Source organism: Pseudopipra pipra, chromosome 10 (assembly GCF_036250125.1).
Source record: "Pseudopipra pipra isolate bDixPip1 chromosome 10, bDixPip1.hap1, whole genome shotgun sequence".
NCBI lineage: Eukaryota > Metazoa > Chordata > Aves > Passeriformes > Pipridae > Pseudopipra > Pseudopipra pipra.
In genome coordinates, this window is record NC_087558.1 from 4,279,608 (window position 1) to 4,420,926 (window position 141,319).

At 41.9% G+C, this 141,319-nt stretch overlaps 7 protein-coding genes, 2 long non-coding RNA genes and 1 other non-coding gene across 26 annotated transcripts in view; 6 read left to right on the plus strand and 4 right to left on the minus strand.

Annotated features, from left to right (window-relative positions):
- Positions 1–20,621: 20,621 nt before the first annotated feature.
- On the plus strand, positions 20,622–20,694 carry TRNAV-AAC (transfer RNA valine (anticodon AAC)). The gene has a single exon. It is a non-coding gene; the product is annotated as a tRNA-Val (tRNA).
- A 175-nt stretch (positions 20,695–20,869) lies between these two features.
- On the plus strand, positions 20,870–32,371 carry MYNN (myoneurin). Its single transcript, XM_064665842.1, has 8 exons — positions 20,870–20,941; positions 21,431–21,729; positions 23,425–24,236; positions 25,596–25,755; positions 26,444–26,622; positions 26,908–26,991; positions 27,417–27,503; positions 28,655–32,371. Exons 2-8 carry the CDS (start codon positions 21,464–21,466, stop codon positions 28,921–28,923), a joined length of 1,857 nt encoding a protein of 618 aa, XP_064521912.1. The 5' UTR covers positions 20,870–20,941; positions 21,431–21,463; the 3' UTR covers positions 28,924–32,371.
- On the minus strand, positions 24,695–46,025 carry LRRC34 (leucine rich repeat containing 34). Of its 7 annotated transcripts, none has more exons than XR_010433001.1 (11): positions 42,716–43,107; positions 41,718–41,842; positions 41,495–41,559; positions 40,674–40,757; positions 39,520–39,648; positions 38,184–38,279; positions 36,684–36,838; positions 36,443–36,598; positions 35,239–35,365; positions 33,908–34,007; positions 24,695–33,486 (listed from the first exon to the last, which is right to left on the minus strand). XR_010433001.1 is itself a non-coding variant. In XM_064665840.1 (11 exons), exons 1-11 carry the CDS (start codon positions 43,123–43,125, stop codon positions 34,760–34,762), a joined length of 1,266 nt encoding a protein of 421 aa, XP_064521910.1. In that variant the 5' UTR covers positions 43,126–46,025; the 3' UTR covers positions 34,690–34,759. The 7 variants fall into 7 exon arrangements, 6 of the variants coding, with proteins under 6 accessions (XP_064521911.1, XP_064521910.1, XP_064521909.1 ...); XM_064665840.1 differs by lacking the exons at positions 24,695–33,486; positions 33,908–34,007 and adding exons at positions 34,690–34,963; positions 43,117–46,025 and having other exon boundaries at positions 41,718–41,839; positions 42,716–42,834; XM_064665839.1 differs by lacking the exons at positions 24,695–33,486; positions 33,908–34,007 and adding exons at positions 34,690–34,963; positions 43,117–43,335 and having other exon boundaries at positions 42,716–42,834.
- Positions 46,026–49,242: 3,217 nt separating this feature from the next.
- Positions 49,243–93,143, minus strand: LRRC31 (leucine rich repeat containing 31). 3 transcript variants are annotated; one of them, XM_064665834.1, is made up of 13 exons: positions 92,583–93,143; positions 88,761–88,902; positions 86,220–86,421; positions 60,931–61,197; positions 60,238–60,495; positions 58,809–58,958; positions 58,261–58,428; positions 55,636–55,803; positions 54,607–54,774; positions 53,669–53,836; positions 52,410–52,577; positions 51,135–51,302; positions 49,243–49,978 (listed from the first exon to the last, which is right to left on the minus strand). In XM_064665834.1, the coding sequence occupies exons 4-13, from the start codon at positions 60,941–60,943 to the stop codon at positions 49,659–49,661; spliced, it is 1,749 nt and encodes a 582-aa protein (XP_064521904.1). In that variant the 5' UTR covers positions 60,944–61,197; positions 86,220–86,421; positions 88,761–88,902; positions 92,583–93,143; the 3' UTR covers positions 49,243–49,658. The 3 variants fall into 3 exon arrangements, with proteins under 3 accessions (XP_064521904.1, XP_064521903.1, XP_064521902.1); XM_064665833.1 differs by having other exon boundaries at positions 60,238–60,596; positions 92,583–93,142; XM_064665832.1 differs by having other exon boundaries at positions 60,238–61,197; positions 92,583–93,142.
- SAMD7 (sterile alpha motif domain containing 7) lies at positions 77,012–84,864 on the plus strand. Its single transcript, XM_064665849.1, has 8 exons — positions 77,012–77,149; positions 77,878–78,004; positions 78,144–78,280; positions 79,381–79,459; positions 81,855–82,534; positions 83,194–83,315; positions 83,580–83,690; positions 84,375–84,864. The coding sequence occupies exons 1-8, from the start codon at positions 77,047–77,049 to the stop codon at positions 84,645–84,647; spliced, it is 1,632 nt and encodes a 543-aa protein (XP_064521919.1). The 5' UTR covers positions 77,012–77,046; the 3' UTR covers positions 84,648–84,864.
- Positions 93,144–93,266: 123 nt separating the features above from the next.
- Positions 93,267–109,923, plus strand: SEC62 (SEC62 homolog, preprotein translocation factor). Its single transcript, XM_064665843.1, has 8 exons — positions 93,267–93,389; positions 101,075–101,183; positions 101,572–101,677; positions 102,551–102,761; positions 104,403–104,495; positions 106,551–106,611; positions 107,229–107,348; positions 107,896–109,923. Exons 1-8 carry the CDS (start codon positions 93,354–93,356, stop codon positions 108,360–108,362), a joined length of 1,203 nt encoding a protein of 400 aa, XP_064521913.1. The 5' UTR covers positions 93,267–93,353; the 3' UTR covers positions 108,363–109,923.
- LOC135419463 (uncharacterized) lies at positions 93,398–97,979 on the plus strand. The gene is made up of 2 exons (XR_010433002.1): positions 93,398–94,953; positions 95,862–97,979. It is a non-coding gene; the product is annotated as an uncharacterized LOC135419463 (long non-coding RNA).
- Positions 104,491–115,220, minus strand: LOC135419464 (uncharacterized). The gene is made up of 3 exons (XR_010433003.1): positions 115,101–115,220; positions 107,139–113,606; positions 104,491–105,076 (listed from the first exon to the last, which is right to left on the minus strand). It is a non-coding gene; the product is annotated as an uncharacterized LOC135419464 (long non-coding RNA).
- A 1,111-nt stretch (positions 115,221–116,331) lies between these two features.
- GPR160 (G protein-coupled receptor 160) lies at positions 116,332–117,832 on the plus strand. Its single transcript, XM_064665844.1, has one exon. The coding sequence runs from the start codon at positions 116,332–116,334 to the stop codon at positions 117,346–117,348; it is 1,017 nt and encodes a 338-aa protein (XP_064521914.1). The 3' UTR covers positions 117,349–117,832.
- A 5,495-nt stretch (positions 117,833–123,327) lies between these two features.
- PHC3 (polyhomeotic homolog 3) overlaps positions 123,328–141,319 on the minus strand; it is a 23,832-nt gene continuing 5,840 nt past the window's right edge. For 4 of the 9 annotated variants that reach the window (XM_064665827.1, XM_064665825.1, XM_064665823.1 and 1 more), the window contains 11 exons: positions 140,027–140,185; positions 139,474–139,572; positions 138,130–138,370; positions 135,729–136,606; positions 134,215–134,365; positions 133,650–133,903; positions 132,808–132,964; positions 130,826–130,940; positions 129,939–130,089; positions 129,616–129,847; positions 123,328–126,423 (listed from right to left, as the gene is read on the minus strand). In XM_064665827.1, coding sequence (XP_064521897.1) covers positions 126,269–126,423; positions 129,616–129,847; positions 129,939–130,089; positions 130,826–130,940; positions 132,808–132,964; positions 133,650–133,903; positions 134,215–134,365; positions 135,729–136,606; positions 138,130–138,370; positions 139,474–139,572; positions 140,027–140,185 — 2,592 coding nt within the window. In that variant the 3' untranslated portion in view covers positions 123,328–126,268. Of the gene's footprint in view, positions 126,424–129,615; positions 129,848–129,938; positions 130,090–130,825; positions 130,941–132,807; positions 132,965–133,649; positions 133,904–134,214; positions 134,366–135,728; positions 136,607–138,129; positions 138,371–139,473; positions 139,573–140,026; positions 140,186–141,319 lie in introns of those variants that run through there. The other 5 variants (XM_064665826.1, XM_064665824.1, XM_064665822.1 and 2 more) reach the window with 3 other exon arrangements.

Genomic DNA, 141,319 nt, shown 5'->3' on the forward strand with positions numbered 1-141,319 from the left:
GAAACAGGCCACGAAGGCTGGGGAAGATGTGGATATTAGGCTGTTCAAAGAAGATAATATGACGAAATGCAAGGGGTAAAACTGTAGCTGGGTGATGGCAGAAAGGCTAGTAGTGCTGAAATCAATGAAATTTTGAAATAAAAAAAATGAAATCATCTCTTTGCGTGGTGAGAGCTGTGTCGTGACCAAGGACTGTCATCACCAACGTGGGGCTCCCCTTTGTCGGGGCTTTATCTGCTTTCACTCGCCTCTTACTAACAGGCAAAGAGGGGGCTTCTTGCTGCTTGTCTTTAAGGGAACCACAAAGGCAGGTTAACACATCAGCCTTTATAAAATCCACAAACCCATTTTTTCCCTTTAAAGCATAAGGAACACATTCATATTTCACTCTCATTTCTCTCCAGCACAAAAGCACAGGGTCGGAATTAATGAGCAAAGTATTTGTGTGACGTTTTATATTGTATTGGCATTTATATAGTGCTTTTCACAGGCTTCATGTCAAAACCCTTTACAGGGCAATAAATCATATACCTTTCCTGATGAAATTGTATGTAGGCAATTGGGCACCTATTCTGCCCTCAGCAATGTCCCACGTGTGAGACACGGGAAGTGTGATGAAACCTGCAGAAGTGGGTCTGAAAAAAATGGATGTAGGTCAAACCTTCCCCTCTTAATATCCTGCAACATGTTAAAAAGTCTTTAGAGCCCACTTGAACAGCCACAGGAAAGACCTAACCTTAACATGACAAAGCTTCTATTACAGTCTGAATTACTCAACATGCAAATTGAACTGTGGGTCTTACACTTAACCTCAGGTTTCTTTGCCTCTGAATTTAAACAAGATGTCCATTTACATGGAAAATAAGGATTTTTCAATTGAGTTCATTTCTAAAAATAGTGTTCATTCACAAGACTGAACCCAAGTACCGAATTTGGGATGTTAGGCTTTCTGTTAGCATTCACAAATATCCCTCCAAACACCAAATTTGCAATGTGACAATGCATCTCTGCCCCGCTGGCATTTCCCTTCTTATTTGCAGTTTTTCAGATAAGCAAGAGTAATGAAGTTCTGAGAACTGTACACCCGATTAGACCGACTCTTTTACACGTTTATTTGCATTCCTGCCGTGTTTCCAAAGCCACTTTGGGGCAAGAAAAAATGGAAAGTCATTTAAAGTCTTTTTCGGGGTTGGTAAGCAGGAGCTGGAGTTCTGCTCCCTTGTCTTTCCAGGAGATTCACAGAACTCTGCCCAGTTCAGAGATTTCTGGATTCCATTGGTGCCAAAGGAAGCTTTGGGAGCGTCCCTCCTGGCAGACCTTCCCCCCTCCCACTTCAGAGACTGCACAAAGGCAAAGGAAGCAAATGGAAAATCTTTGCAGTAGCTCAACACCATTTGAAAACCACTTTTCCACGTCCCCTATCTGTAACACGTGAAAATTGATAACATTCTGCACATACTGGCTGACAGTTCAAATGCATTAGAAACCAACTTAGTTATGATTTATTAGCCGGAAGAGCTGTTAGAATAACTTATAAGTGTGAAAGGATACAAAAAAATTAGTGTTCTCCACCAAGCAGACATTTAGATTAGTTAATCTAAAATCAAGGTAATTCAGAAGTAGAACAAAAATAAACAGGTAAAAACACATCGCCCGGTTCCATTAACTGCCATGGGCTGTGTCAGAAGTGGAGGGTTCTTGCATCTTTTCAGAGGTGATTAATGTCTTGTGGGACCTGAGAACTAACTGTGCAGATGCACAGCCAGGGAATGAACTAACGTGGCCTTGTGTTGTACCGTGAGCTCTGCACTCACAAGAGCTCAAACTCACACACTGTTGTGCTCTGATGGCAACAGAACCTAATTTTATGTCCTGTTCCGATCTCGGTACACAACTTATTTAGCAGTTTAAAGAATGATCTGTGACTAATACACATGCACAGACCTCACTGAGATGGATGACAACCGTAATTAAAATGGTCTTTTCAGTGGGAGACACTATCAGCATCACTAGTTAAAGCTGAAGTTCAAGAGTAACCAGCACATTAGAGCCTGAAAGTTCTATTCTTTCTGGCAGCAATACATTTGAAGATTAAATTAGATGAAATGTTTGTTACAACAAACGGACTTCTGTTAGCATTCAGGATTATGCTCCCAGTCAATGTTTATTATGCTTTTGGTCATATATATTCTAAAGGTCTCAATTTCCTACTTCCATAATTTTTTGATCAGTTTTGTTTAAACTGGGAGCCTTTTACTTTTCACTTTAAAAATTACTGCTTCTTCTTAAAACTTCTAGCAGGTTATGGTATCTGGAATGAGTACTAAGAGAAAGGAAACAAGCTAAAATAAATTACTATCTAATCTAACCCATCTGACTACTTCTAAGGTACCTATTATTGTGGTATCAAAGTACTGGATCTCTGATAGCATGTGATCTTTGATCTTAAATTGGACCTCCAATAACATTTTTAATTAAACATCTTATTTGATGCCTGCTGGAGCAAAGATGCAAATAGCGTCATATAAAGAACAGAAGTTAAGGGAGCAGGGAACAGAAAATGATGGCTGGTTATAGCAGGGTTATTGCACCAAAACAAAGAACCCCATCCTCCAGTCCCAGAAGAACTAAAACAAGGCTCAATGTTCGAAAACTGAGTAAAAACTACCTAGAAATGAACATGCCTTCAATTTATTAAAATTAATAGTGAAATAAACAGTTTGTCGGAAGCAAATCTGAAGTACTCACAAAAATAATTTAGAAAAAAATGTAAAATTTTTGGGCTTCCTTTGCACTCCAGTGCCCAGCAAATATTCCCTTCTGCTGTAATCCTTCCCTAGGAGTTTTGCAGGACTTCCACACTGGCTGAGACAAACCGTGTTTGCTCTCTTTTCTTGAAAGGTGTTTTCAAAGCACTTTGTGCACAGGACTCATCAGTGTTAAAGCACAAATGCACTGCCAGACTTTGGAAGACTACACTAACAGTTGGTTTGGAAGCTATTTCTAAGAGACATTAAGGGGGAAGGTATCTTTAGAGCACCACTTTTTCAATTTGTGCAGGGTTGTATGAAAGCACGTATGGACACACACCTTTTATCAACAGAGGGCACACACAGACAGTGCTTGCAGCTGACAGCAGCAGAGTGTGTCCAATTCCCTCCACATCACACAGGAATTATTCCCTTGTATGCTACATGCTGCTACTTCTGCTTAGGACATAAGTCCATTTACCATTGCTCAGAACTTTCTGCTAGATATGGAATCCCAAAGGAATTCCACCATACCTAAACCCGATGTATATTAAAGCCCCATCAAGTACAGTACTGCAACACTTTGACTACCAAGTAGTCCCTTTTCAAACTGTCTCTGGAAAATTTTCTTTAGCATTCCCATTTGTTTTCTACACTTTTTCTTTCATTCTGTGCCCATAGCCATAATATGAGCACAGTCTAAGAGCACACCAGACAGCTCTCAAACACTTTTTTCCCCCAGCATCTTCCCAGAGGGGGGTGAGTATATGTGTAGTGATTTACAAGATTTAAATTTTTCTCCTTGATACAACTCCATGTAAAGATAACACCATGAGGTCTCCAACAGCCTGGAGGAGCAGCCTCTTGGTATCTGCTGCCTGGAAGAAGACTGAGTATAAGCAGTAGTCAACCCACACCATGAGGTCAAAATTCAGCTCTTTTATTTCAGTTGTCACACAGATGATGACAAAATATTATAGCCACAACTACAGCAAGCAGTAAATAACAATAGATATCATATTTCAGAAAGAACAACAGATGGAATTTCCATTTGTTTTACAATGCAGCTGGCATTTCTAACTGCAGGAACCAAAGAAGCCCATGAAGGTGAAGAGCCAAGTCAATTTGTGACTTTCCTTAGACAGAGCATCATGAAGGGATCAGTTCCATCAGAACCATCCCATTGCCTGCCAGTCCCTTGAGAGCCCAGCAGACCCTTCCTGATAACAGAGCAATCCTCTACCCACATCCTACATTTGAGCAAAAGCAGCCAGTGTCTGCACAGGAGAATCTGAAGAACGAATCACAAAACCCTTTAGAAGAGGCAGGAGAGTGAAGATCTCATTTTTCTCCCTCCTCACATTTCCTAAGGTAACTGTGGTTTAGCCTTTTGGTTTTCATTTTTCAGGAAAGTCCTTAAGCCTAGTTCACAGCAGTCTTTATGGCTGAGAGCTCATTCATCAAGAGCAAAATCTCAGATGCAAAGTTCATGACGGAGTGGTGAGGTGCAAAGTTGAAAGAGAAGGAAAAGAATTTTTCCCATCCCAGAAATCCTTTCAAAATTTCAGAAGCACTCTCAATCACAACAAGATGACCTTAGAAGTAGGATTTGCTTGTTGTTTGCGTTTTTTTGTTTGTTTGCTTTTACAGAAGCACAGGAAAAAGAGCACTCTAACAACATCATAACTCAGAATTAGAGCTCTCTTGGAATGTGAAGACTTTGGGGGTTAAATCCTTCTTTGAGAGGCAGATCAGGGTTAGAGCTCACTCCCTCTAGAGTCTAGCCTGAAAACAAACTTTTTATTACAGAAGTTTCACTGAAACTGGCATGTTCCCACCAAGTGTTTCAGTGGTGAGAAATAAAGAGTTCCCAAGTGCAAAGCACTGCCAAAAAATTCCCAATCGTTTCTAGCCAGTGAGCAAGGAAATGTGTTACTTTGCCATCAGCAGAGAAGGATGTCCCTGTCCCAGTGGTGCTGTAAGGTCATGCTTCAGCTTGTCCCCAGCAACCTGCGTGTGCACCCACACTGCCAGGTACCTGAAATAATGTAGGGACATTTTTAAATGCATTTGAGCAGTTTGTGTTGCAGATGTTTGTATAAAAGCAGTAAGTGTGGCTAAAGAACACAGACAGAGAGCTACGGTGACCTCTCTTCTGTCCTCTCACAGCAATCTGTCTCCCCTGCATTTACATACACACCCATTCATGATGTGTGGAGAGATTTTGGAAATAAATCTTTCATAAATATTTACTCTTCAAACCTATATTCTCTTAAAAGAGAGGTGGGATCCAGGTTTCACCTCTGGCACTTAGCACTTGCCCCTTGTTCACATGTTGGGAAAGGCAGGGAAAGAGAAGCTCTTAGTTGCCTGAAACTGAGTGCAAGGTGATAACTCCCTGATTTATCAGAGCTCAAAGGAGGAGAAATCCTGAAAAGGAGCTGGCTGTAACAGAGCACAGCAGCAGCCATGAATCTCCTGGGAGGTTTGGTGGACACCAAACCAAAGGACAGTGTGAGTATCCCTGGTAGCTGAGCACAGCTGGGGGTTTTGGAGAGGGTACACTTTTCCTAACCAAACTTAGAGTGGCTGTTTCAGAGTCAGCACCTCTAGAGACCCCTCTTGTCTTTACCATTTGTGAGTACTGGATGCAGTTCAGTATTTCATATCAACATCTCTCTGTTAGGTTTACACACACCTATTACACTCAGTCCTTAAGAACAGCAATGCTTTGCAGTTCCAATGCATTAATCAACTCACACTAACTCCATCTTTTTCCCAAATTCTTTTGCTGTCCCCAAAGAGGCAGCACAACACCTGCTATTATCCCAACAAAGCAAATGCTACCAGAGACTGCATTACAGACCAAAGAACACCTCCACTGGCTGCTCTCAATCAAAATCCAGCTGAGCAAAAGAAATCCTGCTTTCTTGCTGAAGAAGACCTCATATGCTCAAAACAAACTTGAGAGAACTCAAATGCTTCATACAATTTTTAATTAATTCTATCTAGCCACACAGCAGTCTGAGAAGCTGTAGTGTTTTATATATATATAACCTCCTTATGTTTCACTATTTACATTGTGTTATTCTCTGGCTATTTCCCAACTTTATTCATTCACCCCAGAGATCAATTTAGGCACCAAAATAAAGTATGATCTTATCTTTGCACTGCACAGAAAAACGAAACAAAATTTCTCACGGGAGGCAGGGGTTAAGGCACTGGACTGGGTGTCAGAGAAGTGGTGTTCTATTCTTGGCTCTACCACTCACTTGCTGTGGGAGCTTGTAGAGCAAGATATAGAGCAGGAATGGAGACTCCAGCCAATAAATTCCTCCTCTGTTACTTTTCCTCTTTCATTATGCATGAGAGTGAGTTTTTCCAGCGTTCAAACATACATCTGAAAGCTGGGGAAACACGATTCAACCAAAATACAGAACCAGCAGAGAAAGAAAATGAGTGGAAAACATCAATTACAAAGTTTTCTTGGGCGCCTCTGAAGAACCGAAACAGGATCTCTACTCGCACAGCAAAGATAGAGAACCAAATCCAGCCCCAGTTTCAGCAGGCATTGCTCCAAGGACTGCACTGGACCTGCAGGAGGGCTGACTTTGGCCTGCTGTACTGCTGCTCCTCCATCCATTTGCTGCTTCAGGCAAGTTTCCTGAGGCAGTGAACAACAAAGACTCAAGCCAGGGGGGAGAGGGCTTGCTTCACTTTTTACAAAAATAGGAACCCACACTTTGGTTTTGAAATAAGCGACGTGACTTTTTAAAAGTAATAGAATTTGTTGGGGCAACTTTGGTTCAAAAGCCATAGCTAAGACTATATCCAGACCTGGAGTAACTGCCTAAATTAAGAATGACAAACTCACAGTTAACTCCTACTGGAAGCAGGATTTCCGTGCCTTTCCACAGGAACAGAGCAGGCAATACTTGCTTTAGGTAAGAGCTGTGATCTAATGCACAAAGTTGCAACATTTCCAGTCATTTTGGGAGAACTGAAGAAACAACAAACATGTAGGTCCTCACCCAGGCACGGCTGAATTTTGTACTGCCGTGCCAGCTACTGATTTAAGAGATAGATTTTTGCAATGACAGTGTTTTGTGTGTAAAATACATCATCGTGAAACTGATTTCTCCTGGTCTTATTTATTTTTAATCATTTTACCACCTACTCAGGGAATCTGCACCACATTCTGCTTTGAGCTGTGTTCTAGATGTTCAGTGCAGACTCCACTCATTTGCTGACAGCTTTACTGCCAGGTCACAGACCCTTTAGGCTCACAGAAACAGAAAACCAATCTAGTTGCAGAACATTGTTCAATATTAACTTCTTTCTAAACTTTGTATATGATATATGGGAATAGTATATGCCTTGTTTTAACATTTAAGGCTCGTATGAAATCACAGACTGACCAATAACCTCACAAAAGCAGCTGCTGTACAGTGTCAGTTCTCCAACACAGGTAACCCTGGTTCTACTTAATAATAACATATTCTAACTTGGCCAAGAAGAAGAAAATTTCTTATTCAGTCCATCCCTCAAAATGCCAGGTTTTCAAAATCTTTTGGTCAGATACACCTGGGCTCTTTTAAGGTGACTAAACAGAGGACATATCCAGTCATAAGTAGTTTATTAGAAATGTGAGCAGTGAACACTGGTCTCCTTTACATATAAAGTGTTTGTTCCCTCCTTCATTTTTCATGATAAACCTCTAATATTTTCTATTTTTCAGGGCCTGTAACAAACTGTCCCAGCCAGTTGCTCAGGAAGAATGATTTTCTAATATACAAGAAAAAGCCTTCCCATTTTATACTTTCTAAAATTTTCCCAGTATTTTAATTGCTGAAATATTAGGTAACCACAGCCTTCAATCTTTAATCTAAGTGCAAGCCACACTTGATATATAACAATTATTTCTTAATAAAATGTAATTATAAAAAATTCGAAGCAGTCTCAGAGAATGTGCAACTGAAACTCTTAATATACCTGAGGGATTATTTTCACACTTACGTATATTAGGCACTATATAAAGCAGGGGGGATTTCTTGGGACGTTATCAACAAAGGAGAAATGTTTGTTGTTTTTTTTTTTAAACCCACTTTTTACTGATTGCATTATCGAATTCAATTTTATTAGCTTGGATCTTCTGGGAAGGATATGATTTTAATAATGTATAAAAGGTTTGCCTGGTAGTTGGCTGTTGGCTTTTGCTCGATACTTAATGTAATCTGTAATTACTGTAGCAGCTCCTATGCTGGCCAGTGTGTTAAGGTCACTGGAAAGCTCTGCTGTGTTGTACTTGGTGTACAAGAACATCCTCCTGGTGATTGATGGCTACACCCCACGGAAATGTTTTAATTTTGTCCTTGAAGCATTCCTTTAAGGAATGCTGTCAGTGCATATTCCTCCTTGTCAAGCAGTACATGGTCCTTAGGAACCTGGGGACAGCCCAAGACCTGCCTTTACACCAGCGAGCTTTCAACAACATCTCCTTTGGGTTTCACATTTGGTTCCCAAGCCTTCAACCAGCGAACGTACATATCTCTTATTTGTTTATATGAAAAGGCTCATTTGAAAGGCATATTTTATCTTGCACAAGCATTAAGATGGGAAACACTTGAAGCCCTCACTATACTTAATAAAAAAAAAAAAAAAAGGAAAATAGTATTGCACTACTTGGCTTCGAGAAAGCAGACTTTCACCTTTTTAAATATTTTTCCTTTTTGCAGTATTTTTCTTTAAGCTGTATTCTTGAACCATCTGAAACACTTGGCCAGAACTTACGGCAGAGAAACACACTTAAAGTGTGATGGGAACTGGAACTGGCTTCTATTACAAGACTAAACTGTATTTTGAAGTGTAACATTACAGTGCTGTAGCTGAGCCCCGTGACACAGCAGGCTCACGAGCCAGCGAGTCACCTGCAGCTTCACGTGTCACCTGCTTTGGTGGTACTACCAAGATAAACTTGGAAATGGAAGCAAACTACTGGAAATACTCCAGAACTGCTGAATCCCCAAGCTTATTAAACCTGAACTTCACACTCCCAAGATTTCCATGAAATAGACTGACAACTAGAACAACGGTCAGTATTAATCACAGGATCAGCGATTTAACTCTTAGTCCACATGTGTTTATGATCCTCACTGGATGTTAACCAACTTTTTGTCCTGGTGACATAAGTTTGCTACATTAAAAATGGCATTCCTGAAGGAAAAGTCACTATGGAAAGTCCTCATGACTGAAGAACAAAAAATCAACTTGGTAGAAAAAGGGATGATATCAAAATGCTGATTAATGGGTAATTTTATTTTTTATTTCTGTAGTGGCCAACATCACATTTAGATTCTACACATTAGTTTCAGGGAAATTTTTCACTGAAAGGTTCTTGTGCTTTCACGAGGAAAATCAGAAGAAAGAATCTACTTGTCATTTTTCAGAATTTGCCATCTATTTTGATAGTTTCAAATTCAATTGCTCTCTCTGAAAGCAATTAGAACATGGACTTATAAGCCACAAGAATAGAAATATTTCATTTTCTGAAGTATTTTCTGTAAAATACTTCATTTTCTGAAATATTTTCTGTAAAATACTTCATCAGTGATATTTTGGCATCAAAAACACCAATAAAAAAATCATTATCTTCATCTCCAATAAAACAAAACAAAAAAAGGCTCCCTGAAAGGGGTTTTAAAGAATTTTTGTTCAGTATAGAACTTCATGTTTTAGTTAGTTGCTTACCTGTTTTCTCAGGGAGATTCATAAATTTCATGTTCACTAAACAACCTGCTGTCTGTGGAGATGGGTGTTCCTGTCTATTGTTTAGCCAAGAACCACGATGGTTTTTCTGCATCTCCCAGCTCACATTGAGTTTCCCCTGGGACCAGATGAATTTAAACCATAGACAAGAGCCAAGAGGATTTTTTTTTTCCTAATATCGAATCACCTTAGCTCTTATTGCAAATTTAAACCTGCTGCAAGACCCACACAGGTGGAAACTAAATATATTGTCATTCATGTCTAATGAAAGAACAGGGAGCTCAAACATCACTCTCTGTAACTGATAAATGACTCACACAAACAAACAAATAAACCTCTGCCTTTGAACAAGTCTTGTGATTGTCCACTGAAAATTAATTCTGTTGCACTCATCAGCTGAGTTGCATCATTCTTATTATCAGAAAAAAACCCCAAACACATCAAACTGAGTAAAAAACCCCGTAATATTTCTATATCCTTCATGGCCAAGTGCGTGGGTTTATTTTTTTGCTATAAGCAAAACCAATCTGAAATCAACATTAATACAGAAGAAAGCTACTACTCAACACATCAGTGAGAACCCCCGTTACCTGTAAGGCCACTACGGTAATCCCTGATAATTTCTTGGGAGCAGAATCAAAGGACTGTGGCGTGCAACTTCAATAAAAAAATCCAGCCAGAATAAATAGAGAAAACATGAAAACAGTCATTTTCTGGCACTCCATTTGAAAGGAAGAGTTAAATTAATACATGAAAAGATCCTATCAGCTCTGACTTGTCTGAGTTATTAATTGAACACCTTCTTGGGAACACGCAGATAAAGACGTGTACCTTAGAGAATACGAGATAAGAGTGGAAGGACAGGAGAGAAATTAGCAGTTTTGCCGGTTCACTCCCTTAATTGTCAAGCTAAGGCTGTTCAAAGCTGCCTGGAGCAGCACAGTATGAAACCATAACGAAAGTGTGGGCTGATGATGCAGAAGATAAAAACTTCAGGATTATCCTTAAACGTACTTATCTTTAGACACAGAAGAGGCTGTAAAGCCAGCTGAACGATATAAAGCTGTTCTAAAACAAGACAAATATCTACTCCATGTGTTATAAGCAGTTCAAGCTGCTTCCTGTGATGAAAAACATGGACTGTACGGTAGACATACTACAGCTAAGTACAATAGATCCCATGATACAGTTGTTTAAAGGAATATTAGAGTGATGAAAGAAGTGATGGAATTCTGCTCTTTAGGAGGCTCGGAGGCTGGACCGGAGAGAAAAGGTTTAAGCATGCAGACGTGGTAAATGTTCCTGATCCTGGAAGTTTGCGACCTAGAAGACAGTTTTATGCACGAAGAGCCTGGTCCCTCCGGAAACAATAGGGTTCGATGGGTCTGCTGCCCCGGGCAAGGGGACAGGCGGATAATGCTGCTGAGCACTTCCCATCCACAGCCTCGACAGGGGGTCAGGATCCTCACCCCCGTTTTATAGAGCAACAATCCAAGAGGCTCAGAAGGGCACATCTGGACCCAGTAGCAGCCCTGGGACCAAACCCCCTTCATCACTTGGTTTCAGTCAGTTTTTATCCTTTCTGCCTCGCGTTGTCCCCCACGGAGCACAGCGAAGCGCCCAACTGTACAATTCAGATAAATACCAGTACAGTAATAAGAAACAGCCTTATTAAAATACTAATTGCAGCACTAAAATGTTTACCATGAAATTATCGCAGCTGCCAATATTCCATCATTAATGTACGAAAGTCTGATTATCTTTTCCATAAAAACAGAGGAATTCCAGCCTTTAAACTCGTTATCGTTGCAAGCCAGAATGTTATGATAATGCACGAGAACTTCAGTTTGCAGCTGTAAAATTCCCAAAAGTCTTGTGACTCGGCTATAACTTTGTTATAGATGATTACCTTCCTCACTCACACAACTCCCACATTGGCTTTTGGGAAACAAAGTGTATATTCCACAAAAGCAAACAGCAAATTTATTTAAATAAAAGAGAAATGTGGAAAGCAATTTTTCCTACAACATAGTGCCGTGTACTAGAAAGGCTGATGTTTGCACATCTAGTTTCAAATCACACAAATGCATTTTTAGAGGCGAAAGTAAAACTGAAGATCTGCAAATGCTGATCTCTGACACTATTTTAAATGGGGTCACGTTGTCAAAATAATTTATCAAAATGAATCCTGAACAGGATAGACAGGAAATAGAATTCTTTAATTTGTGCAAAGATATGTTTTAATTAGTTTCTCAACCAAAGCTAAACTGAAAATTAGTGCTGTTTTGAGCAAACTTGAAAGGGAACAAAAATCTAGTGTTAACCAACATTTCTCAATCACTTGAGTTTATCTATAATATACACTGGAAAGTGCACTTTAAATACCTGACTTCATTATAGTACTCTCCTGTGAAGCTTAAACATTGTCTTTCCAAACTATCGTTTTCAAGTGGATTCTATAAAAATTTATTTTAATTGCAAATCTTTCAATTTAATGGCGGTTTGCCCGCACTTGGAAAAAAAAGAAAAGAGAAAAGAAAAGAGAAAAGAAAAGAGAAAAGAAAAGAAAAGAGAAAAGAAAAGAGAAAAGAAAAGAGAAAAGAAAAGAGAAAAGAAAAGAGAAAAGAAAAGAGAAAAGAAAAGAGAAAAGAAAAGAGAAAAGAAAAGAGAAAAGAAAAGAGAAAAGAAAAGAGAAAAGAAAAGAGAAAAGAAAAGAGAAGAAAAAAGAGAAGAAAAAAGAGAAGAAAAAAGAAAAGAAAAAAGAAAAGAAAAAAGAAAAGAAAAAAGAAAAAGAAAAAAGAAAAAGAAAAGAAAAAAGAAAAGAAAAGAAAAAAGAAAAGAAAAAAAGAAAAGAAAAAAGAAAAAAGAAGAAAATTAAAAAAAATAGAAAAGAAAAATATTTACACATAGTTTTACTTAAATTCCTACCAGAGAATGATCCTCCCTGCATATTAAATTCTGTAATGCACCAAGCTCCACTCGGTTGTTTTACAAATGAATGTCTGTTGCCATCTACCGTTGGAAAAATAGGATCAACAGCAAGACCACATCCCACAGACCTTCACAGCACAGATAAGATATAGAAAACAAAGGCTTCAGCAGCCACAGGGGTTAGCTCACCCTAACGAAATCTTTGAAATACAATATTCAACTGACCAAAGAGAGGTGGAAAAAAGTCCTTCTACTCCTAAACTACTATCATTTTAGGTCTGATACAGCTGGGAAGTATACATGGATCCAAACACTGGTTTTTCTGTACAGACCTGAGGGTTTGTAAGACTTCACCCAGAACTGCAGCTAGAGTTGAATACACACAGATCAACTAATAAAGCTTAATTTTAACGCACTAATAGGCCCACCCAAGTCACAATCATTTCAGGCCTCCGCAGCCTGGAAACTGTAAATGCAGGAGGTAAAAGCCATCCCCCAGCTTTCGGAGCAAAGGCCATGCAGTGCAAAGCTCTGCCTTCAAGGCAGAGCTGCTCTGACCCAGCAAGCAGGTCAGAGTCACTGAGCACAGGACCAAGACCCAGAGCAGTTCTCCCAGGCTCCAGTGCCAGAGGTTTAGCACTGCCTGGGGTCGCTTTTTCCAAACTTGTTTTGGATAGAACTTCCCAGCTTGGGAGTGCTAAGCTGAATGCAGAGAACTGGGCAAAGAAAAGCACAGAGAGTTATTACATTCTTAAACCATCTTTAGTCCATGTTTTTTAGTATTTGCAAATATTTGATCGCGTGATTTCACTTCACCATTAAATTACTTATGTAAAAATGATTGAGATGTATGCTTCTTCCATTCCCTCTGCTGATAAATATCCTTAGATACCACATCCAACCACACTTTCAAAGTACCCCTGGTTGAGGCAATCTACAAACAGAATTAGGGTAGGGTTCTATTAATGTTTGCCAGACCTGTCGGAGGTTAAACAGCCTTTGAATTAAACCATTCTTTACTCTTTGATAATTATTATTTCTCCTTAAGACACTTTTTGTTGTCTCATAAGCAAGGTCAACTTGAACTGTTTTGTTCGACTCAGTATCGCAGTCCAACGTTAACTCTGCTCGTGCTGTTCTTACAAAGTCTGCCTGTGCTGCCACCTCTGCCAACAACTCTGGGAAGCATTTAGCAGAATTTTCACTAAGTGAAAAAATTCCAGCTTTTCTGTTGGTCATTTCAAGTACATAGCAAAGCCTACTTCAAATTTGCACACAAAGTCATACCAACACGGGAAACTTATTCTAATTTGCTCAAGTTTATCCATCTTTGCATATAAACCTCTTGAACTGATTTAAACCTTCCTTGGTTTGTTTGTTGTGCACTGATACATCACACACAGCCCAAACAATCGTGATTCTTTTTAAACTAATGCAAGAAAGCTAAAATGTAAACTGGAAACAGAATAATGAAAGCAATGTAAATTCTGCTGCTTTTCTAAACAGCAAGTTGTTCAGGGGGTGGGAAAGGGTAACGACACTGAAAGGTGGCTGAAGGCAGAGCCAGGAGTGGAACACTCTGGACCCTGCCTGCCACAGAGCACCACAGCTGGAATCAACCCTGGGTTGGGATTTCATGCTTAGAAAGGTGCACTTGAAAATGTGGTAAAGGGGGAGTTCCAGTTGTCCCTTCAGGGGCCCCACATCTGTCAGCTCCCCAAACACCCTCAGAAGCAGGCTGTTTGCACAAGCACAGTAACATTACCCCTCCTGCTACCCTGTCAATTCTATGGGATCTCCTAAGAGATTTCATCCACATCGTGATGATTTTTTTTCTCTAAGTTCTCCACAGAAGAGGAGCAATTTCCCACAGGGACAGAAAACTCTGGAGTGTTTGGGAACAGCACACTAAAAGATGACCATGCAGAAGGAAGCCAACCCCAGGCACATAAGAGTGCAGTGAGGCCATTTCGTGCTGCTGGGGTTTCAGACAGTGCTGTATCACCTTTGGCCAGAGCACTGTCCATGGGCCCAACCTGGTACAGCAAATGGGTGACTGACCTCAAGCAGTGATAACACCTTAAGCAGACACAAGCAGACACCAGCAACCCATCCTTCAAAGCTCACTGTCCAAACATTTCCCACAGAAACTCCTGACAACTTGGTGTTAATTCCTGAGCATCTGGCACTCAACAAATCACCCAGGAGGCAAAGCCCTAAATCCCAAACCAACTGTGTGGCAGCCCAGAGTATCAACCTCAATAATGTGCTTCCATAACTACGGAGCACAAGAGCCCCTCTTCTCCCAAAAATCATCACCTGATCATAAACTTCTCAGTGCACACAAGCTTCAAACAAACTACTAGATTTTTAAAAAGAAAAAAAAAAATCTGGAGTTATTAAGAAGAGCACTTACACTCTGAGGGAAGAAAATCAACTAAGTGCCACACAATTCAAGCTCGGTGCTGAGGTGGAGCTACTCCAGGAGGTGCTGGCTCTTGCAGGTAACCAGTGCTCAGCCAGGTAAGTTCTGCTTGGAGGGGAGACACTGAATACAATCCCTTTGACACAGGTTGGGAATGGTTTTAAACTCTTCAGGGGAGAAATCGCCGAGAGCTTCTTTTTTCATTCCTAAAAAGCCACACTAGCACCTTTCACCAGTTCCCTGGGGACAGGAGGGCACCTGCAGACTGTTCAGAAACAGTAGCAACAGCTCCATTTGTTGTAATCTCTGCAACAATACAGCATTGCACAGTTTCCCTTCCTTCCAGAAATACATAGAAACAAAAGTAGACCAAGCTCTCAGTTCCTTAGCGTTTTTACTCTGACATGGATCTGCAGAGCACATACTTTTTCATGCATGCAGAAACTTGGCAGTTTAAGCTTATTGTCTCTTTCAGAGAACTGACAGTGAAAAAAAACCCCATTGTAAATGCCACAAAACCAGATATATTTAGGAGACATGACTTTTCACAGAGAATTGTAAGACAAGGAGAGTTTCATTTGAAAAATGTAATGTAGTAAGTGCATGAAATATCTTGGCTTTACATGTTTAGTCACAAGTCTGAAATGAAGTATTTGATGCTAAGTGAAAGCTGTTGCCCGGAAACAAGATAAAACAGTGAAAACACAGTTGTTTGAACCAAGAAAGAGCATTACAAGAGGCAGAGCCAGTGCTAACTTTAGCTGGATCGGGTTTATTAAGCAACATTCAGATTCCACTACCAGAAAGGACCCACACATCTTCAAGTGTGTGGGGTCAGACTTTCCCATATCTACTTATTCTGGCAGCAGAACGTTTCTTTCAAACAGAATCAAAAAATTAGCTATCCAAGTTCACTCCCATCCTTAGTGCAAAGAAATGGAGGCCACAAGATGGCACTGGTCAAACACTCAGGAAATTATGGAAGGGTTGGTTAATATGAGCACTGAGCGATTCCTGAGCCCAGTTTGTAGGGCCATGGCTGTTCCCTGCTGAGGCCTGGGATGGGGCAGTGGGGCACCCTTGGCTCCATCGCACCAGCAGCTCCAGGGAACCTTCTGCAAGTGGTTGGTACAGAAACACAGAGAAGGTCTGGCCTGTGGCCACAACTTACCAGCAGAGGTAACTGAACAGCCCATTCCCATGATGGTGATGGCAGGAGGTGGGCTCTGGGCACTCCTCCCTCTGTGCTTGCACACCGTCAGGCAGGTTTGGTGCCGGGCCTGGCACAACTCAGGCAGGTTTTGGTGCTGTGGCTCAGCACACCACAGGCAGGTTTTGGTGCTGTGGCTCAGCACATCACAGGCAGGTTTGGTGCTGTGCCTGGCACACCACAGGCAGGTTTTGGTGCTGTGGCTCAGCACACCACAGGCAGGTTTTGGTGCTGTGGCTCAGCACCACAGGCAGGTTTTGGTGCTGTGGCTCAGCACCACAGGCAGGTTTTGGTGCTGTGGCTGGCACACCACAGGCAGGTTTTGGTGCTGTGGCTCAGCACACCACAGGCAGGTTTGGTACCATGCCTGGCACATCTCAGCCAGGTTTGGTGCTGTGCCTGGCACACCACGGGCAGGTTCTCTTCATGGCAGCACCAAGGCCTCGGTACAGAGAGAGGAATGGAGACAAGCCCTGACACCTTCCTCTCACAATCCCTGTTCCACACCTCAGCGAAATATTTGTCCCCAGTGCTCAGTCTCGCATGTTTCCGCAAATTCAGCCCCGCACTGCTAGAAATCGATGAGTAGAAATCAACATTTCCTAAACTCGATGCGTTAAATGCGGCATTTCCGAGCTCCCATGGCCGCAGGGCTCTCTCTCCCAGATAAGATCTCGGCATCCCGCACCGGGGGGCTCACAGCGACCCTCGGCGGGGACCGACGCCTTGGGGGCTCCCTTTGGCGTCCCCGGCCGGCCCAGCAGAGCCGGTGGGTCCGCTTGGCCCCCCCGACCCCGGTGGGTCGGACCGTGCCGGTGGAGATGGGGGGTTTGGGGGGTGTCGGGGCGGCGCCGGCCGCGCACCCCACGGCTGAGGGAGCCGCGGCTGCCCAGCCCGGCGGCGCCGCTCCCGGTTTGCTTTGCTGGGACCCTCGACTGCCCGGGGCTGTGGGGGGACCGCCTCTTTTCTCCCGGCCGCCGCCGAGGCTGACAGAGACGAGCTCTTCGCGGCGGCAGTGGCCCTGGGCCGGCCGACCGCGGCCTCCGTGCGGCGCGGCGGCGGGAGCGCTCCGGGCTGCGGGACGGGGACCCCAGAGCGGGCCGGGGTGAGGAGCCCCCTCGCTGACGTTTTTTAATGCCGGACCCCTTTCCTCCTCCGCCTCCCCCCACCCCCCCCCGGGCGCTCCCCGCGCCCGCTGAAAGTCAGCGAATAAAACAGCGGGCAGGCGAGGGGAGCGCGGGCGCCATTAGGGTTAGTTAGCAAGGGACCTCCCCACACGGCACGCGCCAGGGCCGCGCCTCGCACCGCCTCTTAAAGAGCCGCGGCCACGCCTACCGCGCTCCCATTGGCAGGAGGGGCGCCCTCCTCCGTCGCCATTGGATAAGTCGGGAAGAGGGGGCGGGGCGTTCAGAGTGGCGGGAGTTTGGAACGCGCCGCGTGCTCGCGGGAGCGCGCCAGGACCGGAAGCGCGCCCGCCCCGCCCCGCGGCCGGGATCCGGGATCCGGGATTTGGGAATGGAGCTGGGATCTGGGATAGGGAACCGGGACACGGAGCCGGGCCCGGGGCTTGGAGTGGGAGTCGGGGGCTGGTACCAGGATTTAGGGGATGGTACTTGCGGTTTGGGAGCTTGTGCCAGGGATTTTGGGGGCCGGTACCAAGATTTAGGAGGTGGTGCCAGGATTTAGGGGCTGGTGCCAGGATTTTGGGTGCTGGTGTCTGGGGGTTTAGGGCCACGACTTGGTGCCCGGGGGCTGAACTTAGGGGCCCGGGCCCACATTCAAGTCCCGCCCGTCCCAGCCGAGGAGCCCTGGATGAGGAGCCCGGCGCAGACCCCGCCTTCCCCCCGGAGCAGGGCTGTGCCAGCCCCCCGCGCTCCATTGGATGAGAGTATTTGTTTATCTCTGCCGTGACCTCTAGGTGCCAGGCGGATGCTCCCTGAAGGACCTGCTTCCTGGAGCACTCCCCTTGGACACCGGCTGCCTGCCCTCTGCTGCGTCACGTTCCTCAGAGAGGTTTTAGTGCGTTTGCTTTCTGACACTGAGATTTCCATGGAAAAGCAAGGCGTCCCCAGGCAGTGCAGTTGTGCAGGTACAACGAAATGTAAAGCAGTAGTGTAGAGCTCTTGGTCTTCTCAACTTTAGTCGTACATGTGCTGTTCATTATCGTTCTGGTAAAGAGCCTCAAAAAAAGTATTGTACACCTATTCAGAAAGATGTGTTCATGGACTAACTAGGAATAAATTGTGCCAGACGATTTTATTGGTGTTCCCCCTAGACTCTGGCTCCCAGGTAACTGTAATCTCAGATTATTTTCCATGAAGTGTTAACTAAAATCTGTTATAAAATCACATGTATTTTAGAAACATTTTCTGTGCACTGTTTTAGGCTCAGCCTCCCTGTACTCTGACACAGTAATTGGCTGGGAGGCACTCAGGGAAGAGAGAAGCCTTCTAAGAAAACTGAAAATTTCTTATTAGGAGGAGCTTTGAGTTTGACCCCAACACCTCCCGGGACCAGGCATTCAGCTTAATTCCAGGGAAGAGGCCACCAGAAAACAGCAGAAAGGACTGCAGTGGGAGTAAGTCCTTACACCAACATGATGATAATTCATTCATGATAGCATTGGAGTGGAGCTTGTCAATCCCTGATAACTCTGTGCCAACATCAGGACAGTGACAGAGGGTTTCAGGGCAACTAAACCTTTGATTCTGAACTGTAATTTCACGGAAGGTGGTAAGTTTTTTCCACCTCAGTAGGATAATTAGTCATCTCTTCCTTGAGCCTGAGACACACATAATTAATTTTACTTTTGTGCCTTGTACAATCAGTTTCTCAGCTCTGGTGACGTAAGAAGTGCCACTTTCTTTGAGAACCCATGCTCGGTGCTGCTGGACAGTTCACAGCTGTCCAGGTCAAGCTGGAAAATAACACAGGGCCAGGAGCAGCCTTCAAAGATTGGGGTCACTGATTGTCACTGTGGGTGACACCATAACTGGAGTCCATGACATGGCGTGTGCTGAGACATCAAGTGTGAGCACAGCCTGGACAGACACAGAGCTGGCACATCAGCCTGCTCAGGGAATAGCTGTGCCACTTCTTCCCCACAGCCTCACATCTGCCCAGAACATGACAATCCCGTGCTTTTTTGGATACCTACAGGAATCAAACAAAATACAGTTGGACAAGTACTTTTCCACCCCAGTCTCCATGGCAACACCAGCATCTCCCTCTGGTCAAGGTACTCTGGAGTTCTCATAGGTAAAGGACATTGGGAATGTATATATCTAAATTATGTGGTTTGTTTTGAAAAAAATACTGGAAATATATTTGACCTGTTCACAATCCAGGCAAATTCAGCAGCTGTGAGAGCTGAGACCATTCAGCTCTTTGGAGAAGGTTATAGCATGTGACCTAAACAGGACCTTCCTTCCTTAACCGTGGTCGTCAAGCTGTGACTGAAAATATTATTATGTCAATAGCAATACATATACGTTAGTTAATTTGTATTGTGTTTTATTAGTTTATTTACAGTTATTAAAATTTGATCCTTGGGGACTGCTGAAGATCTTGCAGGAACAAAATGGGTGTAATTATGTTACTATGTTATTGTGTTATCTGTGTTGGGGAGATATGGGGGTGGGTTGCAATGTCAAACTCACGCTGAGTGCTACAGTTGTGCAGAAGTGGATTCCCAGAAGTGTTTTTCCACATGGACCTGGGAGATGTTACAAGAACAGAAAGAGCTATTAAGGATGCTCATTTTGTCACCTCTGTGCACGCAAATCCTTGCAGCCATTAGAACCTCTGCAAGATTACAGCAGTAGCATTAAGAAATCTTGTAGCTGCCACTGCCAAACTCAACAGAACATTGTCGCTACTTGCTTCCAGCTTTCTTTCCTTTCTCCTTTCCGTTCCCTGTCACTCTGGAGCCTTTCCTATTTCATTTCTCTCAGTTCTTTTTACTCCTTCTCCCACTGGCTGGGGTTTGGCTTGTGTTCCCCTTTGCAAAGGATGGCAAAAACAAGTTCCCTTCTGTAGCTGCTTCCAAGATCAGGCATTTTTAGTGCCCAGTGGAGTAGAAAATCCGGGAGGATTAGTGGCTTCCCCATTCTCCAACACCAGCTGCAGCGAGAGGCCTGCGGAGGAGTCGTTGCCTGGTGTGACACGCTCTGTGTCCTGTTCCCAGCTCGGCTGTGCGTTCATCTGCCCTTCCAGCTGTGCCAAACACTCCCATCTCCTCCTTGAAATTTCTGTTTCGCATGGATGGTGCTATTCCCGGTGTGTGTGGGCAGCACTGGACTACCCCGGAGCCCCCCGCGCTTGGGGGTGACCTGCGGGGGGAGAGGGGACGGGAGGCGGGAGGAGGATGCGGGTCTTCGTGGGGTATTTGACAGCTCCCTTGGGATGCAGATCTCCCCGATCCCGGTGCTTTGGGCACTTCGCGGGGCAGGATGAGACACCGGAGGTCGTGGTGGGGACAGCGAGGACGGTGGGGAGGGAGGGAATTACTGGATAACTGAGAGAAGGGCATATCAGCGGAGTTTCCGTAGTGTAGTGGTTATCACGTTCGCCTAACACGCGAAAGGTCCCCGGTTCGAAACCGGGCGGAAACACCCGCCGAGGAGGCTCGTTTTATTTTCCTCAGGAACCAGGGCGCCGCTCTCGGTTTATTAAACCCGTTTCACCAGAGTTGTTTTAATTAAAGCGGCGGCGCGGCCCGGCGGGAACGTTACATTAAAGCCGGCTTATTTCCCGGTTTCCCGAGCCGCCCCCGGCCGGAACTCGCGTCCCGGAAGCGGCGGCGGCGTCACCGGGACATGGCGGCCTGAAGGCAGCGCTCCCTTCTCCCTCCCCCCGCAGGTGCGCGGGGGCCGCCGCGGCCGGGCCGGGCCGGGCCGGGAGAGCAGCGCCGGGAGGACAGCGGGGAACGCGGGGCCGGGGAGGGCGCTGCGGGCTCCGACCCGTCCGGCGGCGGGGCCGGGCTGCGGGTCCCGCGCCTCGTTCGCTCTCTCGGCGGCCCCAGAGCCCGGCCCGGTGACCGCCCGGTGCCGGTGCCCGGGTCGGTCCGAGCCGCGGGGCTCGGAGCTCGGGCGCTTCCCCCGTCCCGGTGTGACACGGCGGGACTGCTCAGCGGCTGGTGCCGGCGGAGCACAAAACCTCTGCCCGCCCCCTGTCCTAAAACCGGCGGCTCCCCGAGTCCGGGAGGATCCTCCATCCCGCTGCTACTCAGACTGCCCTCGGTGATCACGGACGCTGACTCTTTTGTAATCATTAACTCCGCTGAGGGCAAAACAAAGTGACGGCTTGCACGTAAATAATTTTTTTATTTTTATTTTTGTGCTTTCACAGGTCAGAACAGAGCGGCTGCAGCGCGTTCTCAAAATGCAGTATTCCCATCACTGTGAGCACCTGCTGGAGAGGCTGAACAAGCAGCGAGAGGCCGGATTCCTCTGCGACTGCACTGTGGTCATCGGGGAGTTCCAGTTCAAAGCGCACAGGAACGTGCTCGCCTCCTTCAGCGAGTACTTCGGGGCCTTCTACAGAGACGCGTCCGACAATAATGTTGTCCTGGATCAGACTCAAGTGAAAGCTGATGGCTTCCAAAAGCTCCTGGAATTTATCTATACGGGAAACTTAAACCTTGACAGGTAATTTATGCTGTTAAAGGAGGGAAGGGGGTAGGGAAATAAACTTTGTGGTAAGGCAGAACTGGATTCTTTGTATTAAGTTCTGGAGGAACAGTGGATGTGATGCATATTAACAACTTGAAGTTCATCTGTTTGCGTGTTTTAAAATACTACATCACGTGGGAGTGCCAAAACAAAGGTGTGTTGTCTGATATTTCACTGGTTGATAGTTCCAGTCTCCCGCTCCTTCTGTCTGGGTTGGAAGGGGTTAAACATCTTGCATGATTACCAGGAGAGGGAAAGACCAGTGTGTTGTTTCTGGAGGTGAATTACAGTAGTCTTTTTTTTGCAAAAACACACAGAAACTCTGTATGTGGTAGAGAGTAAAGTCTGAGTGATGCATGAGGATAGGCATGATTTCAAAAGATCGCATTTGTTAAAATTAGCATGATCTATTACTTAAAATCTCATCTTACAGTGCCCAGAAGGAATCATAGAAAAAGTGTTTCCCCCCATTACTGCATTGAATTTGTGCCTGTTGTGTTGCTCCATGTACAGTGAGGATTCCTTTCAGTGCTTTTCTGTCAGCAAGAGATCATCCCTCACGAGGGAAGTGTGGCTACTTAGAAGTACCTAGTTAAGAGTTTTTACTCCTTTCACAGTGTCTGGTGTCAAATGCAGGCTTAAAACCCCTTTGTTTCTACTGAAGTGTGAAAACTCACGATAATTGAAGTCCAGATGCAGGGTGTTTCTTTAATTAGCTACGAGCATTACCAGCAGTAGAGCAGTGCACAGCCATGTGCTGGAGTTAGTGGTTGGTGCTTTGACAGTTACAAATGAGCAGAAGTGTGCAGCTTTCTTGGAGCCTGGGACTGCATCAGGAGAGTTTCTGGATTTTTTGAACCTGGTGCTCATACACTACAAGATGCTGAAACAGTTGTATTCATGTACAGAGAGTAATTGTGCAAGTTACTTATTGTTCAACTGCATTTACTGTGTAATAGAGTGTTAGAATTGTGTTGTTTACCATTGATCTCTCTTTAAAGTGCTGTAAATCCATAAATTTGGTGGTACCCATTGACAGTACGTGTTGCCACCTTTACTGGATCAATTTTTTCTAAACCATCAAGGTCTGTGTTGCAGGAACTGCAAAATAGAGTGTAGTGGTTTAAATGAGGACTTCCTTGGTGTTAGTGATGTCTGTGTGCAGCTGATACAGAATTAAGACTCTTTGCAGATTGTTTTATAAAACAAGATTAATACCTGCCTCACAGAATTGCTGAGGTGAATGTGCTGCTGGTGAATTACCTGACACTTTTGCCAGAAGGATTACGGGATGGTAATTTATGCATTTTATTCTCCAGTGCTTTATCTCTTTCTGCTGTGATTTCTGAGCTTCTTGGTCCAATAAGCATCACCACCTTACAAATTGACTTTTAACTTAAAATTCAACAAAGGCATGTAATGGAAATAAAAATCCTCAGTTCGAGGGTGTGCAGACCCCACTAGACAATGACCTCAGCTCAGGAGGAATAGACATTCTAGAGCCCTGTGTTGCTGCAGCACTGAGAGATCAGACCTTGCTGTGTGGTCTCAAAGTTATATTTTCTGACACTGTAACTTTTCCGTAGCTCTGTGTCCCTGCGCCATACAGTCGGTGCGGAACAAATGTTTTCTTTGTCCGGAGTGTTTCACCCAAGCCTTGTTTCCTTGCAGCTGGAATGTTAAAGAGATTCACCAGGCTGCCGACTATCTCAAAGTGGAAGAAGTGGTCACTAAATGCAAGATCAAGATGGAGGACTTTGCTTTTATTGCTAATCCCTCTTCCACAGAGACATCCAGTATCACTGGGAACGTTGAAATGAATCAGCAGACTTGCCTTCTGACTCTCAGAGATTACAATAATCGGGAGAAAGCAGATGCTGCTGCTGCTGCTGCTGCAGAGCTGGTTCAACCCCTGGCAAAGAAAGCAGCTTTGGAAAAGAAATCGCCTCAACCCAAAAAGCGGAAGAAGAATTTCAGCCCCCCCAAAAGCACAGAGAATAAATCCCTCCCGTATCAGAACGATGTGACCGAGAACACATCCATTGAGATGTTTTTAGATGCAAACAAACTGGCCACCCAGATAACAGAGCAGGCTGCCCAGGGCAGTGATAACTCTGAGCTGCAGTTGGCAGCCGTGGGGGAGAGCGAGACGCTGGCAGTGCAGGATATGCTGGCCCAGACCATGGCAGCCAAACAGAAACGGGGGAAGCCTCAGCAGAGCTGTGCCCTGAAGGAGCACTGCATGTCCAACATAGCCAGTGACAAGGGCTCTTACCAGCTGGAGAGCTCGGGAGAGGAGCTGGACCAGAAGTACTCCAAAGCCAAGCCAGTGTGCAACACGTGTGGGAAAGTGTTCTCGGAGGCGAGCAGCCTCCGTCGGCACATGAGGATACACAAGGGGGTGAAGCCCTACGTGTGTCACCTGTGTGGGAAGGCATTCACCCAGTGCAATCAGCTGAAAACACATGTAAGAACTCACACAGGTAAGACTTTGGCCTCGTGGGCTGTGGAGACCTGAAATCACACACAGCCTCTGAACGCAGGACTAGAAAGATCTTTGCATTCTGACTTCTTCCTCCTGAAATTTTGTTTGTTGGGATAGTACTGATATCCTGGTAGCATGAAATGTTTCAGCATTTTTCAGTACAAAATCATAGTTCCTACTTTTAGTAGCTAGAAAGGACTTTATAAGTCTGAGCATCTTGATTTCTGGAGAGACTCAGAAGAGCTGGCTTTAGCTCTGTAGAGTGATGGAGTGCCAAAAGCTACTGTCAGTAGAGCATGAAAATCTTTCTGTACTTGATACCAGAATTCCTCTTGCTTTTTTTTAAACTTCAAAACATAACACATGTTTGAGAACAAAAGTGGGGAAAAAATGCAATCTCGTTACACATAACTTGTCCTTTAGGGTCTTCAGAAACAAGTAGAGAAGTTGGCTGAATTACTACAGCATTTGGGATTTTATTTAGGAAAAATACAGCTGGAATGTGTGATGTTGCATTCAGTAACGTTACCAGGAGTTTGTGTCATATCAAGCATCAAAGAGAAATCAGTTAGAAACACTTAAGTATTTTAAAACAACATGTCTGACTTAAAAAGATGATGAACAACAAGTTACTGGAGCCTGATTGTGAGCAGAATTCAGGGATGGTGCTGGTAGGAGTGTCAGCTGTACTTTGTACTTCTGAGGGTATTGTCCTGGGAATTTCTGCATGAGTGGGCAGGGAATTCCATGGTGTTGGTTGCTAGATGGCACATTAGATGTCTAATACTTTTAGTTTTGAAGATTTTATGTACACAATATGCTTGTGAGTTGTTGAGTTTGTGGTTTGATTGTGCCCTGCCACAGAATGGCAGAGAAAGGCATTTTTTACTGTCATCTGGGACTGCAGAGTTGCACAAGCCCTTGCAGGAGACTGTTCAGCACTAAGAGAACATGACTAGTCAGAGAAGTACCTGCAGCATTCTGCAGCAGACAACTAATAAGAAATTAGTGAGCATTAGACTGTACATTGAAGACTTTCTATGAAATAGATTTGTTAGTTGGGCAGGCAAGAAAAACAGATGATTTACTAGTTCATCTTGAATATTTTGAGTGATGAATAGACATAACCAGCAAAAAGTCTGAAAACATGGTAGCAGCATTCTTAAAATAATGTAGAGAAAGTGGCACTATTAAAAACATTATTACCTTTTTTTTCCCCACAAACATAATGTGTTACAAAATAGTCTTGTTATCCGCTGTGAAGTATTAGAACAGACACCTGAGCTCTGCTCGGGTCATGGATTGCAAAGCTTTCTTAGGTAAATACAGAGAGCACAAGTGTGTTCCTTTTCACCAGGGGAGAAGCCATACAAGTGTGAACTGTGTGACAAGGGCTTTGCTCAGAAGTGCCAGCTGGTGTTCCACAGCCGGATGCATCATGGAGAGGAGAAACCCTACAAATGTGACGTCTGCAACCTGCAGTTCGCAACCTCGAGCAACCTGAAGATTCACGCCAGGTGGGCACGAGGGAGATCCTGCAAATGCTTGTCCTTGAGTCTGTTCAAATAGAATCCTTTACTCCAGTGTGAGCAAGAGTTACACATTCACATAATTTTGGCATTTCTCCCTCTTTTCTCATGGGACTTCTCTCACAGTGCCTAACAGAATAATTCCATGGATGTACTTGCTCATTAGGGAGGAGATTTGTGCTGTATGAATGTTGCAGCCTGTGCACTGGTATCCTTGTGGCAGGGGCACAGGGTTTGTTTTAAACTGCTTGCAGCACCAGGGAGAGAGAGTTCCATGGTGGGAAGTGACAGAGCAGTTCTCGCTGCTGTCTGTGTGTGGCTTTCAGCATTTTTGGCAGAAGCAGGAATGGTATTCCCTTGTTGGGAATCGTCATCTTGTCTTTCACTAAAATGCAAAGCATGCTGAGTTCCCATGGTGCATGTTACACATGCAGGGCCTGTATTTCAGTTCAGCTGCCGTGGAAATCACGGATGTGCTGATCCCAGATGGAACAGGCCATGAGTTTCACTCCGCGAGAACTGCAGGCTCAAACCAGACTCAGTTGTTACATCTCTGCTGTATCCCAGACCATTAGCAGAAGGAGCTTTGGGGATGAAGCACTAACTGAGGCAGGTTCCTCAGCAGTGGGTGCTGCTTCCCTTCCCTCCTGGAGGTGACTGGGGTGTTGTTTTTCAGGAAGCACAGCGGGGAGAAGCCGTACGTGTGTGACCGGTGCGGGCAGCGCTTTGCCCAGGCCAGCACCCTCACCTACCACGTCCGGCGCCACACCGGGGAGAAGCCCTACGTGTGTGACAGCTGTGGGAAAGCCTTTGCTGTCTCCAGCTCACTCATCACCCATTCCCGGAAACACACAGGTAAGGGGGGACAGAATCCCAGAGCTGGAAGGGACCTGCAAGGGACAGAGCACAAACAGGCCTGGCCAGGGAGGGCTGGATCCTGCAGAAGGGTTGGAGATGGGTAATGACACAGAATTTACCTCTGGAGTTGTCATCTAGTTCCTTTCTCATGTTTTTTTTCCCTCTGATTCCAGTTTAGGGAGCTCTTTCTCCCACTGGACATTACCTCCATTTCAGTTTGATTTGTTCTCTGTGTGTATTCTGGTTTATGTATTGAAATAACAGAGTCCTTGTTTCCTTTAGGAGAGAAGCCATATATCTGTGGCATTTGTGAAAAGAGTTTTATTTCCTCTGGAGAGCTCAATAAACATTTTCGGTCCCATACAGGTCAGTTTTCGGACAAGCTGCTTCCTGCACTATAAATTATATTCTACCCTTTTGCCTTTAAAATGCACTGTATTGGGCTGTACCTGAAAGTAGCAGATTTTCTTAATTTATGCATCTCTGGGCTAACATAATGTAAAGAAAAAAGTAATTCATTTTTTTTAACTGCCTTTTTCAGAGTAGTATCTTTGCACCAGCGTAGGTGTTGATGTATGATCAAGGCTTTACTTTAAATTTTTAAGGCCTTCTTGCTTTATTTTAAACTGTTATTCTGGAAACAATTTTATTCTGAATACAGATGCACAGACAAACTAAGAGCTACAAAGTTGTGTTTTAAAATACAACATTGAAATCCATTATCCTGCATCTCTAACTGTATTTTCTTTCAATGTCAAGATTGTTCTAACTACCAAACCAATATTTTTCAGGTGAAAGACCATTTATCTGTGAAATGTGCGGAAATTCTTACACAGATATAAAAAATCTAAAGAAGCACAAAACAAAAGTTCACGCAGGTGAGTTCTTTGTGCAAAGAAAGGTTAAGGAACTACATCAGCTCTTTTGCCTCCAGTGCTGAATAAATCTTTTTGCTCATGCAGGCCTAAAATTAGAAAATAAAAGATTTTTGGATAATAGCTCTCTTTTAGAGCCAAAAGCATCTGCTTTAGAGATGTTCAGGTATCCAGCCTTGTTCAGGAGTGGCTCTGTACACCTCGTCTGTCCATCCTTGTGTATTGGCCATAAATCCCTGCCTCTGTCATATGGAAAGAGGAATAATAGGTGTCTGTGCCCATCTGGATTGGGAGAGAGAGAATGAGAAAGCAAGAGCCATGTGCAGAGACAGATTTGAATTTAGGAAGGCCCCAGTGCAGCAGGAAGCCTGGGGTGAGGGGAGAGCAGCATTAAGTGTGGAGAGGGCCCAGCAGAGCCCAAGGGTGTGAGCTGGGAGAGCTGCCAAGGCAGGCCAGCTCTCATGGAGAGACAGAAGGCAGACAGAAGTGCCCCAGCACTGAAATAACAGGCTTTGGAGCATGATTTGAAAGAGGAAGGGTCAGATATCCAGTGTGGTTTAATCTGAGAGCCGTCCAAGAGCAGTGTCAGGCTGTGTTCAAACAGGAAGGCAGCGAGGAGCTCATTAACAGAGATTTCAATTAGGAATAGAAAGTCATTTCTCAAGTGACTGGATAAAATCTATAATGTGTCTGGCTGGAATGGAGTTAACAAATATCTTCTTCCAAAGACGTTTATGGATAAATGATACATTGTACATTGCTACCTTAGTTAGAGAAGGATGCTTGGCTGTGGCTCTGGTTCCGAGATTTTCTGGGGTGGGAAATCTCAAGGAAACTTTTATAACTACATTTTTTAAAGGTCCTTTGTTCACTGTGATGTTAAGGATTTGTTATCTCCTGTACCATGCCAAGTAGAGATCAGGTTGGAATGCATCATCCTTCTAGTTGTCACACTACAAGCAGCAGCAGATGTGATTCCTTGTGCTTACACTGTATTTACAGCTTGCTTTGGCTTTCCAGCACATGGAAGCCACTGGTATCCCAGCTGTCCAGGCAGCCTGCAACACACCAAGTGTTGGCTTTGACAGTCAGTTGAGAAGGAATTTGCACAGGAACTTTTAAACATCCCTTTTTTTTTTTTGTCTTTTTCTCAGGACCCGAAACTCCCCCCGATTGTAATGCACTCGATAATTCTTTCAATGAACAAGAATCCATTCAGAGTCAGAAAAGTCCTTTGTCGGAGTCCATAGATGTGAAGCCCTCTGAGATGTCTTTAGCACTTCCTCTTCCCATTGGGACTGAAGACCACCAGATGCTGCTTCCCGTGACGGGGAGCCAGTCCCCTTCATCAGAAACATTGCTGAGATCTGCTGTGACTGGATACTCAGAACCTCAGTTCATTTTCTTGCAGCAGTTGTACTGACAGAGCAGTAGTTTGGTAGTGAACCTGCAAACATTTGGTAAGATGCACATGATCAAACAAGCAGTCACGCTCTTTGAATTGGACTTGTTCTTTGTTTTCCCTTTGTGTAAAGACACCTGTAAGGCATTTCCATCGTGCAGTGCTGAATTGTGCTAATCTACAATCAGATTTCTATTTGCAATTAACACTGATTTCCAGGAGACGATTCCTTTCCAGCAACACCTGCCTTAAGAATTCTCTGTTACGTATGTTAATGTGTCTTGGAGATCTCCTCCCATGTTTCTGCTGATTTGATGTGTCACAGTGTCACTTGAGAACAGATATTTTAAGCCATATTTAATAGTTTAAGAATATTAACCCAGAGATGCAAGGGAAGGTCATACTTTGGCTATATTCATAAGCCTGCACTCCAAGGTGCTGGAATGGTCCATGGGGAAGGTTGGTCAGGGCTCTGCTGAGGTGCTTGCAAAGATTTGCTGCTGGCTGCCAGAAGTGCCATCTGCAGGTGAAGCCTGACCAGAGGGAAAAAAAGGTTTGGGTGTATTTTCCTGACAAGATGAGTAAAGGAAGGTTAATTTCTTTCTGTAGTGTGGCAAGTCAGAGGGTCCTAATGGCATAGTAACTACTGGGTTTTCTTTCCAACGAGTTGCCTTTGTTCGTTTGTTTAAGTCAATCCAGCATTGTCATATCTTGTCCCACATTTATTGTTCACATCCCTAAACTGCCCCGGGTTTGGCACAAACAGCAACAAAAGGAGAGCTGGAACATGCATGTTGTAGATGAGACAAAAAGATGCAGTGACTTCATTTGTGAGGTGTCAACGAGAGCTTCATAATCCTTTTTTTACTGTAGTGCTGCTTCTTGTGCTAGACAGGAGGTCCAGAAGAGGAAATAAATCCTGCCCTTCACTGTGAAAATAGTAAGTGAACACTACATGAGGGGGTATTAAAGACTAATACAGCAGAGCAGATGGATATTCTTCCAGGGAAGATTTTGTTAGTGTGACTAATTTAATTGAAGTTTTTGTGTATTGCTTTAACTCTCATGTCACTTGTCCACAGTAAATGCACAAAACTGGTACCTAGCAAGGCCCATATAAAGATATGTTTTATTCCTAGCAACAGATATATTTAAAAAGCAACGTTTTTAGTGTCTTGGTAGGGTCATAAAAGACTAGGTGACCATAGGAGTACTCTCCTACTCTATTTTGCCAGTTTGTGCCATTAGCAATGTAAGCATTATTTAAGTAATCATCAAATAGTAATGAAACAGTGATCATACTGTACCAACAATGCATTTAAAGCTGTACTTTGTTGGTTATTTACTTGGTGCTAGCATTTATTTCCACTGATGCCTTGTGTCCAGACACTGATAAATAGAAGAGCATAGGAGATACCTCTTAACTGATCCTGTTCTACACGGAGTAATAATTAATCTGCACCTTAATTGAACAGACTCATGAAAAATTTCTTGTAGGGTTTCATTTAAATATTCTGTGAGTGATCCCCTGACTCCTGACCATGACTATAGATTTATTTTTCTCTTCCTATATGTTTATACTTGTAAAGTAATAGACCTTCTGCTTCTTTGTGTTGATCATCTTAGTATATGCCACGTTTTAAACCTGCTGCTTGATCATATTTTATGCTTTAATATATGGTAAATTTGCTGATAAAGTCTGCCACGGACAGCAGGAGTACAGCCATGTTCAATGGGAACATCCTTAATTCAGGAATTTCTCATTCTGTCCCCTGGAGCTGATTATTGCTGGACCTGCCTGACCTTTAATTTCTTTATCTCTCTGTCCCACAACATTTATGAACAGCTGATGTTCATAACACTAGCAGAAGACAAAGGATGAAGTTCTCTGGTATTTTTTTTCTTGTTTCTTTGGCATTTCCCCTTTTCCTCCCCTCTTTTCTCTTTTAGCTCCTGTTGTTGCTGTAGCCCCTGAGGGATTCCTTAGCCTTGCCATTTAAGACTGAAGAACCCCAAAGATCGGGATCTTTTCTGTGTGTAGCTTGTCCTAAGCTTCCTCTTTACTTTCTCTCTCTGAAAATAGAGCAGAAATCTTGGGACAGATGTAGGCTTAGTCATGAATACTGAGAAAGAAACACCCTGCAACTGATAACTTCCATATGTAAACAGGTTTGGAAGACAAACTAATGATATGCTGCTGTTCCCTGAGGAAAAGTAGCTGAAGGTAAACATGTCCAGGATAAATGACCATGAGAGAGAACTAGCTCTGGAAAGAAACCTAAAAAATAATTACATTCCTACATAGAAAATGCATTCCATAACAATGTTCGTTTGGACTGGTTTTATATTTCTAAAATTATAGCTTGTTACTGTATTCTTAGATTTCAGACTTTTTTAAAAAATACAGTGCTTAGATTTATACAGGATTTGTTTAGATACTTATAACAGTAACACTTGCTTTATTAGTCATTTAGTTTTCTTTATAGACAAGAAGATAATCATTATTTTTTACAAGACAACAATTTTAACCTTTCTTAATAGAATACACAGGCTTGTAGTTTTGTCTTGGAGCAATAATTTAGTGACCTGCACTCTTGAGTCCCCATCTGAGAATCTTGATTTTTTAGCCTCATTTTTCATGAAGATATCTCAGCTGCTGAGGTATGATCTCTACAAACTGTATTCATTTACTAGAATATAGATTTTAAGTATATATATATATATAAATATATTTGTAGGTGTGTTCAGGCTGTAGGTCTGGACTGTACCTTTTGCCAATAGATGCATGGAAATCAGCTGCACATCTGAAGTCCTAGGCTTAGGGATTCTGGGTTCATTTGGGAGGTACAAGGCTCATAACAGTATTGGTCATTTCTGTAAGGGATTGATATGGGAAAGCATGGAATCTTCGTAGGCAGACGTCTCCTTGCAAAAGGAAAGAAGGAATTTTAATAATTCTGTTAACAGTCATTTAGAGACAATGACACAAGCTGTTGTTTCAGTCAGTTTTGCACTGAAGTTGGTGCAAGTTTTGCCTGAATAGCTTCTCTGCATCTAGAAATCTCTGAATTGGCTGCTTGGAAATATTTAGGTGAGAATAGCTCCTTGTATGACATTTACTTCCAAATTTGTGCCCGTAAGTGGGCACAAAGCATGACAACCTTTCTGATATCATTTGTTAAAGAGCAATTTTCAAGTACAGACAAGTCCCACATGAAGGATTTCAGGGCTGTGATCCCGGAGAGGCTCAATAAGCCTTGCAGAATTAAGTTCAGATAAGGACTAATAACTGATTTTTTTGGTTAAATTATTTTTAAAGTATGTCATGTATATACAATTTTTCCTCTGTTATTTGTATATACCTCAACTCTCAATTTTATAATCCCCTGGGAAGGGAGGGGGTTGTACATATTTAGCCTGAAGTGTTTTATGTTAGACTTTAATAAACTTGTTTTGTAATTTTCCCTCACCTTGTGTCTCCTGTTTATGACTGCACCAAAAGCAAGAGGGAAACAGTCAGACATCACCCCCCTCACAGCACCCTGGAACAAGGACCATGGGGGCCCTTGGAGCACAGAGTGGGCTTTAGAGGACCTGTGCTGTACCACTGCCCAGCTGGATCAGTCATTTTCCTTCCCTTTGAAACTGGGGCAAAGGTTCTGTCTTTCAGCAAAGTAGAGCAAGTTCTAAAAGCTGGAAGGATGGTTTTCAGAGCAGGACTATGCTTGCTTTAGCTACTAAAATAACTTAAAACATGGCAAAAGATTCTAGCCTGTGTAAATTCTCTCATTCCAAAGAACACAAGATAAATTCTTACAAGATGTCAAGGTTTGGTTTTCAGAGAAAGAAAAGCAATAGCAGTCTCTGGCATAGTTCTCTTTAAGCAATACAGGGTTAGGCACAAATAATTATTTTAGTTTTTAGGAAGCTGTTTATACAGAATTCAGGAATTACTCTGCAACCTTTACTTACAAGAGAATATAAAAGTAAACTGTAACACATGAGCTGGTTTTATGGGTATTGTCAATAATGCAGAGTGCTCTTCTAGGCTGAGCATGTTGCTGTTAAACAAGGGGTCAGATAGAGTGCAAATATTTCAAACACATACACCAGCACTTTTGAAAGTAGATGCCATTTATCCTGACACACTTTTTGTATGATATTGTTGCCATTTTAACCACATCACTAAAAATAAAATACTGCTCTTGGAAGAGTTGGTTCCCCATTACCATGGCAGATTAATGAATGTCATTCATACAAGTAAATTAAAGATTAATTTGAAATTAGTCTGAACTTCATATACCAGACAAAGGAAAGAAAGATATATGGAAAAAATACCTTAATCTGAGTCTTTTAGTGGTGTTTCTGACAAGAAATTCTGTCACCAGTATCTCAGTACTGAGAGGCCTCTCTGTAGACTATCAGAGTGTAGCCTGCTATGTCCCAGAGCAGCAACACTGGGAAAATACCAATACAGGCTTATCTAATTGTTTAAAAACTTAGAAATTATCACAGCCTGCAGATTCTTCTCAAACAACCACGTCCAGGGTATCCTCAACTTTTGTTCTCATTGCTCCGTCCTTCCTGTTTAACAATAGTTAAAATATAAGCTCCCCTCTAAAACAGGGTGCTCACAGTGTGTGTCACATGGACTTTGTGCTCAACACAGTGGCTGCAGGTCAGGAGGGCCCTGTGCAGGTGTGCAGGACAAACATACCTGCTCTGGGCTTACCTCTAAGGCCTCTTGTGATATCAGGTGCTTTTTGGAGCAACAGAGCCTGATTCATTTGTGTTTGGGGGTGGAGGCAAGGGACAATGAGGAAAAAATAGCAATCAAGCGGCAGAAAACCTCCACACACACATACACAACAGCTCTCACAACTGCCTTGGTCATTTCAGCTGGGGAAGGGGTGTCAGTACATCTCCCACTGTGATAATACAGAGTCAGAACAGCAGAAGTTGCGTTGCTGCTTCTCAGCTGTTATTGGTAAAATAACTTCCTTACCTTTTTCTCCTCATGCTTGGATCTCATAGATAAGAGAGCAGGATAATCCATGACTCTGTTTGGTGACTTTTTCTATTTAGGAGCATAAATGGAGTCACTTCTGCAGGGATGAGCATAGTGGATGGAAAAAGGTAACAAGCTGAGTGATTCCCAAACTTCTACAAAGTCTGCATTCAAACCCTTAAACAATGTTTAACTACCATTAAATGCAACTCATGTGCAGGAGTTGCCACAGGGCTATAATGACAGAAAAGTTTTTAGACAGTTTTCAAGAGATAGGAAGAAATAATGGCACCAGGGTTGGTTGTGGTTCCTATTTGTAGTGCAAGAAACAAGTACAGGCTGCAAGTTAATCAAAATTTCATGTATATCCCAGTAAACTCCATTCACTAGCTTTGAAGATCCACCATGATCGTGGCTGAATGCTTAAGTTCACTTACTTTGGTTTAAAAATGTCCTTATGGGAAGAAGATCCAAAGGATGCAATTACTAAGTAAAAGGAGAGAGTATATGGAGTAGAATGGTAACAAAAGCTCTCGGCTCCAGCAGGAATCCTGCTCTGCAGCAGGTCTGATTTGCTGCCTGGCAGCCTTGGGTGTCAGCTTTTGTCAGTGTGCTCTGCCTGGGTGTAAACTTTTTCATAGTAATAGACTCTCCATAGACTGGGCATTATTTAGCACTGAATTTGAAGGTCATTTGTTCAATATTTTATCATTTTGCCATTTCAAGCAGTTTTAGATTCCTTTTAGACTTAAACCTGAAGAAACAACATGAAGCAAATCTGACACTGATATAATTTATTTTACTAGAAACCAGACAGGCAAAGCCCAGGCCCGTAGAGTGCTGCCTCACTCACAGATACTCTGAAACAGCTACAAGTCCCAGGCTGGCGTTGGCAGCACTGTCTGCCACGACCCTGTGCCGTGGGGCCCAGTAGTATTCCCTCTGGAGGCCATGGGACAGCTCTGCCAGCTGAGCTTGCCCGTCCACCTCGTACGGGGCCACATCTGTGCAGCTGGGATTCAGGCGACCCATCTGAATTAACTCTGAAAACGACTGAAAAACGAAAACAGGAATATGACAGATAAAATGTCTTTTTGACTGCAGTGAAGGCTCTACAACATAACACACAGTAAGTACTCAATCACTTCAGTATGCTGATCTCCACTGCTCAATCCAGCACCACCAGGTTATAATTATTTTTTAAAAAAAACAGTAAATCAGGTATCTTGTTCACTAATTGCTGTAGTCTACCCAGTGATAGTAAAAAGAAATTGGAACAAACAAACAAAACCCAGCCCTCTCAGAGGAGTTCAGAAACAAACACTTACCATACAAGCATCTTCATCAAATGTGTTCCCCCAGATGTATATATAGGAAAGTATCATGTTTGCTTTGATTGCATTTGAAAGAGCTGTAAGTCCTTTGCCACTTATACTGCAGCTTACTACTGACAACCTGACAGAGAAAACAGTTACACAGTGTGCATGCCAGACCATGGAACTCACATCTCTTAGTTAAGAATAAGAGTTTAACTATGATTTATGCTTATTCTATATGTTATTATTATATAATATATATTGAACTTCTATATTTGTCATTAATAATACAATCCTTTAATTGTATCAAGGCCAGTCCTACTATAATATCCTTCTCAGGTTGCCAAAGGCAGTTGGACTATGACTTGCTCTATTTCTCCAGGCTCATGCAGCCAAGGTTGTTCACTCTTGAGTTCCCCGGTGTCAGTGACTTGCTCCATGGTGGCCAGGTCTCATCTCTAGTCTGCTTTGAAGCCCAGGCCTTGGCATTTATCCAGGCTAAGCTTTGATCTTTGTGGAGTGGCAGTTATTTTTATGTTAGCGAACCTGGAAGGCTTTCAGAGGCACCTCAGAGCCGCCACCTCCTCAGTCTGCTACTTAAAACTAATGGCTCCAGGTAACACCTTTGATCAGCTTTTACATCCTGCCCGCGAGGGTTTAACGCGGCTGCAAAAGACGCCCTGGTGGAGAGATTACAGCTCTGCTGGGTTCACCCGGAAGCAAACTTAAATAGAGGATTTTCCTAAGTGTTGAAGATCAGAATCAACAAATATAGTGCCTTATCCCTGCGTGGAATCTGATTATCTCAGAATTCTGAAGGCCTGCAGCTCTTGTTTTCGTTTGTGCCCCACAGGGACCTGCTCTTTAAAGATGCAGAAAGAACTGACAGATCTAATTGTCTTCCCCCCCCATACCTCTTGGAGCAACTGGAAAAGCTGTGGGAGATCTGAGCAGACCTGGTGCTCACCCCCAGCACCCCAGGATGTCCCACAGGTCTTGGGGCATCTCACCTGGCAGCTTAGCAAAGAAATCCCACCCAGTCTCTCACTCGCAGGTTTCTTTCCCCAAGAAGGAAAAATAGACCAAAATATTTGGAACTTCCTGACTTTCCTATTTTGATCAACATCAAAGCACACAGCTTTGATGCCAGTTCTGCCACTGCCAAGTCCAGGTTCCCTACACCTGCAGTCCCTGGGGAAGCTGTGCAGATACTAACGCCTGCAGAGTCCTGTTGTTCACAGTCAAGGCTTCACTCAGGTACGTGGCTCCAGCATCTTCTATTCTGTTTGCATTCAGATCCAGGATTACCAGGCTTTGGTTCCGTTTTAGCAGCTCTCCCAAAAATTTTACACCATCGGAGGTTATTTTATTACTGAAAGAGAGATGCACATATTTAAAAAAAAAATAGGTGCTAAGAAAATTAGTTAGTCATGGATATGTTACTTAATGACTCTTACCAGCTGAGGTCAAGGTATCTCAGGCTGGAGTTTTCATACAGGGCCTCACACAGTCGCTCTACACCAAAGTTTTTCATTTCATGCTTGCTCAAGTGCAGCTCCACGAGAGAAGAGTTGCCCTTCAACATCTTAGCTATATGCACTGTGGTCTCTTCCTACAAACACACATGCAGTTTTACTAAGCTGAACTTTAGGATAAGGCACGGTCTTGCTTCAGTACAAGTGAGATACATAACTCATATCAAGATTTGGTCAACAGTAGTGTTCTATTTTGTATATTGTATAAAAATAGCCATGAAACAACATCTTGTGATAAGGCTGAAGATGAAAAAAAAAAAAAAGAAAAATACTAGAAATATATTTGCAGATTTAGAGTACTATCTACATCCCTGCAAATATCAGAAGCACCAACATTTAGTCATTATGTCTGACCAGTTTTCCTTCCAGTCATTGCTCTTAAAAACCTGAATGTTTGAGTCAGTCTTTGCTAACATTGAAAGTATTTTGTCATGATGCTAATCCATGCTTTCATAAGAGAAAGAATTGGTCAAAGTTTGGACTCAATGATCCTGCTGTTTTTCTCCAACATTAATGATCCTGTGATTTTATGAAAAGGAAACAGGACTGCTGTGGGAAAAAATATGTCCTGTCACTGTAAGACAAAGAAAGTTTGTTCTCAAGTTGGCATGTTTAGTTAACAAAATAACAGTGAGTACTGTGAGTCAAAAATAAGGGAACAACCCAGAGGCCTTAGAAAATAATAGAGTCGAAGGTGGAAACAGTGGCAATAGTCTCTGACATATCCAGACCAGGTCCTTACTGGCCTCTGTTTTCAATAGCAGTAGTTTAAATTGACTTCTAAAGCTGTCTTAGTAGAAAAGAAACAACTAAAATCTGTTTAAACTGTTAAATTCACCCTAGGGAACTGAGGAGGATCTGGCCTTCGTGCAATCAGGAGAACACTGTTCCTATCACTGACACCTGAGAACTTCTGCCAGGCAGGTGAATCCACCACAGCCCTCACTCTACAGCCACGAGCTGAGCAGCACCAGCCACACAGAGTGAAACATCCAAAGCCCCCAGCCCAGGGAAGGTGGGGGGTTGCTGCAGTGTGTCTTTCTTCTTTAGACTCAGGTAAACAGCAGCCCTTTGTGCTTCCCCTCATTTCCTGCTAAACAGCATTTCTCCCTCAGTTTGCTGAGCAAAGCAGGAAACTCCATGCTGGAACAGCAGAAGGAATACTTTGTTCTCCAATACCAAGCCCTCTCCATCAGCCCATTATTTAACAAATGTACCAAGAAAGAGATTTTTTAAAATTTAACCTTCTAGTTAAACAGGGGCAGGTGGTGACTGCACAGAAAGAGAAAGAATATTTCTGCAACCATTTGCTTCAGTTTGCAAGAAATTCCAGAGAGCTGTGTAGTTCAGATGTCCATAAATATATCAGCACTGACTTGGCTTATGCTCCTCTCTGAGCTGACACCACAGTCACTCACATACCTCTTGGCTGTACAGCAAGGGACGATTTAGGTTTATTGCTCTGAGGGATTTGTTCTGAGTCAGGGCTGTGGCTATTGCTATCAGACACTTCAGGCCCTGGAAATGAAAACAAGTAAACTCCTTAGAGAAACCTATTTAATGTATAGCTCAAGCTGCCAAATTACCATGACTATTATTTCTACCCCCCTGTCCTCTGGAGTACAATAGTCAACTACTTAGAGACACCTAACAGATTTTCTGACAATACCAATGCCAACTGCCTATGGAAGAGTAGAGTGGAATGAGACTAAATAGTACAAATGACTTGGCAACTCAGAAAATAAAAAGCAAGAATAATGGATCTCAAAGATCCATTTAATTTGTCCAATTTGTATTTTGGTTTTCCTGATTTATAAAACAAGATCGGCTTATGTGTGTTCCCCTAGGTAAATTCAAATTTAGTATCAATCATGTGGTACAGAGAAATGAGACTCTAGAATATGGGTCAATTCGGATTTTTTTTATTTCCTTCTGGTTTGCTCACTAATTTTTACTTATGCTACTTTCCACTTAGGCTGGTCCACACCCAAAGCCACTTAATTTTAAACTCTCAATCAACTCCCTACCAAGAACACACATACTAAGCTTTTGAATAAATCCTACGCTGGCTACACTTTTCTTGTTCATGTATTCATAAGACCTTCACAATTCCTGAGGGGTTATTTCCCCCTCTAGTCTAGGAGGAAATTCTGAATTTCCAGGAAAAAAATTACAGGTTTTTAAAAGTGATCCGCAGGCCATTCCAACCCTCCTGAATCTCCCCGTGCACTGTGTTAGAAGTCTCAGTGCCTGACTCCAGGAGGAAGCAGGTCATCCAAGATCAAATTTGGTGCTTTTCTACTCAATTTAGCACTGCTGTGCTTATGTCCTTTATGGATCTGAGAGGAGCAACAGAGCTATGGGATGGGTGACTTTCAGGTGCTATAGCACTGCACACTTCAGAAGGAAAAGATTCTCCAGGGAATAAAAAGTCCATTCTTCAACATGAATTACACAGGATTGGAATAACAGAAATGAGCAGCAGAAACAAACCTCAGAGGATGTGAAAGACAAGCACTTATATCCTCAGGGACACAATGGCTCTAAAATATCATCAGTTCTGACTTCCCAGGTGCTTTGTGCAACGTGCCTTTCCAAGCACACATTGCTGTATTATATATTGTGTCACCTCTGGCTGTCACAAAATGTAAAAATCAATGACAACAGATGGCATTCCCCCCTAATTAAGCTCTACAGGACCCTTGTAATACCCTTGAAAGACTTATGTCATTGCTGATAATTTTACTGGGTTACTCACCAGATCACAGTCTCCAAGATCCAACTTCTGCAAGGTTGAGTTACTTTGCAGCATTGAAGCAAAGAACATCCCACCTTGGTTTCCTATTTTGTTTCCAGTCATTCTCATGTGCACAAGACTTCTATTCCTCTAGATAAAATTAAAAAGAAAAAATCTATTCCTTTAAAACGGCCTGAAAAACAACACTATCCTTTTTTGTGTGTGAATCCTGCTTGTTGTCACACAGAGACAAAACAACCTTTGAGAAGAATTGTGTCAAAGTGACAACATAGATAACTAAGTGATAACTTATCCTGTTGGCTCAGGCTCTTCTCAGTGGCATCAAAGACATGAGAGTCTGCAAGCAAAATTCCAGTATTTGAAAACTTTTGTTTCTCCCAAGTCCACAAATTTCACATGAAAACAATCCAGGCAAATATTTCTGCCTAAATTGGCATCTGAGCTGCAAAGTGCATCAAACTAATTTAAACCTGTTAAGCATTGTACAAGCCCAGTGTTGTACAAATCTCCTGCACAGCCTCAGTGTTTTGGAGGTTTGTCAAATTTAGTTGAAATCAGTTCAAGGGTTCAAAGACTGTGGAGGAGGAAGAAAGAGCTCACATGAGTCTCCTTCACAAAACAACAAATCTTACACACAAGCCTCATTTCCTTGGGAAACCACATCAAAAATAACAACTTCGGGTTTGTGCTGCTGCTGTAAAGCAAAGTTTTGAAAACATGTCTCAGACATCTTGAATCAAGACAAATATTGACATGAAGGTACAGGCAAATTTAATACAATGTTTTTGGGGGAAAAAAAGAAAGGGAAAAAACAGATGGCATTCTATATCCTGTAGCATAGCATTTTTCACACAGAAAAAAATCAAACTGCAGTAGTTGTGGGTTTTATAGACAATTGTTTTTATAGATAATTAAGTGTTAATGGCAGCACAGTGCAACTTTCACCTGCGTGAAATCTGATTTCTGAGGTCTGCCTTGGGAAAACAAGGCAGACCTTGTGCTGTATCCCTGTGATACAGCAACATGCTGAATGGAGCAAGGACAGATGCCCCTTTGAGCCAACTCTGATGTTGGCAGGACAGCCAGTACTGGTCATCAAAAGCAAAAATATCCAACAAGATGCCACTGTCTAAACCTCCCAGACAAACACTCACATGAAGTGCTCCCGCTATCAGCTCTGCCCCACTTGTGCCAACGTCATTAAACATGAGGTTCAGGTACTGCAGAGAGGAGTTCTCCTTAGGAACAAACAGAGCAGGAAACAATGAGAGTTTATTCCAGAGCACACCTGTATTTTTCAGAAAGGGGATACACATACAAAACTCTGTCCTTTGCTGCATTTCAGGCAGCCCCTGACCTGGAAAAGTAGTTAAGGAATGCCAGAGTATGTCAGATAATGAGGGAAAGGCATGTGGGGGTCCTCATGGGGCCTACAGGAACCACCCAGGATCCCATGTGCTCAGCATGACCTAACGAGGCAGATGGGCAAGCTCAGGTGCATTTTGTGAACTTAATGGCACCCCCCAAGCTCTAGGAACACAGGTACCAGGTGACAGCTTACCATTTTCCATCTGTATTCCAGTTGTTTACAATGACAAAAAGGCAGCATTAAAGTTTCCTATGTTTAGGCCTGCAAAAAGGCTAATACAGGTGATAAAGAAGCTAAAACAAAGGCTCTTGACACAACCATTATCCCCTCTGTTGATTTGAACTGTAAGCCTAAAAGCCTTGTAGCTTATTCCACCATTCTTTCCTCAGGACACCCTAGCCAAATATCCAATGGCTTTCTACCAGAAATTAAAAATCTCCACAGAGAACACAACCCAAGATTCTAGTAGGATGGATTGAGGTGTGAAAGTCAAAACCAATGGAATTTTGCCAAACCAGTGCATTCTTGTCTCCAATACACCACATATAAATATTTCCATGGCCAAATAAATTACAAGTTGCTGAAAGATAACCATCACTTTGGCACCTGGAGGAATGTTGCCACGGTCTTTGCTCCAGCATCAGTCAATACATTATAAGCAAGATCCAAACCTGAAAAAGATGAAGAATGAGGAATGTGACAGATGCATACCTACATTTAACTGATCTCTAAACAGAAAGAAACAAAGATGAACTAAGACTGAAATCAAGACTGATCATGTTTTCTTATATTAGCACAGCAATGTTAAACACTCATGGAAAAACCCTACCTTTGACAAATGCAGCGTGGCGTAAGACAGAGGCAAGAACTCCAAGATCATCATCTGTAACTCTCTGCACAGGCACTGGGTGATTATTTCCGGCTATTTTTAATGTGATCCCTTTCGTACATCTACTGCAACATAAAAACATAAGCACACGAGGAGAAGGAAAATGACACAGAGAAATAAGTTGCCTCTCCAGACAGGAGGTGTGGCCGTGCTTGCCCTCACTGAGGAGCTTGCACATGGTTATACACCTTTGGTAACACCAGCACAGATAACATGATTCAAGCTGTCCCTCAGCACTGCCCTTTCTGAAGGCACTGCACAGCTGCAAGAACCACACTTGCACAGGAAGCAGGAATAAGGAAGATGAGGGGAAGGCAGATGGAAATAAAGATTATCCCAGAGGTTACCTTATCATCTTCTTTTTAATTGTTCCCTTTGCTTTATTTACTCCATCCTGCTCTCAGGATCAAAACCTAACACAAACCGTTTTATTTTCTGGGTTTTTTTTCCCCAAAGGAAAATTAACTTTGACCCCAGCAGCATCCACAAGAGAAAGCCCTACCTAGCCACATAATGAGAGAGAATTTGGGTGGTTAATAGCTTGGCAGGATTCAGAGACAGCTCAGGGAAGCATGACCAGCTGGAAGCTAACTGGATGCAGCTGAGGCTTTTTAAACAGGAGCAAGACAAAAGGAAGGGAGTTAGGATGACTGGACACTGGGTTTGGCTTTTTTAAGGGACAGAAAGGCACCATCCTGTACATTTTTTACCTTTTTTTTTCCTTTCACTGCTTGTAAAGCTGCCCAGAAAGGATATATAGCTACAAACTTCTGCCAAGATGATGTCAAGATGAGTCAAACCAGAACTTCAGCAGTAAATGCTAAATTTGATTTGTGTTTAAGCCTGAAACTGCAGAACTTTCTCATCGTTCAATTCCTCATCCTGCTACCCTGTTTAAGGCTTTCAGAAGTGTCTGAAACACGCTGTTATTGCCTTACATTTCATCATTTTTGTCAGCTTCTTGAAGCACATGAGCAACGAAGGGGTTTTCAGGCTGGCCCGATTTTTGACAGGCCTGCACATAGTGCAGGTGAAGATCTGGGCGAACCGACGTGTTCTGCCGGAAAACAAAACAAAGCGTTACTGCATCGTTCTGGCAGCTTAGCAACAGCACCGGGAGCGGGCTTTGTGCCGGGATCTGCATAACAGTAAAAACGGGCTCGGTCTGCAAAGGGTTACAACTCTCGGTATGCAGCACCGGGGTAACAGATACAGGCAGGAAAAGCATGAGGGGAAAGCGTGGATTGGTGGGTGTTTCTGACCTGCTGTGGCACAGGAGCTGAGCTAACAGAGGAGTGGTCCCTGTACAGCAATGAACCCCCAGCCCTGCAGGCCTTACCTGAGCCATGACCTCCTGCTCCTTCTCCCCGCCTCAACCTGCGGGGACCGGCCAAGGGCGAGCGCTGCCCCACGCTGAGTAAATTTGGTAACTAGGCTGCTCCGAGGGGAGCAATGTTTGGTAACGGAGCCCGTTTCCAAGGAGGTCCCGGCCCGCAGCCGGAGGGGCGGGCGGGGGTTGCTCTGTGCAGCCCGGGGCCCTGAGGAGCCCCCCGAGCCCCAGTGGTGCTCAGACCTGCGGGAAGGGCAGGGGAGGTTCGTCACCTCACCCCCAGAGCATGGAGTTGGTGCTCTGCCCTCCTCCGAGGAGCCTTTGCAGAACCGCTTGTGGTTACACGGATCAGTCCCTACTTCAAAGATGCTTGTGCTGGCGCCTTCCAGCAAATAAATCCCCCCAGTGCCTCCACTACTGCCCATGTGAGCAGGAGGGTGTGGGCTCCACCCACCCGAGGCAGACCCGTGTAGGGGAAATGGAGCCCAGCTTCCCCCAAAAGCTTCTCCCAGGTTCGAGGAACCTCCCTGAAATGAGAGCGCTCACTGTCTGAGCAGCCTGGAGGATTTTTCACACCGCATCTGCTGCTGGCCTTCCCTTTCCCATTTTTTTGTGCGACTACACACTGTACCTGGGTCCTTCACCAGATTAACCAGTGTCAGGATACTAGATCTGAGTGAAAACTGCTTTAATAGCATTCCAAATGCCTCCTTTCCTTGCTACAGTGAGAAGGCAGTTCCACCCAGCACACACCTGAGCCTGGGTTACTCATTATCACTGACATCTCAGCGCTCAGGCAGGGAGGAAAAGGCAAAAATGTGGAAACACTGACCTTTGTGTTGAATCAAAAGATGAAACACTGACTGGAGGAACTGCTGCAGCTTTTTGCGTCTTTTTTTTTTTTTTTCTGTGTGCACTAGAAAATCAGAGCTGCATTTGCATAGAATCAATATCGCAAACTGAGCAGAGGGCAATTTAAAAATGGATGTGATATTATTAATGCCTTTAACTCTACTGACACTTGCTATTCGTTTGATCATGAACAATTATGCCCCCTAAAGCTGTGCTATGATAAGTGTAACAGTATTCATGGACATCCCCATTGTAGGGCTCAGAATACACCTTCCTTTTTATACAATGCAACGCTTCTTTAAGAAGGATTTTTTCACTGGTGCAATTTTCTTCTTGAAAGTTACATTCACCAAAGTAGTAATTTATGCAAAAGACTCTCTTTCAGATTTCATTCATTTAAATTGCTCTCCCCTGCACTGTGCACACAAAGGAAATGAAGAAGCAGACTAATGTTTCTGCTAAGAAATAAAATTAACCCCATAAGAAATCTTTCCAGCAGAGGAAACAACATGGATTTCTTTGCCAAAATTTCCACCATACTGTGAGGTATAATGTGACATTAATGAGCAGAATATTCTGTGTTCATCCATCAACCGTAATGCAGCTCCACAGCATTTTCTTGGGAGATTTTTTTCCTCTAAAAACAAAATCCCAAAGATTACTGCTTAATTGACATAATGTATCTTTTTAATGACTGTGTCTAGATACCTCTGGAGATGAAGGAACTGATAAGTTTTAAATGCCTTAGCCTGCCTGAAAACCAATTCAGTATCTTTCCAGAGGAAGTCTTTCTCCTGGAGTCATTACAGAGATTATAACTGGGATAAGATAAAGGAATTAAATTCAGAACTCTGCCAGAAGTCATCAATAAATTGCAGGCAGGAGCAAGAGAAGGGGGAAGATCTTGGTTTGCTGCAACATGGAAATTCCATGAACTTCAGCTGCTTCCAAATGCAGGACTGAAGGGTCTCCTAATCTCTTTAGGTACATGGTGCAGCACCAGGCCTGGGCTGTCAGAATAGGAATAATATCAGAAATCAGTGTTCAAAACTCATGTTGCCTCTCTGTGTTTAGCAATAATCCCAACAACTTCACAGTTTATAAACTTCTGCACTTGCTAATATTCTCTGTACATTGTTTATATACCAAGCTAAGGAAAAATCCTTTACTTACTAAACCTTCTGCACACATATTTTCCAGAATCTGAAGGAACTGCATATGGAGAATAATTGTCTGCAGTACCTGCCCACAGCCATCAGCTCACTGATACTTGCAGATCCATTGTGCAAACATATTGAACAAGACACTTTTCTTTGTGTGATTTTATGTTTGGTTTGTTGTTTTTCTTTTTCCAAAAGAACATTTCTCTGTATCATCAGTGGGTCACATGGAATTAAAAAAATACAGGGCAATAAGGAAGGAAAGGTGATTCCTCAGTCTTTGATTCTTTTAAACCTAAATTATTCCTCTCTTTCTGTAATTCTGTAATTTCTTCGTGAGCCGCTATTTTTCCCAAACTATTCTTCCAAACTAAAAATTGACATTTAAAGATGTGTAGACATTGTCATTTACTTTTCTAATCAAAGGTATGGGGGACTAGTGTCCGCCTAGGTAAGAAATTCCTCTTGAAAAACATAAAACAGAGAATAAGAGAAAAATGAGATGACTGACAGTTCATCTTAGCTGCCAATAATGTAGTCTAATCCAGAATAAAAGGGGATTTTGAAGAACAAAATGCTTTTTGTACCATGAATATACATCAGTGACACCATTCCACAAGGCTTTTTGCTTTTACCCTTTTCCTCCAGGTAACAAGACTTCTCTCTTTTTCAGATCCAAAGTTTGTGGTGTGGGTTGATGAACCAGAAAGGGATTGGAACTTTCTTGATGCTTAATAATTTAATAAAAAAAAAATAAAGAGAGAGAGAGAAAGAAGGAAAAGAAAGAAAGGAAAAAGAAAAGAAAAAGAGAAGCCCATTAAAAAAGTGAAAATTGGGCAGTAAACTGCACAAAACTCTTTTCTTTTACAAGATGGACAAATGTGAGCAGAGATAAGCAAGTGGGAGACAAGTGAGTGTGGCAATGAAAACAAATTAATTTTTTTAGGTTTTTTGTGTTTTTGTCGACATTGACCCCAGCTGAACCAGGAAATCTCAGAAATGTTCTTGAGATGTCTCATTATGAATGCATATTATCTCTAATCATAAAGGTAGATGATTAGGTGGAAGTTAATCTAATCTGGAAATCAATCTAACCTGTAGGAATCTGGTGCAATGAAGTGTTATTTGTTCTGAATCTCAAAGTATTTCACTTGCAATTCTTAGAAATCTGTTTGCCAGTCAGTGAGGTACAAACATATTTACAGTGAAACAATATCTGTGGCCCCACCTACCAGCAGTTGTTTAATGAGTTTTTCTCTAGAAATGATCAGTTCCTTGTTTGGAAATACAGAGTACGATTCCAGGCAGTCAGAACACACACACTTCTACCAGAACCTGCATTACCATCCTGCCTTACAGAGGTGTAAAAAGCTGTTTTGAAAGTATCTCCACACTTTTGCAAAACTGTTCACTGCTGTTTTGACAATCTGCAGTTACAGCATTTTGAATGACTGCAAGCTGTCACATCCTCAGTGGTGCAACTCTTCCCCAAGATGGCTCGGTGACAGTTTGTGAAATGCCTGTGTGACAGATTTATATGAAAGCAGTGAGTCTGCAGGATACAATATTCTGCCCTGATTTTGGTTCTGGTACATCATAAGATCTTTGTTATTCAGAAGAACCACGACAAACACTCCTCACTGTAATTCTTGCATGCCAAATTTATCTGCAACCACATCTTTCCACAGCACTTTATAGAGATCTGTTTGTCCCAGACATCTGATGTCTAGTTTTTATTCTGTGTTACTTGGTTACTCCTTAACCCCCTCCAGAGTTTTATTTGCAGCATATACAGAGCACAGAGCTGTGTGGGACCTGCCACTGGGCAGGTTCAAAATGCAGAGTGGGTGGGAGCAGAACCCTTTATTTGGTTTAAATAGCTGGTCAGAACTGCTCTCCCTCCCCTTGTCTGAGTTGCCTGAGGGAAGGTTGTGCATCCTGAAGGAGGTGGTGAAGGCAGGTCACTGAGACCAGCTCTTCCTAGAGTTACATCTCTCTGAATCTGCATCCAGGGTATGGAACTAATTTCTGTTTGGCTCTTGATTGATACTGAAATCTCATTAATATGCTTGTTGGCAGGAGAGAGCTGGGACTGCAGGAAAGTGGGACGGCTCTGTTCTGATTTTCCATTTCACTGCTTTGATTGAGGCTGCTTTGATTGTTTGGAGATGTCTGGTGAAATTTTTTCACCCTAAGTGAAGGCAAAGAGGAACAGAGAGAAGGATAATTTAGAGAAAATCGCTGGAAGAGAGAATTTTGGGAAGACTGGCAGATAGATAGGACATTTAATAGAGGTGATAAAAGGAATAAAAGCTTTTTAGTGGCACAATAGGTATGACAGAATCATGAGAGGGCAAAGGACTGAGCAGGGGATCAGGAACAGCAAGGGGAGAGTTTGCTGCAGTGGGTCCATAATGTGCTCTGGAGCTGAGAACCCAGCTGTGGCAGAGTAAGAAACCCCAACACTGAAGTCCAGGAAGATTTCAACAGAATCTGGATGTTAAAGATTAATTGGAGAGAGAGGTTTAAATGGGAAAGGAATGATTAAGAGACATCCTCACAGAACAGATAAAGGATCAATTTCCCAGCTGAACCAAAGGCATATTTGGGGAGGAAAGTCACAGGAAGGCAAGTAATTAAGAGAAATGGTTGGTGTGCTGCTGTTAAACAGAGATGATGGTACTTCCACGTGTCCTGTCTTAAGCCACTGCTTGAAAATCTCTCATCAGCCCTGTAAGAAACAGGGGCTCTTTGGTTCATTTCAGAGGCTGAGGGTCTGTGTAGGAAGTAACTGATCCCACACTGCAGCAATTCCCTGCTGCCTCTGACCAAGACACTCCAGTTCAACTCACATTTCTCAGAGCTGGGGAAGTCAAGTGCACTTTTCAAGTGGAACTGGATCCAGGGAGACTTTCACATGAAGTCATGGATTAAATGATCAATAGGCATCAGCACAGCATTGTCAGCTGCTGGTGATAGCCCTGAGCAGCCAGAAGCTGATGTTGGAAGGATCACGTGGACTGAAAGGTGAATACTGATCAGCATCTGCAGGACAGAATCTGGTGAGAGAGGCCTTAGCAAGTTAGGAAAGTGCCACTGACTGATCCTGTTGTGCCTCTCCTCCAGGAGGTTGCTGCAGCATGTAGAGATACTCAGAGCTAATTGAGCAGAACTTTATCCCTCAAGCTGCCTCAGGATTTCTCTAAGACTCCTCACTCAGTGGGCAGATCTAATATCTTTACTTCCTAAAATACCTTACCGATGAATAATCCCACTGCAGTCTTGGAGCTCACGTGTGGGTTAACATGCTCCATGACATGAATGACTGCCAGAATTTGGCTCTGTGTAAGAAAATGCAATAAAATGTAAAAAAAAAAAAATAATAATAATAAAAAAAATGTAATTATCACATCAAAAAGGAGCTGGTTACACATCCCAAGTTAGTGCTTTTTCTGACAAGTCTTGGGCACTGAGTAGGGTGTTGTGTTCTCCCTGGGAGCTGCCCTGTGGCTTGGAATAATAGACTTTGCTTATTTCCTTCATCTCTAGGGTAAGGATAAGAACGTTATGTCACAAGGTGGTGTGAAGGTTGATGGATGAATCCTGAATGCAGGAAGCACGAAGACACTGCAGGGACTCCCACTGGCTTTCATATGCTCTAGATCAGTCTCTTAGACATGGAATTTTGGCTTTGTGCTGCATGTCATAAAATGGTCTGTTCCAAAAGCTTAGTCTGGGTAAGCCTGAAACAGCTCAAGATGAGAAGGAACATCCCTCAAGTATCCTGAAATTTTTACATAGTCTTAGCCAGAATGATTATGGATTGATCTGTGTCCAAAATCCTGCTAAGGTAGCAGGACATATCTCTGATTTAGTGTACCACAGCATTTCCCTTGCCCCTGAGACCTGCAAAGACACTGAACAACTGTTTCTTACCTTGATTTTATGTTGATTCTGTACACAGGACTCATCTACACTATAAGATGGCATCAAGGACCAGAGCAGAGGCAAAACAGCTCCTCCTGTATTCTCCTTACTGGACTAATATATAATGTTTAGTTGTTGGGATGGTTTCCAAATCTCCCAGTTATGTAGATTTAATTTATTCACGAAGAGGCAAAAGTTTTGGGGGAGAAGAAACTAAAATTTAAAACACAGAGGTTTCAAGTATTTTCACGTTAGAGGCATTTTCTGAGGTCACATTCATGCTGCCCACCCACCTGCATTAACACACATCCCCTCCACTTCTCTGGCAAACCTGCAGTGTGTCCATCTGAGTCCAGCACTGTTCTTTGGGCACTACCCACTGCACCATGAAGATTAAGTGTCTATAGCGGCGTAAGCATGGCCCAGAGAATCTCAAAGAATAGGTTATTAAATAGAATGATCTATGATGCAGAGGGTTAAATATCATTTTTTTATAACTGTGAAACTATTTCAAGAGATTATTAAAAACTGTGTAGTCTCCTAAGTGAGAGACACATAATACTTGGTCCATGTGCTGCTCGTGAAAGGCCTCCCAGAAACCTTCCGCCTCCATCAACAGTCAAAGCGAATGTTTCTTTTGTTGTCGTGATTAAAGTTTTCCAGTTGTTTCCTCTGGGGTTCTGAAAGGACCCATCTCTGCATGCCCAGCTCTGCCAGGGCAGGGAGCTGTGCCAGTGCTGCCAACAACTCACTGAACCACGTCCCGCAGTCCCGGCAGGACGACGGGCGGAGGCTGAGATCCAGCTCCGAGAGTTCCTTGGATACTGCTAAACCTTGACAGAAAGCAGCCCACCCTTCATCAGAGATGCTGTCATTGTAACTCAAATCCAGCTTCTGCAATCTGGAGAGATGGCCATCCTGTGTCAGTGATGCTGCAAGAGATGACAGACACAAACACAACTAATAAATCCTGGCAATTGCTTTAAAAGCTCCTCAGAAAGGAGAGTAGTATTTTAATACCTTATTATTTAAGGCTTTTCAGCAGTCAAACCACAAGATTGAGCTCCTCAGCAACATAAAATGACTTGCTGCTGATCTCAGAAAGATTGTTTTTTCACAGCTGAAGGAGCATACACCACTTTAAACATGGGTAATTCCAAAGGAATGGAACTATTGAGTTTAAAGGGTATGGCACCCTGAAAACCCTGGAGTCAGTTGGAGGGAGGTTATACCAAGTGCCAATTAAAATAGGCAGACAGGTTTTACAGGGGGATTTAGGAAGAGGAAAGCAAAACTAGATGAGGTTGGATTGCTGCAATAGCAACCTCTCACTGTGGGAGGGCCTAATATACCCTAAAGGGAACTGGGGTCCTTAACGTGTGATTGGTAGAGTAGACACCCATCAAGGGTGATGGGTTTCAAAGTCAAAAATATTCCGGCTTCATCTCACCAGATTTCACATTCCAGGGCCTTAATAGCTGTCACACAGCTACTGCCAAACCCCTGAGTCAGGGCCACAGAACACAAAGATGAGTATAAAATGAACAAGTTTTTAAAAGAATCCTAGAATTCATTCCTTTATCATGTTCCCATTTTCCTGTATTTCCCAGCAGCTGCTAAGAGGTGGGTGAAAATATTTCTGTTTTAATTCTCCCCCAGTAGTCTGACTCCAGAACACACCTAATGGATTGAGAGCTGGTAGTGCTTGTATTACTGGCTGTCAGCACATACATTTTCTATAAAGTAGTGAACCCTAAAACAGAAATTGAGCAAAATAAAATGTCCCCAGAGGCATCTTTAAATATCTGATATAAAAAAAGAGATTTAAATCCTACATTTTCTGTGCTTGGTGGGGTTTTTTTATTAATAGATAAAAGTGCTAAAATATTCTTTCTATTTTATCCTTTCCAGCTTTTGCACTGAACATGTACAGGACATACAAGATGACAACCCTTTCTGGGAAAATGCTGCTGTGTTTTCCATCTTTTCCTTTGATTTATGGGAAAACGTGCTCAGCCCAAGGAACAAGCCCCTCCTGAATTGTGGTCTGAATGCCTGGACTGCAGGTAAATACCGTGTTATACGTACTTAGAAGTGCCAAATCTTCAGCCACCAAGTTACAGCTGCTCAGTCTTAACACTTGAATCTCCGCTGCAAGCTTTAGTGCTCCCAAAAGCAGCTTTAGGTTCCCACCAACGCACTTATTCCAAGAAAGGTCTAATATCTCCAGTTCAGGAAGGTGAAGGGCAGCCTCAGCTGAAAAGATTAAGACCAGCAACTTCTGCTTACTAAGAGAAAACAACACGGCCTCAATAGACACCTCACCTGCAATTCACCTGTAAATAGGATCCCAACAGGCTGTGCTTAGAGTGACTTCTTTTATCCTAATAAAAGTTAGACAAAAGAAAATAAGAAAGGCCTGCCTATAGATTCTACAAGGAATCTGTGGAGGGGTTTATTATGTTTCTATTCATGTTATTGGCTTGTCCTTGTCCCACTGAATTAATATAATTTAACAGCTTGCTTTTAAATCATTTTATATTAATTCAGACAGTATTTTTTTTTTCTGCGAACTCACTATTTAAGGTGAAATGCTCTGTATCTTCTGACAACACTGATTTCTATGGTGTCACTCTTATATAATTGTGATGATATAAATATAGTACTCTTCCTGCAGGGACCTTAGACCTGTTTTGATTCCCTCTGCTTCTGCTGGAGGCAGTCAAGTCTTACTACAGGTTTAATATCAGTAGTAAACAGTACAAAATATAAGTGAACCATACACAGTAACTGAGAGATCCCTCTGTATTTAGATTTCATGTGCCATATGGAACACCTATCACAGGCACAGTGTAGCCACTAATCCACTGAGATTTGCAATAAGTAGGCAAAAGAGGCTGAATTTACATATCCTATGTTAGACTGGACTTTTCTTTGTGGCTGTGCAATATCTTTTCCACTCCTGCAGTAATTTCCTCTTTTGCCCCAGGCTTCACTCTACCCCAGAAAATTTCTACTGAAGCTTTCACCTTCAGTGAGGTGAAAAACCCTCAGTCAAAACTTTACCCCACTAAACTGCAAATGAAGTGTTACATCCCAACTATAATTACAGCATAACATAAAATCATGTGTTCCTTTATCCTCCCAAATTAGGCAATATATAAAAGCTCACTATCAGACAAAGGACTAAAAGGGCTTCAGCCAGTCAGATATAGAGGGGGAACTGGTTTGACCACAGGCTTTTTCCCTCCGGACCTGTGGTACAATGTAACCATGATCCTTGGAGTTCAGCCAAAGGAGGATGAAGTGCTTTGTCCCACAGGGATACCCAGAGAATAGACACACTTTAAAGAACATTCCTACCTAGTGATGAAAGCGACTCTTCACCTAAACCACAGTTGCTGATGGCCACAGATTTCAGCTTCGGCAAAAACCTGAGCCGGCCCAGAAGAGGATCAGATGAGACTCCTACACTTTTGTTCGAGGATAAATTCAGCTCTTGAAGACTGGAGAGTAAAGGTATCACCTGGGCTATGAAAACATCAAATATTTATTAGACAGTCACCTATCCACAACAAATGTGTAGTGGTATATTTGCCTGGTATAATTTCTTTTCTTTGTAAGTCAATCCAAAAGTCAAGGCCAAGGTTTTACACTCAGATTCGTGGTGAGTAATGTTTTAGTCCATAAACAGCCTTGTCATTTTCAGTAAGAATGTTCAAGAAATTTGGTATTCCATACTGTTTGGAAGGTTGTCAGAACGTGGCTTCCAGGAAATTTTCTAGGTGAAGAAACATTAATTAAACATTAAATGAGATGGGGGTTATTTCCAAATGTCTTCATTGCTAACTGAAACTTCATCTTAATATTATTATTCTCTATTATTCAATAAATTAAAAATAAATCATGATTACTATTACTAATAATGAATATTTCCCAGTGCTTAATAGGCAACTTTTCAAATAATCTTCTTTATTGTGGAAAAGATATGGGCAATATAGGCTTTGAGTCATGGCATTTTGTTGTTGTTAAGGGTAAAAACAAATCTCAAAAAGTTATGATAATGCAAACAGAAAAATAAACTGTTTTACAAATTGATTGGGAAATCCCTTTTTCTTCCCAATAGCATTTAGAATTGGATCAATTCAACCTGGAGAAAGCCACAACAGCAGCAATGCCAGAACTCCTAAAATCACTCTCTACTCGGTGTGCACTTCACTAGGAGAGTTTTAGGCAGCTACATTTCCATGCACATACACACCTTGGATCTATCTAATTCATAGAAGTGGAGAAACTGTCCCTGGGCATTTCCAAAATTACTGATTATCAAAAAAAGCAGTGCTTAGAGGCAGTTTCCACATTCCCATTGTGGGTCTGAATTATGCTGGATTCAGGTCCTTAATTCCACGTGAGATCAGACACTCTGAGATTTCCTTTGGTTCAGCAAAGATACCACTCCATATTGATCAAGAAAGCTATTTCCCTACACTGCACTTCCAGAACTGCCTAATGAAAAAAGTACTGAGATCAGTTATTCTGCCAGGCAGAATTTCTTATGTCTTTGAGATATTTTCAGAAGTCAAAACCTGGATTCTTAATGAATTTCCTCAGCATGTCCTTACACAAAACGGTCATGTCCTCTTCTGTGACACAGCACTGGTGAAGATCAAGGACTTCCAGATTTTTCAAGCTGGCCAGGTGAGCTGTTGAGTCTTTAAAGCCACCACCAATCTCTCTGTTACACGATATGTCTAATTTCCTCAGCTCTGCGAGGTGCTGCAAAGCAGTGTCTGAAACGGGAGAGGGGGCAACTGGTCACCGGCCGCTACAACAGCCCAGGTCAGAGCTTGGGCATTTATTTACTTCAGCTTCAAAGTTTGCACAAGGTATTGCAGGCAAAGCTCTTAGACTAAGCTTCAGAGTGTAATCACAGCAGACATACAGTAATACAGCAAAGCTGTACACCCATCCATGCAGCTCCATTCCTCTCTGAAGGAGCAGGTGAAGGTGAGGCCAGCTCATCCCCCAAATCCATTCAATCCTCAGCCTTTTGCAGGAACTGCTGATGGATGTGCTAATTAATGCCAGTTGTTTTGCCTTATCCATGAGACATCCACTAGGGAGAGACACAGATAACAAGCCCATTTCATATGGCTTCACTGGGCACTCTCTAAGTGATAATGGTGAATTTGGATTTCCCTGGGAGAGTAGGATTATCTTGTTAAAAGTGAGCTGGCCTGTCTGTGTCCTTGTCTATGTTCTGTTTGGGGAAAGAGGAAGCATGTCCAGAGAGCCACTAATCAAGCCTGAGATGTGTCTCAGATAAATGGTGTGGAGGGTGACTCTCCCCCTTGACTTTCACATGCTTGAGCTCAGGGCAGATAAATGTGACTCCTGCTGAAAGCCTCTGTAGTCTTTTATCAATCCTCAAACAGCAAATAACGACTGCCCATTAATGCTGCCAAAACATCAGCAAAATCCCACCTCATTGCCTTTCCTAAATGGCTTTCAGATGTATAGTTTATTCAGAATGAAAGTCTTTCTGAACATAAAGTCTAACCTAAGCCCTGGAGGCTGTCTTGCTTTAATCCACACATGTGCAAGTTTAACTCTTTCAAGCCTGGCACGTTTTTCAGATCCTGAGCCATAACCTTCACGCTGCAGCCGATGTGTTTGTTGATAGAGAGATCTAATACTTCAAGGTTTGGGATCACATTTAGAAATTCAGCTGGGGAAAAAAAAGAAAAAAGAAAGGAAAACCAGAATTGGTAATTGTCTGGAGTACATACAGATGAACCCTAGAAAAATACAGCACCATGACAGAAAGAAGTGGGCTGGGTTTGCCTGCACATGTAGTTTAGGCTTGCTACGTTCCTGTTCTACCTCCAAAATACAGCAAAATAAAGATTGGATAGGAATCAAGAAAAATTAGTGAAAAATCTGTATGAAAATAAAGGTGAAAAAATACATGGACAGTTATAAAAATACAGGAGAATAAAAAGCAGAAATACAAAGAGAAAATATAGAGTATTGTATGTTACATGTGGGCCTCCTCCTGCAGTGGAGATGAGAGCACAAAGGCTTCTCTTTACAGAGAAAACACCTTTGAAAACACAAACTCAGATAAAAAGACCACACAAGACTAAACTGTGGTGAGAGACAGATGGGAGGAGTGGTCAGTGGTTGCCAGCTCAGCCTAAATTCCCAACTCTCAGGCTTTTTTTCCCATCCCATGGATAACTACATATTCAGCTGCTTAGTTTTAAGCAATCAGCGCTGGAAATTCTGGCACACTTCTTTTGCTCAAGGTCTCAAAGGATCCAGCACCCCTGGACCACAGGGGCTGTCAGACTGTGGTTTAGATCTAATTGTTCTCCTCAACGTTCCCTCACATGATTAGAGAAAACAACTTTCTTCTTTGGAAGAAAGTGCATTAAATCCCCACATTGTGTCGTAAACACTGTTACAATGCAGAGCTTGAAATAAATTAACTTTCCACCAATATTGAGCCCCATACAGCCATCAACTAAGTCAAACAAGCTCCATTCTTGTGAAGCCAGTCTCTGTCCAGCTAGATGGACACACATACCAAGGGATTCCCCATCCTTTGCCGTCAGGTTACAGTCTGTAATTTTCAGACATTTTAACTTGCATCCTTTCTGGAATTTTTTTGTCAGCAGTGATAGTTTTCCACCTATGTTACTGTTCCATGACAAATCCAGTTCTTCAAGCTGAGAAACAATTTCAAATGCCTCTCCTGTAACAGAAATATGGGATGATTCGTTCTAGGTATCAATTTCAGTACAAACAAAAATACAGGTTTGAAATATATTAAAGAGGAAGGTTAGCCACTTAATTCTCAAATTACTTAATTTTGAATGTCTTGCCAGGAAAATTGTTGAATGAATTGTTGCTCCTGCAGCAAAGTTGTATAAAATCTCACGTTGTCTAAGGAGCATTGTAGATCACAAGTCATTGTTACAGTACACACAAGACCTGAAATTTATTCACATTCCCAAACTCTCATCAGGCTGTTGGACATCGTTGTAGACCCGTGCCAGGACCCACAAAGTCCAGTCTAGAGGGAAATCAATACAAGTGACAAGTCTGAATTTACTGTCCTGTACAGTTCTGCTCTGTTTTATTTGGCAAACTTCCAACATCCTCTGTGCTGTGTCCACAGGTCACTTTGGAGGGGAGGGAAGAATTCCTCACACTACTATTTCTGAAATGTGAAAGTTTCATGTCTGACAGGAGTTTCTGACTCACTTCATAAGACAGCAAGATGATCACTGTTTTGACTTGAACTAACTTTCCCATGATTTCAAGGCAGACAGCACTGACCTTGATTACATTCAGAAGAATCAGCCTTTTCCAGGCTTGAAGCATCTGCCAGCATGATCTGTGCTTCTTTGAAACACTAACATCCCACTGTAAAATCCAGCTTCCTAACTCCCTTTGCAGAGGAGGGAGGCAGATGCATATTTGCATATACTCATTCCCAAGAAAGATCAATTAATCAGACCATATGCAAATGCAATTTCAAAGTGTCCCACAAAAATTTTTGATCTAAAGTCTTGTCATCAACCTAATAATTGAGAACTGTATTTTAATAGTAACACCCTTTCATGTGTATGTTTTCATAATTAATTCTTCACAAAAGATTTATAATAGAAAAATAATTATTTCTGTAAGTGAATATTTAGGTTTGAGAGAAAAGGATTTGTCTTAATTTTTTTTTGCATTTATTTTAAATTATTGCCTCAGTCTTGAATACTGAACAAACTGTACAGTTGAGAAGTGCAGCACAGCCTGTTTCTGCTTGACATTAGGACAAGCTTTCCAGACACACTTTCCACCCAGAAGATAAATAAAGGACCATAACTCCAGGAATGGTTTCCTATCACCTCACACAGTTACAGCTCTGAGCAATCTCATAGGAGAGGTTATTATGGTTACATTTGAGACACTGATTTCTAAGCAGAATGCACTGAATCCACAAGAGGTCACATTCCCTCAGATAGATGTGGACAAGGTCAAACAGTCAATATTGGCCTAAATACACGAGTTATTTTCAAAATCGCAGGCAGAATCAATGCAAACTGACTGTTGTTATTCCCCACGTCAAGGGCATCACATTTGGACTGGAAATTCAAGTCCTGTGATCAGTTTTGTGTTTGTCTCAGCAGAGGATAAACAGATATGGGAAGGAAACAGCACAGAACCCTGCAGAATAAATCAATTGGAAATATAGCAAATAAAACTCAAAAGGAAAAAAAAAGTATGAGAAAAAGGTTTGAAAAAGCATTAACTTAATTTGAAAAAATAATAGAAAATAAAACACAGATTTTACCCTCATCAGAAATAGATCAATTATTTTCACCAGCTTTTGGAGAAATGTGTTTTTCCTCCCCAGCAGATAGCATGACCTGCTTTTGAGCTACCAACATATATGTCATTTTATTTCTGAACCTTTCTTGGAAAAGCCTTGGATATGAATGACATAAACAAACACCAGCTTTTAAACTCAGACCAGTTTTAGAACCTGCAAAATAAACAGTAACTTTTATAATCCATAGTTGATTGAGTTTGTCCTTCTTTTAGATACAAACCACAGATCCACCCCAGAGTAAACTCCAGGCCCAGAGGTGACTCAGTGTGTAATACCATCTTTATAACCTTTAAATCTCATGTCTTGCAGAAAGCAGGGTGCAGGCACTCTAAGGAAAGTAGCAATCAGAGGGATGGGCTTCTCTCAGACTTGCAAAAAACCCAAGTCATGAAGTTATGAGGCAGCATTTCTGGTTTTTCTCCTCCAAAAGACCATTGGGGTTTTTGTGATGAGCACTCATTTGTCCTGCAGCTTGAAGACCTGAGCTGACCCTACTCTGACTGACTCTGCTTCAGGTCTTCTATCTACCATTAGATATCACAGCTGGCCAAAAAAAAACTGATCTAAGTTGCAAACATGCTTTCCTGCAAACAGGACTGAATTCTGTTCCCTTCTGAGTGTGAAAGCTTCACACCCTGAGGAACAAACTCGGCAGAGGTACCTTAGGGTATAAGGTCACCCATAAGCCCAAGTTTCTACCCTTTCACAGCAGGAGTTGACATTGCCCAGTGTGGAAGCAGCAGGAGTGGGATGTAGGAAGAGATGAGATGGATTACATTAGCCCCAAGCTGTCTGGAAGTAAATGTAAATGAAATCCTGTACCTAAGGAGATGACATCCTCAGCTGTCAGCCTGCAGTTGTTAAGTCGAAGGACTTTTAACAGGTTCACATGATGAAGATGGACAGTGAGAGCCTTCAAAGTCCCACCAACACAACCATTCCAGGACAGGCTGATCTCTTCCAGCTCTGGGAGAAATGGCAATAAAGAAGCTGCAAGGAAAGAAAAGAAAAGGCATATTTGCATGTTTCTGCACACTCTGGATGTCAACACATATTAATACTGAGGTGTTTTCTATACCAATAAGAATTAAAAAGCCATGACAGTTTGTACCTCAGTTTTCTTATCTGTAGTTTGAGTGTAAGGACATTCATCTGCTTCACAGACCTGTATGATTTTTATATTTATATATATTACATCATTTATATAATTTATTAATTAATATTTCTCTGGGACCACCAGATGAAATGTTAAAAAAGGCCAGGCCTGTATAAAAGAAAGGGGAAGGAAAAGAGAAGAGTGAATAACTGAATAGGCAAACAGGAATTAAAGAAGGGTATGAAGTGATTAGTTGAATAACATGCTTATTTACCCAGCTCTGTTACATCTTCTTCACTTAATGCACAATTATTTAGATCAAGATTCTTGCTGTTGGGTTTCTTTCTCAGTTTCTGCATGAACTGGTTAAATCTCTGCTCACCAGATGGGGACTCCGCTTCAGAAATGAGATGTGAGTGTCCATCTGAGCAACAGAGAAATAGGGCCCTGGTTACCTCTGGTACTTAAAAAGGGTGTAAAACCTGCCTGAGGCTGCCATGGGAAGACTTCAGGAAAGGAATTAAATCTGTCAGTAAACCAGGCTCTGATTTTGATCAATGTTGACCTGAGCAGTAAGATCACTATAGATCAAATCACTACGAAGCTCCTGATGCAGAGTGAGAAAAGAATCTCCCATTGCATCTCTCCACACTGCCTTGTGCCAGTGACTTCGGATGTTTGGAACTGCACCACCAGTTCAAGGACATGAAATTTATGCACAGCTCTGAGCTGCAGCTATTTGGGAAACACAAGCTGTGTCACCACTGCTGTGCCTGCACTGCAGCCACACTGCTCAGCAGTCTGAGCTGGATCCCTCAGCACCCAGTGGCCCTGCAATTGTGTGGTGAACCTGCTGCTTCCTTCATGACAACCCGTGTTCAGCTTCATACATCATCTGTGTAAGGGAGTTCCTGCTTTTCTGGGCTTTGCAAAGCAACACCCACTTACCTCCTTCTTCTATGCAGTTTGTACAGCAAGGAAAATTGCATTTACATGCAATGCTAAACCCTTTAACACATCAGTAATTTCATCTAATGCCTACAGATGAAAAAAAAACAGCCAAAAATTACACAAAATAGCAATCCCACTCTCAGGAGCTGTCCTGTCACTGTTTCCCCAAACTGACTAAAAATCCTTAGGACCAAGGATGGAATTCTGAGCCTCATCTTCCAGCTCCTTTTTAAAAATAGCCTCATTTTCCCTGGTGTGATTGTAAAGAGTATTCTTGTGTGTGCAAAATAACATACATGATGAATTCCCATTCGCTTTCCCTTCCCCTCCCCAGTTTCAAGTGGAAGGAAACACCTCCTCTTCTTGTCTTCAGGTTGCTTTAGCAGCAGGGTGGACAGAGACCCATCCTAAATGCAACAGGCCAAGCTACTGCTCAAAGCTTGGCTCGGAAACCAAATAAGCTCTGCAACTAATGAGCTGACTTCAGCACTGACTTCTCACATGGGAGACCAAGGGAGAGGTCACCCAAAAGCTTTATCCCTCCTCAGCAACAAGGATCTTACTCCTTGCTTGGCATCTATCAAATTAGAGGGTACATCCTTGATAATGTTCCAATCAGAAGTAAATCCTGATTAAAAGATAAGCTGTAAGGAGCAAATACAGGATTTTGGCTAGCAAAAAAAGCAAGTGATTTTCTATGAAATTAAAATATATACACATGCACATATATTTCATTATTGTACCAGCATTACCTTCTACAGAGAGATCTTCCTTCTCACTCTGATCATCAGCTCCAGAGTTGTTTATTTCTTTTTCTTCAATTTCCCTTCTGTCCTTGCCTTCAGATTTCCCAAAGTCAAAGCCCCTGAAGAATTTTTTGATGGCTGAAGGCTGCTCTTTCCTTTTTTCAGGAGCACAGCTCTTTCCTTGGAACTGTTTTATAACAAAGTCAAACGGGGAACTGTTTGGGGTGTCCTCTTCCTGCTTATCCTGGCAGTTCAGCATGTCATCTTTCAGGGGATCAGCAGACATAGAATTAACTTTTGTAAAGTTCACTCTTGCTTACCTTCTTTCATAATGGCACTGAGAATTCACCACCATTGCCTTCATGCTAATAACAGAACACATATACTTTGTGTGGGTGTATTTAAAAATGTGAGTATATATATACAGATGTGTATATATGTATGTACATTTTCTCATTGTGTTGGAAGTTTTCTGCCATAATACAAGTTTTCAAGGGCAGAGCACTTACAGTTACAAAAAGACTGTTTAAAGTCTGACTCTTAATATGTTGACACAGTTGTATTTTTTATAAATACAGAGCTGATACAAACCAATATACCAAGATGTACATGCACAGATTCTGAGCTGCAGAGCAATCCTGCTTACCCTGGCTGTGATTTCATGCTGTAGAGTGGTATTATTTTAGACAAAGAACATACCTGTCTTCTCCATTGGTTCTCCTGAGGATCCCTTTCACGTTTCACAGCACTTTCAGGGCTTGCAGGAGAGGTAAGGCATGACATGCAAACAAAACCCCACTTCTCTCCTTTAGAGGAACTTTCCACGTAGGTTTCTCTCACAAGTTTCTGCCTTCATCAGTTTGACAGCAGCAGCTCTGCACAAGCCATGTGTGGTGATCTTCCTCAATGCCTCTATTCCTTTGCACTGTATCCCAAAGTCAGTCTGCTGTGCCTGGCCTCTCTTTTCTGGGGAGGGTTGAGAAGTCCATGTAAATTCTCTGATCATGTCCCAGCTGAGATCACTCTCAAGGCAGAAATCAGGAAGTGGCAGCACAGCCCTCGATGCTGCACCCAAAGCACTGTACCTCCCTGAGACAGCTGTTGTTCCAAGGGGCTGAGTCACCCTATAGATCAGGTTACAAGACTACCTGAAGAAAAACTCTTTGTTTTCCCACCCCTTTTGTCCATACTGGTCAGAAATAGTGCTGGGGGCTGAGCAGAGCCCTGCTGTCAGCAGGATGTTGCACAGTTCAGTAAGGAAAAGGGATACAGAGGACCAGGCACTCCTGTTCATTTTGGGGCAACAGGAGACACGGGAGGAGGTCACACTGCATCATCCACTGCAATCTGCTTGTGGGCAACATGATGACACAACATTACAATGCAGTCATTGGACACACCCTATATTGCCTCAAACTTCATTGTATCTCTTTTTTGTCTGTCTGCTCTAAAGTCTGATTTCCACAATGGAGAACCTTACAATTCCTGTCTTAACCATATAATGGCCATTTATGCTGAATCTCTTTAGCCTTGATAATCCTTTTCAATCTGTGATGTCTTCCCTTTTGTGGGCTAAACCAGCCAAACTCTTCTTGTCTCCCCTCATGTGGCAAACTCTCAACTTCCCTTATCATTTCCTGCTCACCTTTGTCTGCACCTGTTGCAATATAATTTATACTTCCTTAAACACAAGAGGCCATCCATGGACATGTGCACACTAAAGACATATGGGAACTGGAGTGGTTTTGGTGGGGAATGATAAAGCTGGTAAACAAAACTAATGATTCCATTGCAAGCAGCTGAGCAGACACCAGCCCTGAGGACAGGCCTGACTCAGTGTGTCAGTGCACTAATGATTCCCACAGGGTGGAATAAGGCACAAGGACCCAAAGGATAAGATTAAGAACAGAAAAACTTAAGAGTGAACATCATGCCCATGAGAAGTGTCACACCGGGGAACATTTACACCAGGGAAAAATGCACAAACCCACTGTGATCAACCATCTTTCCCTGCAGGACTGGAGGGCACATTTCTATTCCTGAACAGAAAGGATCTCCAAGCTGGTTTTAGGGTTTTCTGACACCAACAGTGGCTGTCCTGTCCCAGTTTCTGAAACTAGCATCTCATTACAGACCTGTATCCGCTGGGAAGGATCACTCCCTGTGTACTATTTAACTTCACAAGTTCAGGCATCTCAGCTACAAAAACTATGGAAAATCCCAATCACTTGTGTCAGTAAAGAACTTGTTGGATTTGGCAGCTCTTTACTTGTGCTTAACAACAGAGTGACCAGGGACGAAGCAGGGACAAAGCAACCTGTATTTTTGAACACGTGCCAGGTTCTTCTGGCCCAAGACATTCAGTGCCCACTGCAATTCAATGAGAATGTGGAATGGGAATATTTGATAACCTCTGTCCCCTGAAACTGGGGAAATCCTTAAGCAAGTTAAGCACCAATTACAGTGGTTGGGCTGGGCTAACTCGCACAATCTGACATCAGTGTTTCAGGTGATGTGCTGCCCATGCAGAAACTCTTTCATCACTGGAGGCTGCTGAGTGACAGACTGCCTGTAATTCAGCGAGAAGGGAAATGCAGTTTCACAGTGTCTCCTCTTCGTAGAAAGCAAATGTTTACCTTTTTTACATCAGCTGTGAGGAAAGAGGGGACAACAGGGTTATCCCAAAACAAAGCAGTTAATGAGAGTGAGGTGGCTGCACTGGGCTGCAAACACGAGCAGTGCTTTGCCACAGGCTGTGCTGTAACACAGGATCTATCATGACAGCCAGGCCCTGTTATCTGCTGTGTCTGTCTCCTCCGTGACACACTTCTGAGCAGGTGTCCTGCTCCTGCCTCCCAGACCTGTGTCTGCTTCCTGCAGCACGTCACGGGCAGCGCGGGGCAGGCTGAGCTTTTGGAGTTTAAAAATAATAAATGCCTTCCCCTCTCTATCCAGTTAAATGTCTGTGACCATCTGCCGGGTGCTCAGTGTCACAATTGTTTATGTCCACTCTGCCCTCTGTCTAGGCCTGGGGCAAGGTTAGGAACAGAACCAATTTTGGAACAAAATAGTTAAAGTTGCATCCCACACAGCATCCATCAGTGAGAGATTAATGTGGATTTTTGTACTTTGCCTCATTGTGACTCCTTAATCCGGCATATATTCCAAAGAAATAATGCCATTAGAGGATTAGTGCCACAAGTTCATTTGAAAAAAAGGATTTGCAAACACTGAAATCCTATATTCTATGTGCTTAATCACCAAGTATCATTTTGGGGATTTCCTCTCCCTTTAGTAGTGTCTCTTTCAATGAAACCCAAGCAAAGTAACAACCCTGTTTGGGATGACCCTTATTATTGGTTTTTATTGGTTTTTTATTGGTTTTTTATTGTTTTTGTAGTTTTTGAATTTTTATTGTTTTTTAATTATTTTTAGTTTTTATTGAGTTTTTTCGTGTTTTTATTGGTTTTATTTTTTTTTATTTTTATAGTTTTTATTGTTTTTTATTTTTATTGTTTTTTATTGTTTTTATTTTTATTTTTTAATTGTTTATATTGTTTTTTATTTTTTATTTTTATTATTTTTAGTTTTTATTGTTTTATTGTTTTTAGTTTTTTATTGTTTTTATTGTTTTATTGTTTTTAGCTCTGACTTTTACCTCTTGCCTACACAGCTGGGAATCCTTCAGCTGGCAGTGATGCTCTGCACAACATCTGTGTCATCCACTAATTTGATGCTGACTTTCTTCCCACCCAGGCAATCCCCAGAGCAGCAGGGATCAGCTTTAGGGCCAGATAAAATCCTTTGGAAGAGACTGCAAACAGGATGGGGTGGACAGACCATTCCCCAAGGAAGAATGGACACTGCTGCACTCACTGGGAAGTGCTCTGCAGAACCAAGGTTAGGAAACACAGCTCAGGCTTCCAGGTACAGATCAGCACTGTGCTACCCTCTGGATAAACACTTTATTTTCATCTATTCCTACACTCTCAGAAATATTTTACAACATTGACACTTCCCTGGAGCAAACTCATTCCAGACTTCCCAGATCAGTGTGCATGCCTGAGGATTCAATTTGATCCAAAGTGTTTGAGTATCCTCATCTTTTCCCTCAAAATAAATATTCAACCTTCTGATTTTAATGGCCCAGAAGCCTCAGTAGTTCCTCAGGCAGCCATTTAAAATACATTTCACTGTGTGAAATGAAATGAAAACCAAATCCAACCACCTCATTCCATATTTATGGATAACCATAGAGTGCTCACAGGAGGAGTTTGAGGAGGCACTGAGAAAATACAAAGCCAGATAAAACCTTGGGTTCACAAATGTGTGCTGAGCAACCTTAAACAGCCCCCTAAACTCTGTTAGACTTCGTGGGTGGAAAGGTTGAGGAAGATTTTGATATTTCGCTGTACTTTAATACTTTAAAACATAACAAAAAGTAAAGTTATGCAACTCTGGTGCCAGCATGCAAAAGTGAGCTCTGCCTGACCTGAGGGGGCTGCACACCTGGCAGGACAAGGCCAGGTTCAAGGCCAGGTTGGACAGGGCTTGGAGCTACCTGGTCTAGTGGAAGGTGTCCCTGGCCATGGCAGGGAGGATGGAATGAGGTGGTCTTTAGGGTCCTGTCCAACCCCAACCATTCTGGGATTCTATGACAGTGACATGTGCTGGATGGACTCGCTGTGAGCAGAGGTGTGTGACAGCCCCTGTTGCCACTGATTTATTGCAGCTGTAAGAATTTCAACCTTGCATTTACCAACACAGCCACTAAACACGAACTGTAGAATTCTAAAACATATTCTTTTTTTCAATCCAGAATTTACCCTATGAACTATTTAATATTAGCAATGATAATTAGATTTTTCCAATACTCATTCATATTGAATATGCATTTTGAATTCCATAAAATTAAAGACTAAAAGATCTATAGCAGCAAATGTATATTTATATCCTCAATGCAGACATTTTTTACACTCTGATATCAAGTTGCTCCTTTTTAAATGGAACTACACAAGTAGAAACTTAATGTTTCATTCTCTCTTACAATATACGAGACTAATGGAGAAGATTTTCAGTCTGGAAAATTCTTTTTAGTTGAACTTATGCCAGGATTAATCCCCTTTCAATTAATCATTTACATGAATGGGCAATCTGCAGAGTTCACGCAAGGCCTGCAAACTATATTAATTACTAGAAACCTAATTACAAATCAACAGAGTCAAAGGATCAGTGGTACTTCCATACGGTACCATCTGGTACAATGGGGCTGGAGAGTTCACCAAAACTCCCCATTGCATTGTGTGCAGCCTCAGCCTGAATGTGTGTTGACAGGGAGAGCAAGTTTAGGCAGATACAGGAGCTGGTTGTAAAGCATTTTTAGGGTAATCCTGAAAGACAGCACCTGATCCCTGTATTCTGGCTGTTATTTCAAAAGTTAGTTCAAAATAAACCCTAAATCCATACTCGAGGTAATGGAAAAAAATGGCTAAATAGGCAAATAGCAAAATGTCTGCCATGAAATGGTTTAATTAGAGTTATAAAGTATGTGTATTGTCAGGTTGTGCTTTGTTAGTTATTACTCCAATATAAAAAGGCATGTACAGGGTGAAATTCTGTAAATGACATGAATATGGCACAGTGCAGTTTCCATTATGTCTGGTGTGCATGCATGGAAAAGGTAATTTAATTTTATCAACTGATTTGCTCTTTCAACATGTGGCAAGTTTAAAAGTTTTGACCAAAACACATTAGTCTTGTCTTACATCATGTTAGCCAAACAAAAAATCAGGTCTTTGAAACCTCAACTTGTATGGTTTCCAACCATTTTGATTCAGGGACACATAAAATCTAGTCTTCTTTCCACGTAGAACATTTGGTGAATTTAATTTCCAAAGGATCTTAATGGTTTGCCATATTTCATCACTGAGATTCACTCACTGGCTTTTGGAATTGAGATCAGCCACGCTAAACAAAATTTAGTGGCTTCATTTTTGTCTAAAGTTTGGCTCCAGTTCTCTCTGATTAATTCCTGGAGTTCCATTGGGAATGAGGCAGCTGTGTAATCCAACCGGTTTCTCCAAATTTCTCTCAAGAGCTGTGGTAAATGTAATGCTTTTCCATTGAACAACCAATTGTGTTGCAACCTGTTGCCTTTGCAGTGAGTATCTGCTGGCCCTGTCAGCATGAATTTAGTACAGGAGAACACCAAAGTTGGGCACTTTTCAGAGTGTCTGCAACTCAATAAGGAGCTACCCCACAACCAAGTGAAGGGCTCAGAATTGGGGAAAAGATTAACTCCCAAGGAATGCTCTAGCTTGAAGGACATTGTGCACAGCCAGGACATCAGATGATTACAGTGACTCTGACACACAGCTTTGCCTGTTCCCTTCCCTGGTTATTTTTCAATTTCTTGTGAAGCAAGATCCCACCTCTTTCTAAATCTCTGTGTCACTGTAAAGTCTGGTGTTTGTTCCTAATCCCAGGATTCTAGGACACAGCTTCTTGTTCAAACTTATTCTTGCAATTCCCAGCCTACAGGTCCTAGACTTCCCAGACTTTCCTCCTTTCTTTACTCATGCTTGTGGAAACTGTGCTCTTCTAGATTAGACTTTTTGGGAAAAACATGGAAGGAAGTGATGTTTAGATAAAGAATGTGATGTGTCTGAACACCAGCTTCATTTTGGGAAAAGACAGGTTGATCTGTGATAAATAAGCCATTTACCAGATTCTGTATCAGTCCAGTTAATTTCATCATACAGAAATATGTCTCCACTGAAGTGGAGATAAGTAGATATTTATCTTGCTTCAGTAGATTTGATAAGGAGAAGAAAGAGGGATTATCACTCTTTCACAGATTCCTCACTTATGACAGGCAGTGTTTAGAAACAGTGGATTAAAACCTGCTTAGATTCTAGTTTAGCAGGTTCTTTACTTAGACAAATCCATTCCAGCACTACATTTTGACAACCAGCATAATCCTTGAACTAGTAATAAAATTATCTAATACAATTTTTGCCTTCCATTTTTGAAGACTGATACATTCCATCAGCTGACCCAGGTCTGTCACTGACTTTGTCAAAAGGGAACAAAGAAAAGTTCTGGCCCAAATCAGTGCTGATAAAATGTCGAGTGACAATGGTAAGACTATATCTACTTTAGTGCAAGGAGCTCATTCCACACTGATAACCCACTCTGGTACTCCAGGAATTGTGAAAGATGTGAAGTAGTTGACATTTCTTTTGAAATTATTGGAGAGAGTCTCCTTGTTCTTAATTCAGCTTTGGAACTGCCCAGAACTCTACATTACTTTGTCCCATTCACAACTCATCTCCTACATCCCTTTCTCTCCCTCCTTTGCTGCTTTGCCATTTTTTGTGCTGGTGAAGACCACCAGCAGGAACAGGAATGCTGAGAGACACACAGACCACTGCATATTCAGAAACACATCCCTGCCTGATGTCTGCAAAATCTCATCAAGAACAACTTGGTCTTCTCTGGACAGGGACCACTGAAGCATCTTTGTGCACTGTGTTTGTCACAGGTCACTGCAGCCCACAGCAATCCTGCCTCTGTGCCAGAAACCAAGGGCTCAATGCCAGGGATCTTGTGAAGCAGTTTGTTCTCTCTCCAAACTTCCCTCGCTAGATAAAACAGGAAAAAATAAATATATATCCTTATTATATTCCTGGGTTTGTTTCTACCTCAAGAAGTAATTTTTCCTGGTATTAAAATTTTTGTGGTTTTCCTGAAATGCCATTCACATGGATTAAAATATCTGATGAAAAATGGATGCTGATGCAAGACTTTGTTTTTAATTTTTTTGGGCAACTCCACATCTGACACAGCATTTGCTTCAACTTCACCCAGAAAATCTCAAAAAATTCCAGCAGAGGAACTTATTTCAAGACTGTATCTACTCATTACATATCAAGTCACAGGTTTCTGTAGGCAGCTACAGACCGAGTGGAGTGGACTGAACACAAGCTGAAAATTATCTTTAAGCCTGGAATGCTCCTTTGCTTCCTTGTCTGCCTGTACATGCAAAGATCTTGACAACAACATGAAAATTATTCTCAGGTTATTTTAGCTGGTCTCAGATTTTTTTGTAAAGGAAGTCCTAAAATAATATTTAAAATCTACTATTGGATTTTTTAAGCAATGTTTCTGATTTTCTTCTCTGTAAAGAATGTCCAGAGAGCAACAAAAGAGCCATAATGACATCTGCAACAAAAATATTTAGAGAACCACAGTCACTTGAAAAAAATCCCATATTAGATACTGCATATGTATTTTGTGTTATGTTATAAACAATTAGTTTGTTTTCTGTGAGGATGTGCTGAACTATAGCAGAATCACATCACTTTGCTAACAATAAAACTTCCCTGAGAGTGATTTTCAGTAGGAATGAGCCCATTTTCTCCAGATTTAGGCATTGGTTTAGTGTTTGAGAGAGGATGAGGGACAATTTTTAGTTGTTGCAGTGAGCACCTGATGAACTTGAGGCAGGTGTCCAAGGATTAACAAACATCAACACCGCTGTACCATCAGCTGACACGGATATTGGAAGAAACTAAGCACTCCCTGGCATTTCAAAACCTGCCATTTCTAGGAATTGGTTCTGGGAGCCAACTCCTGGCCAGTGAGAATTAAAGAGTAACTTGCCGGCTTGAGCAGTATAACCATCTGATCCCTGTGTTAGCCTCACAATATGCTTAACAGGATTTCCACCTTGCAGTTCCCTCCAATCCAATCGGATACGCAGTTCTGGGATATCACAGTTCTGGGATAACTGCTTGCCAATGGTCAGAACTACACCCTTTCTAAAAATCACTATGAATAGGTGACACAACAGTGAGAGCCAGGCAACTGCAAACCTTCTCTCGTATTTCTTGTTGGAACAGGAAGATTTTAAGTGAATGCATCAAGCATCTTAAAAGCTAACAACGGCTTAGCAGGTTAAATGTGAAATAGGTTTATCAGCTCAGTGTAGTGCTCTTCATGTAATTATGTTTTTACAGCCTGGTTAGGGGATGGTATTGGAGAAGAGCTTGTGATGTCAGAGTGGGGAGGGCTTAGGAGCAGGGATGAGGGCTAATCAAGACAAGTTCAGTTTGTATTTAAAGTCAAGTCAGCGTTAGTTAAGGCAGTTTTTGACATGTTAATCTTGATGTGTTTTAAAAGCTGCCAAACACATTACTGAGGCAGCCTGAAAGGAAGACTTATAGCAGAGTCACACACTGTTGGATGTTCATGGTGTCTTCATTTTACCCAAAACTAAGGTCTGCACAATAGACGTAAGTATACATAAAACAAAAAGTGCTGGTTTTTAGTGTAAATGGTGATGCAACACCTGTTAAGCAATACCAAGAGGTGTATGATTTTTCAGATTTTGATAGGAAAGTCTTGTCTAGCGATAGAAACGGAGCAGATCAAAGCAAACTTGTTCATGGTGATTTTACATAAGAGCAGCGCTGGAGTGCAGAGATTAAAGTTATGAATAGGCAGAGGTGATGCAGAAAAAGTAAAGTATGTGATTAGCTATGTTCTGATTTCTCAGCAATCTGCTATATGTATTCCTATGAGTAAATAATTCTGCATATTTGGGTGCAAACGCTGTATTTTTTATGATATAAACTTGATCATTTTAGAAATACTTAAAGATCTATTTTGCAAATGGAGGATTTTACTTTGGCATATTAAGTATTTTATTAGAAAACTTTGCATACAGATTGTGTTGCTTAATGTTTATGCACCAATGTTTCCCTGTCTTGTCTAACTGTAACATGATATTCTTAAAAGGTAGCTGGTTGTTAATATATATATATGTGTTAATCTTTTATGATAATTTATATTTTTAAAGTACAGTAGAAAAACCTCAACATTTTACAGATACTTCCTGGAGCAGTGGATTTTCTAAATCAGTGTGCAATCAGAATTAATCAAGGCCATCATCACACAGATATATTTGGCTCATTTAGTCCGATAAACCCACATTAGATTTACCCAATAAAAATTTTACCTGTGTGTGTAGCCATTGTAACAAACCCCAGTGCTGGCAGGTTGTGGAACACCAGAGTATGTAGTGGGAAATATTTTTGAAAAATAATATCATAATGTAATAGGGGTTCCTTACAGTTTGTTATTCTCTGAATCTGTGCATGGAATTAGCTGTAGGCTGAGAAAGGTTTGGGCACTAATATATTGCCTTCAGTGCTAAAAATTCAAGTTCCTTAGTTACACAACATGTGAATTTCCAGATCTCAGCAGTGCCCCAGAGATATGGAAAGAGTGGGAGAGGGAGGCAATCCTAACTCAAGTAATTTCATCATGGGCTGATCCTTCAAACTGGAGCTGAAAATGTTCAGTCTGTTTGAGTTGCTGATTTCATTGTCTGTTTACAGGATCAGGTGTGCAATTCCACATGTTAATCTCATAGGGGGGAAAATTTTGTATTAAACTTGTGACTTTATACATGAATTCATAAAACAATAGTGGGTTTAGTATCTGACACATGTGGCTTACACATATTTTAATATACCTGCAAATATTTTTTTCATATGAATATGCACTGTCTCTTGCTTTGTAATAAAGCAAGCTGACCTGGAATTATTAATGATGAAAACTCACACCATCTTGATTTACCTTAGTGGTCTAAGACACATCAAATGCAGTTCTCTGTTTTATTGGAGGATTTGGGGAAATCCAAGGGATCCTGCTGCAGTATTTAATATCCTGACTAAAGGGTCAGATACTGAGGATTCAGTATAAGTTTTCTAGATTCAAACTCTTAGATAGCCAGTGAATTTGAAGAGTTGCCAAATGGAAAGAGTTTTTAATAGCCTTCCTAAAACTCTTTCCTCTTTCCACTATCTGGTTTCTTTTGGCACTGGAAGAGTTGTCATTTGCACCAGTATTTAATGTTAAAGCAAGACATAAATCCCACTGAAATTCAACTGCATTTCACTTGGAAGTACCAACTTTGCCCTCCAATGATTAGAAAGCTTTCCACCCCAAGACTTCCATTTCCAGTATTAGTAAATAAATAAATAAATAGACAGATAAAACCCTACTTATTTTTTTATGCTTTAAAATTAAATTATTAAAAAGGGTTTAGTTTCCTTTTAACTGATCCCACTTAAGCCATATTTTGCAATCTTTGGGCTTCTAAAAAAGTCAAAGACAAGAGGATAATGTTTCAAATGTCATCCCCAATCATGAAATAAACCCACAGGGAAAACAAATGACATCATGCTTTTATCTCTGTGTATATAAGTGATGTAATAGAAAGACTCATTCCTTGTAAACACCTTCTCCCTGTGCCAGTTTGCCGGGATATAGGGTGGGTGTGCAATGTCATATCCATGTGCACACACACACTTTCTCCTCTACAACCACTATTTTTACTAGTTCTTGCTTGGTTATTGTACTTAGATTTTTAACAGGCATAATTCAAGCCCTCAGTGTGACCCCAGCTGGAGCCTTTGGGTGCTGCTACGAACACAAATAAATAACATCAGCCCTGTGGTTCTGCAGAGCCCAGTCCTGTGGTTACAGTGCTGAGCTGAGAGGGAGAAGAGCTGAGCACAATTCCCACCTCAGCTGCTGACTGTCCTGGATCCATATGCCTGCACTGCCATATCAAACAGCAGGACTGCTCCTTTTTCCTCCACCATCTGTCTCTCTCACCTCATAGGCTTTGCGGGATCTCAGTGTGTGTTTGTGCTCAGCACAAGCCACCTCCACCTCTGGTTTTAGTCAATGCATCACTTGCCTTAGTAGCATGCAGGAATAAGTTTCCCTTTGCCTCCAGCCATTCCAGGGGGAACAAGATGAACTTCTATTATGAACCCAGCTTAGTTCCTGAAGGATTCAGTTTGCCAGTACTAAGCCTTGACTACTTCCTGAGACCAGTGTGTTTCAAAACTAGAAAGAGTGACTTGCTGCTTGCAGTCTTACCAAATAGCTGGGTCAGAAATGGGGAAACATTCGTGTCTCCAAAACCATGTGAATGCAATGCAAACTCTTCTGGCTGTTACATACAGTATAAATATAGTTATTTTCCTTTCTTTAGGGAATGTATCGTTCTCAATCCAGTTTTAGGATTACAGTCTAATCTCAGTCTCTGAGCAGTCTGTGCCCACGTATCTAGGATTAGAATTTAGCCCCGCAGCCTCTCCAATGGCACCTTACCCCAATTAAGAAGACATATTTCGTGTTCCTCTATGACATAATGTTAATATAATTGCTTTTTTGCTTTCCAAAAGTCATTTAATTTGTTGGCTGCAGACTCCAGAATAATTACAGTCTCTAGTTTTGTGACTTTTAGCATGAGTTTAGAGCAAGAACACTTGATCCTACAGTTAATGACATTAGGAGTATTAGTAATATTGGAATATTTATCTATTTCTTTAAACAGCACTTGATTTCTCAAGTAATCAGGAGAGGTTTTTCTAAAAAGGAAGCCAGTGGAAACACAAATGAGACCATGTATGATTTCAGTCATAAGCAGGGATACATGTTTATATGTTTGACTGATGTCTCTGACACAGATTAACTGAGCATTTTAAATAATACTCAGCTTCTTCCAGACAGTCTGTGGAGCCACTACTGAGGTACACCAAACATTGACTTTAAAAAGTGCTTGATATAAATAAAAGCAATATTAGTTAATGAAACCTTAATGCATTTAACTATAAAAACAAGTCTTCCAGCAAGCCTATATTATACATAAGACTATACTGTATCTTGCCAATGCAATTAATAACATGGACACACGGCCTGGTACAGACATTTTGAAACTGCATGGGAGCATGATTAGATTTGCAAATGCTTCTGGTTCATGAAGTTCGTGTCTTGCCACTTCTCATCTAATAAATTGAGACAGAATTAGTCCTGGGTGAGTGGTTCTGCCTGCTGCCAAGAAGGGTTTGCTAAGGGTAAAACTCTAAAAGTAGAGATTAACTTGTCTTCATCCCCGTAATGTGCTGTACAGCCAGGATTTGTGCAATAGGATCAGAGCAGAGCCATATATGAATCTAACGCTGGACAGCTGGTGTGTATGAATTTATATGAACCCCGATGCCAGATTTTGAGCCACCCTCAAATCCCAGCTAATAAATGTATCAGAACTATACTTTCCCTGTTCCCTCACAGAGGCTTTGCTGATGTGGTTTCTAATATGCCCATTCTTATGAAAAGAGTCTGAACCTTGAGTACCCTAAATTTGACCTGCCAGGCAGAACCACAGCTAAGTAACCAAAAGAGGTGCTTTTCCAAATGGAATAACATAGATTAGTCAAGTTCAGTACCACCTCCAGACACAGAGTTACATACAAGTCTTTACAGGATGTTAGTAAGCTAACTGTTTATCCTACCTGATCAATTCAATACTTCCCTGAGCAGGAAATTTGGGGATATTAAGAAATAATTTAATATAGATAACATATACATACAAAACATGGTCTTTGTGTTAAATTTGAACCAAACTGATATTCTGCCGTTCAACTTGAAGAAGTAGATTATAATTTTGGTAGAAATAGCATCTCTTATTTTATCACAAATGCCGGAGTTATTTTTATGTATCTGAGAAAAAAATCCAAGTTAAGTTAAAAAGGATTGATTATCACACCAATGATGTCATGAAGCAACTCCAGTGAAAACCTCATTAAGGAATCAAACCCTCCTTTTGGCTCATGATGATTCAAAAACTGGGTCAATGGAAGCAGTAAGCTAGAGCTTGAGTGGAAGAAGGTATCAATGAATTTTCAATCCTATTTTTCAGTACTATATCTTTTCCCTGTCAAACCAACCCACCACACAGTCTACCTTTGCAAGGCTGGGTTGTTTATGTGATGCACATTGCCTGAAGCAATGGATGCTGCCTGAAGTGATGTTCTGTGAATCTTGGTCCTCTAATCTATCAGTAAACATGGATCAACTCCACTGTGGGTGCTGCTGCATTCAATACCCCTCATTCAGGGAAAACCTCACTTTTTAAAAGAAAGTTTTAAAGCAAATTCTTTAATAGTTTCTGCTTCAGCTCTGAAAGGAGGCAGTGTGAGAGACTGCCTGTCAACAGACACTGTATCACATCCAACACAAAATCCAGATTTGTTTTAGAGACTGCACAGACAGCACAGAGAACACAGCAATACTGGTGCTACTGGTTTCTAACCACAGTTACTGCTGTGGATAGATATCTGTCACAAGAGACAGGGTATATGGGATCCCACATGGGGGATCTGGGTCAGAAAAGATGGATCTTTTCCCAGTAGGGTTTCCATGACTCTACACTTTAGAGCTGAACAACCTAATTTTAGTCACAGGTGTGATTTTAGGGGCAAGTGTAGAAGTTCTAGGTAGGCCTGATGAAGGAAGTGTCTTTTATCTGTGTCTTTTTCCCACACAGGAACATATTCCCCAGAATACAGCACATTCACAGCTGTGACTAAAACAGGGGATCAATGCATTCCAGCAGTTCCTAAAAAGCAAAAGTGGTACAACTTGTCAGTCATCTGACAGATGAAACTTTCTCAGTGCTAATACTAATTTTTAAGGGGTTTTTTTTCTGATTTACTAGAATAAAAAGTATCAGAACTATACTTTCCCTGTTCCCTCACATAAAAAGTTTAAAACCTGGATTTTTTTTCTATTATGTCTATCTGGAACTCTGCTGGTTTCTTTGCATCTTCATATCACAAAATCATAGAACAGTTTGGGTTATAATGGACCTTTAAGTCCATCTTTTTCAATCCCCCTGCAATAAGCACTGACATCTTTAGGTGGATCATGTTGCTCTGGTCAGATGCACCAAGCAAAGGCCAAAGATCAGGCTGTAAGGAGGTCAACATGAAGTTTAAAATTGCAATTTGTTTTGCAGAACATTTAATGCAGTCATTTACCCATGACAAGAAACCACCTAAATGGCTCACTGGACAATATGGTGTGGCAAATACCGTCATCCCAGTTGCCACCTATTTTTTGAGCTGCTGAAAAGTTTAGTTCAGCACTAAATCGCTTTAGTACTGAGCTTTAAAATGCTTTAGCAGCTCAGAAGCACTTTGGCAGCTCAAATGCTCTTCATGAAGCACCAGCATCCTAAATCGCTTTAAGTCTAAAGTATCCTAAAAAAAAAAAGGCAAATGGAAATATATCCAGCAGCACATGTTTGGGTAATACATATGTCAAGAAGAAAGGACATGGTGCTAGTCTTGGATTTGACAGGATGTCTGCTGCCAGGAAGACCTGAATCTTGGCCAACACAGAATCCAGCATTTACATTTACAAATGTAAAGAATTTTTTATTTTGAGGGAGCACCAGTGGGGTAGTCCAAGTGCAGCCTCTACTCTCAGTCTGAACGGCTGAAATGACTCACTTCTCTGCCTTTTGGAAAACACATTTTGAGGTTCAGACCAAGTATCTTCACCATACCAAGGAAATGGTAAATTCCTGAGAAATGTGAATTGGATTGAGAGCTTTCCTGTAATTCTTTTTCAACTCATCAATAGGGCAAAGGCAACAAACGAAGTTATAATGATTAAGTTATAAATGGCTTGGGTAACAAAATACAGGATTTGAGTTCCAGTTGATTTTTGGATAATGAACAGTGCTCCTGTCTTTGCATTTCCCTCACTGTTTCCTCTACCAAATGCTGGCTGAACTCATGGAGCTATGACTCTTCATCTACAGGATGAGAACACTTAGGCATTACATCTTCCTTCTTTCAGAAGACAGAAAGAGTCCATTTCATCAGAGCTAAATGGAGATAGAAATTCAAGCCCCTACTTTCAACATACTTTAAAAAAAAGAAATTAAAACCCAATCATTTGCTGTGCAACTCTGGTTTGAAATGAGTGTTCAGATGCCCCTACTGCTGCTTTTGGAGCTGGCCTGCTCCCTCTGCCAACTCCTCAGCTTAAAGCATTCCATACAGGACAACTTTTTAACATCCAGGCTCTGGGTTACAGGACTTGCTTCTTTTATGACGTGTCTGCACAAATAATCCTGCTATAGATTATTCACTCAAAATCCTGAGCAGGGCATATTGTGTTTATTCATTCCACTGGTATCAGGATCATTTTTAATCTGGTCACCTTCCTCTTTGGACAGACTTGGAAATGCTCTCACAATCCACCTCAAAGACAGTGCAGCTAGTCACCCATGCATTTGCAGTGTATTAGGTTTTAGTCTGGATTTCTACTCTTCGCCTGGCTTTATTCACCTGTACATATATGGGTAATTAATCTGAGTCTCACTTGTTTTATCAGTGTTTTCATCACTACAAAGCATGTTATTTTACCTTTTCTACTGCATTTGGCAGCCTTAAGGGGTTGATGTCTTTTAGAACAGCTCATTTCTACCCTTTCTCTCCATCTGTTTCACTAAGTTTGCAGTAAAGAGGGCTCCAAACTATTACAATTCCCAAAGGAACCCAAAGCTACCTGCCTTCCTAAATATGAGCACGCCACTAATCTCAGGGCTGCTGTGATACTGCAGGCAAAGGCTTTGGCTTAATTACATCCTTTTGAGCTGCTGTTTCCCAGCATCCTGGCTTTAGACCCAAGGACACTGATCAACTCAGTGTAAACACAGGCAACATTTGCATTGTCCTGAAACCTGAAAGTTTCTGTATGGAAAACAGTACAACCCACAAACGCTAAAGGGTCCAGCTGTGACTGGCAGGACTACCTGCTTCTCTGGGAAATAACTGGCATAACCTGCTCTGTTCCCCACATTGTTGAATGTCTTTCTTCTCTTTGGCCCTGCTGATTCAGATCCTTACCCCAGCAAAGCCTGTGCTGTCTCCCTGCAGCATGACTCCTCGGGAGCACATGAGGAAGATGTCTATCCTGGGGGAACAAGGAGCACTGGAAGAGAAGCACCTGTACCGATTAGCAAGTGGAATGGCAGCAGGAGGTGAGCAGGGAGAAACCCAAACTACATCTGTTTATGGGATTGCTAATTCCTCTACAGTATACAAAAAACAGCCAGCAACAGGTTGGATGTCTTAAAAAGGCATTTCAAATTTATCTTAGGAGTAACTGCAGAAATCTTTCTCTAAGGTGATTTAAAGTTAACACAGGGGGCTCTTGGAATTCTGAATTTGATTAAGAGATGCTGAGCATCTGAAAGACAAGTCAAGGTCACAAAAGAACTTAGCAACAAAAGCCATAGCTGGACATTATGATGTTCTGGCTCACCATTGTAGGCTCTTCTTTCTGGGGTTGATGTTTCATGACAAGGCAGGTTCTAGCTAGTATGATTTTTCTAAAAATGAAACTATATTAGAAATAAAAGCTGTCTCAAGCAGAGAACTTAACATCCATGGCTATCTTCTTCTATTTCATAGTGTCATGTGAATTACTATTCACTGTAAATTGTCCTTTTGTACACTTGACTGTGCACATCCTTGTTTAGTTTTAATGCAGTTTGATTGTATAAATTTGCATTATTTAAACAAAGCAGTTATGGTGGCAGCAGAAACATATTTTTTAGTTGCTGCTATTAAAAAAAAAAAGTGTGATTTGCTAACTCGTACTTGAGGGGAAAAAAAACAATCATTTTTTCTGGTAAAGTTGTACTGCAGACAGAATGACTTTCTAAGTTAGCACACTGACCCCAGAGCTGTGTCTGCTTTGTGCCAGAGCTGCGGCAGCGGCAGGAGATGCTCATGAGGAATCAGCTGATGGCAGTGAACCCCCAGCTGATGGCCCCGGGCCAGCAGAGGGTGCAGGCGATCCCCGCCCAGTTTGAGCCGCGCCTGGTCGACAGGTACAGGACACCATTTCCCTGTTACAGCACTGCAGTTAATAACAACTGTGCTGTCCCTGAGCATGTACAGACCTTTGATTATTCTTAACTAAGCAGTGTCCTTTGCATATCTGAATGTTGGGGTTTTTTTCCCTCCTAGAGACCTGTTACCTTCCACTGAAATGATGGCCTCGGCTGATCCCAGACAAATCCACATATCCTCCCACCTCGGACCCACCGTCCCGCAGCACCCAAACGTGCCAAACATATTGGCCAACCGAGTTTACCCAGGCCCAGGTAACGAAGCAGCGTCTGCATCCTGAAAAGTGAGAGTGTGTAAATGAGAGAGCAAACTGCACCTACTGGTTTGCCGTTGGTTTGTTGGTAGTGTCACCAACAGTTTATTTTCTTTAGAAAAACAGTCTCAGTGAACGGAAACAGCCTGTCCACCAGAGAATCTAAACTGTGCCAGTTTAGGTCTAAACGCATCCATTTTAGCTCTTGTTAAATACACTGTTTTCAAAGTCATTTGCATGTTTTTCTACTCGCTTTTTCTTTTTGTATTTTCCAAGCATTTTCACATCTGAAAAGAAGGCTGTAGCTAAACAAATGAGCCCAATCAACAGCACTTTCACACTACATTTAACTCTTGCTCTTGTATGAGTATTGGCTGCTTTATACTGATCATATTCTATAATGATAATATCACATGCCACCTTATTCATGTAGGGCAACTGCAAGTCCTTTTAATAAATGTTTAAAATTACAGGACATAGCTCCCAGGGGAAGGCTGGATATCACAACTGTGGCACTCGTGTCATGCTGCACATAAATTTACATATCACTTCATACAAAGTGATCTCATGGTTCCTTTTTTGAGATGAGTGAATGAATTCTCAATGTCACATTGATTTATAAAGAAGTATTTCTGGCTTCAGCTTTTTTTCCCACCTAATGCGGATCTCAAATAAGACATTCCCTCAAGAGGAAACGTAATTTAAAATTACATAGGCTCCAGGCTGAAAACAGCCTTGAAGGACCAGGTTTGCTTTGCTCAGTTGATGGTTATTATTTTCTGAGCAGTTACATGTGCTTCAAAGACTCCAGCTAAAACCACCCTGCTGTCTCCTTTCTTTATCAATAACAGCAGATATTCCTAACTACAGATCTGATCCTGCAAACACCTAATGCTGGACTTCACGTTTCTTCTACTCATTCCCACCAAAGCAATGATCACAAATAGGATTTGACTTAAAGTCATATCTGCTTCCTGGTGGAGTCCATAGTCGAAGTCTTAAAAAGCTTTTTAAAATGTCTCTGCATTGCTTTGGGGTTTGTGCACTTGCTTGAGGAAACAAGTGAATTTTAAAGACTTATTTTTTCTCCTTTCCTTTAAGGATACAGCTTTCTACAACCAGAATCCATGGAAGCTGTGGCCAGAAGACAGGAACTGGCTCAAAAACAAAATATTGCCAGGTAATCCATAGCAAGCTTTGCTCTGAGGTGCCTGCCAGGATTAGGGCAGTTGGCAATTACTAAAGCACACATTTACTGTTTACAGTGGTTGAGATATTTTTTCAAGTCATCCAGAGAAGCAGAGTGCCCTTGATTATCTATTAAGATCTGAAGATACAGAACATTCTGCTTGCCTCTATTCTGCTTTTAGTCTTAAAATTATGTAAGAAAAGAAACAAACCCTTTAGCTTGGTTAAGGAAACAAAGAAACTCCAGCCTCAGCCCTTGAACTCTCGATTCAAACACCCTGAAGTTACAAAAATTCAGAAACTAATTCAAACCTTCCAGCTGTGTGCTGTCACACACATTTTAAGCCTCTACAGCTGGGCCCCTGGGATAATTAGCTATGTGTCCACCCTACCAGGGTGGGCAGCTTTCTTAATTTATCAAATAGTTGGAATATCAGGGTGATTATAGAGAAGTCCATTAATTTGTTCCAGTGTGAGTGTAATCAGTAGCTGGTTAAGTAACCAGCAGTGCCCTCCCTCACAGCTACACCATTTCCATAGCAGAACTCTAAACTCAACCACTCCTGCCCTAGGCTGCAGCACAGCACTCAGTGGTAGCATCCCTCACACAGTGAGACTAAGAGCAAAGAACAGATAAATTATGAGTAGGCATCTGAAGAGAATTATGACAGAAGTGTTTTAGGCTCTTCAGTCAACAAAGCTTGATTATTAGCTTGATTATTGCACAAGATTTGCATCAGCAATGCACTTCCCTTAGCTGTTACCACATGGAAAAGCCCTGAGAAAAACAAGTAAAATAACCAGCAGCAAGCATGACCATCACATCCAGTCTCAGCCACATCAGAGCTGGCCCTACCTGTTCAGGCTCTTCCCTCAGCCCACAAAACCCAGAAAAACCCCAACATAAAAAAAACCAGCCTAAATCCATGAAATAATCTTTTACCTCAATTTTTTTTCACCCTGGCAATTTCTACTTTTTTCACACTGCTTTGTGCAGCACACATCACCTTTAGAGCTGCCTTTGGTCCTTTCACCTGTTACAGAAATTAGGTGTTGACAGCCTCCTGCACTTCCTGCAGTTGTGCTGCTGAGCACCTGGGCCCAAATCCTTGTTCTCCAAGGGACTCTGCCTCATGTCAAAGCTCAGTGATTCCCCATCTGCTGGTCCTCAGAGGAACAGACCACCTTATCTGGAGGAGTAGCAGGAATGTAATTCTTTCTGCTGCTTATCTCCGCTTCAAGAGCTGTGTGGGGGTAATGACAGTGGGGCAAGACATACAAGGACATGGTACACAGACAAAACACTTCCTTTGGATCTCTGAAAGCAGAAAATCAATAATTCAGAGGCTGTTGCAAAGATGAAAAGAGGGCAGAGAAAAATCCCTGAATGGAGTGATCAACTAATTCCTGCTCAAACCAAAAATCTGAATAGATAGCTTTTGCCCAAACTGTTTCTCTGACAATTTTCCACTCTTCTAGAAGTCAGAGTCTCTCTGACCTGTTATCCTCATTGCAGTGTTAAGAAAGCTATCTTGGTGAACTTCACAGGTCCTTTTCCAAAGAAAGATGCAGAAATCCCACTGAAAGCTCCTCAAAGCTCCTCTAGGAGCTCTAGTTTTCTGTTTGGTCACTGGCTTGGCTCCAGAGAAAGCTGATGCCAGCAAAGGTTGGTACAGCAGAGACAAATACTACTCCTTGTAGTCTCCATATCCCACTAGTAAGCCCTCCTACCCACTATTCCAGGGGCAGGAAGCTGGCACAGACTCTGGAGCATTGGCTTTATCCACAAGGAAGGAGATCAGCTGAACACTTACCACCTGGATCTAATCTTTTCACACTCTCAGAGCCGTGCTCTGGTGCCAGGCACTATGGAGAGTTACCCAAGGGACTTTGCATTAGCTCTGAATGTCATGTTCCAGAGATAATACAATTCTAGTTCTTTATCATTTGCAATTATCAGTGGAATTTTGCAGTTTTCAGTACAGTTTTCTGATTAGTAATGTAATTCACTTATTTTCTTTAGTCTCCAACCCTTAGGACCCTGGAGACAATTTTTCAAACCCCAAGTGAGCATAATCACCTCATAATGCCTGGATTGCCAATACACAAATGGCACTTTTTTGTCTGAAATATTATCTAGGGGCATCCCACGGAAGATATATTTTCCCTTCCTTTTAGCTTACCCTATGTGTGTGACAGCACATTAAATACAGCCAGTTTGCCATTCCATCTGCAGTTTGTGCCCTCTCACACACAGCACTGTAGGGGAGAGACAAGACAAGCAGTTCTCTTGCCTATTCAATTATCTGAGTTTTCATCTGTGCTGAAAAAAAAGGTGATGAAGGAACTGAGCTGCCCTAACTGCCCCTGCTCTGTGTGTCTCTTAGAATGGAGATGGAGATGAGTGCTATTTTTCAGCAGAAGGAAATGGAGAAAGCCCATCGGAAAGGACTGCTGGGCCTGGAAGCACCTTTCCTTTACCATGGGATGCCAGCAAGTCCCATTGCTTTCCGTGGCAGGCACAGGCTACCTGAGGGCCACCTTCCCAGTGACTTGTACGTTCATCGCACCACCCTGGATGAAATCCATGGGAACACCATGCTCATGGCAACCAGCCCGTACCCGCCGGTGGCCACGCTCCAAAGGGAGAGGGGACGTCGGCCAGGGAGAAGAGCTGGAAACCACAAAAGTGCCGACTGCAGTGCCAATGGCACGAAGAACCAGGCTGAGGACAAACCCACGGACTCTGCCTCAGCTGCAGTGGATGATGAGAAAGAAGACAAGAAAGAAATAGAGGTGGAGGCACCAAACAAACACGAGCAAAGCAAAAACCAGACTGAGCCATCTGCAGTTGCCAAAAACTGTAAAGAGTTTGAGCAAGGCTTGAGAAAGAACTGTGCTACTCATGAAATTTCTACTGAAACCAACAGCTGCAGCAACACAAATGAGAAGGAAGCCAATAGCTCCTGTGCTGCTTTTGATGACAAATACATGTACCCTTCTGCAATCCCATTCTCAGCATTACCATATGGATTTCCAGTACCCAACAACCCATTGCTACCTTCAGGTTTGTCAGATCTCCAGATTACAGTTATATGTTGATATCATTTGGTTTTATTGATATGGTCTCTTATTTCTTCCCCCAGTTTTAAGTAAATTTTTGTTAAGGTAGAGTCATTGCAACTAAATGTAGAATTCATATGCTGCAAACAGTAATAACTGAATTCAGTTCCTGCTTTAAAAATGAATATCAATTAAAATAAACAAAATTGCTGACTGAAATTGTGAGTTAGTTTCTCCCTTCTGCCATAACTTTTCCATGTGTCCTAACTCTCAATAGGCACTATGGGTTAGCAAAGGCTTGGATGTGTTCTACTGACATATTAGTAAAATTAAAGTAACAGTAACATCTAAGGAATCAAAAATATTGGATAATGTACTCATTAGAGGAAATACTGCAGCATCATTTGTATGTGTAGTGACTGGTAGGTACAGTGCCAGCAGTAAACAAAAAAAAACCACCAAAAAAATCCCCTCCAGATCCAGGTGCTACTGACTATCTGGTGATTTTTTGTCCAAGACTCCTGTAATATCTGTCTGTGATTACACACTGCTATTAATTTATTGGGTTCTGGAGAAGTGTAAAAATTTTCACGTTGACAACCACTTCCTCCTGATTTGCCAGCAAAATTCTAGGACCATAACTTCTGTGTTTCCTCCTCCAAGGAGCACATGGCCTGATCCTGAATGGAGAAGACATTTCCTCCATCGAAGACATTCGCAAGTGGACTGTTGATGACGTGCACAACTTCATCTCCAGCCTCCCAGGCTGCTCAGATTATGCCCAGGTGATTATAAACATTCATCACGTTCTCAGGTCTTTAGGACCATCTAGATTTAAAGGTCACCAAATAAATGTAAATGTGAGAGGGTAACTGTTGTCACAAAGTTACAAATATAATAGCAGTTTTCATTGTGCCGTTAGGAGATGAATACGAAGATAAATCAATAAAATTATTATTTCCTCCTTTTATTCTTTGTGTCTCGGGATTAAGCATAAAAAACAATCAGTCTGTTTTAGCACACTATGATGTGTTTTATCATTTCATCAGATATTTAAAGACCATGCTATTGATGGAGAAACCCTCCCACTGCTAACAGAGGAACATCTCCTGGATACAATGGGATTAAAACTCGGACCAGCATTAAAAATCCGCTCTCAGGTATGATCATTAAATGTATGCCCAAGTCACAGACACATGAATGAGCCAGAAGCTCACAGGATGAAATTTTTCCAAACTAAACCGCTTTTTTTTTTTTCAGTGATAAGGTAACTACCATAATATTGGGAGAAAAGAAATTACTCCAGCATAGTTTGCTTTTGCTTCTCTGCATGTTACCACAGCACACAGGGAGACCCTAAGGAATATGATCATACATTTTTCAGGGACAGTTAGTCTCCCTCTGTTTACAGTTTTCTGCCCTTAATTTCATCCACTAATACCAACTCTCTGTGTGTTTCTGTTGTTGTCTGGTTCTTTTCTTTTTTCTTTTCTCTCACTCTTCTGTCCTTAAAACCACCTTCCCCACTCCTGGCTGGCAGTTTGCCTTCCCTCTCTCCCGGGGGTGTTGCTGCTCTCAGGGAGCAGGAGGATCCTGCAGTCGGGCCCCACAGTCCCAAGCTGAGTATTGACAAGCTCCTTCCACAACCCGGGCTTAGAAAAATATGAGAGAGGGAAAATGCAAGAGATTTTTTTTTCGCTTTTGCTAACCACTGATAACTCTTGGAGATGGCTGGGATCCCCTGGATGTCCCTGGCGTTGTTACACGAGAGTCAACCTTGATGTCTAATGGCGTTAACAGTGTCTCGAGAAGCGATTGCTGCGATTGTGCCTTTGTCTTTAAAGGTGTCCCGACGCCTGGGAAACGTGTTCTACATGATGAATCTCCCTCTGCCGGTGCCCCTGCCCCCTGCTGCCGGGAAACCCTCGGAGCAGCCCTCTGACATGGCCTCCCCTCTGCACTGCAACAGCAGCGGGGACACGCTGGACAGTCCCTGCTCTCAGGACCCAGAAACTTCCCAAGCAGTGGAACAGATCGTTTCAGAAAGCAGGGAAAATCCCTGTGACACAGCTGGGTCTCAGGCTGACTTCCAGATGATTGCTTTCCAGAAAAGTTGAGCTAAGTCCAGGACACAACATGTTCTTAATAATACAGGAACCTCTAGTTACAAAGCATTTGAGAAGAGGCTACAGCCTGAAACCTCTGTGTGGCTGAAGGAAATAAGTTGCCAGTGCAGCATGAGGAAGTGTAGTATCTCAGAGGCGTTAAAAATGCAACTACATGTTAGTGCAATTACTTTCAAGTGCAATTCATTGAAAAGAATACCACTATAGTTAGCAGGGAAATTTATTTTTTCATTAAAGTCCAGTGGCATCACTGAAAGCTGTCAGAGACTCAGAGTGCACTGTCTGTCTTACATCTGTCTTACACTGTGTTCCTGTGGGCTGCTGAGAAACTACTTGAGAAAGTCACAGCTTCCACACACAGCTGACTCCTCCTCCTACTGAACAAAATTTATATTTATATGGAATTCATTGGGAGAGTATGGAATTATCTTCAGATTATAGAGAAATTTGAGTTAATCCCATTGCTATTCCAGAACTAAGCCTTTCTAAGTGCCTGGGAAGGGTATACAGGGTATAAAGAAGATACACGGATTAAACGCTGGACATGAAAATACCATGTGTGACAGTAATTTTAATTTTATTAATTTTAATTATTCCAAGGCATTCTTATCACCAGGGCTGGAATTTGCTTCGTGTGACTGCACAGCTTAGATGAGTTTAGGGGGAAGCACCAGCAGACTCTGCCATGAAGATCAGTTGCTGGAGGACAGTAATGTTCCTGCAGGCACCAGGCTCAAACCCACCTGGTTCCTGCCAACCTCTGCCAGAACAACCTTCCCCTTGGCTTGCCTGGGAAAGCCATGGAAAGCTGTTCACTCAGCAGCATGCTCAGTGTTCTTTTTGGAAAAAGACATCCATTTTAGCCTGAAAACTCCCTTTTCTCTGCAAAAATATGGTTTCCCCTCACTTGTGCTACTGATGAGTCATTATCTCACAACAAACAAGAACAAGAGAACAAGAAATAGAGCTTTTGGCTAAGGATAAACCCCCAGCATTTATTGTGATTTCTGTGTGACTTATCTTTGTTCCCTCTGGAGGGGCTTGTTCATACACTGGTTTTCCACTGAGGCTTTGGAAGTCAGTGTATTTCCACTCTTCTCCTTGCAAGAACACTTCTTTACTCCAAAGGACACACAAATATTTTTGATAATTGAAGTTCTGTGAATTGAGGTTTGACAAATTGTGGATCTGCTGTATGTTGCTACTTTAGATTCACTCCCCTTAGTTTAGTTTGTGTGGCCTCAAGTACTTAAAGCCCAAGAGGTATAAAGCTGTTTAGATGGTGAGAGGCTAAACACATGAGGAGGGAGAGTATTTTCATATTTACATTTCTGTTCTTTTACTTTAGCTTAAGATAACTTATTTTATGTCTTTGCTATATTTGTGCACTCAATAATGTGTAATTAGATGTTTGCAACAGCGACTTCAGATGTTCATCTTATTATACTGTCCAAACTTTGCAACCTTTGGAAGAAGGGCAAATACCTGTGTTCTTTTTAGCATGTGCAACAATTTCTAACTTATTTTTGTACAACCGACAATCATGTTGACAGTGTCACTTACCTAATTAAACACACTTAATGACGTGGTTTTCAAATGGCATCCTACCTCCTCGCTGTACGAAATATTCGACTCAATCCACACGAGGCTTTCTCCACCCTGGAAGAGGAATCCCTGACACGGCTCCAGGTGAGTCAGGCCACGAGATGTCGCTGCAAAGCCGCGCGAGGTCACCTGCTGCCCTCCCGAGGGAAATGCAGCACACCTGAGGGACAGGTAAAAGGACAAGGATGTGAAGAAACTGAACCTGTTTTTCTAAAGTAGCAGCAGAGAAGCTTGACTTGCAATCCCATATGCCAGGGAGGAAAGATTGAAATGTGGTTCTGAAGAGTGTGATTGTTTCTGTAAATGGTTCCGACATGAACGATGCCAAAAGCTGAGAAAGCTGGGATGAAAACTCTGCAGTCTCGTACTACTTCTGCAACTGAAAAACACCCCAAACACCTGATCCTTTACACACACTGGGCACTTCTTCCCAAAATGACAAAAAAAAATGACTTCATGGCTTCCTGCACTCAGGGGAGATGTGCTGGAGCAGCCAAAATGCAATAAGGCTTGGACTGCAAACAGCTGTGGAGTGAAATAGGAAGGAAAGGGATTTAGCTAAACAGACATAGTTGATTCTATTTCTAATGAAGGAAATACCACTGGTAATGAATGTTTCCTCTGCTACAAACACTTCAAAGAAAATGAAGGAAAAAAAAGTTAAAAATAAATTAAAAAAACCCCATAGAATCAGTAGACAGACCAATATTTCCAGGCTTTGATGTGCTTTCATGAATTATGTTCATATGTAAACGTTGAGGCCTTACTGATTCTTATGTTTTTTGACTTTTTGTGCTTATTCCAGCTGCAAAGGGGTTCAGGTAGCAATCACAAGTAACTAAAAAAGCTGGCAGAATTCTGCCACTTAATGACTTCCTGGTGTCTGTGCCACCACTGCATTCATTTCTTCTGCTATGGCACTAAAATCCCAAGGGGATGCAGATGACTTATTTTGAGTGGCATCATTAGAAATGTTTCACTTAACATCTGTTGCTGTGTTAGTTCATAGCAGTGATGCAGTTAATGAAGAAGAGAATGTTTTTTGTAAGAGGTAGATGTATCTGATTTTGTATCTACACTAAATGTGTGGGCTACCAGGGACAGAGACTTCCCTTTCTTTTTTTAATAGGGCTGAGGTTAAAGACAAGATTAATAAAAAGGTACAATAAACGTATAACAAAATGGTTCTGTACTATAACTATCCTTCCTATGACAACCTGGGTTTCTGACCTTATGATTGCTGCATATGGTGATGATGTGGAATACATACTCACATAGAGCCAAACAGATCATTCTCTGCTCAATTCCACAGGTGAAAAATCTCTTAAAAATGCTATGAATATACGAGTTAGGAGAATTCCCACCTAGTCCAAGTCAGGTATTCTTTCTAATCCAGCACACAAACACAAGAGCAGGCAGCCAGATCCACAGGGCAGTGGTATTTCAAACTGACCCATACCCATGCCACCAGCTATTTTATAAAAATTTAAATTTTAAAACATCATATTATTGTGAATCTGCCACAAAATAATTTTCAGAATGTTAAATTATCCCTAAAGTGTGAACCACAAAAAAAAATCACCTCTAGTTTTTAAAATTGCCTCTATTTTTTAAACTAAGAAGAAACTTCTCATATTTTTGACTTTACCCTCACAGAATGTTGATTGGTTGTGCAGTGTTTTGAGTCACCTTCAGCATCAGAAATTTTACAGGAAAGCACCCCAAACTAGACACAGCTCATTTTGATACCTTGCTCTGATAATGTTCTATCTAAGCCCTCTGTCATTCACTGGAAAATAACAAGTCTACTCTATCACAGAATGGTTTGGGCTGGAAGTGACCTTACAGATCATCCAGTTCCAGCCCACTGTGTTCATCAGGGTTCTGTTACCTGTAGTGGTTGGTTTTGATTAGCCCCTCATGCTATAATAAAGAGCTGTAGCTATATTGCTATGGCAATTGCAGTATAATAGTACTTGTAGGAAGAGAAAACCTGACCTCTCCTTTCTCACTTGTTTAGGGTTTGGGGTTCTTTTGCAGCTGCAAGGCTCCTTTCCTTTCTTTGGGAAGGCTTTGCTCCTACTCTCACCTATACTGAGGTCACAAGAATTACTCTGTTAGCTTGGACTTTATCAGTCCCTTCCTTTGTCTCATTGCCAAGTTTGCCCAAGCCTGTTTTCTCCCAGACAGACATTAATTCTGTACTACCCACATGTTCTTCTTGAACCACCAATTTCCCTGTCAGTGAGGCTGCAAAGCCCTTAACCCAGCCCACAGAAAACCTATCAAGACCTATTGTCTGTGTTGTATAGAGAATGATGCAGTATTTTTTCCTACAGTACAGCAAAGACATGAATAGATGTTTTGATTTATCAGAATTTAAAAGCACATGTGGCATCTGTGTGTGTGAATTGCTGACATAAATATCAATCAAACAAAACAGCAAAGCAGAAAAAGCACTGCTGACCATGGGGGAAAAAAAGAAAGCATCAAGCCAACCTGGTTCTCCTCTTTGCTGATTAGCTTTCAGTCCCAGGGTTCAAACAGCTCTGCACAGCTGGGATTCTTGGGACTCCAGCAGTTCCTAAATGGTTTGCATTGAAGGATGGTCTGTAAAGCTCTCACTGGCTTCTGGTTCAATCTGTTAAATGGAGGGAAGTAAACTCAAGACTCACATTTTTATATAACAAATATTTTTAACTCAACCACTTGTAGTCATAACAACAAATCTATGATTTTTATAAAACAATAACAAATAGTTTCTCCTAATGCTATATCCTTAAATATTACCATTCTTATCCTCCCCTCCTGCCACTGCCAAAAATACAGAGAAACTAGCAAGACCATTTCATGTATTTTTTTTTCTCCGAATCTCAGCTGGTTCTTAAAAAAATGTATTGATGTGTTTTCCATTTATGTGTGCAGGTACATCCCCACTGACTCCAGCACAGTCTGACTGACAGTGGTCTTTAGGAAGATCTGATGTGCCACCCCACACCAGGAGAGATATGCCCTTAATGTCCTTATTAGGGTTCAACAGTTATTACTAAAATGAGAATATACTCTTGCAGTGAACAAAGCTGGTATTTGAAATAGATGCAATTAATTGCAGGAGGAACAGAATCAGGAGAAATGATTTCTTAGCTCACCTGTGACTTTTGTCGATTATTTGTATCAAATAATTCTGAGTTGTATAAAAATGAAAAGGAACTTGAATGAGAGGAATTATTTAAGAAGCTTCTTAGTGAAAGATAATTCTGGAGATTTGTCTGATGAATCTTTGTTGTTCTGCTAAATTAAAAGCTAAGTGGCTAACTAAATATTTATAAGTTTCAGAGATGAAAGTGACTCAGGATATGTCTACAGTGGAACGTGTTTCTTAGTTATGACTCATGTATTTGTGGGTGGATTTTAGCTGAACCTGCCTTGACAGTATGTGATGCTGTACAGCACAAGGCCCCTATTCCTTATGTTTTGAACCAATAATCGGTGCTGAAGCTGACTGGATGAAAAGGGAGGTCAGTCCAGAGCCTGCATCCAGATATCACCTGCAGATGATCTAAGAGATGTCTCCTAACATATTGCCAGAGAATTTGACTTCCTCCCTCCCTCCCTCCCCTCCTTCCCTTCCTGCCCCTCAACAGAATAGGTGAGGTAATTGTGATTTGTGTTTTCCCCTCTCTTCCCCCAAAGCCAGAAGGATTATCCATGGGGCCAGTGGATAAGCTTCTTGCAAGTGAATGGTTTGTTCAGCAAACACTTGCTCTCACTTCTGGTGTGACTTCAGCTTCTGTTTTGCAGAAGGCTGCGTGACTCCAGAGAAAATTAGAGACATGGTTGTGATTCAATTGCCAACATGTAGCCTTGTCCTTCTGATGTGTATGTCACAGTGGTAAGTCCACATGATCTTATGGATCCAGGATGACTGAGCCCAAAGCAATCAGACAACAGAGAGCACGAATGCCAATAAATTGACAGGAACAAGTGAATTTGAGGGTATAAGAAAATATGTACCAGAAAGAGTAGAACACCACCTATCTCAGTGTCCTGCCTCAGGGGCCAAGAGAGGACACCTAAAGGAGAGCATAAGAACAAAGCAAACCTTTCAGAATAATTTCTTAATCTCCAGGGACCTATTTCACAAACAGAGGTGATTTCTGTATTTAACAGTAGCTCATGATGCATTTTCGTTCCATTGATGTATCCAGCTGTTTTTTTGACTAAGTTTCCAGCATCCTTACTGCTGTGTTAGATCACACAGCTGGGGCGAAGAAGAGGGAAAGTAAGCTAATGAAATACTGTTGGTTTGGCTTCAGTTGAAAGAGGAAACCACCTCTCTTGTATGCAATATCCTTCCCAACAGCAATTCTGAATCTACCCTAATCACAAGGGCAGTTGGCCCTTTAGGGGCTGTGACTTCACTGTGAGGTTCTGAAATGCTGCTTTTTGCAGCCTTCCCCTCAGCTGACAGACACTGACCTTAAACACAAGCAGTTTGAACCTTCACTTCCACTCCCTGGTTTTTTTTGGGATTCAGCCATTTGCTTCTCTCCTGTTTGCATCATACTGATGACTGCAAATAAACTTGTTCCAGGTACACTTCAGTCTTGCTCTGCTCTGTGCTCCATAGTGGTAGGTCTATCCAGTGCATTACACAGGAGGACACATTCCCTGGCCCAGTTTCCATCCCTCAGTCCTTTCTTAGAGATCTGCTTGAAGTGATGGGTTTGCTCCCTGTGCTGCTCCATGCCCAGCTGTCCTAGGAAGAGCTCCTGCAACTTAGTGTTTCTCAAAGTTCAGATGAATTAAAATTTCTGGAGGGGAGGGGGGAAAGCAAAATAGAGATTAACCAGATAGTCAAGGTGCTTTTCTGGCAGCAAACAGCTTGATGTACTGCAGATAACATACCATGCCAAAAAAACCCCATTCAAAATGAAGAGCTAAGCATTAAAAATGGGTTTATGAATCAGCAATAGATTCAAAGAGACAGGGAGCATAGGGAAGTAAGATCTTAAAAGAGCCCAAAAGTAGAGGTATGAGGGATGATGACCCATCACAAGGTGATTGCATCCTTCAAGAGGAGGGCAGTGTGACCAGGCAGGAGTGTGGTTCCAAACTGCGTCTTCCATGGAGCAGGGAGAGCTTCACAGCTGAAATTCAGCTTGTGCCTGTGCAGGTAGAGCAGAGGGTTTGAGCTATGCAGTGCTAAAATCCTTACTGCAGGCATCATGTATTATTAGCAATCTGTAAGTTACAAGTGGCTGAAACAACTTCTGCAAGAAAGCCTCCATGTCAGATGGGCTTTTCTGTTACTGTAAGTCAAGCAGATGAAATAACTGCTTGAATTATTGCCAGCTTAAAACATACATTTTTTAATAAATGCAGTTTGCCTACTTTTTACAAGGCATTGTTTTACTGTAACCATAAAAACTTCAATTCCCTTTCCCTAGTTTATCTTTTGAATTACACTTTTCTGGTTGACTCGCTCTGCAGTCAGTCAGCTTAATTTGTAACTTGTATAGATTTTCTGCCCAGCAACAGCAAAAGGAAAACATTCAACAGAAAAAGATGTCGTACCAGCAAGAGCACAAAACCTGGCACAGTGACCGAGGGGCAAATACGCTGCTGGAAATGTTTTTAGGTTCTTAATTGCCCAATTTTCAACCTGAGAGGTTCCAAAATTGTAGGCACAAGAAGGGGCAACAAGATCTGAGAGGACAGAACAAGACGACACAGCACTGCACATACTTTTCCATCCCCAAGTGCCAGGGTGTGGTTTGGAAACATGGAGCCAGGATAAACGATTATACGCTTTGCTAACTTCAGTGACCTCACAGCGCAAGTATGTGGGACAACCTCAGGCAAAGGCCCCTTCTGCTTTATATAGGTTGCTTTCTGACTCTAATTCTATAAGTAAATGAGGAGGTCTGAGCAGTGAATCTGTTTAAATAGGTATCAGCTAACAAAGGCCTGCTGCATAGAGCATCTTTATGGCCTAACATATTATGGAGGAGTATCAGAACTAAATGTATAGATTTTTACAGCCAAAGAGCTGGAGAACTGCTGGGTTACTGGATTGAGGGGAGACAATGAGGGGCTGAGTGGGGATGGTGAGGGACTGATGAGGGACAATGAGGGGCTGAGGCACTGAAGGGCTCTTTTCAGTGGTGCAGGATGAGGAGTAATGGCCATAAACTAAAACACAAGAAGTTCCGCCTCAACATGAGGACGAAATTCTTCACATTGAGGGTGGCAGAGCACTGCAACAGCTGTCCAGGGAGGTCATGGAGTTTCCCTCTCTTGGAGACATTCCAAACCCACCTGGACGTGTTCCTGTATCAGCTGCTTCAGGTGACCCTGCCTGGGCAGGGGGGATGAACTGGATGATTTCCAGAGGTCCCTTCCAACCCTAACAGCTCTGGGGTTCTGTAGCGGGACTGTGAAGGGAAGGCGGTGAGAGGCTGTGGGACCGAGGTGTGGTGGTGAGGAGCTGAGGGGGAGCAGTGAGGGACCGAGACCGCTGAGACGGGACGGCGACGGGAGAGCGCTGAGGCGGGATGAGGGGCTGAGAGGAGGCGGTGAGGGGCTGAGGCAGAATGAACTGAGGGACCGAGGCGCGGTGCTGAGGCGGGGCGTGGCGGGAGGGCACTTAGGGTCGGCGAAAGATCCCCGAAGGGACTGAGGGACTGAGGCGCTGAAGGACTGACAGGGAGGCACTGGAGGACCGAGGCGGACTGAGGGGTTCAGAGGCTGAGTCGGGATGAGGGACGGTGAGGGGCTAAGGCAGAGTGACTCGCCGAGGGACTGAGGCAAACTCATGGACCGAGGTCGGGCACTGAGGGACCGAGGCTGGTCGATGAGGCGCTGAGGGACCGAGGCGGGGCACTGAGGGGCCGCAGCCGGCCGCTGAGGCGCCGGGGCACGGACGGACCGAGGCGCGTCGATGCGGCGCTGAGAGGCGGGCGGGGGACGGCGCTGGGCGGAGGCGCTGAGGGCGCGCCCCCTCCCCGCCCCTCGCCCGCTCCCGCCGCCTCTCGCGAGGCCGCCCCCCCTCCCTGCCCGCGCGTCACCGGCGGAGCGGACGGGGACAACATGGCGGAGCGGCGGCGGCACAGGAAGCGCGTCCAGGTACCCGGGACTCCCCCTCCTCTCCATCCCTCCACCCCCGCCGGGCCCCGCGCGGCGCCTCTCGCTCCCCGTCCTCAGGGCGGCCTCCCCCGCTTCTCCGCGGCCTCCCCGTTTGCCAGACGGCGGCTGCAGGCGGCCCGCGGTGAGGGAGGGGAGCGCCCCGGTCTCGGGGCACCGGGGGCGCCTCAGGCCGCGGGGAGAGCCCAGGATGGCACGGGGCGAACGGGTTTTCCTCAGAATTTTCTGGCAGATCGGTAAACTGTGCAAATAGAGCGCAGGTCGGAGCGTGTCGGGGGGCTGATGGGCGGCCGGCGGGGCCCCCCGGCACATCTGAGGCACCTCCGCTTCATCCCCGTGGGGTCTGAGCCCTCAGAAGTTCTTCGTCTCTCGATGACCAAAGAGAGAGATTTCAGGCTGTTCCCTGTTTATAATCGCCGTGGTACTCTCAGGATCGCACTCCTTACCGGTGTGAACAATAGCTTAGTGCGGGTTACACCAAAACACCCGGGAGCTGCACCTTCACCCGGCGTGTCCGGCCCGGGGATCGTAAGCCAAAGACGTGGGACAGATGGTAAAAGCATCTTAAAAGCAAACGTGCCCCAGCCAGGAAATGATGCGGTAAGGAAAGGAAATTAGCGTCTGGAAAACATAAACAAACAGCCGCATCTAAAAATAGACCTAATCAGCTTTGAGATCGTGTTAAAATGTAGTGATAATTGTGCGGTGGGACTGAGAGGCGAAGTGAAGGCTGCCGTGGTGCTTTCGCTTACCTGGAAGTCTGGTGTGTCAGCAGGGAGTTTTACAGAGTTTTTAATGCATGTGTTGGGCACAGTTGCAGTATCAGTGACTATAATGCTTATTACTGTTGTGTATTATCAACACTAAGCCTAAACAGTGTTTGTTTGGGATTTATTGCTCTGCTGTAAGAGCAGATAATATTGACAGAGATCAGAGAGCCGTTCAACACTGTGCACTTCATATGTCACCCTTCTGCTTGGTTGCCCTCTCTCCTTTCTCATCTTTCCCCTTCCCAGCCCACTTTGCCTTCCCCCAAGAGGATGGACATCTGCCCATACTTGTAATGGTTCCTTTTTTCCTTTTAATTCCAGTTATGGGGACAGGGGGAGAATTACAAGGAGTAATTAATCAAAATCTTGTTAAACAAGCCTTATCCATCACAGCATTCAATGAATTATTGTAAAACATTACAGAATTATTCTCTTTTCATGATTGTTATAGACTGTCCCTTGACGGCTCAATAAAGCATCCATCCAACCCAATTTAAATGCAGTTTAATGTTTTGTGTGACACCCAGGGCTGTGGTCTTGCAGGCAGTTAAGCACATACTTAATTTCCAGCCTGTTAGCAGTAAAAGTATTTCCCAGATTGTTAGTAATTAAATCGATGCCTGGGTGTTAACGCTTAAGGTCGTGGCCTAAATTTGTGATATAATTATGGAGATAAATGTGGATTTTGGTAGGTTCCCAGTGTATGTCAGCAACAATGGGAAGACAAGACCCTGAACAAAGAATACTGATGAATGCCCAAGGGGTGTTCTTAATTGGTCAGTGAGTGAAACAACACATGTTTTTCTTGGTAGTTGGTTTTGGGTTTGGGGTTTTTTTAAGCTTTTTGAACTTTATTGATATACTTGCAGCATAAGTATCATGTTTTCTGGCTAATGCTGGAAGTTTCTTCTTCTAAAATGAAGCATGGGATTTGTAGGTGCTTCAATTGTTTTAGCAGGGTGTACTTAATTTAGTGTGATGCGTGCTCCTTAATGAAGAGATTATTTATCACACTGCAAGCATGTCTGACACCTGAATACCCCACTGTCACTAAGCAGAGCTGTATTTCTCGACAGGAGTGAGGCTTTTGGGGGCAGGTGGTGTATTTAGCTGTGCTAGAGGCTGATGTAATGGAGCTCAATTACAATACCATGTGCACAGAACCTGTGTTTGGAATAATTTTCATAGGATTTTATGCCTGCCATCAAGATTGGAATCATGGTAATTGGGTCAGAGAGCTAGACATGAAAACAGTCTGAAAAGATAATTCTGTCCAGTCCACCCTGTGTGCTTCCCATCGGAAGTGGTCACAGGAAGGATGTGTTCTATGGAATGTATTTTCATTGAAAGACAACGTTGCCCAATCTGTGTTGCACAGTTTAGGCTCTTCCTCTGAAAGTTGTGAAACTTGCAAAAATTTTAACTTCAAAAATTTGAACAAAGATATTTTAGAGGTAAAATTTTCCAAGTGTCATTCCTGGTGGTAATTTAACTGTAATTAACATAGAGATGAATTCGGATGCAGTAGTGAAAGGGGACTGGTCTGTAGGATGCAGATCACTGCCCCAGTGGCTCCCACAGGATTCAAAAGTCTGAAATCAAGAATGTTTGCTGTGTTTAAAGGACTGACTGAAAGAACAACAGCATATGTTGTCTAATGGCTGGTTTAATATTTTTATTTTAGCCACATACATGTCAAAAGATGGGAGATGGCTTTGAATGCCTGTTACTCCAGCAACCTGAACAAAGCTGTTTCATGTCTTGGAAAAAAACACAGTTCCATCCATGTCCTGAAATATTCCCTTCAGCACAAAACCTTCGGCGCTGGTTCCTGTGCCCGGCGCTGGGCCGGGTAACACGTGGCACTGTGTTGGCAGCTCTGCAGTGGGACTGTTAAGCAGGCATTAAGTTTTCATTACCTTGGCTGGGTTCCACCGTGCACAGTTTTAGTCTCCCCGCGTCAAGTTTGGGTTTGATCTTTGCGTTGTGATCGACAGCGTTTGCCTCGCGCCTTGTGCCGTGTCCTGCGCTCCAGAAACGTTCATGCACACAAACACCACCCCTGGGGACACAGCAAACAGCCCTTGGGCAGCTCTTGGGGCAGTGTCTCACTGCAGATTGGTGGCTGAGGTGGCATCAGTGACAGGTACTTTCCTTGTTGACTTTTTTCCCTTGATTGAAGCTGTGAGATTCTCCTGATGAAGGACATCTACTAATCATTAACTGTTGTGTCCTGTCAGGATTTGGGCTCTGCTGGAAGGAAAATGCAACAGCTGCATTGCTGCTCCTGTGCTACACCTTTGTGTGAATGACTCTGGAAAGGATCTGCAGAAAGGACAGTGCAATGGCTTTCTAGTAATGCAGATTTTCATCCAGCTTGCCTGTTTGTCCTTATTTTCTCATAAATTCTGGTAAAGTTGAATGGGATGATAGCAAAGGAGAAAGGCTAAATAACTTCTTTGAAAGCTAAGTGGCATCAGGTGATAGAGGAGGAAAAAACAAAGATCAAGGGGGCAAAAAAAGTAGAAAAATAGGAATTAAAAGTAGCAGCCTGACTTGTCATTAAAACCAGAATCAGTTTTTTGGAAATTTTGAGTTATATTTTTGGAGGTGGGAAGGGAAAAAGCCGAAACAGCTGGCCTGGGGCTAGAAGGGGACTGAAGCTGGTGTGTTTTGGCTTCAGAGTACCTTACATTAATCCTTGGATGTGTTTGAGAAATCTGGACGTTTACAGCTTTTGCTCGAAAAAATTAGCAATGGTTGAAAAGAAAGAATGAAGAAAACCAGTACTTCTATTTTTATAGGATATGAACCAGACTGAAAAACATCTGCTAATCTTTTTCTGTAAAGAAAAGTTAATGTTTTGTGGCCAGCACACAGCCGTGGTAATCCAGAAGAACTGGTTTCTCCACATGGCTCTGCCACAGTTTCTTTTAAGAGACCTGGGGCAGTCCTTGTACTGGTCATCAGTGCAGGAGTCCAGCAGTTTTGGGTTTATTAGTCACTGAAGAAAACACAGATGGAGTCCTTAGAGCAAGTCCTAAGATCCTGATGTGTTTGTTTCCCCCCTGCCCACTCCCACCCAGCACTCCAGTCATGCCAGTTCTGTGCTGCTTCTCTGTCCTGCTGCGCCTTGGTTTATTTTACACAAAGTATAAATGTCTCAGCAGAATGGATGAGCAGCACCCACTCCCCTGCCCAGAACATCCAGTCTAAAGTCCTGACAGTCAGCAGGGAAGGGGAAAAGATAATCCTGCAGTTCAGCCCAAGCTGTGATGTGCTCAGCCCATCTCCAGAGAAGAGAACCCTGTTGCAGCTGCAGTGTCCCTGCAGTATGAGGAGAGAGAGGTGTGTGGAATGGAACCTGGGTTGGCACACTGTCGTTTTTGATGTTGCCTTTCATCTTGAAAAACAGGCTGCACATGATAAATGTGCTTCAGATTTCTTCTTTTCCTTATCTGAAAACTGTATAAACTATTAGGCTTGAGCACTCTGCTGTGAGGGATGGTGTTCTGAAAATCTAAGAGCAAAGAAATAAGCTAGATATTCATTTTATTGAAATAAAAGAATTTTGATGACCCCTTTAAAACAGAGGAGCATAAATCCTTGTAATGCATTTGTCTGCACATGAAATAACTTATCTTGTTAGTGACACTCATTATTTACTCTCTTCTGATTTTCCAGAAACCTTGTTTACATTACAGACCTGTGGAAGGAAATTATCTTGTCTTTGGTCATAGCTGTCTTCTCACAACTGTGATGCAAAGGGGGAATAAAATGAGTGAAATTTCCAAACCAGAAATGTCCTCTGGCCTTTTGTATTCCATTGAGTGTTCCAGGAGTAAGAAAGCCTGAACAACTCCTGCTTAGGTAGAGTTGAAGGGGAGAAGGAAGCTGGTGGGCACACCAGTTTCAGTAGCTCAGTTCAGATGTTATTTGTGATGTGTACAGGCTGCAGTCCCAGCTGGGGGTTGAATTAACTGGGAACTACATCAGTGTATTGAAGGCAGTTCAAAATGCACTGTGCTGTACTTTGATGTGGGAGATAGTGGTAAATAATTCGATTGGGGTTTTCCCTTTGGTGGGTCTGGAACGTCCCTGGGCTTGAAAATCTCAACATTTTATGAATTCATATAGAGCAGAATTGTGATTGAGAATTATTCTTTAAAATGTCAGTGCATTTCTAATAAGTCACTAGGCTGAACACTCACTGCTTTTCCTCTCTGTAGGTGGAGTTCTTCTGTCTAGACAAATAAGAAGTTTGGGTTGATTTTATTTTTAATGGCATTCTCCCAGAGTTTGTAAGTTATCAGTAAATCTTTAAATTTCACATGCTGTCTAGTGACAACATGCATTTTTCAATATGTAAAACTAAAGTAGATCCAATAGTTTAAACAAAATCTAGAGTAGAAGTATTCAAAAGTTTGACATTATTTTTTATTACTTTAAAACAGTTTAATCATAGAATTTTAATTAAGACATCTTCAACATTCTAGAAATAGATTGAGATGTTTCCTGAATCTTTGTCTTTCCTATGGAAGCAAACTTTAAATAGCAGGAAGTTTTCATATTCCTTTTTAAGACTCTGTTACCTGGTTTAAAGCTTTATAATTTTTTCAGAACTACCCCTTGATTAATTTGTTTAATCTTTTCCTAAATGCCTAAAGAGGCTTAAAGTGCCTGGATCTGGGCGGTTTTTACAACTGAACACAAAGTTTGATTGAACTGCAACTTTGAAAAGTTGTGGCCAGGATTCTGAACTTTGGTTGATTTCACTTTATGAGGAAATATAATATTATTTTCTGTCAATCATATGTTTTAATATTTTAGCAGAAACCTGGCTCTGCAAACAAAGAGATGAAAGTAGGATGAAAAATGGGGATTAAATTGCAGGAGATACTTTCTCAGTTAAACTGTGGCAGTCTCTCTCACTGGGAAGCTTTTCTTGTTATGAAACCATCCCAGAGAAAGGACAAAGCAATAGATAGAAAGGAGCAAGAAAGTCTCCTGGTGCCAGCCCCGGCCTGTGTACTGCATCACATGACCCAGCAGAATCATAAATATTTTAGGAAGAAGGAGAAAAAACACCTTATCAGGGGAATTAACACTGAGGTGAATATCTGCAGCTTCTCTCACTGTTTTACTCTCTGTGCCATGAAGAACAGTTGCCCTGTGAATTGTTTCAAATTTAATTGATACCAAACTTGGTGCCATCATTGGTGATTTACAGTTACTGGGACAACTGTACCATGTAAGAGGACATCAAAGCACACAATATAAATTATGTGCAAACATGCACGGTCAGGGATTAGCTTTTTATGAGTTATCTGATGTCTGATACACATTTTAAAAATGTAAAAATAAAAAAAAGGATTGAACACGGAGAAGGAGATAACATAATCCCTTTGAGGACTGTTAGGATCATCTGGCTTAATTTGGGCACATGTTTGTTAAACTAACTGGGGAATGTGAGAGCATGTTTCTGCTTACATATAGAGGATTTAGACTTTTAAAAATCTCAGAGCTGACAAACCACAGTGTCTTTTGGTCATTTGGATACCTTATGTCTGGATTATTCTCTCTAAAAATTGTCCTCAGACAGGAAAAGCAACAGTCTCCTCTAGGAGGATATTCATTAACCAGTTGATTTTGAAAGTTAGCTGTGCAAACTGTTGAAAATTAACAACTCTGACCATCTGAAGCTTTTATTCTGGTGTAACAACATCTATTTGACCTTGCATTTCCACTTCACATGCTGGTTGTGATATTATGATTATACATCTTAAAAGCGGTAATGGAGGTTGTATATGTTTATTGGCCTTTAGGAACATTTATCTTTAAATAAACTGATTTTTTTTTTAATTCCTGTAAATGACCAATCTGGTTTGTGTCTTATATAATCTACTTCCTTGGGCAGCAGGAGAAGAACAGGTACAGAAGAGATGCTGCAGTCTGGAAAGATGTCCCTGTTACTGATCCACAACTAGCAGAAGGGGCTGGAGAATTAAACCCTACAGATTAAAAGAACTCTTATAGGAAGGAATTTTGAGGAAGTTTGCCTGAGTCACTTTAATATCGCAATTTATTTTTTTTCAGATGTGTTTTTGTGAAGCAGGAACTTTAGAAAGTTCTTCCATTCCTACTTGCAAATATTAGATCTTAATTTTACATAATCGAACGTGCCCATCTCCGTCCTTCTGCCCGACACATCTCTTAAGTTCTGCTGCCTCTGCAAGGTGGTAAAAGCACAGAATTCATGAATGTGTGCAGACTGAGGGCTCCTTTTTCATATGGCATCTGTTCAGATGTTCCTGTGCTTCATCCTGCTGTGCCTCCTACTCTGTAGGTTGGAAGAATCTCCTCAAGCGTGCTCTGAAGTTTAAGCCATTTTGTAGTCGTGCAGTCACACATAAATTTTCTATCAGATCTTTCAGCTTCTTTTCAACATGGTTTTCTCCTTTCTCATGTGAAATTCAGGCTGCTCTGTGTTCTGTCAGTCTGCCTACATTGCTGTCATTTCATACATGCTCATTCCTCCCTGTTTCCTTTGTTCCCAGCTTCACAACTGTTCCCATCCCATTCATGTGCCTTAAGCAGCTTCCCATGTGCCCCCTGCTTTCCTCTTAGGTCCTCCTTTAGTTTGCTCTTCTTACAGAGCTGTTAAAGGGTTCTTACTTTTACCTTCAGATCCTCTAACTTAAAAATTCCTGCTTTATGTAGACAGAAAGTTCTCGGGAAAAAATGCCTTGACCTATTTTCACATCCTTTATATTTTATTTATTATTTATATATCGCCATGAAATAATGAGGACTTTGCAACATCAGATTTTTGAGCCCAAATGAATGATAATCCCATGTGTTTAAAACTGTACTAATTTCTGACTGTTCCCACTGTAGGAAGTTGGGGAGCCATTCAAGGAGGAGAAGGCTGTTGCTAAATACTTGCGCTTCAACTGTCCAACAAAATCCACCAACATGATGGGTCACCGAGTTGATTATTTTATTGGTAGGCTCACTTTTAACCAGATAATTAACATTTCTTCTAAGGCTGCACTTGGAGGGCGGGAGAGGCTGCTTTGATTTTATTATTGGTGCTTTATCTAATAATTACTGATCTTACAGTTTGGGTTTGAAAACTTATCAAGGCATTAGGAAGCCATAAAATTAATCTCATCAGCCTGAAGTAAACACAATAACATTTTCACTCTGTGATTTAAAGGTGTGTAGTTGTCAAGAGTGATGCATTTCAGAGTAGGGACCAGTCTTACTTTAAAGATTTGAAAGGATGTGGAACATCACCAGAACTGAGTGGTCAGTGTGGTTCAAGGCATGTAGACTAAATGGTAAAATAAATGTTAATTTTAATGCATTTTTAATTCCATTTTTTCCTCTAGCCTCAAAAGCTGTGGATTGCCTCCTGGATTCTAAATGGGCAAAGGCAAAGAAAGGAGAAGAGGCTCTATTTACAACCCGAGAGTCTGTAGTTGATTACTGCAACAGGTATGACCCAGACTAACTCCTCAGTGTCATTAATTACTGTAGTTGAGAAGATATTGTAGTTATTTGGGAACTAATGTGTGCATCCTAAAACTTGTGTGGTTATGTGCAAAAGTAATGTATTTTTATTGCAGTGTTTGAGGGTGGAAATGATGTAGTTTCATCATCTTTTCTCTCAGAGCTCTCAGCCTTTCATTACACTGCTTGGGGCAGCAAGGTAACCTGAAGGATTTTCCTGAATATTGTCAATATTGGAAGTTAGTGGGGTCAGAGCTCTCAAATCTCTCTGTCCTTGCTGCCTGAGGAGCTGGATTCTGTACTGCTCTTCCTGTTTGGAATGTGGCTGTGATCCTTTCAAGGATGTTACTGGTTGGTGACGACCTTGAGACATCCTGGTGCCCCACTGGCCATACACACACACACACATATATATATATACACTTGCAATAAGGTCTGTCTGTAGCTGACATGGATGGAATACTTGCACATGTACCACAGGTTCCACAGAGCAGTTCTGTTTATTGTACATCACTTACCAAGGAACTCAGTAAGCCCTGACAGATAATTAAATGGACCTGGTGGCTTTCTGTCTCCTACATCTTATGTATTCATCTATAACTGCAAAATGCTGCCACAGAAAAGTACATTTCTTACCCAGTTTTGAACAGATGAACCAAAAAAAAAGCAAAGCAACAGGCAAGACATGGGATAATTAGGTCTGGTGTGTGTAGTAAATAGAGCAGATGATGGTGACCTCTGCCTTCCAGTCATGCTATTCGTGATTATGTTAGAGAAGGAATCTAGGTTGGTATCTAATAACATAATTGAGTGTAAATGTTGTTATCACAGCTGCACTTAACTCTTTTTCATTTTAAGACTCCTGAAAAAACAGTTCTTTCATCGAGCATTGAAAGTGATGAAAATGAAGCCTGACAAGGATACAAAGAAAGAAAAGGAAAAAGGAAAGGCTGAGAGCGGGAAGGAAGAGGAGAAAAAGAGCAAGAAGGAAAGTGGCAAAGATGAAAAAACCAAGAAGGAGAAAGAAAAGGAAAAGAAAAAGGATGGTGAAAAAGAGGAGTGCAAAAAGGTAAGAACTGTCTGTAAGAGAAGAGTCAAACCTGTAACAAATACATTAACCAATTGTTAAGATCACATTGGCTGAAAAATACAGTTGGTTATTCTAAAATATGACTTATCTTTTTTTCCTGTTTTCATCTCTAAAATATGCTGCTTTTTTTTTGTTACCTTTTGAATTGTTCTTATTTAGATCTAGATCAAAAAAGAGACTTCAGTTGGCCTTTGTGCACCTCGTCATCTTCTAGTGTGGGCTGAGTTAATCCAAACCTGCTCCTCTCCAGGGAGGCTTTGTACCTCAGTTAGCATGGAATGACACATGTGCATGTGACCAAACATCTAAAACCAGCACAGTTGCACAAGTGAAACACAAACAATTTTGCAGTGTTTGGTAACAAGAATGTTTGGAACGTAATATTTGGTATGTGGTGCCTGTAACTGGCTGTGTAATAGCTGCCCTGTTGTGTGACAGCTCCTTACTGAGCTGCATCCTGCCTCATCTTACTTGATGTTTCAGGTTCAAACTATTGTTACTGAACAAGTTTTCATGTGTGTTTTTTCATGTTTTCATTCCTGATTTATTTTGTTACTTATTTTATTATAAGCAGAACAGAATTCCTAAATTAAAATGTTAGGGACCTGCAGGAGAAACTGGATGATTGAGGTGGTTTTTCTTCTATGTACAGTGGTCTGAATCAGTGAGAATTAGTAGGACAGTGCTCCAAAGTTATTCCCATTGAGACACTCCTCTCACATTTAGTGAGTATACTCTGTCTACAAAGGTTTGGATTTCAGAAAGAACCTACATGGCTAAGAAAGAATTAGAACAGTCTGGCTGCAGTGTCAGCATAGAAGCCAGTGTAAGATAACTCAGCTCCTGAGGTGCTGCAAAATGCTGATTATGAAAGTTATGAGCTCCTCCAATCTGCTGTCATGAGGGGAGGTACATTATTAAATGTAATGTTAATTTTTAAACTAGTCATTATTTATTGAGCAGATATGTAGTGGATTATATAAGGTAGTGAGTAGGAACTTGAACAACAACTCAGGACCAAAATCAGAAAATTAATTTAGACAATGAAATAAGCAAAGAGAAGGAAATGGGAGACAAGGGAGCAGGAAGCACAAGGTCCAGAAAGAGATTGAAGAGGACAGAGAATAAACAGGCAGAAACTGATTTTGCCAGGATGCTCTTGTGGTAAATATGGCACCAAAGTACCAAATAACTCTAATGAGGTCAGTGATGGTGAAGTGTTGTTCCCTGCTCTTGATCTCTGTGCAGACTTCCTGGTAATGCCAGCCCAGCTTTGCTATGCATTTGAAAAGACAATGTAATCCTGAAGTCATAGTCTGCTCTTTAGATACTAATTAAAAATAAAATTTCTCTTTCCTTACAATTTTCCTTTATTTTTGAGGTACCCAGATAGTAATAAATAAGAACAGGAGGAAATGAAGCATCTTTACTTTTAAAAAAAATTGTGAATGTGATCTTAAGTTTGTGAAAAGTTATCAGACTACATTAACATAGTAGAAATTAAAACCTCTTAATTTTTTGTAATTTTTATATGTAATAATTCATGTATATATTGTGTATATATAATAATTTATACATATGATTTTATAGATGTAGGTAAAAATATTTGTTTGTCCTCAGGATGAGACTCCAGGAACACCCAAGAAAAAGGAAACTAAGAGGAAATTTAAACTTGAGCCACATGAAGACCAAGTTTTCTTGGATGGAAATGAGGTAAGATTTATGGGTACTTTCCAACTTTGAATGTCACTGTGCTATTGTCAGAAAATAGCTTCATGTACTGGATTTCTACAAACTCTTTCTTGACATGCTGAAAGAAAAATTAATGGCAATGCGATGGCTGATCTTGAAACCAGATTTTTAGATATTTGCCAGGAGGGTAGAGACATATACATGTAGGACAGTAGCTTGAAGAAATCTAAAAGAAAATTTAATTTACCATTAATTCAGTGTTGGTGGCCATGAGGTGAGACGTTTGTCCCGGGGGTGTTGGAGCTGCCCCGGGCGGTGCCGCAGCCTCTGTGCCCGGAGCTGACCCTGCCTGGGGCAGGAGGGTGGGCCAGAGGCTCCTGAGGCCCCTCCAACCCAAGTTATCCCCCAGCCACTGCCATGCCAGGATAGTTCCAACCCAAACACAAGCCTTTCAGAGCATGATGTTCAGTTGCAGGAGGGGAAATAAAAAATACCTGCCTGACCTTGTGATCTGAGCAGGCAGGTATTGGGCATTCCTGAATTCTTGTCCTGGCTTTACAACTGAAATGGTGGCCTTAAATACTTCTCTGTGCTTTGCTTTTCTGGAAGACAAAAGAACTTAATTGTTTACCAGCTCTGTAATGTACAGAGTCACATTTCTCCTTCTATGGTTTTGGATGAGTGGTAAGTTTTACTGTGCTGTGTTGATGCTGTGTGTGGCTGTACTGGAATTTCCCCTTGGATTCTTGTATTCCTTTGGTTATAAAACATACACAGCAGCAAATTCCATAAGTAAATCACTTGTGTGAAAAAATGTACTTCCCTTATGTATCTTGTTTTTACTCTTCTCAGTCAGTTCTTTTACACTGCCTTGCTGTTTTATCCTGTCTCCTGTGGAATCACACCCAACTCTGATCCTCTCTGTTGTTTTTACATGGAGTGCCTGGGATAGTTTGGCATTCCAAATGGGGCTGCACCACAGCATTTGCAGTATCACAGTATTTACTGCATCAGTTCCTATTTTGTTTTATTAATGAGCTGGAATTTTTTAAGAACTAAAACTCCCAAGAGGTTTTTTTTAAGTAATTTTTTTTTTTTTAGCTAATTTAGGGCCAGTTCTTGTGTATTTGCATTAGAGCTGTTTTTTCCCTTTTCTTCATTATTTTGCACTTACAAACACAGGATATCACACACTCTCTTACTGCCCAGTCACAATCTTCAGCTTGTTTGGGCTCACAGAACAGCTGACTGGCAGCAGCTACACCGAGTACAGTCAACTTTGGCCCCCTGTGAGAAGCACAATGTCAGATACTTGTTGATCACACTGAATCCTCACTGCCTCCCAGGTGTCCTTCTGGGAGTTCTTACTGACACATCTGCAACGAGGGATGCTGGTTTCTAGTAATCAGCTTCTTTTCAGAGTTATAAGCTCAGATTCAAGTGTTTAGCTTGCTAAGAAAAAACCCTCGATTTTTCTAGTTCAGAAACACACTTTACCAAGAAGATTTTTATTTAATATGATTGAGCAGCTCTGATTCAAATGACCCACAGTCCTCACACAGACATTTGGCACTGAGTGTCACAGCTGCAGACACTGAGGTAGCACTGGCTGTGGGACAGAGGGGGCAGTGACACTGATCTGAGCCCAGCACATGGGCTGGGGTTTTGGCCTCCTGCTTTGTTCCAGGTGTTCAGTCTGGGCTTTTTTCTCTTCAAAGCTCACAGGCCTTTTTGTTTCCCCTTGGTGGACCTGAGAAACTTTTCACTTTTTTGCAGAACTGTTTTTGGCTTCATGCTCAACAACATTATTGAATAAAGATAAAACCTAAACTTGATTTCAGGTATTTTTCTGAATATTTCATTTTCCCATCAGTTCTACTGTCTGATTGTTTTGCCCAGGATTACATCACCTGTCAGTTACCCTTCCTGGGAATCAGGACCCCTTGCCCAGCTCCAGGGCTGACTGCAGGGCACCGAGCACTGCAGCCTGGCAGTGAGTGTTTGGGTGAGGGGATAAATGAGATGTTTATCAGAGATCTTGTTTTCTGACTGTAAACCAGGTCATTTCTGTTGTAGGTGTATGTGTGGATCTATGACCCTGTTCACTTTAAAACTTTTGCCATGGGACTTGTACTTGGTAAGTCAGAGTAGCCACGAGTTGTTGATTTGTGTTGCCTTAAGCTAACCAGGGGGGTGTTGTCTAATGGGCAAATATGGGTTATATGGAAATATGAACTATGTTATTAATTTCTGGAACTGTATTTGTGTAGGATAAGCCCAATCAGCCAATTTTTTTAATCTGAATTAGTGTAGATGTTAACTGAACCAGTGAGCTGACAGACCATCCACGGTACTGATGGTCCAACACATTCCAGCTTCCTCACTTTGAGAGAGCCACCTTTCCTGAGAATCCATGTCATCCTTTGGGGCCACTGTTGGGCCTTTGACCGGTCCTTGGGGTCACTATGATCTCCCCCAGCAGTTCCTGCTGCACTGGTCCCAGCAGCTCCCTGCTCACCCTTTGGCTCGAGCCCTCTCCCAGAGCTGCTCTCTTGGCTCCCTTGGCCAAGTGCAGCCACTTGGAGCTGCTGAATGAGGTGTCTCTACCCAGTACAAAACCAGACAGAAATACTGTCAGTAGCTCACCCTGTGCTAAGCCAATACCTTGAATGAACAGTAAGCCTGGAACCTCTGTACACGTGTCAGGGAAAACTAACGATGCTTCTCCTGCTTGTGTTCTGCCCTCCTGCCCAGTGATTGCTGTGATAGCCGCCACGCTGTTCCCGCTCTGGCCCGCCGAGATGCGCGTCGGTGTTTATTACCTCAGCGTGGGCGCGGGCTGCTTTGTCGCCAGTATTCTGCTCCTTGCCGTCGGTGAGTGTCGGGCGGGCGGAGCCTGCAAGGGCAGAGGCACAGCCCGGCTCTTTCCCGGGCTCGGAGCTGGGCGGTCCCACGTCCCAGGACGTTGTTTGCCGGATCCCGTGTGCGTTTCCCTCCCGGCCACCGGGTGTCACAGTTGTGCCACGGGAAGAAGGAGATCTCGGGCTCGTGTCACCTGTTGGTGTTTCCCGTGTAGTGCAGATTCGTTTGCTGCCTGTTTAAACAAAAGGACCCCAGAACTGCACACAAGAACAGATTCTGTGGTGAGAACGGTGTCACCAGGATTTTAAAGGTTTCTTTGGTTGTATTTCTGTAGCAGAGGGATTAAGGGCCAAATCAGAGATAAGATCCTTGGTTAGTGGGATGGGGGAGACGTGGTAAGAACAAACTATTCCAGTGCTATTGCAGAATGAGGGATTTTCCTCCGACATCACCCAGTCCCTCGCTTGGGGTGGGCATTAGTAGTGGGCATCTCCTACACAGTGGTTTTACACTCTATGTGTTCATAACAAAACCCAGCATCTCCCTTGTTCTCACACAGCTCGCTGCATCCTTTTCCTGATCATCTGGCTCATCACTGGAGGAAGGCATCACTTCTGGTTCCTGCCAAACCTGACAGCAGACGTGGGATTCATTGACTCCTTCAGGCCCCTGTACACACACGAATACAAAGGACCAAAAGCAGACTCAAAGAAAGAGGAAAAATCAGAATCCAAAAAGCAGCAAAAATACGACAGCGAGGAGAAATCAGATAGTGAGAAGAAGGAAGAGGAGGATGGGAAAACAGAAGGCACGAGGAACTCGGGAACGGAGGGCTCAGGAGGGGAGCGACACTCAGACACTGACAGTGACAGGCGCGAAGACGACAGGTCCCAGCACAGTAGTGGCAATGGAAACGACTTTGAAATGATCACAAAAGAGGAACTGGAACAGCAAACAGATGAAGGGGATTGTGAGGAGGAAGAGGAGGAAGATACTGAAAGTAGGCCTTCACATGGAAAATCATAACTCACTGCGGTTTGGGACTAAGTATGTGCAAATGGTTGGATTTTCTTTGTTGGCTGATCACCAAAACATAGACCATACAGTAGCATCTTCGTTTGCTGAAATATACGTGTTACCAAACAGTTTTATATCTAGTTCCTTCATTTTTTTTTTTAACCATTAACTTGATTACTTGGTACTATGTTAATCATTAATATCCATTTACAGAAGTTTTATCAATCTGACAAGTTTTTTATTGATTGATAGATTGCCCAGATTGTCCTCAAACATACTGAAAAACATCGTTTTCTGGTACTTGCATAACTGGTCAATTAGTTTAGCTTCTCAAACTTGCTTTTGTAAACCAGGTAAAAGTTGAATGACCAAATCTCAGATTATTCCTAGTTATACTCATTTGATAGTTAGGTAAAGCCCTTCTTAGCCCACAGCTTTCTTGATATTTTTCTTGATTTTGTTTTCGAAAGATTGTGAGAACTTTCCTAAGAAAACTAGTTTTAGCAGAAGTATTTTGCTGACAATAGAGGAGCTGGTAGTGCTGAATTTGGCTGCAGTGTCTCTGTTTCTCCAGCCCATGTGCCAGCAACCGAGGAAATCCAAACTGGTTTTGTACATCCGGTGCAGAGAGAGATGTCATCTCCTGCAGGGGAAGGAAGCAGCACAGTTTGGAAATAATGGCTGTTTTCTTTCTCCTGCTCCATCATAATTAAGAAAAAAAAAATGTATTCTGTACATAATTTACAAATAAAGCAAACCATTTACTTTAACTGCTACTTATTATTTAGAGATTTGATCCAGCATTCAGTTTGTATTCTTGAAGCCATTTTGTGGTGTATCTATGGGAGAAATGCAAGTCAAGAGGACCTCACAGAATATTTGTGTATGATTGGTAGCTGTTCCACAAGAGCTTTAGTTTTGTGCCAACATTCCATGTATTTGAGTAAATTGATCTTTATTAAATGAAAGCAAACACCAGAGCTGTATGGATGCCTTAATGTTAAACCTCTCTGTACTCTGGAACTGGAGTAGTTTTAAGCTGAAGAGGCAGGAGAGTGTTGTTCTGCTCCAAAAGCTGGGTGACTCAGAGCTGATATGAAGTGACCATTAATGATTTGTTTATAAATCCATTTGGAGCAGCTGGTGGGGTTTCTCCTGTGCATCCCTCCCTGCTGCCTGTGTGGAGGATGGACTGCAGGATCTGCCTAAAGCATGGAAGAAGTTAAGACTCGGCGTCTTTCCTCTCGATGACTTGAACTGTAGACTGATTGTCTCCCCAGCCCACTCAGAGAAGATGAGGGTAAGCTTGACATTTTCATATCAGACTTAAAGAACTTTTTTCCCTTATCCTAAATTGCTTCCCATCCTTCCAGCGTCGGCATTCTGGATGAAGATACTAATTTTTCAGGTTGTGCAAATATCTACATCATCATGAGTGCATTGATAAACAATTCATGGATATGGTGTATTTGCTTCTTAAATCTCCTGAATAATTACTCCATAAGGAAGCAGATAAATTGGATCACTTTTTTATTAATATAGCAAAAAATTAAAGGACCCATTAACTAAACAGATTGACTCCTGGCCACTTGTGTGTTGTCACTGATTAAAGTAGCAAAGGAAATGCTGTTGTACTGACTGCGGGGTGCGTGTGGTGGGGAGAGCAGAACCTGCTCTGGGGGCTCACAGGGGGCAGCCCTGGCCAGTTTTTAAAGAAAATGTAGTGGCTTTAAGTTGTTTCAAGTACTTTTCCTCCTCTAAGTGAAATAATGTCTTCAGGGCCTCGCTGAGAAAATAAAGTTGAAATGGTCAAATAATAAATACTCCTGTAATGGTGCCATCTGCTCCCTGTTCACTGCACAGGTGCCACGTGCCAGCACTGCCCGCCTGGGGACAAGTGTTTGGGGCTCAGAATTAACCACCAAACATTTGTGCTGTCACCTTAGAGTTCCAGGCTCCCATGGCTTATAAATTGAATTGGCCTCAAACTGCTCCCCTCTATAGAATCAGAATAAACCAGTAGATTTTTACCTGCTTTACTGCTGTCAGGGTACATGACCTGATGTTTGCAAAAACACTCAGATGCAGGACCTGGGACACCAACTTCTAACAAACTTGTACAACTCAGAGGTGCTGTTGAGCATCATTTATTACTGATTCTGACCAAATCCTTCCCAGGGAGCGAGAGGAGAGTGGTGTGAGATGGTCCAAGGCACTGTGCCCTCCTCATTTAGAGCACAAGGACACAGGCAAAACAATCCTATCAGTGTAAGGGAACTGGGACAGAAGCAGCTGCTGAATGTTTTCAATAGACTTCCTGGTAATGGCTGGTACAATTTCATTAGGGCTTCTCATTTTATTTAATAAAGCACTGGATTATTTTATCTGTAATTCAGCAACAGGTGCAGGAAAACAAAAGGCACATTTCCTGATAGTGTCCACAAAGAGTCCATTCCTGCCTGGCTGGCACAGAGGCATTTGCTCTGCCATGTGTATTTTTCTGTATGTGAAAATAATGGTCACTCAGAAAAAAAACTGTTCTATGATAAAAGACATTAGAGAGAGTTAGAGTTAGTAATGGCAGTGTGCAAAGGGTTTCAGTGCAAGTCGAAGTAAGGAGAGCTAACAGTACTGAGTAAACACTGATCCTGCTTTAGATAAAGAGCAAAGCCTTCTCTGCAGGTGGTAACAACCATTAATCCTCATCATGTGCAACAGAAACCAAACACTGAAAAGGCTCAGCTTGTGATCCCCAAAAGTACTCAGGAGCCTGGATCCAGTGAAGGATGTAGGTGCTTAGGAGAGAGACACTGGCATTTTACCTTTGCTAGTCAATAAATGGAACATGGAGCAGAGTCCTGGGTGACTCTCACTGGCCCTCAGTAAATTCTTACTTTCTCTTTCTGGCACATGAGTCTTCAACCAGTATTGAGGTTGTTGGTTGGGAGTCAGAAGATGGAGTTTTGAATTCTTCATGCTGAGGGTGGGATTGAAATTACATTTCCACCCTTTTAAGCTTCCTTTTAAGTGAAAGTGCCACTACAGAATTTGTTTAAAATTAAAGTCTACCGGGAGGTAGTGATATACTAAAAGGTTACAGAAGATTTCTGGCTCAGCTTCAGTATTTATGGGCAGCACAAGGAGAGTCAGCTCACACCCTGCACTCCATGTTGGCTTTAGTCTCAATTTTAGTTCCTTATCAAAGTGACCAGCAAGCCACCAACCACGTTTTATAAATTACTGGTTCATGTGATGTAGTTTCCAGAGCCTTGCTCGTACTTTCTTCTAGTTCCCTGAAAAATTACTCGTGTCGAAGACAAGCCAAGAAACACCAACACTGCAGGGCCACCATGGGCACCGGGAAAGCACATGGTGGGCACACAAACCAAGGAACCACCACTCCTGAAAAATCCATGGATTCAACTCTGCACTGTGTTCACTGGATTTTCACTGAATAATCAGAGTTGAGATTCTATAACAAGATTGTCTTCAAGTTAAAATTACTATGAAAATGTGTTTCTCCTCAACAAGATCTTCCCAAGAACAAACCTGTTACTTTTAAGATGAGCACCTCAAATGAAGATCTAAAGCCACATTGTCTGTGCTCTTATAAGATTCCTGAAAAGTAAATGAAGACATCTTGCAAATGGGACACTGGTCAAGCATTTTCTTCTTTAAAAATAAAGTTAGATAAAAATAAAGTTGGTTAAATATTTTTTTAGTTACATACTCTATTAGTTAAATATTTTATTAAAAAATTTAAATCTTCATAACCACCATCCTGCCTTTCTGAGCCATGCAGCCTTTCAGGAACAGCAGCTCCACAACCGCTTGCCATTGCAAAACTCCAGCTGCTGATCCTGTGCTGACAAGGCACAAAATCTAATATAGGGCATTAAACATGCTCAGCTGGGCAACACCCAGTCAAAGGCACATCGAGGGGAGGATGCAGGCAAGGCTGTACCAGCCTGGAACTCATCCCTACAGACAAATGTGTTCCAGAGAACATTCCACAATGACCACAGTCTGCTGCCCGCTCTGCCCACAGCTGTAGTGACCATCCCTCTCCAAACCAAGTCTCCCCCAGCCCCTCACTGCTCAGGAGAGGGAGTTTTCACAATCATTTTTGCAGGAGTTCACAGTGTGTTTTGCAGGAGATCACAGTGAACAGGTTTCCCCACACGTGGCATCAAAATACATACATATGCACTTGATCTCCTTGTCTTCTCCCACATGGCTTGAAGTGGCTGAGATGCCAACATCAGATTTCTTGAAATACACAAAAGTGAGGTTTAAATTGTTTTCTTCTGCTCAACAGCATAAAGGGTCAGGTGGCAACGAGCTTCTGAAGCACAGCACCTCCCAAACAGGAAGAGCAGGGGAAAAGCAAAGATTCAGTTCTGACTGCACTGGAAGAACACCCCACACTTCTCATGGAAAGGAGTTGTATTCATTATCTGCACCTGCCCCTGTCTGAAGGAAACCTCCTGGCCCAAGTCAGGCAGAAGCAACATGCAGGAACTGTAATGGTCCACACTGCTCTTCTTAAGTGACTTCTGAGGCCACAGGGAGGAGAGGGTAGAGCCCAACCCCTGCTCAGTGAGGACACTTTGCTCAGTCACTGTTTCTTTCACAAAGTTATCAAGTTAGATTTGAAATCAGAGAGGTTTTTTTCTCTTGTTGCTTTCCCCTTTGTTCTAAAATCCTATCCTTACAGTTAAGTTCAACAACAGAACTGAAAGTATAAGCAACTAGCAGCAGGAAACAGCCTTGAAGAAGGAAGGAAGCCTCATGCAAATATCTTGTTACAACAGAGGACACAGAACCATCACACGAGCTTGTAGTACACAAGCAGCTTTTGCAGGAGGTTTGCTGCATTATTTCACGTGCCCCATCCTGGAGGAGGACTCTCCTCTCTGTTTTTACACACAGCTGCCTGCATGCAAATATAAACTGCTTTCTTAAACCCTTCTATTGCTGCCCGTGGATATAAATGCAGCCTCTTTAATCGGGCAGGATGGGCTCAAGCCATTATTTTCAAAACATGATGTTTGTCAAGTACCTGCAAGTTTTCCTGCAAAGGAAGATCCAGCCCTTATCCAGTACTGAGTGTGAGCAGCTTTTCTGGCACGGCGAGAAGAACCTGCAAATGCCAAGCTCTGCATTTGGTTTCCAGGGCATCCCATCTTGCACCATCATTTCTCTGGGATGGAAGATGAAACACAGTATCCAGGAGCAGAAAACAGGGGTAACCTGTGCATAATAAGCAAACTTTCAAAACAGCTGAAAAAGGTGGAAGAGGGAAAGGGAAGCTGAGAAGTAGCCACGACATGAAACTGGGATGTAACATGGGCCACGTTGAGGACCCTGCTCAACAGGGTCACTAGGCATGGATCTGACATAGTCTGGACATCACACACCCACTGGGATTTTTATCAGCAGAAAAATATATCTAAACTGTCCCTGTCCCCTCCTGGTTGCTCATTTCCACCATCCAGGCATCTCCCCATACAGGCCAGTAGAGTATTTTCTGCTGTCATAAAGACAGACATGAACACAGACAAAACAAAACATCCAACAGAAGCATCCAAACGGTTTATTATTTATTTATTATTTCCCACTGGGAAAATCACTTTCACTGCTTTGCCTTGGGTTAGAACTAAGAAGAAGAAAACTACTCTTGAAGGCATTAGCCTTCAGATACTTGTGGGTGGACTGAGTATTCAGAAGGTGCAATACCCTCTCAGGTGTAAATTATTTATACTCCAATTTGTGCAACAATCCTGGGAAAAATGGTTTGGACAAGTAACTATTGCTGGTGTGAATGCTGCTGGAGATTACTTGAAGCTCTCACGTTTTTCACAGTACTGATCACTTTTTTTTCTCCCTGTGAAGTTATTTAATCCTTCAGATGAACCATGGAAGGAGAAAGGGAAAATAAAAAGGGGGAAAAAAATCTCTACTTATATCTGAATTTAATTCCAGAGAGTTAGTTGCTTTCAGAGAAAGTCCTCCCAGCCACTTGACATTTTGTACACTTGGATACATCAAACAACACCCACCATGTGGACTCACGGCTTCCCAAAGGGAAGCATCCTGTGCTCCCTGCCATGCAGCCAAGTCACGGGGGTTCGGAAGGCTCCCGCTGAAGCGCCCTCACCCCTCGCCAAAGCCTTTCCCCCCCCTCCCCCACATAACACGTTTAGAACCCAAAGCGTTTCTCTGCCACATCCCTAAGGATTTGGGAGCCCCATGGCGCTGAGGTACCACGGGGCGCTTCGTCTCCCTCGGCCGGGGGATCAGACACAACGTACGGAACCTGTTCCTCGGGGCGGTTATGTTGTGCTGTATGTTATCTGTTAGATGTGTCATGTGTGTTATGTTACGTTTCCCTGGACACGATCCCGCCCCGTCCCGCCCCGTCCCGCCCGGTCCCCGCCGGGGAGGAGGCGATGGCGCGGGGCAGGAGCGGCGGCCGCAGGTGGGTGCCGGGGCCGGGCGTGGGGAGCAGAAGCAGCCCCTCGGAGCCCCCTCGGCCGCCTCCCTCCCTCCCTGTCCCTGCGGGGAGCAGCAGGATCCCGCCGGGAGGGCGGGGGCAGCGACCGGGAGCGCCCGGGAGGAGGCGCGGGCAGCGCCGGTCCCTCCGTGCGCAGGGTGCGGGTTGTGCCCGCAGCCGGGTCCGCACAGCCTGGATGGGGATTCCGCGGTACAATATATAAGTTATTGTTATTGTTATTAGACACTTACCGAGCGGGACCCTGTTCTCGTGCAGGTTTCCTTTTCCGCGGACAGGAGCGCAGCCTCCGGTACGTGAAGACGAAACATGGACGGAATTAAGTCGTTCTGTGAGACGTATCAGGTGTCAGAGGATGCACCTGAGCCGATAAAGAGTGAAGCGCTGAGCCCAGGTAGGCTTGTAAACACGTATCTGTGTATCTGTTGATACTTCTCAAGCTGTACTGCCAAGGACTTCTAGTTGCTCCAGCTCTGCCTTTCAGGACACACGAACTCAAACGTGCACTAACTCCAGTGTTCAATGACTCTGGCAAGTGGGTGACAAAACACAGCTGCCTATTTAAATCCAGCTGATAACACAGAGCCTAGAGAGGCAACTCGTCTTTACTTTGGCTCTTCTCTGCTCTCGCTGAGGTCACTGATGCCATCCTGCTTCTTCAAGGAAAGAGAAGAAAGCATGGAAAGCTTTGTCTAATTTGTCTTGCTGATTTACATGAAGCCATCCTGTGTTCATTTTCCTTAGGAATTAACATACAGAAAAGAGTTACCATAAGGAAACTTACGGAAGTCCGAAGGAAAACCAGCTCTTCTGAGGTGTTTGTCATTGTAGCACTCACATTGTTTAAAGGTGAACAAAAAAGGCCAGTCACTAATGAAGCCTGTGTGTTTTGGATTGCCTCGGAGTTCCAGGACTTCAGAAAAGGATGGGCTGCATTGATGCTTTTTCTGCTTTTAGGACAGTTCTGCAGCCTCAATTTCTCACAGGTTGTATGAGCATCACGAACTGTGAGGCCACACTGCGATATCTCTTGTACAATTTCTGTAATTGTCTAATTTCTTCAAAATGTGTAGGAGCTTTGAACCTCCATCCCTCTGCCCAGCTGCACAGAAAGACCTCTTTGCTTTCTAAAGGAAAGGAGCACAGTCACCCTTATTTCCTAAACCTTTCCTTGGGACAGTAACTAGAAAAGTAACTTATGTCTACGTTGACCTTGTAACTCTCAAAGATGTAATTCGAAGAACATAAAATTTAAACACTTGTTGGCAATTTAATGATGTGTTAGTGAAGTTATTTACTCTTAATTAAGGAGCCTGGAAAACTCAGAGTAAATTGGGTACTTGCTATGATGGAGAATTAACTAACTGGTAGAGGTACCAAGAAATAAATTTTTTTTAACTTTTTCCTTTTCAGAGATGAAGCACTGTGCCCTGTGACACTTTTTGCTGTTTTCACCACTGGAGGATGGCTGCCAGACTCTGTGAAAATGGTTCTGGTCAGTACCACTGCACCCACGGCAACCAAACTCTTGAAACCAGCTGCGTGTTGCTCCTGATCATGCTCGGAAAAGTCTTCCTTGATTTCTTCATGTTGCAAGTTAAGCCAAAAAACGTGAAAGCCAGTTTTATGGGATACTTTTGCATTTCAGTGGCACTTCTCGATCTCACGCTGCTGCTGATCTTCTGTTTCATTTTCTGTTTCGAGGACTTTGCGCTCTGGGGGATGCGGTTCACCAGGTACCACATCTGCCTCTTCACCCAGATCACCTCTCTCACCTGTGGGATTCTGCACTACCCCGTGTACCTCGTGGCTGCTCTGGACTATTACACCACTGTCTCCCAGACATCCCAGTTCTCTAAAAGAGGCCAGAAATTACTGTACGTGTTCGCTGTGGTGGTTATATGGATTTCAGGGTTTTTCTGTATTCTGAAAGTTCCCGCTGTCTATGAAGAGCTGGAAATTCAGAAGAGTGTCTCTCCTTACCAGTGCCCTGTCTCTGCCAGCCTGCAGAGCTACTCAGTCTCGTGTGCCATGGTGCTGCTCCTGGGCACTGCTCTCCTGGCTCGCTGGAAGGAGGTGGTGACCACCCTGCTGTCTGCCAGGCTCGTCTCCATCTCCAGTCAGCCTGCTTTGATGTTCTCCTACACGTCCAACACCACCACCTGCTTTAAGTGGCAGCTCCTGAGCAGACTCCTCATCTGCTTTCTTGGCACTTGGGCACCTTTAGTTGTTCTCCAGGTCCTGGTTGTGTTCCTGGGAGCGCGGATTCCGGCCTATGTGGACATGAACGTGCCCTGGCTGTACTTCATCAACAGCTTCCTCCTGGCAGCCGTGTACTGGTGCCGGTGCCACGAGGTCGAGCTGGCAGAGGGGACGTGGAGCTCAGACCCGTTTGTCAGCTGGAAATTCTGCTTTGTGCCGTTTGACAATGAAAACACAGAGCCAGCTGATGAGCCGGGTGTGGTGATTGTCATCTGTTAATGAGCTGCTGGCTGGAAAGGCTGCAATAAGTGTGGGCGCTGAGGTTCTGTGGCTGGGTCCTTACAGACAACACAAGGAAACAGCTCCAGAGCTACACTCCATGGAAAAAAGTCCAATATTGTAGTGAATGTTGCACTGGAGTGCAGGACTCTGGTCCCAGTGCACTGCAAGCACTGTCAGTTCACGGGATTCAACCTCAGATTACATGTTTCAAAGACCACTGCTTATATAAGCCAAGTTTTCTGTTAAACCTCATGTTTATGACAGAATTTTACATTTCCTTTACATGGATCTCAGGTTTTACAGTACAAAATGCAATAAAGTCTTCAAGGCTGGAGCTACATACAGGTGCTGATCCAAAGTTCAAACAACTTCTGTGATTTTTTTGCAGTGTATTTTCTTGTTAAAGTCTGGCTTTGTGTCAGCTTGATTGAAGTTAAGGGTTGTTGTCTAACAAGAAATATTTTTTTTTAGTTAATGTAAAGCTACAGCTCCTACAGAAATAGAAACTTTACATGGTACAAAAACAGTGCAAGATGTGCAACTTCCACAGCCACAGCAGAGGTGCTGAAGCTTCGCTGTTTCTTTGCTGCTGCTCCTGTAATGTATAAGTACATATTAAAAATTAAATTACTACAGTCAGAGATCTAAGCAACAAGGTTAATTGCTATATATAAATACATGCCCAAGGCTAAAGAATGGCTTAAATTAAAATACAGTTTATTCTGAAGTCAAAATTACTTTAAAATAGTTAAATATGAAGGGTGACTAAGGTAGAGAAGGAATTAGTCAGACTTAGAGCAAAAGTACTCTTAATTTCCAAATTCTTACGGTTTTATAGAGGACTTGGTTTAATTTTGTAGAAAAGAAATAAATGATACACAACCAAAGCAGACAAATGAAAGTAGCATTTATTTCTGAAGCACTGAACTCACAATACAATGTTGTATTGGAAGAGAAACTAAATGATGCTGTAGGTTGGTTAATCATTCCCCCAGACCCACAGGGAACAATGATTTCACACAAGAATACTCATTAAGAAAACTCTGCAGATAACAAAAGGTGCAATTACAAGCAAGTTTAAGCAGCATAGTATAAGGTGCTTTGTTTCAGCATTTGTAGGATGGATTTACCCATTAACAGACAGATTAAAGAAGTTTCACTTCTACAGATCATAACAAATGAGAGAATCTAAAATTCATTCACATGCTAGTTGGTAATAGGAAAGTGCTTCTTAAAAATGACTCACAAAGTGAAGATCATACTTTTACATAATTCACTGTGTGCTCTTCCGCTGTAAAATTTAAATTTTTGGGTTATAATTTACATTATTATATATCAATTATAGAGATAGATTTAATTGCAGAATTTAACGCTATGTGGGCTAAATTTTCTTATAAAAGAATATTCCAGTATTTCACTCCATAAGAATACACAATCACATCTGAATCATAAATTAATCTTACATTTCTGAAACATATTAAAGTCTGATTATTTTCTTTTATTACTTCACCCCACATAGTGCTTCTTTCACCCACAGTCTGGGGTAAATTTCTTTGAGGCTTCCATGATGTAATCAAAAGGACACGAGCATTTTTCAGGAGTAGAAAGTGGTTTGGGGGGAAAATCTGTTAAAAAGGCCATCAAAAGGACAGTAAGTGATCAAAAACTGAATTTTAAAACTAGTGCAATAAGAGGAGGCAACACTTAGCAACATATTTTGAAGTGTTTGGCACCACAAATTATTTCATTTTTTCTGCTGGAAAACGTACTTGGAGGAAATTCTACTTCCATGTTAAAAGTGGGAAAGCACATACAATGTTAACTGGAAAAACAACCTTAAGCAATCACTCCCTGCTCTCTCAAACTGCAATTGCTGTCAGTGCAGGAGATGCTATAGGATAACCATGGCTAAACACAAGGTTTTGACACAGCATTTTTTCAGGTGTTATATAAACTGGACACCCACTGAAACGGGGCTGACAAAATATTTACAAAACCTAATTCCATTTAAAAACCAGCAAATACCTCAAATACAGTAATGCACCAGGCATTTCAGAAGATAATGAAATAACTAATTCCTACAGACTAGGGAGGCAGGGAGAAATTCCTCATTTAAAATTAATTTAACACCAGATGAAGGCAAAGTTATTTTCCAGTCCATTTCAGGTGTGTTTTGCATGGCCTCATGGTCTCTGATTCACAAACATACACAGAACTGGAACTGCAACAAGCTGGGTGAGGCTGTTGAGGTGTTTTATTTATCAGTGTGGTTCAGCTGCCCAACCCCTAATTACAGTTCACACAACATGGCAGAATTGCCAGAGTTGCTGCAGTGCTCCTAAAGCCATTTGAAGTTTTTAAAACTCTATTTTTTTTTTCCACAGGGAATCCACAACATGCAGCCAAAACAAACATTAATGGATTGATGTTACTGTTCAATTTATTCTTCCATACTTTTAGGGGAAAGTGCCAAAGAGCATCAGCCTTTAGGTTGTTGTGGCAGCAGTGGCACTGCAGCTCTCCACGTAGCATCCACTGGGGCATCTGAGCCCGAGTAAGTATTTTAAAACATATTCATGGTACCTCTCTTTGTAAGCCCACTTCCATCCTTGTTATTCATGGAGGGAGATACCAGTTCTGCAGTGATCTCCATCCTATTTATTGCCTTCCTAGCAATTATGGCTTTTCCTCTGTGCATTTTCTTTTACATCTGGTGCCTCTGGGCTGTCCCAGCACTGATCCCTGGATCCAGCCATGCAGCCCTGGACCATGTTCCTCTCTAGAACAGGGGGACAGTTTCACTGCCAGGAAGGACAGAAACTATGCCAGGATGGTGGTAATACCTGAAATAAAAGAACTGCAGACAACCACTGCTGCATCTCCTCTGTACATCAGCCTTACACATTTCAAATATTTTACAGCTTTTAATTCTTATAGGATTATTTGATATTAATGGTAAGAGCAGCCAAAGTGTTAACCCTTAATGAGAAACTTCTGTACTTTCCTCATATAAAGAATGTCTTACAAATCAACACTGATTTTAATGAGATATTCTATGTCTTTTCAACTCTGAGTGTTTGGCACTAAATGATAAAACCCTTCATCTTTACACCTTTCCTAATCAGTACTGGTTTGCTCACTCTGTGACACAAAGACTACTTAAAAATGAAGCTGAGTGTGCAGAATCTCTTACTGTTCTTTCCAAAAATGACTTTGCAAAAGGCTGCCAGAGGATGGGAATATCCTGGCAAGGTAGTGGAGGACAACACAAGCCTTCCCACAGGCTGCCTGGGCTTCATCCACAGGGCAGATACACCTCAGGAATCGAAAACATCTCTGCTTGGAGCCTAATCCCATAATCAGCACACATACCCTCATTTAGGACTAGGAACAACACTACAAGCCTCTCAACAACCCTATGAACCAACACAGTGCTTTTAAAACACAATTAGAATGCTCCTTAAGTGTTATGTATTGCACTTAAACATTATTTATGATCACTATTCTATGAATGTACAATTGTGCTCAAGTTATAATTACTTGAAGAGGAAAAATCTTTTTAAGTCTCTTTTTTGTAGCTCCTTGCTGTACAGAGTTATTTTGGATAATTTAGAAGGAATATATGCTAGAAGTTTAACATTTTTTAACTTGAAATCTGTTCACAACACTGACTCCCAGAACCACGCTCTGGAAAAGTTAGATCCATGGCTACAAAAGCTGGAATGTGAGCTTCCTATATACCTGCAATGAAAAACATATTCATGACTTTGAACTTTTGCTTTTTTCCTTCCACATCACTGTAAGGGATCAGTAAATACTGCACACAACCTTGAAGGGAATGAGCAGGTGTGTGGGGATTTTAATGCTGAGGTTACACAAACCTACACAGCTTAAGGTGGGGCCTTGAGCACATGTGAAAGTGCTGACCACGAGACCCAGGGGATAAAGCAGGACACAGCTGGCACTTGTCTGGCCCATAATCACCACCTCTTGTTTAAATGTCAGTATTTGCAAAGCCATCCAGGGGATGTAACTACAGGGAACCGATCAGGTCTAAATAAATTCTCAAGACTAAAGGCAAATTCTTTTAAAATTAACCTAATTTAGGGTTATCTTAAATGAGCTAAGCATTAAATGAGTTAGAATTTCTTTCTCCTCACAATATTTCCTGTCTCAAACTGCAGCCCACTGAGCAAGCATGACTTGAAAATTAACTCACTACAAGCAACTAACAGCTTACATTGAAATTACTCATTTATAGCTCTGCTCATACCTGTTCCACTCAGCATTGAATAGAAACAACGTATTGAAAACAAAATACTCTGAAATTAACATTTCAGACAAACTGAAATTAATTCAGTTTGTCTCCATCTCTAATACACTAATTAAGTTGAACATTAAAAAAAGTACCCTAGATTGATTCTTTTGCAGAGTCATTATCTGCAGCCTGGAACAATCGATGAGTAGAAGTTTGGTTAATGATAACAACTATATTTCTAAATATATGCTAACAGGACATCTCTATGCAATACTGGTGAGAAAATAACCCTGCAAGCTTTTTTATACATGCTTACTTTGAATGAACTTGAATAGTCTCAATAGAATCAGAACTACTCATGTTATAAATTATGTGGATGCCTAATTATTTGCATAAAGGGGACTCCTAAAAAAGGTGTCAACGAATTCTCTGATCACTCAGAGCTCTACACTTGTCAGTGTGTAAGAAATCTGTTAAGCTGTTGAGCTGGAAGTTCCTGCAATGATACTGTGATATTAAAATGAGAACAGTCACCTGGAATAGGCATAAGTTTTAGCTGGCATGCCAGGCAGTGACACACTACACCCAGTCCAGCCTCATAAGAAACTTCCATTCAACCCACACCTTTCCTAATGTTTCCTTACAGCTGTCACAGACCTGCTCAAAATACTTGGGTTTATCCTATTCCTTTCCTCTTGCTGCCACATCTGCACTTAGGGTAGACTCCATCTTTCTATTTGAAAGGCTGGATTACTAACTGTGATTTGTCCAAAAAGAAGTCAGGGGGTAAAAAAAAATATTTTCACAGGAAAGAAATGAGGAAATGGATGTTTGCAGGACATAAACCTTCCATTTAAGATATCTCATGGATAAAAACCTAGCAAAGGTTTTACCTGCCATCCAGAACTTCATTTCTGGAAAAAATATGATGGATTAATGGGTAAAGAAGGGATTTACAAAACTGTCTGTCTAAAAAGCCTTCAAACACTCTCTGGTGATCGGGGACAAGGTGGCCAAGTTTCCTCACCAGAGTTCCCTGCTCCTGCTGCAAAGCTCAGCAATGTGAGCCAGATGAAGCAGGGGAGGCTGAGCACCCATTTTGATCATTCCTGTGTATTTCCTTAAAACCCCGAATAAACCCTGAAGCTGAGACAAGTGTAATAATTCTAATTCTACTGGATGAAATCTTGACAGCCACATTCAGCCCAGTGCTCTGTAAAAGGGTTTGCCCTGAGCTAATGCTGCAGTTTGCATTCAGGAGTAGGGCAGGATGGGGACTACTCGAGAAAAAGGAAGGGAAAAAGCCATGCAAAATACCTCCTTTCTGAGCAAAGATCCCACAACATCCTGCATTTCTTCCCATAGGAATTGAAATACTGCAGGGATTACTGTGAGATGTAGCCCACAACAGCAGAAGTCTGAATACAGAAAGCAAAACCCCAGGAAACAAAGCTAATTAAAAGGATTTCTTGTAGATACATCCAGTGGGAGCAAGTGCTAAAAACCAGTCAATTAAAACCTGCAATACTTCCTCTTTTGCAAGGGGGTCATGTGTGGGAAAGCCATGGGAAATGGTAGTATAAGCCTGGGAAAACCTCACCTATTTGAACAGCAAAAAGTGGCTGGTAAGCAAAATGGTTCTGGAGGACTATTAGTCTAAGTATTATATTGCTTTTTTGAGTAAGTTCAAAAGCTTCTGAAGTAGTCTTCAGTTGCACTTGGAAATTTTCCAGCCTATTTTCACATACAAGTGTGCCTTTTTTTTTTTAAATCTGATTTTATTGACACAGCTATGCTGGCAAACACTCCCACAGGAGTGCAGTTCTACCAGCACAGGTTGGTACAGCTGTCTCTGCTTTTAAGTTCCAGTTTAATACCAAAATAAGTGAGGGAGAAAAAACTTCCAATCTGCAAAAGGCCCACATTCTTAGCTGCTGCATTCAAAAATATTTAAAGCACAACTCACTATCTGTGGCTCTCCCAAACCCACAGGGAATGTCACGCAGCAGAAGAACAGGAACAGATGTGCCTTTCTGGGGTCTGCTCTGAGCTCCTGGCACCTGGCAGTGAGTTGGACAAACACAAGCTGGAGGAGCTCTCCTGAAAGCTGCCTAATAAAGCAAAATTAAAACAGCCATGAAATTCTCATGCATGTAACACTGATTAACTGCAGGTCTAAATAAGACTCCTAAGTCCACGTTTTCTAATATGCCTTAAGCCATTATCAAACCACACTTATGCAGCCCTACTTTTTACATTGCCTAAGAACAGTACAATCAGAAGACAGATTAAAAATTAGCCAGTGAACTTTCCGTATAAAAATAATAAAACTTTTAGACAAAAGCCAAAGGATAAATATCTAAGATATCTTTAGTCTTCAATTAGCTCATCAAAACAGAACATATCCTTTAGAACATATGTTACAGATATGCTACACTGTGTATCTTACAGAAATGCTACAAATGGGAACACACTGTCTCCATCATTTGAACATCTTTCAGATGAACATTGCCAAATGCTGGACCTTCAACTAAGAAGTTTATTTTACAACAGTAATCGAAGACAGAAAAAACAAATTAGAAAGTGCTTAGCAACTTCTCTCCAAAATAAACCCAGGCATCAATTCCTTCTCTAAAGCCTTTGGTGACACTTGGACAAGGGCTCTCACCACATACCAATGTGTAACAGCAATGGGTTGTCCTAACTTGGAGCTTCAGTGGTTAATAAAAATATTGATGATATCTGCTATTAATAAGCTCAAACAGTTGTAATTAAAAACAATTGTTCTAATGTTGATCTCCAGAAGATTAGATAGAAAGTCTGTTAGTGGAAACAAAGTAATGGTCTAATTAAAGGAAAATGAAGCACAGATTTTTCTGTAATCCCAATTTACTCTTTAAAGTCATCAGTTAAATATTATACATAATAATACACAAACCTGCCTTTCAGCCAGTGTATGTGCATTGATTCCTTTTGATCTAGGGCAGCAGTTCTCAAACTTCAGGTCAGTTCCTCTTTTTGCAGGAATACTTTACAGTCCTCCCGAATACCTCCTTACACAATCACATATAATGCATTAATTTGCATAAAATACAAAATACATTATTTGCAGACAAGTACACATATTTAATTCAAATATACACAACAACTACCAGCACACGTACCCTTCTTTCCCTACACAAGAGTTTAGGGATCCAGGTCTGTACACAAGGGGAGTGGAGCTGCAAAAGGGAGGGCACAGAAGGTACAAAATACATCCATGAACATCCGTGCACAGGTGATGGAGAAGCAAAGGCCAAGAAGGTGCTGCTGCCTCAGAGCTCAGGCAGCTCCCAAGAGCATCAGAAACTGGGGAAACACGTGTTTGTTCCACAAAGAGCGTGAGAAGGAAAATGGTGGGAGACACTAAAATCCCACTGCCTAAATCTGCAGCATCCAAGACAAAATCTCCTGCCAGAGGGACAAAGCAGGGCCCCTGGAGATTTCTCCTAGAGCTGCCAAGTGTTGGTATTCCTTCTGCTGACCCACAGCTCTGGGCTCCCTCATGCCAGCAGCAGCTGCTCCTACAGTGAGCTCTGAAGGGGCCTCATGGAGCAATGCCCTGTGCTCCTTCCTCAGAGTCCTGCAAGCCCAGCTCACACCGGCCAGGGGACAAACAAAGGTGCTTGGGAGCTTCCAGTGGGCCAATGGGAATGCACTACAGGGAAAGACATGTCAGAAGAGGTATCAGTTAAAAGAACATCTGAGCTATGCTGTCCCTTCTCTACCTCCAGCCTCTCCAGTAACTTGTCTCAACACTGTTTCTGGCTGCAGCGTTCAGCCCCTCACACCCAGGCATTTGGGAACCTCAACTCTGAGGGCTCACACACCTCCTCAGGGCCCACTCTGATCTCCCATTTGAGAACTGCTGGTCTAGCTTAACTAGCAGCATGTGAAACTACAAACCTAACACTTAATGCCCCCTTAGTGCATAGCAGCATTCAAAGAGTAAAGTAACATGTGCTTCAGTTACCTCTGGCAGGAGTGTCAGTAGCCTGATCATGAGGATTTTGATGGGACATCTCTAAGGTTTATAGTATTTTACAGACTTCAAGAAAATACTATAGTGGCAGAGATGAGGGTAAGCCAGCTGCCAACCTACCCCTTACAAACAATTAGCTCAAGACTAAAAGAAACTCAGAGAGCACAACTAAATGCATAGCATTTTACTGGTACTAGTGCTTCCACAGGGCCTGTGGACACTTCTGTCAGTTCAGTCCAAACACTGCTGTATGTGGGAAAAAAATCTTTCAGATTACAGCAACACAATCTAAAAGGTGTTTAGATTGGGGTGGGGGCTGGGGTGTTAACCTTAAACTCATAAGATGAAGTACATGATGGGGAATATTTAACCTATCACAGCGTATTTCACTCCATGTTTTTACATGAAAAACTTCAACTCAAAATATTACTCAGGCTTTACCATGAACCTATTAGTTGTTGGAAACTACAGAGGACTACTTGGTATAATCAAAGGAACGTTTTTAAGTCTTTATGTGGGGAAAACCCCATCAATTTAACAAAACATCACAGTAACACTCATGCCACAGTGAAGATGTTGGCATATTACTGTCAGTTCTGTCACTGAGAAACTGTTGTTTAAACCTTCGTGTTCACCTCCTAGGATTCCTTCAAGGAATTGATACGTGCACAGATTTTCAATGCAGGTCCAAGCTTAATATTCATTGCACTCATTAGGTGATCCTCCTTCAACAAAAGGAGAGCTTGTCCATCAATTTCTTGTGCTCTAAATTCATCTGCAATATCTTGACAACCTAAAAGGCGACAAAAAATAGATTTATTTGGTTAGAAATATGCATTCTTAGATGCAATGATTCTGTCCACACTAGAGCTTTTCAGCTACACCTTTTCCAGTGCTCATCCCTTTAGCTTGCAGAACCTGAAGTATATGCAAGAGTTCAATATTATGATGGGGACTTCTGAGATAATCTGAAAGTAATTTCTAATACAGCCTCTAATTACACTGTAACTCACTGGGAAATTCAATTAGGAATTGAAATTTCATTATGAGGAACAACCTCCCACAATTGGAAGAAATTGGGAAAACAGCACTGACATAGTAATCAAGAGCATAATTCAAGTAGGTTCTTTCCAGAAATAAAAAGATACTACTATGTACTGTTATGAAAGATACTATATTCTACTGCTATGTGCAACTCAAGGAGAACATCCACATGGCTACCATTTCCAAAAGGTGTTAAGTCCATTTGTGTTACACCACTGGGTTGAGGAAACAAAGTTTTGATTTATGGGCTTTAGCACAACCATCTCATGAAGATATCTGTCATCTATACAGGGCAGTAACTCACTTCACAAGTACAACTTTAAACTAGCTGGATCTTTTTTCCACGTTAAACTCTGAACATGAAATAACCTGGTCTCAGGTTACCGAGGTTTGCAACATGAGACAAAAGACTTCCATGGATTGGACTGCCCCAAGTAATTGAGGGCCCTTTTCCACTGAAGAACACTGTGGACACAAAGGTTTCTCCAAAGATGTTCTGGACATCTGTTAAGCAGAAACAGCCAATTATGTGCCTGAGTCCATGGCAGCTCTGTTAGATGGACGATGTGAAGAGAGCATCCATTGTCAGCTGTTTATTTGAAGTTTCTTTCCCCTTAGCCATGTTTTTCATGGTTTTAAAGATATTTGTGTTCTCAGTCCAGTGGTCTCTCCATCTGTCTCAGAGCCTTTCAGACACACTTTAATTTGTGCTCCACCTTCCATTTCTGCTTTCAGTTATTCCTCAGTTAAGCCTATTTTTTGGCATTTCTACATTTTCCCATTTTAAATGTATACTATTACAGAGATATGAAATTACTCTGAAGAACTCCTCTTCTACCTAGATGAGAGCAATTAATGTCATGTCCTCTTGTTTGTTCAGATTTAAACTCTATCAAGAACAGACAGTCTAATTTCCTGATGGATTTACAAATGTGTACAAGATAAATGGAAAGGAAACATGGAAGGCAGTATTGACATCCAAACTTGAATTAATTTGGACTATTACTGTGTAAAGGTCATAACATTCAAGGTTGGGAAAGGTTGGCTTTAAACAAAGAACAAAGCACAACTTTTCTTCTTAATGATTTGTTAAACAGACCTCATGCAACAATTAACTACAACATCATCATAAAGGTTTTCCTGTTGAAGTGCTGACAACAGATTAAACACCTGTAAGTCAAATATTGAGTATTCCTGTGAAAGGTACCATGGCATGTCTGACTTAATGACATTGTGATTGTCAGACCACAGCATTTATAAAGCATCTGAGAGATCAAGAGAAATTCCTGCATTTCAGAACAAAACTGGTCCTATTCAAACAGATCACTGGATGTTGTTGCAGGCTTTTTCCTTTAAGCAGGACACAAAGAATTTCCATGCAACTTCTGAAATACTTTTTATCAAAGTCATTTTGGAAAAGCAGAGGATGGAAGCTGAATGTATTTCAGTTCCCTAATCCAAGCACATCTGGGTACTCTTAAGCACTTTTGCAACTGTTTGTTGTGCAATAACTTGGCCAAACAAAAAAAGGATGGGAAGTGAGTGAAGGGCCATTTATCTTGCAACTGAAGAAAGAAAGGAGAAAATTGTCCTCAAACTGTGGCTGTCTCTTCTCCCAGAAGAAAGAGGTAGCAGAAGTGTCCTACAATCTTCATTTCTCCAAAAGGCTCCAGAGGAGCTCAGTTAGATCTTCAGCTACAGACTACACAGAAAGCTGTAACCCAGAACAGATGTCCCTGATGTTTGTGGAAAGGTGACAAATCACCATCTCCTACAACATGGCAGATGGTCTGCAGGGACTGCACCAAGGAGATACATAATATAAACCAGCATAATGAAAATCAATTCTATTATTTTTCATATTATTCAACTCTGACAGCATATGAAAAACTATTTTTTCAAGAGAGTAAATTGAGAATATACTGAACAGAATAAACTCCAAAACTGTCAATAAACGTGAATGTAGCTGTAGATGTAACAATAATAATTCTGGCCAATTGTGAATATAATACTGTTTAAAGAACTTTTTAAAAAAGTATTAGAGAAACTAGGCCTTCATATATTCCTTATAGGTTATAAGCATAATGGGATACACAGAAAAATTGTTTAGCATCCCAGAAAAAGTAGAAAATTAGGAACAAATTTAACCTGTGTTTTAATGGGTAAGGAACAAAAATTCTGGTATGACTGCTACTGTGGAGACCTGCTGTTACCTGGAGGGATTACAGCATCTGATCAGACAGAATGGCATCCTTGGGAAAAGGTGAGGAGTGAAGCTTTAAAGCTGATGATAGTTAAGAAATGATAAATAAATGTCAAACAATTCAAAGATGACATAAAGGTAACTATAAATATCTAGCTAAAAGAAAAGGTTTGTAAATAAGGAGAAAACAGATTGTTTTTTCTGAGAACAAACTGTGCCTACCAGTAAGCAGAATCTCTAGGCAGGAGTTCTCTGAGCAAAGCTATGCAAAATAAACTTTAACCTTATAGAAGCAACTTGCTTATTCTTTTTTAATGACTTGTATCAGGATAGGTCTTTCAAACTTGTATCTAGTTCTATCAGTTGTATCAAGGGAAATAAGACTGCTCTTCCTTTTTCTACTGAATAACCAGCAAGTGAGGAGGGAAGAGAAAACTGTAACAAGAAGCAAGTGTGTCTGATCTCTCTACTGACCTCTTGAGAGAAGTCAGATTGAAGGAAGGAACAGCTCTAAACTCCATCAGCTGGGATGCAACAGCAGAAGTGGGACTAGTTCTATCAACATGGGATTTGTGCTGAAGGAACAAGCAAAAGGAAACAAATCACATTCCAGTCTCTATGAGCAACTATGGAGTACGCCAGTGCTGTAACCACATCACCTCCTCCTCACAGGGATGCTATAACACAAGGAACTTCACTGTTAAAGAACAAGAGAGCAAGTTACTGCACATAACATACCAGGCAAAGAATGGATAAAGGCCCAAACTTCATCCACAGTCCACACTGAGGGGTCAGTTTGCACCACTGGCAACAGGTCGATGCTCTCTGGCATTTTCCGGATCCTCAGCTCCCTCAGCTCCCGTTCCCTCTCCCTCTCACTCTGCCTCCGCAGCCGCGTGGTCATGGCCGTTGGAACAGCGTCTTCGTGAGGAGCCAGCTCCTCTTCTGCAGATGGATAAGTAATTGGAAGCTGGAAAACGCAGTACAAATACACTACAGTATTAGGCTTTATTTGCAATTCCCAAAGCAATGCCATAGTTTTAAGCAAATATTCCACAGACCTGTCTAAGAAAATGCTCTCGTGACGCCCCCTCAGGGCCGCTCGGCCGACGCCCGCGTCGCCCAAGACTTTGGCTATCTGACTTCCGATTCCAACGACTGGTCTTGTCTGATGTAAACAGCCCAAATTTCTTAGTGCAACTAAGGCTGTGCCTAAAGAAGTAAGATATATTCAATAATGCACTAATGGTTTTTTGGACTGAATTCAATCAAGTAACCATAAAATCACAGTGTTGTAGAAATGCTGCTTAATTAAAACAACAGCTGCCACAGCAATAAAAGAGAAAGGTATCTCAAAGGCCACTTACTCAAGCCCCTCATCTTGATGCAGGATCAAGTACACCTAGATCATCCCTGGAAGATGTCTGTCCTTCCCATTTTTAAAATGTTTCCATGATAGAAATACCTTTGCATTTTATCACATAATATGGTTTTGCTTCTCCGAAATATCCACTAAAAACCTAAAATCACACTGCATATTTTGGTTCCATTTTCTCTACCTGGCTGATACCCAGTCAAAAGAGGATGGAAGCAAAAATCCCATGTTAAGATTAAGGGACCAAACCCTTTCTTAAATTTATTTCACTGGTGGTGTCCCAACAAGATACCAAATGAAAAATATAAACTCCCACTACTTAAAATGGGAATGTAGCAGACACAAAGAGAAAGGTCATCTCCAGGCACACGAATGCAAAAAAAAGAGCTAAGCAGTGACTAGAAATGGGAAACTATTCCCCATTTCTAAAACATCTGGGATTAAACGTCAACTTTCCAGCTGTAATGATGGAAGACTTTATATTCAAATGTTGACTGGGAATTCCTCCTCTCTTAACCAAGAGAGGTTAATCCATTAACCACTTAACGATAAGGAATAACTAGACAGAGTTACCTTTTGGCACAGGATGTGGAGCAGAATCTTTTTGATCGTAGAAACTTATTGGGATATCCCATTTTCCCACAAAATTCACACTTCAGAAGTTCATTTTCGATTTCATCCAGTCCCTCTAAAGAAAGGAGTGAGGCACAAAGAAGTCAGTTTCAATGACACGAATTATGTTCACATTTCTCACCTCAAGCAGGGAGTAAAAGATTTTCAAATATCTAACACATTTAATTAAATCCTTTGATTTACAGACGATTATGCAAAGCTGAGTAAGCTGTAGATTTCATTCTCTGTGGAAAAGATCTTGAGCAAACTGAACCTTACTGAACCTTCAATTAACTTACGCAATGAATTTAATCAGTTTTTTGCTGTATTTCGAGCCATCCATGAGCAAGTATGTCCTCGAACTTAGCAAACAGTTAAACAGAGTTACAGTCTTCATAAATTACTTTTATAAAGAGTTCATTAAGAGAGTCAGGTCTTCCACAGTCTAAATTCAAGCTCTCCTGTAATGACATAATGCAGTAACCTTTTAAATACTTTCTTTGAATAAGCAACTGTGACTTGTGAAAGCAAGAAAAACATTGAATCTTGAATCCACGGAATACTGAATCTATGAAAAAGATAAGTTGCATGTAAGAAAAAAGAGGATTGTGGTATCTGCTGATTTGTAGCCTCCTGGTACAGAATATTTTTCTGTTACTGGTGAGATGAGGTGGCTCTTTTCCTGCTCCACAAAAAGCACTAGGGCAGGCAAAGAGCTGGAAACACCAAAAAGCGTCAGATTATCTTGTAGTAGAATATTGTGTAATATATTTTAAAAATGGACTCTAACAATTGTTTCTTCATTTTTCTATGTAGAATTACAACTATTACAACATAATCAAAAGAAAGTCACAAAGCAAAGCACTTCAAATATCTGCCATAGCCTAAATTAGGCTGTTGCTGCAAAATGAAGAAGGGCCCTGAACTACCGAGAGACATCCTAGTAAATGCAATCATATCATCAGCCACAACCTAGGAAACCCTGGTTTATGGATTTTCAGGCACTGTTTTCTGACTTTGCACTGATGTTGTATCAACAAGTAGGAGGGCTACAATCTATCAATATTTCCTTTCAGAGCTGTGCTTCCAAGCTAAACCAGCTCCTACTAAAATTCAGTGCTATAAGTAAAAATATATTCTTAATTTTAAGCAGAGACACATATTGCCTGAGTAGCAAAGTAAATCACCCTCAATCAAAAATTCCAGCCATGTTTACTTGTCTTCACTACCAACAAATACTCTGCTTCAATTCAGAGTGCTTTCTAAACCAAGCTTCCCTGATGCAGACCCAGGGCAGCAGCAGGCACTGGATTTGTCCCTTCTTACTCCGCTCACTGCAGTTTTTATATTAAAGTGGGAAAAGAACTATTTTAAGAGAATGAAACAAAGAGATGCATTAAGACAAATTTAAATAGATCACCAAAACCAGCTCTGGTGCAACAAAGACTCAAGTTGTGGAAGAGAAAATCCAGAGGTGGCTAAAAAATTCTGAACGTTCAAATCTTGGATGAATTTATCTAAAAATGTATGTTTACAGAATAACTTGGCTTTTCTGGGGCAGGCCACAGTTTGATTTCCATTTCACAGCACACACACAAGGCTATCTACATGTGGGTTTGAACAATAACAGTGGTGTTACACATCCAAAATAGTTGACTGCTGAGTTCTAAGAAGTTCATGATTTTGATTGTGTTGGACACTGCATGGGGAACTCAATTTAGCTCATGAGGTGTGCTGGAGACCACTGTATTCTAAGCAGGACAAGTGCATAATGCCTTGACATTTGTGTTGGTGTGTAGTGAGCAAAAAACATTTGAAAATAGTTTATATTAAAGACAGTGTAAAGACTGGAGGAAGATTCCAGAAGTACAGACAGGATGGGATTCTGTACTACACACAAAACTGAAGGGGAAAAAGTGGGTATTTAAACAAAACCCACAAACCTTCTGCAATCATATCCTCGATCTCTGTGTCCGATGAGTTGTCTGCATGTTTCGTGTTCTGCAAGTCTGACTCCACACACACAACACTCATGATCTGACCCTCCACCAGCAACCTTTTTTCTGCAGGCTGTTCCACCAGCAAAGATGAACGACTGACCTATTGCAATAAAAGCAAAGCAACAGGGAATAACTAAAAATGGTATTTGTGACTTAGCAGTTGTACCCGAGCAGATGACCAGTTTCTACTCCCTATCCATGAATCATTATGTGGTGCCAAAGCTCTAAATACCCTTTCTCTAACAAATAAAAGACTCAGCTCTGCACACTTTGCAATTACATTTAACAAAGGAAGAAACACATTATATCTACACAAATGAAGGAATGGTGAAATGAGATACACATTAAATTAGTTAATAAGGCAGGTTTTAAATTGCCCATTTGTGGATTTAAAATTTTCAACAGTAATTCTTAACCAGGCACAGCACTAATCACACCTAGCCCCCTAAGGAGTTTGCCAGTGCTTTAAATAACAATTTTTAACATTTTGGAATTTCAACACAGACTCAGCTCTGAGGTTTAAGTTAAGGTATCACTAAAACTGAGGGATCTTGGAGACAGACAAATGTAAAAACGTTACTGCAAATGGCAGCCTAAAATCACTCTCTGTATTTATCTCCAGATATAACCTACTGCTCAACTCACCAATCAGTAGACAAAAGGTCAAAACCGACATCTGAAAAATAATTCAGGATCTAAATACCTACTAGCCACAAATATCATCCTTACAAACAGTTTGTTTCAAAGATTAGTAGTAAAAAACTCTTAGCAACTTCTACACTTACAGGGAATGGCTCCAACCCCTCCTGAATCACAAAGCCTTCGATGACATGGGTCAGGATCTGGGGTTTAACAATAGCCTGTGGAGGTTTATTTTCTAGGCTAGGAATGCTGTTGGGCATTGAGGTGCTGTTGCTCCTTGTTGTTGCTGCTGGAAGCAAAAGAGGTGGTGGTGGAATAGAGGCATGTGAAGGATCAGATGGAGATTTAATTACTGAGGCACTGACTGATGATGTCACTGAAGGCAGTCCCCCATGTTCTGAAAAAGATAACAAGTATGTTATGTTTCTATCACTGATGTCCAACCACTGGCTCAGAATTCTAGAAATAAGAGGTGATAGACCCATTTCTGCACCACCTAACAGGCTCTTCCCTACGATTTATAGATTTTACCTCTAAAACAAGATTGTTTCTCTAGACAGACTATATATTCCACAAACACACACTCCTCACGCAAACATTTTCCTTTACTCAATATCTACTGACCATAAGCATAGTTGGCCATTAATTACTTACACAAATCACAAATCCACATGTCAAAAGCTACCTTAGTTGGACATTAGTCCTCACCTGACAAAGGATCATCTGAATTAAGGGCCTCTCCATTCCCCAAGGTTATGGCTGGTGGAGACAAGGTGGGTGGTGTAGGTGTCCTCGCCATGTGCACACAATCCGAGTCCTCGGGCATCTCTTCTTCACACACATTCTCCACTTGGTAAATCTGCATCCAACAAACTATTGCTTTAGAGAGATTTCCATTCTATCCTAATACCTTAAAAGAGTTGCATAAATACAGTTTTTAAAATAAATTACCAGTTCAAATATGCTAATCTCCTAATAAAATACTAGTTTCCAAACTGCACACCAAACAGTGAACTTTGAGGACATCGCAATGTCTATGAGAGCAAAATTAAAGTATTTTGTTACAAATAGCAAAATATAAAGAGACCAGAAAATTTGACTTTTTTGATCTGTATAGTTAACTGTATTTTTATTTACACACATATTTGATGCTACTTAAACACATCTACAAAACACAGGTTTAATGACAAGACTGCAAATTGTTGTCTAATTTATTCAGCAGCATAATCAAACTCAGTACTTCAGAAGAGTACACCAAGACTATCAAGCATTAGCGTTTAAGAGATTCTAAAGTAGTTTCCTCAAAACTACTAAATTTACATGAATTACTGAGTCAGTTGAGCAGATTAAAATGTAAAACGCCACTTTGTCAAAAGCAAACTTGGTTTATACTCTTTTGCCTGATTTCTACATGAAATATCACAGTTGAGATTATTAACTCTTAATATAAGTTAAAAATGAACACCACACCTCCTTCCTTAACCTGTTGATAGCCCAAAAAAAGCCTACAGGACCTGTTGATTCTTTTGCTCAAGTTAATCTCGATGGCACCTTAAATGTATTATTTGCACATATTTTATTTCACTGTACATGATTTTAGGTCAGTGACTGAAGCCAAAACCTTCAGTTACAAACTGCAGACATCTGAGACTAACACTGAACCAAATTAAATGGCAGTGCTGGGGGTTACCAAAACAGCATCAAAAGTTGCCTTATTCTTTTATGATGAGGATATTTGCTATGTTAGTATAAAAATAATTATTCAGAACTCTATTATCTTAATAATCTGCTACACACCTTCACATTTAGTATAGAGATGCTTCTCTTACTCAAAATTTGGAATGCCTATATTTGTATTAAGATAGAGGTAAGAGCTTACAGTCCATATGGTACATTTATAAAAGTTCATTTTAACATAATCAGTAACATATATTTACTTTTTTAACTTCAAACATACTGCAATTTCACTAAAAGATAAGATTCCAAGTTCCATATTTGCACTTCTATGATTCCTGGTTGATATTCTTGACTGATGATCCATTACAAAAAGCCAACAAAAAATAAACCAGAGGAAAAATGTCTATTGTTTCCTTAAAACTCATTTCTATAGTCAATAGCTTTCTTCTTGTCCTCTGTCTAGCTCCCTCTGAAGTCAATGGTCCAGAGTCACAGCTCTGGAGAAGCCCAGGATAAAGAATAAAGGATGTAATGTTACCACTTACCACTGGAGTTTCAATGGGAACCGATGGCTGGACCTGCAGATTTACTGCGACAGTCTGTGGTGGTGGAAGAGTTTGAAATGGCAGCTGGACCAGAGCTTCTGCAGCAGGAAGTTCTTCCTCAGAAACCAAAGTGTTTTGAACCAAAACCTGCCCCTGGGACAGAATTTCAGGCTGCACTTGTAAAGACTGCACAGACTGCAAGGGCAGCGGCTGAATCTGGGTGGACGATGCCGAGAGCTGGGGAGGAGCAGCCAGAGGGATGGGAGCGGACTGCAGGGCGGGATATTGCTGGTGTGGCGTGGAGGGCACGAGCTGCTGTCCCGGGGACACCAGGCCGGGCTGCTCCACCGCCCCGATGTGCACGGCGGGCGAGGGCGGCAGCGGGAGGTGCGGCGGGAGGTTGAGCGGCTGCGCCACCGGGCGCACCGGGGTGCTGGGAGCGGGCGGAGGAGCCGCCGGCTCCGGCTGCAGCGCCGCCGGCACCAGGGAGTTCGCCTGGGACTGGATAAGGGCTTGGGGGTGAATAATTATGGTGGGGGACTGACTCGGGGAGTGCGACGGCGGAGGGGACACCACCACCGACTGCTGCGCTGACTGGGATGGGCTGGGAGAGAGCGTCAGAGGCGGAGGATGGATGTGGATCGGCGAGCAGTGGGACGGGACACTGCTGGGAGCCGGAGGAAGCCCGTGGCTCGGGAGGGGCAGACAGTGCTGGGATGGAGGCGGCTCCTGGCCCGAAGGAGTCTGGAGTGCGATCGGCTGGACTTGCTGCTGCTGCTGCAATATCAGCTGATGATGGGAAATCTTTGGAGGTGGTGAATGAAGTGGGATCTGCTGATGCTTTACTAGAGAATGAGGTTGCAATGGAGAATATGAAGCTGTGAGAGGAAAAAAAACCCACACCTGACAATTAGTATTTATTTCTTCAAATCCTGAAAACATTATAAAATACTTTAAAAAGTTTTTGCTTTAAAGATCAGCACAATTTTTCAAACACTTAAGATACATGTTTAGAAATATCTTCTTTGATAGCACATAGTACACAAGAACAATTTATTAGGAGAATATAGCCATTCCCAAAGGAAAATGCAGCAATGAATAAAGAAACATAGCCATGCTTTTTACATATATGTACTTTCTAGATAAAAGTACATAAACTTATCTTTTTGGAGCTAGTTCTAAGATTACTATTGATCCAGCCTATTTAAGCTTATGTTTATTATGTTTATCTATTTAAGTTGATCCAGCTTATTCAAAAATTTCATGCAACTTTAAAGGAATTAAACCTCTGCTTTGAAACAGACTGGAATAGAAATTCTAAGCAGGTCACAATCATCAGGATTTGCTGATAACTGCTAAGTTAAAAGTTTATTTAGTCTCTAAGAATAGTATTATCTAAAATTCCAAGAATTCAGTATAAATTTAAACCACTGAAAGTATTTGCCTGAACTCAAATACACAAACTGAGAGGTACAATCTAAAAATAGTGCAGCTTCCAGAGATACCACCTTAAAGTGAACCAGTAATCACTAGTAACTCCTTACAGCACACACACATATTGTCCTCCACATCCAAACCTCTTCTTGCTTTGTCTTGTCCACTTGAGAAAAAACTCATTTATGTAGGATTTTTATGATTTATTCTGCTACTAAGGATGGATTTTTTCCTTACCAAACTCAGCTCTGAGAGCATTAGGGCTCAGTACCTCCAGAACGTCTGCCTCCAAATCCCACTCTTTCTCTAAAAGCTGCCATTAGCCAAGCTGAATTCCACAGAATTCAGAACAATTGTCTAAACTACCCTCACTCTTTCAAAATAAGGATGCCAAGATGCAAATAAGCTGCATGCAATGGAAGTGCTTATCTAACCAAGTGCAGGTTATTTTCATTTATCTCTTAATACAAAATACTAAGACTCTGAGCATTATTACCTATGGATTTATAAAGGTACTTGATAGAGGAACATTCTGATGACACGGACAAGACAGAAAAAAACAAACCAACCACAAACAAATAGATTTTGATGAGAGCAAGAGGTTTGACAGGGTTTCAGCCCACATAATGCTTCCCAGAGATTGGGTATGACATGGCCTGACAATAAGTATACAGGGAGACCAGGAATGAGAGCCTTGGTTTGTGCTGTGATTCAACTGTGCATTGCAATTGCTATATTGTGCTTGTAGTGTGATTTAAGAACATTCCTGCATCACTGCATCTGCTCAGTCCACATCCTGTGCAACACCCAATATCAACAAATAAATAAATTTACTATTAAAATTTAAACTCTACTCATGTGGAATATCTAAAAGAACTGTGTCAGAGAGCGCTGAACTCTGACAGAACCGTAACATACCAATTATTTTAATGAAAAGAAGTTTCCCGTCGCTCCGTTTCCACCCTACCTGGTGTTATTAAGTGGTGTATGCTGGATGTCCGTGTGACCGGCGTGCTCCGGCACTCCGGGGTTGGGCTCTCGCCTTTCCTATTGCTTTCTGAGGGATCTGGTTGGCTGCCCTTGGAAATGGTGACAGGTTTATTCGGGCACAGGGACAATGACTGGGTTTGACTGCTGCTCTTTGGTGGGCCATTCTGGGAACTTGACAGCACACCCAGCTTCTGACTGCGCAACGTCAAGTTCTGAACCTGGGAAATGAGCAAAACCCAAACTATTTAAACATCCACGACAAACATCAGGCAAAAATAGCAAAAAAAAAAAAAAAATCACATTAAGTAATATTTCTCATCCCATGTGATTAAAAGAATCTAAAAATCTGCATAAGCTATAAAATTTAGAGAAGGATAGGGATCTTTATATTACTTTGGCAATAAAGAAAACACAGAAAAGTCTTTTATTGAACTTCCAAAAGAAATGGAAATTGTTCATTAATTTGAATTAAAACTTTTTTTCTTTTATTGTGCCTTCAAAGTGAATGACACAAAGCATCTTAAGCAAAAGCAATTTTGTTTTCATACAGACACTGCACAAGTGCAGTTGCCTGTGAGTGAGCTCCAGACACCAACATGAAGCAGTCCTTGGGTGGTCGGTGGGATCAGAATCTGCTCTGTGTTATCCATGCATTAACAAAACTGAGACCTCTGTTTCTACAGTGATATTAATCTATCTTTTCCTGACACCTCCAGCGTCACATGAAACAACAGGTTTGCCTTCTGGAAGTAAATCAGGCAGAGATTATTTTCATTGAAGTCTGTTATATCACAGCCAGGTTCTGTACAGAATGATCCCAGATCTCCAATCCTATTGCTGAGCTAGAATTTTATTTTCAAGTATAACGACTTGTACACTAATTTACATCATATTTACATGAAAAAGAGGACTAATTATTACCACCATCCACTATTTTGATTACATGACCCCTTCCTTACTCAGCATTTAGCACTCCTGTAATGAACAGCTAGTTTATATTTCTCACATGCTCAGCATGTCACCACAGGAAATGTTCAAACCCTGTTCTGAAGACAGGAGTAGCTGTTTCCTCACTGCCATTTACTGCAACCCTACCCCTGTGAGTACAACTCAACCTTCAGCACACCTTCACAGATCAGGTGACCCACCTGAGATATCCATGAGAGGAGAGAGGAACAGCTGAGTTTGGCAGGAGCCCTCCAGCAGCTCAGCTGCTCTAAGGTCTGGGGTGAGTAGTTTTTATAAGCACACAATGTTTCCTTCCTTTTAAGTTTTGGCCCACTCTACTGCACAGACCTTCCATAAGTTTACACAAGCTCACCTGAGTAGCTGCAGACTGACAGGAAGATGAGGAGGATGATGAGACAACAGGAATGTCAGACTGGACAGCAGCCACAGTGGTCGCAGGAGTAAAAATAAGCTGTTAAGCAAGAAAAAAATATATGCCGACAGAATGAAATTTTTTAAATCTGTAAAAGAAATGCAGCACCTTAAGGAGATACATAACTTACATGTACTGATGCACAGATTCTAAGATTCACTACTTTACTGTTAGATTAACTTACTTAAAGAACAATTTATCATGGTAGTTTTAAGTAAATAAAACTAAAGGAAAATAATTTAAAATATTTGTTCTACATGTTGAGAAAAACCTTTGAAATTTATAAATACACCTATGATCTGTTACACAAGAGGACTTCCCCTGCAATATTACAAATGAGTGAAACAAAGACAAGAGAGCAGCCCAATATCTACTATAATAAAGAAAGAGAACTTCAATCTTCCAGTGTGTCAAAACGTTATTTAACAAGCAGAGCTGTGGAGACAACAGGGTTGGACCTAAGCCAGTCTTGAGGACTGTAATCCAAACTCACCATCTGAGCTCGTAGGTACATTTGAGCCTGGCTTGCACTCAGGGTGGGAGAGGTGCTGCCCAGCAACATCGTCTGCTGGGTGATGCTGCTGCTGGTGGTGTTGGAGGTCTGAGAACGGCTTATTATCTGTGCAGGTGTGGGAGAGGTGGAGAGGTTAATCTAAGGAAACAAAAATATTGCCTCTGTCATGGAAATTCAGTCATCCTATGGTCTAAAGCCAGAAAGCCTTTGACAAAAATGGCAGGGGCAGTTGAAATCTCTGAACTGTAAAGGGATCAAAAATATATTGACCCAATCGTCACAAAACTGAATTCTGGCAAGATTGTACATTTTGGTTCTTAAACTGCAAGCAACCACTTTGCAGTAAATAATAATAAGCAGTTACGAGTATAAACAATGATATTATGAAGTCTGAAAAATATACCTCATAGAAATACACATTTACAGAAGAAGTAGCATGAGCCCACATATTTTAACAAAAACACGTGAATTTCAATATTGAAGCATTTTTAAATGTTTATATTATCTGCCTGGATTGGTATCTTCTGTTATGCTTGTTATGCAACCTTATCAGGATACTTCTTTGTGCCACCACATATGGACTTTAAATCCTCATTTTCCATATGCATATTGAAAAATGACTGAAGACTACAACTTTCTCTAATTTCATATTAAATATTCCTCAACAACTGCTCTGCAGCATCTTCTCAAAAAAAAAAAAAAAAAAAAGAAAGCTGTTGTGGTTTGGTTTTCTTTTTTCTTTTTCTTTTCTAACCAGTCTAACAGAGTTAAGTGCCCAGCTCTTTTACTTAAAAGATTTCCTTGAAAAACCCCAGCCCAATTATTCTGTTAGTTTAACATCAGACATCTTTAAAGACTTTCCCTCCTAAATTTAATGAATGAATGATTCTACTTCTAACAACTGTAAGCCAAGCCAAGCTATGAGAGCTTAAAAAAATATACAGTTAAATCACTGAAGCTATGCACTGGAGTCATGAACAGCTCAAGGGTGTGATTAATAAGCAGGATGTCTGCAGGACTAACAAATCCAACGCCAGACAACTGTAAAACTGTAAAGACTGTGCAAATTATATGTCTGAAGATGCCACTTAAAGAAATACAACATGAACTGAACACAGAGCTGCTCAAAACTGAAACCTGAGCACATGCCTAGGTTATGGGAAGTGAAAGTGCGAAAGAGATGCATGACAAAAGATGATAATCAATAAAAGAATGAATGCTATAAACATTTCATCAGTTTCATAAATATACGTTAGCATTGACTTGGATTCT

What these genes read in the sequence shown, in the direction of transcription:
- MYNN (XM_064665842.1), top strand. Translation starts at nt 21,464, where the DNA reads ATGCAGTATTCCCATCACTGTGAGCACCTGCTGGAGAGGCTGAACAAG. An exon ending in CCATTCCCGGAAACACACAG is followed by an intron (nt 26,623 to 26,907) that starts GTAAGGGGGGAC and finishes TGTTTCCTTTAG; the next exon opens with GAGAGAAGCCATATATCTGT. An exon ending in CAAAACAAAAGTTCACGCAG is followed by an intron (nt 27,504 to 28,654) that starts GTGAGTTCTTTG and finishes TCTTTTTCTCAG; the next exon opens with GACCCGAAACTCCCCCCGAT.
- LRRC34 (XM_064665836.1), bottom strand. Translation starts at nt 43,005, where the DNA reads ATGCTTTTCCTGCCTGTATCTGTTACCCCGGTGCTGCATACCGAGAGT. An exon ending in CCGTGGCAACATTCCTCCAG is followed by an intron (nt 40,758 to 41,494) that starts GTGCCAAAGTGA and finishes TTTGTTCCTAAG; the next exon opens with GAGAACTCCTCTCTGCAGTA. An exon ending in TGATAGCGGGAGCACTTCAT is followed by an intron (nt 39,649 to 40,673) that starts GTGAGTGTTTGT and finishes AATTTTATCTAG; the next exon opens with AGGAATAGAAGTCTTGTGCA.
- LRRC31 (XM_064665833.1), bottom strand. Translation starts at nt 60,517, where the DNA reads ATGTCTGCTGATCCCCTGAAAGATGACATGCTGAACTGCCAGGATAAG. An exon ending in GGAAGATCTCTCTGTAGAAG is followed by an intron (nt 58,959 to 60,237) that starts GTAATGCTGGTA and finishes TCTGTTGCTCAG; the next exon opens with ATGGACACTCACATCTCATT. An exon ending in AGAGGACATGACCGTTTTGT is followed by an intron (nt 52,578 to 53,668) that starts GTAAGGACATGC and finishes ATGTTTTCATAG; the next exon opens with CCCAGGTGATACCTTTACTC.
- SAMD7 (XM_064665849.1), top strand. Translation starts at nt 77,047, where the DNA reads ATGACTCCTCGGGAGCACATGAGGAAGATGTCTATCCTGGGGGAACAA. An exon ending in CCGAGTTTACCCAGGCCCAG is followed by an intron (nt 78,281 to 79,380) that starts GTAACGAAGCAG and finishes CTTTCCTTTAAG; the next exon opens with GATACAGCTTTCTACAACCA. An exon ending in CAAAAACAAAATATTGCCAG is followed by an intron (nt 79,460 to 81,854) that starts GTAATCCATAGC and finishes TGTGTCTCTTAG; the next exon opens with AATGGAGATGGAGATGAGTG.
- SEC62 (XM_064665843.1), top strand. Translation starts at nt 93,354, where the DNA reads ATGGCGGAGCGGCGGCGGCACAGGAAGCGCGTCCAG. An exon ending in TTTTCTTGGATGGAAATGAG is followed by an intron (nt 104,496 to 106,550) that starts GTAAGATTTATG and finishes TTTCTGTTGTAG; the next exon opens with GTGTATGTGTGGATCTATGA. An exon ending in TGCCATGGGACTTGTACTTG is followed by an intron (nt 106,612 to 107,228) that starts GTAAGTCAGAGT and finishes CCTCCTGCCCAG; the next exon opens with TGATTGCTGTGATAGCCGCC.
- GPR160 (XM_064665844.1), top strand. Translation starts at nt 116,332, where the DNA reads ATGGCTGCCAGACTCTGTGAAAATGGTTCTGGTCAGTACCACTGCACC.